This window comes from Ixodes scapularis, unplaced genomic scaffold, assembly GCF_016920785.2.
Source record: "Ixodes scapularis isolate PalLabHiFi unplaced genomic scaffold, ASM1692078v2 PGA_scaffold1__304_contigs__length_218370807, whole genome shotgun sequence".
Taxonomy (NCBI): Eukaryota; Metazoa; Arthropoda; class Arachnida; order Ixodida; family Ixodidae; genus Ixodes; species Ixodes scapularis.
The window spans coordinates 121,996,341-122,136,974 of NW_024609846.1; the positions used below are offsets into that span (position 1 = coordinate 121,996,341).

Here is a 140,634-nt window from a genome sequence, read left to right on the forward strand (position 1 = left end):
GGAAGAGCTCCGAACCTGGCGTAAGCAGCAGCCTGCCTTCTTTCGAAGGCAGGCGGGACAAGAGATGTCAAGACCAAAGCGAGAAGGCCATTCACTTATGCCGATTCTGCCCTTATTCCAGCCGTCACTCAACGGCCGTCACATATCATGAAAGAACGCACACGGGAGACCGCCCCTTCAGATGCAACGTCTGCAAGAAGGTATTCATGACAAGAAATATTTTGGAGATTCATGCAAGGACGCACACAGACTTGAGGCCCTTCAAATGCACCACCTGTCCAAAAGATTTTAGGTGGAAGTCCTCCTTGAAAATCCACGAAAGGGGGCACACAAATGAAAAGCCTTACGAATGTAGCACTTGCGGCAAAAGATTTGTGTCAAAAAGCAGGCTGGGAGGTCATCAGGCGAGACATTCAGACGCAAGACCTTATAAATGCCCGACCTGCCATAAGGAATTTCGATTGAAATCGTCCTTGGATTCTCACAATATAATGCACATGGGTGGACGACCTTACAAATGCAACGCTTGTTGTGAAGCCTTCACCAAGAGAGATCATCTGGTGCTTCACCAAATTATTCACACGGGCAAAGAGCCATTCAAGTGTTCCGCTTGTCCAAGAGTATTTCGATGGAGGTCCCAGTTGGATCTTCACAAAAGCATTCACACTAGCGAAAAGCCCTACAAATGTGAAACTTGTGGCAAAGAATTCAAGTGGAAGTTCAACTTCACGTCTCACCAAGCGAAACACACGGGTGTAAAGCGCTTCAAGTGCCTCATTTGCTCAAAAGAGTTTCACTGGAGGTCTAGCCTGAGTATCCACGAAAAAGTTCACAAACTTGAAAACCCTTACCGATGCAACACATGCACACAACCGTTTCGATCACAATCTGCTTTGACACGGCATGCATGGTGTCACAAAAATATAAGGCCACTATTCAAACATTCCAACTACCCAAATACGTTTCAATTGAAGTCTGGATTGAATAATAATGAATTAATTCCCAAGGATTATTCACAGGGTCTCTACAAGTGCAGCACTTCTGAGGGGGTATGCAGAGATGATAGACATTCAAATGCTCATCCGGCCATTCGCACTGAAAAGATGGCCGCTCAATGGTCCACTTTCAATAGAAAGGATTGTGAAGATATCCTTGACGGTATCCACATGAGTGAAATGGCTCACATGTCCAAGGCCTGTGACGTGGCGGTCGCTGAGGTGCGGCACCTAAATGCCAACCAGGCAACTTGTTCGAGAGAAGAGTTGTCGAATTGCCCCACCGAACCATGTGTATTTCAATTGAAGCTCCCCTTTCAATTGAGGCTTCCCTCGAATGTTAGTTCACTCGTTTATAAAGGGAAGATCTACAAATGCAGCACATGCACCATGGCATTCACCGATGAACATCTCTTGAAAGCTCACCAGGCAGTTCACCAAAATGAGATCCGTTGCGATTCTCCACCTGCCTAGCAGATGGATGTTTTTGGGAGTCAGCCTTGGATAATGATCAATGTTGTCACATGAGTGAATGTTTTTGCTGTCTGAAGTTTAAGACAACGAATTCATTGAGAGACAGTTATGGGTTCATTTGCCCGAGTGATTCATGTTTTCTTAAACCCATATATACTTGATGCTTGGGGGTTTACGATCCTACCTACACGGATATCTATGTCCGAAGTCCTAGATGTCCGAAATTGCTCGGTAAGGAATAGACACACGTTTCTAAATGACGACGGTGCTCTAAAAAAAAAAAAAAAAAAAGAAAACAGCACTCTTGGCGAGCATTTATTTAAAGCTTTCTGTATGCTCCAAAATCGTTCTTTTCCTGTTAGTTGATAATAGTGTCCCAAATAAAAAGAAATCATCAGAATGTACAATTGTCTAAAATTACAGAACAACAACATAGTAAGATAATTCGAATGGGCAAAAATAACCATCATGAAAGTTTCGAGCGACAGCGTCACTCAAATATTAACTACCAAAAGTTTAAGCGAGCCCACTAAAGCACTTCAAAAACGTGAAAAAAAAAAAAAACAAAAAAACCTTAATGTATAGACCATTCTATTTAGCGCTCTCTGGGCGGCACCATTTTGTTCGACAGCAGCGCCCTCTCCGTACATCCGGGAAATTCAGCGGGTTCGGTGGGGTAAAACGAGAGAGAGGGCACGCGCCTGACTCCGCTAGCAGACGACATAACGGGAGGTTGCCGTTCTCCATCTTTGGGCTGTATCGGCGGGCTGCACGGAACATCGAACTCTCGCTCGTGGCTGCCGTTGTGAAGTGGTTCGCGTTCTTGGAATAGTTATGGCTACTCCAAAATCAGCCTAGAGCTCCATGTTGTTCTGCTTCGGTAAATGATCAACTGACATATCTTTTTTTCCGTTACTTAAATAGCAGTTCAGTCAGCCGGCAGTACTACCCTCAACTACTGCGTGTATTGCGGCAGGAGAGCACGTTTTTATTTATTATTTCAGACATCCACTCATGGTCGCTAAAGACCTACACCAGTACGAACTTTGTACGGTGAAAAAGGTACAGCCACCGGATTCACTTTTCGCCGGAGAGACCGGCCAGTCCGATTCAGTTTTCCTTATTTTTATTTTTTTTGCACGCAGATAACAGCGCAATTGCACTCTGTTAGTCTTTTTATCTAGCATAATATTACACGACAACTGGCACACCAAAGTCTGCGCATCTGCGCTTGAAAGTTCCAAAATGACGCGATTTTAAACAGAGTTTGCACGCCAGCCGGACGCTAGCTACAGCCCACTCGGCGGAGCGGACGAGATGCGGGGTGAGAGGGGGAGTGCATTTTTTTCTCTTTTACCCTCTCTGCTATGACCCTAATGGAACGGTCTATAGATCAGGGGAGGCCAAGCTGCGGCTCTTGGCGTGTTGAAGTGCGGCTCGCGGCTCTCTCTCCTACCTCCCCCCCTCCCCCCCCCGCCAACCTCCCGGTCACACGAGCAGTTCTCCCAAAAGAGAAATGGAATGCGTTTTAAATCGAAAGACAGGCTGCGGTTTGGCAGTCTTGTGCTACTGCTACCTTACGCAGAGGTGGACTGCGTTTGACTCGGATAGAGTGAAAGTACTTCGAGTTTCGTCTATTGCTCTAGACAAGTTTGCCCCCCCCCCCCCCCCCCCCCCCCCCCCGCGGCTCTTGGAAGTTTTGTGGTTTTGTTTGCGGCTCTTAGGCCGGGTCAGCCTGGCCACCCCTGGTATAGATCATAGTTTCTAAAAAGTCAGCGTAGAATATGTTTTGAAATCGTTAACATTAGTATAATCGTATTTACACCCAGACCTGTAGACTCTGGTTGTATCACGTCGCTTGATTTGGTTGCGTGAAGCGTCCCGCGACGCGACACGATACGTCACATGATTCTGAGGACATCACTTTTATACTGTAGAAGAACTTGTAGTTGGGCTAGTTGGTAAACGTTGGTATTCATGTTGCAAGGTGCAAAAACACGGACACAAGTGAGAAAGGCGCCTGTTTTGTCTCTTTCTCTCTTGTGTCCGTGTTTGTGCGCCTTGCAACATGAATACCATCACTTTTATGTTGCTTGTTTGTGCCGAATTTGTGTTGGCCTTTTCCTATATAGCTAATTTTATCATATTTTCTACGCTATAATGCCTTTTTTTTTTTTTAGAATGAAAAACAGCGCTCGTTGCGCATGCTCTGAATATGAATATACTTTTTATCGCGCTGACCTACACCAATGTACAAAGACTAGTTTTTAAGCACCCATTTAGAATTCTTTTCTCAGGTACAGATTATCACACCACCGCAATACTTATCGGCACGCGTTAGCAATAGACGAAAAGTCAGTATTCCGTATTGCAGCACAAACACGCTTTATAATTATTGTGTTTTCTCCATCTCATTGAACTTGAATCACCTCGCCACATTAGTTCTTGAAATGGTTGATACTAACAATTGTATCCTTTATTGTATCAACGAGCTTTGAAGGAAATCTGCAGCGAAACTGTAGCGCCCATTTTATTATCTAAATGTCAACCCCGTTCTGGTCACACCACAGATACACCCCTTTTTGGCTCGAAAAGACACCAAAGCATTATTTAAAAGGAATAAACCGAATGGCGCTACGTCACGATATCCACTTAAAGACCGACCAACAAAACCATTTTCCGCAAGGTAGGAAAATGACCCTCGCGCCCTCCTCTTTTCACCCTCTCCCAAAAATCACGTGACGGCAGGGGCTCGTTTCGTGTCGGCTTTTTCCGTAGGGATAATCCTCAAAAACCGCGAAATGAGCGGCTAGCTGCGAGCGCCACAACGACCTTGAGACGTCCAGGTGTCTTCCCTCGTTGACGCGGGCACGCTCAATCCGCGAGATTGAGGAAGCCAGCGCGACCGAACGCTTTTTTCCATGAGCTGCAGGTCCGAGGCCGCTCGGTCGGTCGAGATCGAGGGGTCTTGGTATGCTGGGTTCGTTCCAGCAGCCGCTTTCTGGCATCGCGCGGCTGCTGGAACCATTCCCGTGTCTGCACAAGGATTGGCTTGCGCAATAAAGGGTTCAGGTCGTTGATAATTCATTTATTTTTGAAACTTATAAATCAAGTGGCTTTCCCTAATCTCTTCATGACTGTTTGAAACACATCTCTCATAGGTTGTTCATCCCATTTTGGACTCGTTTGCGTATTTATTAGTCCTTACCTCTGCTTGATGACTGTGTGCTAAATTGATAAAGACCTTTAAATATTGGCGGGGGCTTGCGAGATCAAGGCTGTCCCGGATTTACCCGAAATTGGAAAGATTGGCGTCAGGAGGAGTTGAAGAAGCAAACTGAAAATCTTGCTTCTAATGAAGACGGCACAATCGTAAGATAGGTCTTTCCTTCACTTGCCTCCACAACGCACCATCGTTTGCACTATCGCAACTTCTCAGTAACATAGCTGTATACCACATTTTACTCATGGTTACTATAGATATGGCCCCGTAGGCTTTCCCGTTATGAGCTAGTCGACTTTTTAACGACCGGCGACTCTCCTGAGTGAGAATAAATATTATCACCTTCCCACAACAACCACCCCTTTCTCCCCCCTCCCTTTCCTGAGTTGGGGAGATATCAGGCCACTCCAGGAAGCAGCCTGCAGACTGCGCTTTTCGGCTACACATTCTCAACACATTCGAACGTGGAAGTAAACACATTGCATGAACGACGCCCAGTTTTGTTTGCAACCTAAATAATGTGGCTGTATACTATTGGGACCCAATCAATTTCATCATCAATCATTATTTGTTACGATTTCATGGTGAAAGTGTGTTCGTCATGATGCCACAAAAGTGATTGATACAAAGGGAGAAATAGATGATTTGCAATTTTCCCAAGCGCCCCGGCCTGCGCGCGCGAGGAATTGTGGGAGAGACTGTCCCTCGCCTGGCCACTCTGCCTTGAGATCGCATTGCCTTTTCGCTTGCCTTTTCTTAATCCTCTGTTTTTCGATTCCATTACCTATTTTTATCTATTCCAGTGTATTTTTTATTGCTTCTAATTGTTTCTATTCTCCTCTGTGCGCGATATTTCTTGTATATATAGTATTTGTGTCTTTATTTTGCCTTTTTCGACGGGAGTGCCGACAGACAACACGCCGCTTCGCGCGTCGTTCCCGGGGTGAGTACTACCATTGCTACGGATTCCTATCGCGCTGTTAGGTGTTCATTTTGGTTTATTTGACCCGCGTGCAGTCGAGAGGAGCCGTTTATGAACACCCGCGCAGATGTCATAGGGGTAGGCAGAGCTCTGAATCAACAATCGCGAGGCCAGAGCCGAGTGCGCCGTGATTTGGCCATCCACGCTCCCTCCGTCGACTCGCACTATAGCCTATGCCTTCGAGTGCCGCTTACTTGACCAAGATACAGCACGCCGCTTTGTCGTCGCGAATCATTTCTGCGAATGCCTGCGAAACCGTAACACCATTCGGCATATCCAACGCTGCGGCGCCTGACAACTGCACGCAGCGGCTCGAGCCCTTAGCAAGCGCCGGCGGACAACGTCGCGGCTTGTATGCGCCTTTGGCATGCATTCATGATCAGTCTGCTCGGTGATTGTCAGTTGCTGACATCTTGACTCGAGCATAAGCTGACATCTTGACTCGAGAAATAAAATTATCGAAGGAACTACGAGTTTCAAGATGACTGCCTGGGCGACAGCACATCTCTGCACTTGAAAAAGGGTGTTTGCGACTGAAAACCGCTTAGCAGATAGATTAAGAAAGCATACCATAAGCGCATACAAGACGCGGCATTGGGCCACCGGCGCTTGCGAAGGGCTCGCGCCGCTGTGCGCAGTTTGTCACGCACATCGCACGTTCGATATGACGAACGGTGTTACGGCTTCGCAGGCATTCGGATTAATGATTTGCGGCAATACACCTCTGCACTTGAAAAAGGGCGTTGGCAACTGACAACCGGTTAGCAGATGGATTACGAAGGCATGCCATAGGCGCATTCAAACCGCGACATTGTGCCGTCGGCGTTTGCGAAGGGATCGCGCCGCAGCGCGCAGTTGTCAGGCGCCGCAGCGCATATGCCTCAGCCTCGCAAACATTCGGACAAATGGTTCGCGGCGACAAAGCGGCGTGCTGTATCTTGGTCAAGTAAGCGGCACTCGAAGGCACACGCTACAGTGCGAGTCAACGGAGCGAGAGCGGGCGGCCAAATCACAGCGCACTCGCGGCTCTCGCGTCGCGATCGTTGATTCAGAGCTCTGCCTACCCCTATCAGACGTGCGCGGGTGTTCATAAACGGCTCCACTCGACTGCAAGCTAGTCAAATGAACCAAAATGAACAGCTAACCGCTCGATATGAGTCGGTAGCAACGGTACTCACCCGGGGAACGACGCGCGAAGCGGAGTGTTGTCCGTCGGCACTCCCGTCGAAAAAGCAAAATAAAGACACAAACACTATATATATACAAGAAATATCGCGCGCAGAAGAGAATGGAAACACCAAGAAGCTATAAAAATACACTGGAATAGATAAAAATAGGTAAGGAAATCGAAAGACAGAGGATTAAGAGGAGGCAAGCGAAAAGGCAATGCGATCTCAAGGCAGAGCGGCAAGGCGAGGGACAGTCTCTTCCACAATTCCTCGCGCGCAGGCCGGGGCGCTTGGGGCATTTTGCAAAAGGTCTATAGGTCCTCGCATTTATTTTGTGGAAATACTCACTCCTGTGGCGCTCTAGTGCGTAAGGTCAAAGCACCCGAGGCAGTGCTCTATCTCTCTCTCTCTTTTTTTTTTATTCGCGCCACTACAAAAAAATAGCGGCCGAGCAACGAAATTCTATCAAAACCTCGCTTCTTAGAGAAAGTACACCAGGCTATAGGGTAGTGAATCTGCCAGGGAGTTTGTAGAAATAAAGGGCGACCATTGAATCTAGCCTTCTGTACATCCATGCCCGGGATATTTCCATTTTCCTTCCACGCGATTAGAAGGCACGACGCTGGGGGAATTTATGTGCACTAACATGCTGCTTCTAAAAGAAAGTACCAGATTTCTAGTGCATGTCAACCTACACGTAAATAGTTTAATCAGTGTGCACGAACATTCGCGGCCTGAAGGATGACATGGAAGCATGGCGTAAAGCAGCTTGCTGGAAATATAAGTCTCTATTGCATTGCACTGGTGTGAAAATTATTACGTATTTTTGTTTTATTTCTTTGCGAAAATAAAAACAGCGTTTAGAAACCGAACACTGTGCGTTTCGAGGTGCGCTTCAACCCCTCCTGACGCTAATCTTTCCAGTTTTGAATAAATCTGGGACAGCGTTGATCGCGCAAGCCCGCGCCAATATTTAAAGGTCTTTATCAAGTTATAAAACAGTCATCAAGCAGAGGTAAGGACGAATAAATACGTAAAAGAGTCCAAATTGGGATGAACAACCTATGAGAGGAGATGTGTTTCAAACAGTAATGAAGAGTTTAGGGAAAGCCACCTGATTTATAAGTTTCGGAAACAAAAGTATTATCGACGACCTGAACCCTTTATTGCGCAAGTCAATCCTCTTGCAGAGACGGGAATGGTTCTAGCAGCCGCGCGATGCCAGAGAGCGGCTGCTGGATTGAACCCAGCATACCAAGACCCCTCGATCTTCACCGACCGAGCGGCCTCGGACCTGCAGCTCATGGAAAAAAGCGTTCGGTCGCGCTGGCTTCCTCAATCTCGCGGATTGAGCGTGACCGCGTCAACGAGGGAAGACACCTGGACGTCTCAAGGTCGTTGTGGCGCTCGCAGCTAGCCGCTCATTTCGCGGTTTTTGAGGATTATCCCTACAGAAAATGCCGACACGAAACGAGCCCCTGCCGTCACGTGATTTTTGGGAGAGGGTGAAAAGAGGAGGGCGCGAGGGCCATTTTCCTACCTTGCGGAAAATGGTTTCGTTGGTCGGTCTTTAAAGGCAACACCGCTCCGCGGAAGTACGGCAGTAAGCTGCGTGCGCTCGAGCCCTGTCGAACCGGATTTCTTTTCTCTCCCGGCTCTCTCGCGGCAGCTTTGCCCGTGCTAGGACAGTTGACGTCACGTCTCCCGGGATGCATAGCACTCTCCGGTGGCTGATCTTCGGGTGCTCACTTGAATCGGCCCTTTTGAACGAAAAATACAGCAAATCGTTCAAAACACAAGCGCACAATTGTCATTAGCAGATAGGGTTGATAATGTTTAACTTATTTCAGAACGTGAGATGTGTGTTAGAAGGAATTCGATTCGGTATCCCTTTAATAACGGTCGTTTAGTTTTTTTCACTGTCTGTTTAATGCTGCGTATATTTTTATAACACACTTAACGCCCCTGGCAATGAGGATGGTGATATAAGATGATAAATAAAATAAGCACTGTAGATCGAATAGTTCTCAATTCATTTAACAGAAAAAAAGGAAAGGCAAAGTTGGGTTGTACTGTATCCCAAAGTGTCACAAAACTCTGAAAAACAATAAGATTTTCCTTGTTAACGTCCAAAGTTTAGACATGTTCACATTAGCAGGCGAACAAATCCTCTGAATAGTGCAGTGTTCAGTGTCGATCCAGTGCACGATGTGTGAAGAATGGGCACTCATAGGTTGCGTTAAGGCTTACGAGGAGCATTTAAAGTAATTTACTATTAACAAAAGGTTCCTTATAATTCTTTTTGGCCCGAGTGAAATGAAATACTTTCTGGATTATTATATCACAGTTCATTTTAATATTTTGTTCACTCCACTCTGGTTATTACAAAGCTTGGCCCTTTCAAGAGTCCAAAGGTACATTACTGAACTGTAATGTGTGTACCTGACCCTGGTTGTGCTGCAGGTGAGATCGTAGAACTTTCCATCGCCACGGACTCTGCAAGCAGAGAGCACGTAACCCTCCCGGAAACTCTGCGCTGCACGACCTGATGTACACATGTTACAAAAACCTGTGCCCATAATAGTGCACCCTCTAGGGTAGCGTTCAAACGAATGATGGTTCGATTTATGCGGTAGGGGCAGAAGGTGAAGGTCCTATTTTTGTACCGTTCTTTTAGAGGTTACACACGCAATTTTAAGATGCAGAACGATATTTCGTGGTTAATCTGCAGTGGTTTTATTATGGCTTTTGATTTTTATATAAAAAAACATATTTACGTGAGTGTTTATTTTGTTCCCTTCCAGAAAGAAAATAGGCAAGGAAAAGGAAAGGTGGGAGAAATTACATTATGAAGAAAAAGTGAATTCAGCGACTTTTCAAACTATAGACCGACACGCGGCTCGGCTCTGTTTACCAACACGGCCGGAAGGCCGCGCATGCGCAGAAGCTAGATGGGCAGAACCGGCAAGGCTCTCCGTGTTTTCGCCATTGCGTTGTGGGGCGTGCGCTCGCTGTTGACGTTGTAGAGACGCTTCTAGCTTTATCTGTGCGTCGTTTTTCTTGTCAACGTATGTCGTATGCCCGACTATTCGAGCTCGCTACCCGAGCCTGAATTGCAGCACTATCGAGACAAACTGTGCGTGGACGGCGTTGTCTTAGACGATCCGTACGCCGTAAACAAGGACTTCTCGAGTTCCGATATGAAGTTGCTGCCACCGACCTCGATGGCTCACGTCGTCGTTTATTTAGTTTTTTTGCCAAACCAGTTAACGGCCGACATGGTGCAGGCGTAGAGGTCACTCAAAGCCTACAGTTACTACGGGCCGCTTTTTGCGCTGCCGGCGGGATCAGCACAGTGGATCAGCAGACTGTGGGTCTGCGAAAGGGTATTTATTAATTGATCAAATACATACAGCGTTTTTCAAGTCAAGGTATGATATTTTTCTTACCCTCATGACCACAAGGCACGACAAGCGGTAACGCTTGTTTGCGTTCTGCCGCTGGTCTCCTTCCATTTGGTAGCACTGGCGCAGAGAGCAATGTTCTAGGCGTTTCAGAAAAAAAGTAACGAAATACATTACTTGTTACTTCCAAATTGAGGTAACGTAGGTCACCAACCTACGTTACCTCAAAAAAAAAAAAAGCGTGGCCGTTAAAATGTAACGCACGTTACTTTTGCATTACTTGGTATTTATATATTGCCAGTAAAAGTGTTTTTTTCTTTGTTTTTTTTTTTGTTTTTTTGCAACAGCGTTTTTCGACGCTGGGACAAAGGGCGTGGGCGTTGGGGTTTTTCTGAAGTGGGAATTCTTGCATGGGGAGAAGACAAGCAACATTTTGTAGGCAGGTGGAATGTAGTGCAATAATAATAACTTCAGCTTAAGTTCTGACGCAGCCGAAGCGGGAAACCTTAACCCTCATGACCTCACGTGTGACGTAACATGTAGCGTTACCAGGTGCCTGCCGGGATTTTTTGGTCCCACCGCTGCCGTTGCCGACGCCGGATATACTGTGGCACGAGCTCCTAAACGCTATCGCGTTAATAAAACGTACCAACTATAGACGTTTTGCGTTTCCTGTCGTTCTAGCTCAGTCCCGTGGGTTCCGCATCTGGTATAAGGGATGAAAAAATAATAAAACATTTCAACCTGGAATAGGCCAAACAAGAATGTCTGACAATCACGCATTTCTCGTACACAACTTCGTGCGGTGTGGAGAGATGAAAATGATGTTTTACCGCATACCAGAAGCGACGATATTCAAGATGGCTGTGCCATCGTGGAAAAGGTGTATAGGGGTTACTCACTGGACACCATATTTGAGGGCCATGTTTAGAGCGCTTCCTCTGAACTAGCTGACATTATTAGTCTGAGACTAGAGTCACTCTATGGGTTCCGAGAGTAACGCATTTTTTTTTTTCTTTTTGCGTTTTGACGACAACATACTCACTCTAGCCGATCATGTTTTGGTTTGGTGAGCATCATTGGACGGTAGCGATCACGTCACACAAGTGCCGCTAGACTCACCTCCATCAGCGCTTCAAGCGGCACTAATCGCCTCCATCTTTGGTTCAGCAAACAACTGCACATACGCACGCTCTGCTGCTCATCGAACGCGCGTTTACGCGCCGTTTTTTCCACGCGGTTACCGACGTCAAATGCAAAGAAGTTGAGTATTTAGTGGAACAATGCCTGCTTGTTGCGCTTTTGGGTGCAGCACCAGGTCGGAGGATGAAAAGAGACTCTTTCGGATTCCGTGTGGAAAGAACGCAACTGCAAGACGGAGGAAGAAGGCTTGGCTGGCCATAGTAAAACGGAAGGATTTCGAGCCCACTGCTACAAGCAAGCTTTGTGAGGAGAGTGCCGATTACAGCTGGTTCATTCCGCGTATCGCGGAAGGAAGCAGGAATTGTAACACGCTCCAATGCATGTCGCTATTGCCTTCATACACCCGTCGACGCGTGGACCCAAGATGGAGGCGTCATGGTTTCGGTTTCTGCGCCGCGCCACGGTTCTACAACGAACCTTCGGAGTTTCGTTACTCTGGGAACCCATACAGTGATTCTTGCTGAAACTAGTGCCACTAAATAAGCTGCGCTTCGGAGTAACGACACTTGGCCATATTGGGGCTTAAAATTATGGTTGCCAGTTATCTAAAGCTTTATCTGAAATCACAAGGAACGCTTTTCCGTCCTCCACAAATGATTAAGCAGTTCGCGACAAAGCAAAGCAATATTACTTAAGCTTCCTAACACCGAAATTAATGCTGAGAAAGTCGCACTTTTAAATCATGACGATCGGCGCTTGCGTCTGCTCACATCTGCTCTGCACAAGCACCAAAATAGCGGCGCCCAGAAGATTGTCGGGTTAGGCTGCTTGCATGTCTGTCTGTCTGAGGGTGAATGAATTCATTGTTGCCCTGAATGTGTTAGCGCGTGACGCTCTCACGCACTCGGTGCGTGAGTTGGGCGGTAAAATGGCGTCTATGCATTAGCCAAAGCTACGCGCTCGAGCTGAGTGAAGCCGAATTACGCGCACTTCAAAATGCATAAAAAAACGAATGGGCGGAAAAATGGCTGAGATGCCACCACTCAAGCAAAAGCGCACGTGTGTATGAAGGCACTCTATTGTCGGGGAACGGGGTGCCGATACTCTAAGCGCAGCTCCTTTAGTGGCTCTAGCTGAGACCGCCGATTTTGATGGTTCGAAGTGCACGTTGCAAGATAACTGTGGAAGCCCGGCGTAGCACGCGCTCAGCAGTTGCGCACACAGCTATGGCCGTCAGTGAAACCGCCTTAGATACCTTTCCGAAAAAAGGGCTCCTGGCCGGTTCCATTTTCAGTGTTCGTGCGTGATTTGCTCGTTCTCCGAAGCGACGAACATGCGCGCGTGCTGGGCCGTGAAGATCGTACGCTGGGCTGAGTACTTATACATATTGAAATAGTGTATACTCTGTTCACACTAAAAGGGGTACTTCGGCGTTCACTTTATAGTGCCCGAATAGCTTGAAAATTAGCTAAACACAAACGCAAATCGCTGAAATATTGACCACACTATTAAATAATTTTTTTTTGCGAAGGTATTGAATTTACAATTTTAGTCCTCGCCGTGATTTTCAAAGTGAAAGTCTTTATTAGCAACAATGAAAAGTGACGTCAGGGGAAGCCGGAGGTTCAATCTTTAAACTATAGAATAGACCGGTCTCACCAGCTTTTTTGAGTACGCCACTGCTGCCGCCATGCATCGTGGGAGCTGTAGTCTTTCTGCACGTGCGAAAACCCTGCTGGAGGTCTGCGCGAGCAGAGCACGAGGCGGCATGAGCTGTCTCGTGAACTGGCGCCTGCCTCCTACGAACTACAGTTATGGCGGCGTCACGCATGCGTGCAACGCTTGGTGAGATCGGTCTATTTGTTCCCAACTGATTACGAGCCGTTTCATGGTATCAAATGAAAGCACCATCTATTTTCTTCTTCTTCTGCTATATAAGCTCGCTCCAGCACGCGCGCAGCAGCACGAAGCAAATGCTCGGCGTAGTCCATTTTTAGACTTCACGTGCCGATTTCCAAATAACTTGAATTTCGGAATACTAAATAGCTCACAGGAAAGATTAAAGGACAGTGATTCCGAAAGTATAGTTATACTTCGTTTCAGCTTCGGTCCAGACGCCGCCGATGCTACAAGCGCGAGCATGTGGCCCAGAACAGTGCTTGCACTGCACGAGCGCGCGTGCTTGGCAGGGATGCTGAAAGCCCGGAGCTCGCGCTTGTAGCTTTGGCTGCGTCTGGACCGAAGCTGAAACGAAGTATAGTTGGGGTAGCTCAAGAAATCTCCGGAGTATGCTGGGACCGCAGCCAATGCCACAAGCACGAAAGCTCGAGGTCGCTGCTTCGAAGCGTTCTTCCGCAGAACGAGCGTTCAAGCTAGAAATGCATGTCTCAAAGCCAGGAGCGTGGGCTAGCTCACGCTTGTATTGCTTTGGTTGCAGCCTGAGCCTTAAAGGAACCATGAAATGATTTTAAAATCAAATTTCATCCACCGCACGTCATAAAGGGTGTGAAAAGAAACACGAAAACACAAAAATAAGGAGCCAAAAAAAGGTTATTGGCTTTAGAACTTCTAAAAAAAAACTGGACTCTTTTGCGCCTTCTTTCCTTCCAAAGCTCTCTGCCTTTTCACTGTGATGCATCCGCGGAATCAGTGCACGTCAGCCGAATCCACGTCGCCTATTGGGTAAGAGCCTACCTCGCCAGCACCGCGATCGTAAACAGTAAATAGCCGGCGAATGTTTCCTCAAAGTTTTGTTAAATAATATTCAGATCCACATTTTTCAGCATAATTGGAGATGTGCCGAAAATTGCCAAATTTGATAATGCTGAGAGCCAACTGTCATCTATCGTGTGGTAAACAAAGCAGGAGCGGTAGGGCCGACTAGAGTCACTAAATAAAGCTACGCTTTCAGAGTACCGAAACTCCCAGAACTACCCGTCTGAAGTGCGTCAGGCGCCGCCATCTTGGGTCCACGCGCAGATGGAGGAGTGACTGTAGCTGAGCCAAGCCGAGCTGCAGCCGCCGCCTGCGTCAGCTGCCTTAGCCGCAGCTGTGGCAGCGAATCAAGGTCGTGCTGTTCGTATCTCGACGTAAGAAGAAAAAAGTGCACGCTGAGTGTCAGACTTCAGCGTGAGCACGCAGTAAACAGCAAAACAGCAGCAGTCAGCGGATCGCCGGACCCGAGATGGTGGCGTTTAAAAAACGCGATGATGATAATAGCGACTCACGTGAGTGCCGCTGTCCAATGGTACCGCAGCGAACCAGAATATTGTTCAATAGACCGACTGTATTGTCGGCAAAAATGCCAAAGAAAAGGAATGCGGTACTCTGAAAGCGTAGCTTTCAGAGTACCGCTGGGCGTTGGGCTCAGTTACTTGGCCGCGACGATCAAGGAACGTTAATTTTTTTACCTGTTCTTCTCGCGCGTCCCGACATCAAGCAGCAAGAAAAAAGTACTTGAAACAGACCACGACGAACAAGAACGCTGGATTCACAAACACTCGAGAAAAGCCAGAACGGCCACGAATTCACCGACCGGCAACCAAGCGAGCTCGGCAGATAGGCCTAGCAGGCACTCCGAAGCAACTCCGACTTCGGCGCAGCGTATTTGGCCAAGCCCGTCTGCCAACGACCGGCTGGCGTGCTGAATGGAATATGCGCGCGGCCCTTGTGGACCCTTCCCGTATTTTGATTGCTGACCTCAATTTTAGATTAAGGGGTGAGGTCAATCTCTTCCCCTTATTTTCCGAGGCAGTGTTGACGAACACTGTCGTCGAAAAGGGACTCTCGTCAATTCTATCTTCTTGTTTTATGTGATATAGAGCTCAAATAAACGCCGTATGGATTACCTTCGTAAGCCGAAATGTGCACTTTGTTATTAGTATGCCATTTTTATTCTGACAGGCTGCACGTCACTGTCGAGCTATAACAGTTCGTGGGAGCTACGTGCAATGCCGGTCCAACCTTCCTTTGCCGAGTGCCGCGTCAGTATCGATTTACAATCATAAAAGATCGGTCCCGAAGCGCTTACCAACAGCGCGAATGCAGCACTTCCATCAAACACGCGCGTCCGCTCCGAGTGTGAACAGGTATTTACGTGGCTCTTGTTGACACTCTCGTAGTCCAAACGTATCTTTTTTAACGTCGGCTCGCTCCTGCATTTCCGAGGGCGCGAAAAACGTCGCGGCCATTTGTCTCTATCTACGTCGCTTTGCAAACGACTGACACGGGCCGCCTTTTGCCAACAATGGCAGTTGGGTTGATTTCTCGAGTCTTCACCGGAAGACTCGCCGCACTTCCCAACAGGCATACCGGCGTAGGGGACTAGTCCCATGCTGTCGCTGTAGCGCAACATATCTAATTGAATCTCGCTCAGCTGCGATGTGTCCATGTCTATCGCGGCAATGAGAGGCGCCGATTCAGGAAATACATCGGTGACATCCGCGCCATCAGCGCAGTAAAACCTACCGGCACCCCGCCAACTCGCCGCCGCTAACTGCCGCTAACGCTCCCATTCTCCTACTGCCGAGAGAACTTCCGGTTCCGGAAACAGGGTACGTCACGACCGTCAAAATTACGCCGCAACTTGATTTGCGGTCAATTGGAGAGAAAGAAAAACTCAATATTTCATTAATTTTTGTGTAGAAGTTAATAAACCGAGACGAAAACGGATTCCTGTTCGGCATTCAGTGAACATTGACGGTTTAATGTAAAAGTTATCTGGCAAAAGTAAAAAGGTTCTTTTATGGTCCCTTTGAGGGTAAACAAAAACTAATTCCCTCAGCAAAAAAAAATTTTCTATGCGTGCGCGATATTTCACAACTTTGGCGCGTTGCCCACGCGCGATGGCCCATCAAAATAAAAAAAGCGGTGTCCCATCCAGAACGATAGCCTATCCCAAACAACGGCAGTGGGCCGACGTGTGTGTGGGATTGAGGGTTTCTTACCTCATGTGGGCAACACAGCGCAGCACAGGGTGCTGCAAAGATTGCCAACTGCCGTACATAGGGACCCAGTGCGAACGTAAGCAACACGGTTCTCGCAGGCGGTACGGCGCAGCAGACGACAGAGCAGCCACACTCAGTGCTCACATAATCCCTCGCACGCGCCGCTTGAGGGCGCGCGCTACTTTTCACAAAGGTCCATTGCGAGTGAACTCTGGCTGAAATATATGAAACCTGTGGACTGTCACTTTTGTAAACAGCTGAAACGTGCATACTCCATCTCATGATTGCAAGCAGCAGAGGCAAAGTCCATAGCTGCTCTCCGAGCCTGGCGCAAGTGAAGCCACCAGAATTTCGATGTTTGTCCCGGAAGTCAGGCGTGTGCTGGGCTTACTAGTGCATTCAATCGATATTTTAGTCAATTTTGTAGTGCTTTTGATTGGGTTTTAATACTCCCGTCCTAAATAAAATACCTTGAATAAGGCATTTGAACGTGGAACATACCCATACTTGATCAACTATAATCTCCAAATTTCCACATCGAATGGCCTCCCAAGAGACTTCTCGGGTCCGCATCCACTGTTGCTCCGCAACAAGCAGGCTCTGTTGGGTTGACAAGAAAATAATCCAGTGCCCTGAACGCTGTTCGATCCAGAACTCGGAAGAGTTGAAAGGCTGTCAAGCGCTTACTTCCGGGACAAGCCGCTTACTCCGGTGGCTTCATACCTGTCTGCTCAATGCGACACCCAGCCCCCTATGGTGGAGATCAGTGGCAAAAACACAGGCATACGTACGCGTGGCTTCCAGATTTTCCTCCCTTTTACGAGCATGCACTCGCGAAAGAAAAGCAAATGTGAAAGCTATGTGCCCCGCTTATGCCCTTTCCTTTGCTGCACTCAACTCCTGAGATAGACTAAGCCTGTATCCTGACCACAGCGCCACTTTTGTCGTCACGCAGGAGGCGGCGGCACGTTGAACTACATAAGAACGCTCTGTTCGCCTACCCCTATAGCCACCAAAATGAGGCCACCAAATAAATTTATCGTAGTCTAAAAGAGTATACGACGAGAACCTGGGGGAGCAGGACTAAAGTATTCAATAAATGAGGGGCTTGGTAGCCGAGTGTGTTAGCGGACCGGAGCTCGGAGAACGTAACGTCCCTAGATAACGCTATGCTAGGTAGCGACCAATCCTCCACCCCCGCCCTCCTCCGCTCCGGCGGGTCGCGTAACGTGACAATTCAGATAGAACAATGCTGGACGCGGGTTGGTTTTTGAACGCCACGGTACCAAACCGTTCCTCGAGAGTGAAATCGAGTCAAATCCGCCATTTTCTTCCTAACGGGAAACGGAACGCGGGCACGGACCAATGCGAGAGCTCGTCGGCACATCAATCGCTGTCGCTACTTAGCAAAGCGTTAATCGAGGGACTTTAGGCGAGCGTGGAGAGAAAGCTCGCGCTGCAGAACCCAGGGATCCTGGGTTTAGTCCCCCTGCCTCTTTTGATCTAGAGGAACATTGTACCTGGCGTGGCGTCGTGTATTCTGTGTTGTGAACGTTAAAGACCGCAGGCTAGCGGTAGTACTGCACGGGCGAAATTTCTCACATATAGCGGAAACCAGTGTCGTCGCACATCACAGGGGGACCGACCTTTACGCTGTCGAAACACGAGCTTCATTGTTTTTTTTCTTTTTATTTCGCACTCCTTACATTGGGAGGTACACTCCGCGACTCTCTTAATGCGAACCAGCGACTGCCGGTTTCCTCTGCTTTTCGCGCAGTGTTAAAGGACTGAAAGTGTTTTTAAGGGTGGAAAGTGATTTGTTGGCGTACTAACATAAGTGGTAGATCAAAATGCACGCCAATACCTTTTTTTTAACTAAAATTGAAAATATCGACGATGTCGCGCAGTGTCCCGCAGTGTACCTTTGTAGCGTGACCTCTCGTTCCTCAAAAGACATGCTTCGAAGCCACGAAATGTCCGGTACGTAATGCATTCAGAAAGAAACTAAGACTTGGAAGGCCATATGTTATCCACAGTCACTTATGCTTTATTTGAGAATAACGTTCTTAAAACATTCTCCTTCAGAAAAAAAAAAAAAAAGAAAGACATTACAAAACAGGGCTCTCTTTTAAAGTGACTCGGAGAGTTTCATGCAAGTGTTTAGGTATCCGTGATCACATGACAGGATTACGCCATTCGGCGGATTTCTTAATTTACTACCGCGTACATCGACGAGACATTGCATGGACCAGCGCGCGGTTTATAAACACGCCCGCTTTGGTCACACGCGGCAACCACACTCGTGCGAGATGAAGCGCCTCTGCGCATGCGCAGTGCCGACAGCAGCGCCACCATAGTGTCGTGAGGTCAGAGACTCGGGTTGGCCTATAGTCGCCGACAGCTTAGGACAGGCGGGACGTGGCGAGTTCCGGACATCTTATTAGCGCCCCGCAGCCAATGAGGTTGCGACGTCGGCAAACGTCAGAATTCCAATCAGGAACTAGCAAGGCTAAACAATTTAAGCCAAGCCCTCCATTCTTTTTTTTTTTTTTTATTTTTTACGTTTGTCGGTAACTATAGACGTTTTTGCAAGCACGGTCTCTGGGCGCCGCCATCTTGATGCTGGTATGGGTAGACCGTCTGATAGTCAAGCATTGCTGTGGCGTACGGCCTCTGGGCGCTGCCATCTTGCTGCTGGTGTGGGTAGGTCATCTGAGTCGAGCATTGCTGAGGCGTATCTGCTGCCTCAGCAGTGCTTGACTATCAGACGATCTGTCTATCCACACCAGTAGCAAGAAGGCGGCGCCCAGAGGCCGTACGACTGAGCAATGCTTGACTATCAGACGGTCTATCCACACCAGGAGCATGATTGTGTCGCCCATGGCCGTACGCCTCAGCGCTGCCTGACTATCAAACGATTTATCTACCCACACCAGGAGCAAGATGGCGTCACCCAGTGGTTGTACGCCTCAGAAATGCTTGACTATCAGACGGTCAATCCACACCAGGAGCATGATTGCGTCGCCCATGGCCGTACGCCTCAGCGATGCCTGACTATCAGACGATTTATCTACCCACACCAGGAGCAAAATGGCGTCACCCAGTGGCTGTACGCCTCAGAAATGCTTGACTATCAGACGGTCTTTTCACACCAGGAGCATGATAGCGGCGCCCAGAGACCGTACATGCAAACGTCTATAGGAACCCGCATTCCAAGGTATAAGATATGCGGTCTGAATGAATATCGCGATCTCGTCGTAGTGGTCGCAATGGTCGGTTGGGTGATATGTCACAGATGCTCGGCTCTCGTGACTCGACGGCACTCTGCAGTGATCGTGGCTACTTTGACAGAGGATTGTATGACGCTTTTTTTTTTTTTTTGACAAAAACTGCAGTTAAGCTTACACGCGACAATAACACTCGTCTTCTCGGAACACTGAAGACTTTGGAGAATCAAAATATGACAAGGCAAAGCTTTTTCAAAGGAAGAACACCACGCCTTCTTTTTACATCCATTAGAAAAACATCGATTTTTTTAGTCACTACTTTTCCAATGTACCGGCACCATAAAAAATAGTCTGATTTATTTATTATAATTTACTCGTTTAAACATAAATAAACTTGCGTAGGAATGAAGCTCTTAAAAATAATGTGCCCGCGGAAAGACCAGCTACGTTTTTTTTTCTTGGTTGTTTTGGTCATTCGTAACTGAAATAGTTTTTCGGGAAATATTCTAGCACGTCGTTTTACGCAAACTTGACTCCACTGTAAAATTTTGTTTTATTTCGTGTTATCGTTATTTAATAAAGAACATAATCACTTTGCAGTTATTTTATACCAGTTTGAGGAAAGCTTTAAAACTTGTAAAAGCGTGCTCCATGCTCAATTATTGTCCTTACTTAGCAGTTTCAATAAGTACCTAGTAAACTCTACCTAAGAAACCACAGGGTTTAGCACCCATTTTCAATTGAAACAATCAACTTTACACCTTTAAATATCTGGCGTCATCCTTGATGTCTTTGAGCTAATGCTTCATACCTCAATCAAACCATGTCTAATTAAGCTCATTGCGTTCCTAGAGTAACTACGAATGGGCGAATCGCAGAAAAGAATGATAATTATGCTCGAATAAATATGACAAAAGAATAAAGTGCCATAATATTTTAAAATGACTCGGGGTATAAACACGCAGTTAATACAGTGACACCCACTGATATCGCAACCGGCAAACTTAAAAGCGAAATATATACTATATATTCAAGCAAACAAGCAAAAAAGTTGGAATGTGTAAACATCAGGAAACTGGTGGTATATTTTTCTCGGGACGAACACGGACCACTTTATGTTCACAATACACCGAAGCGTTAAGCATGAGGCAGGTAAGAAATGTATGTGAATATTCTTGAATAGAAACACTTCCAAATTAGGCCTACAAAAAAAAAAAAGAGAAAAAGAAAAACAAACGATAATCTTTGAAGTTGTGCAAGATTTGAAACGATCATAGCAAATCGAAGGTTCAACTAAACAATGTCGAAATCGTTTTTAAGTAGTCTTATCGAAATGAACCGAGTCCGTTTCTTTCATCGTTCTTTTTTTTAACATTCGAAAGATGAACAGCACGAACCAAAGTGAAAACAAAACAAAAACCTGAGTCAGCCGACAAAATATTCGGAATATGAAAAGCCATGAGTATCGAGACTTCTGTGGTTATTTCCCCAAATTGAAGACGTCTTCAACCTATCGTGTTTCGGGACTGTTCAATTTGCAAACCTAGTCCTCGTGCTGCGATGACATTGGGAGGAGGTAGGAGAGTGTAACTAGGAGCCAGTCGAGGGTTGTTGCCGTTGTGGCTATTTCTTCTTCGCACCCTTTCCAGGCTTTTGCCAGCGAAGCTGGATTGTCACTTCCACGAGCGGTTGTCGAGAAGACTGGCAGCGCTCAAACACCAGTGCCCGCTTGAGGAGGTTCCGAGCTCGTTGCCACATCCTCCTCCTCTTCCTCTTCGTCTCTCCGCTGGGCGACCTAAGACATCGAGTAACAAGTGAAATTTAAACGGTGTTCTTAGAAATCTCAGTTATTACATAGTAAGGCGACAGCTGTCATTGCCGAAGTATGCTCAGGGTGTTGGCGAGTAAACGCCACACTATAAAAAAGGCCCCGCGTCTACTTTCCCGCACAATACTCGGAGAGCCAACCACGGCAACTTACGGAGGCAGCTCAGCGAATGACGATGTCGAAACATATGTCAAGACCAAAAAACGCAGTCTGAATTGTGACATTAAGCAAAGCAAAACATCACCCTTGCATCGCTTAATGTCACAACTCAGACTACGTTTTCTTGGTCTAAATATATGTTGCGGTGTCGTCATTCACTGAGCTGCCTCCATAAGTTACTGTGATTGGCTCTCCGAGTGTTGTGCGGGAAAGTAGACGCACGCGCTTTTTTTAGAGTGCACTGCGTGCGTACGGGTCAGTGACCTATCTACTAGCCGTGCACGCCTCCTGCGTTCCCTTTTCTTTTGTGCAAATAAAAGATTGATCGATTGATTGATCGTAGAAGATTTCGGGTGCGTCTTGTGTATGCCTTGACGAACTTAAGTGAACTTAAACACGGCAGTGCAACTACGGTGCGCGGAACGGGTCGTAGACTTGCGTGTTTAGCATCCATTCCGACCCGTACGTCAAAAGTGGTCCCGAAGTAGCAACAAATGACACCACAGAAGCCGGCCTGTCATGATGTCGGATGTCACAATCTTGGCAGCTGGTGCTATACTTCGTCTCACTCTAGCATGGACTAACCGCGAAGGCTGAGCTAGCGCGAGCGGCCAACCTTGACTGCTTTGACTAGAGCACTTGCTGCACGAGCGCTCGTGCAGCCGCCGCGGTTTCATTCAAAGCGACTAGCTCGCGCTTTTAGCACGCGCGGCTAACAATAGTCCATACTAAGGTGAGACGAAGTATAGAAGTCCCTGCTAAACAGTACGAGCGAACTCGAGTGTCGCTGTCGTCGCGGCGTCCCGTCTCCTGGCTGCTGCTGATTCCATCGACTGTCAAGCTGGAGAGCGACATTCAGCAGAGCGAGCGACCCACCACCGCTGCTGTGGTGCCACCAGGATCGTGGCCGGCGACAACATGACACTTCCGTGACGTCATCAGGTGGCAATCGAGGGACCACTTTCGAGGACACGCTAAGGACACCAGTCGGAGACGCGTTCCAGGTAGAACAGTCTAGCTTTGTGCGGCAGAGTGCGCAACAAAGGGTGCAGCGCCTCGGCTGTAACCGCAGTTCCCTTGTAGGAGAGCGCGAGAAGCCGGATACTAGCGGTTTCCCACTGATTCCCTGGATATTCCTAAATATTAACTTCTTTAAAACTGATGTCTTGGACAACCATGTCTCGAGACATGCCACTTGACCCTTTTTACCTAGTAGGACGGCTACACTATTCACTTAATAATCGACCGAACAAAAGAGATTGATAGTTTCCTACCCTTAAATGACAGGAGTCTTCTTAAGCATAACAAATATAGAAGCGTGCGAAAGCGTGAAATGTGGTGACCAAAAGACAGTTGAATGTGCGCTATTTGAGTAAAATCAATTAGCATATGCTTTAGGTCGACGGAACAATTCAGGCTGTACCTACACTAAAATGGTAATACACGTATCAAGCAATTAAAGTAAACCAATGCAATGCGCACCTTCATTATGGTTTCCGAGTCTGCCAGGGCTTGCTTAGCTAGGTATCGCTCACGCTTTATCTTGAGTTCCAGCTGACTCGCAATGTCGGGCACCAGGACGTCGATGAGTCGACACACCCCGAATACGACGTGCTGCAATCGAGGAAATGACACCGGGTGGCTCACCCTTGCACCAACCAATACTAAAAGAAACGTGTCCGACTAATACGACTTTACATATTTCCAGTTGGGTCACGAGCGAAGTCGAAATATGCACCCATGAACCACGGAGCTCAGGCTACATTTTTGCCCCGCGTATAAGTTTAGTTCGATTCACATAGCGTGTCGTGAGAAACAGTTGGCTAGCACTTTAACACGTGACAGAACTGGGTCTTTTTAATAACTTCCCGTGCGACTGTAACACTCCAGATAGGCCAGTTAAAGTGAGATATCATACTAGGAAAAAAAAATCATTGCCTGTGGATATACGACCGAGAAAAACGCAAAACAAATTCAAAATAGTGCGCACAGCCTATCTGGAGGGACGAAAGGAATGTGCGTAGAGTTTGTTTCCAAACAAAGAAACCTAAAGCAGATCCAAAGTTCACTTCCGGAAGCTCACTCTTCAGGAAAATAATGGCTTTCGTTGTATGCGTATACTAGGTGGTGTATGCATTAAAACTAACTCTACGTGGATCGAGTCCCAACTGCTTTGTGACCCGTACCTATCGTCACCTTTTTCTCGAGCTCCGAGTTGAGCGCAAAACGTACTGAGGTAGTAGTTCCCGTTGTTCCACAAATGGCTCGTACCAAACCGGAGTGGACAGGAAAGCTGCCCATGTATAGTTATTGTTATTCTACAAAATGGTTCGTCCGATATAATTACTGATTTACATAAAAATGTATTTGACACTGGAACGCTGTTTTCTGTTTTGTTCTTGCGACCACTTCCGGAGGTGCGCTTCGGCAAACCCAACTTCGTCGGTTCCCAAAGTATGCGTTATTATAATTTCGTAAGTTTACCTCTTAAGAGACACGCAGCTAAAACCCCAGGGGGCATATGTATACAACATCATGTTTTTTTAAACTACAAGGCCTCCTCTTTCAAATGAAATGTCGCGTACATTGACCAGCTCTTTTCTGCGCGGCGCATAAAGGCGGTGCAGTCAAACTGATCGTAGCACCGTAGCTCATTGTGGCTAATAGGAAGTTGATCTGAAAACGACGACCCACTTAATACCTCGGCCAAATAAAATTTAAAAAAGGAAAAAAAGTTCTTTGACAATGCTCTTGCAAAAAATAATATTGGCGCTATGTCGTTCCGGGGTCTCTAACAATCGAAACCGTTTCCGGCCTTATTTTTCCCGCTGGATTCAGTTTTTATTCGAAAATAATCTGACGCTACAGAGGCCTTACCTCAAATATGATTACAAATGCTAAGCGTACTGCCAGCAGCTTCCAGTGAAAGAACGTCCAGTTACCGTTGGCGTCTCTGAGGTCTCGGTACCTGGACAGAAAGGTCACGCAGAAGTCACAGCTTCAGTTTGAGGTTATTATCACCTGCCAGAAGAAACTCTAAAACAAATAACGCTTTCATCTAATTTGTAAACCTTTCAGCCCCACTTACCTAGTAAAAAAAATTAAATTACATATCCGAACGATTTCTACACTGAGAAATATGGATACAAACCTGCATGGTAGAGATAGGCTTCCATTAGGAGCATGGGCCAGAGTAAAGTTGATGTATCCTTTGAGGTCCCAGTCAAACTCGTACCGGTACATCGTTCTTGTCAAGAAGTCTGAAGTGAAGGCGATCAAAAAGGCCTGCAATGACGGCGGTATAAAGCGACAAGTTTTATTTGAGAACATTGAGCAAAAATAATTAAACGTTATTGTGTTCTAATGTTTTTTCTGCTCCAAAGATTCATAAAAAGGTTTTATAACCAGTTTGAATTTGTAATCAGTTATAGGAATCCATGATGTTTATGGGGATGTAAAAAAAAAAGAAAGAAACTCTCAGCCTTTCCAAAGAAATAAGAGCAGTGGAGCTGTACGTTCTGCCGCATCTATGAGCGACGGTGGCAACCGGACAGCCGGCAAGCCGGTTGTCTGGTTGCCGCCGTCGCTCATAGATGACGGTAGCTGTCCAGAGGGTTGTGTCGAGATTTATTTGTCCATGGACACGAAACTGTGGAACCAGCCCTTAACAACTCCGCTGTAAAAAAAAAAAAAAAAAAAAAAAAATGCAAGCATAAACGACAGTTTGTTCAGGCGCCGCGTGGTGTGGACGTGTTGCATTCAAAAACGACACCGACACCAGCTCCGCGTCTGTACAAAAATTTAATTTTCTTGTCGCCATCGCAGGCCTTAGCAAACTGCATTGTAGAAGGGCACTTCTGCCACTGGATATTTATAATTTTCTATGCCCAATGGCCAACTTCAGATAATCTGTACTAATTAAGTCGCTTAATGGGAATTTCGAAAACGCTTAATCTAAAACCAATAATAAGCATTTAAAAATTATAGAAGTATCCAAGGGTGGATTCTTAAGGAGTTCGTTACATGATTATTGGAAACGCCACTTTAAAAAACGCTAGCGCTGACAATTTTTTTTTTTGCTTTCTCCTTTTTTTTCTGCCTCTTTTTAGCCTCCTTACGGGGTCAGTGATAGAGATTCCCAAAGGCGAACGTGTGCGGCGTCTCCCAAGGGTCATGCTAACGGATTCTTTAAAAATCCACCAATGGATCTTACTCTAATTTTTTAACCCCTCTTCTGTACTCTCTGCCTGTCAGAACACCTTGACACCCTCGAACACGGTTATCCATATCAATACCACTCTTGCAAGGAACCACATCCATATAACTCGTAGAGGGAACCACATCCATTGTTTTAACTGCACACTCACATCACAGCCCATGCACAGATACTACGAAAACCCAGAGCGAAGAAAAACCGGCGACGGCAAAGCGACAACTGTGCACGAGCGTCACAAGGGGGGAGGGGGGTGAAACGTTGCTCTCAAGGGGGGGGGGCAAAGGATCGCGGCGGGACACGAGAGGGTGGGGGGGGGGGGGGGGGGGGTTCGCGGCGGGATGCAGCCGCGGTTGTCGCTGACCCTAGTGACGCCACAGCGCCTACATTCCACCACGCCTCCGCGCAACTACTCCTATGGTGAATTCAGCTCGCAGATCTTGAGCGCTCCAAAAGTGCTCCATTTGGAGCGCGCATATTCCGCTCGCAGATCTGGCAGGAGTTGGTCATCCTCCGCTCGCAGATCTGGCAGGAGTTAGTCATCCTCCGCTCGTAGATCTTTGGCAGCGCCCTCTCCATGGAGCGCCTCCAACCCCGCCGAACGTGCTCCGCGGGATTTCACAGATATTTGCGGAAGTGGACAGAGCGCACTAGGTCCTTTCCTTTTAACTCGACAGTGCGCACAGTGCGCATGCGCGGCGAGGTTGGCGAGGTCGCCGGATCTTTCGGGCCGTCGAGTTGGATCTGTTCGGATGCGCCGGTTCTTTACGCGGGATTGTGACGGCTCGAACGCTTCTACCTCGCGTAGATCAGGAATACAAAGCCGGGATTGGAGCGTAGCAGATCGTAAGCGCTGACATCTGTGATCGTGAGAGAAAGATCGAGAAAAAAGAACGTCAGAAAATACGGAGGCAGACTTAAGGTTATGGTGAATTCCACTGGTCGTTTTGGAGCGCGCCGGGATCGACTTTTCTGGAGCGAGCCTATTTCACTGGGCGATCGGGATCGAGACCGACGTGTTACACTGGTCGTTTTGGACTAGCTCCCGCTCCAGATCTCGATCTGGATCCGAGAAAAGTCGCTCCCACGATTTCAGCGGATTCAACCGGAAGCCAGCCGGGCCAGCCCTCGGCGCACACACGTAACTTCCTTTCTCGTGGGGCATGTCGCCTGATCTCGCCCATCTCGCCTCAGAGGAAGAAGAAGCACGTCGCGGGCTGGGCTCCTAGATTGTCTCGACATCAGAAGAATTCGTAATGGCCGCTTGCTTACCCCTTGGCTCGACAGCCGGTTCGTTTTCCAGGAAGGAGAAGAGAAGGTATTTGCCGCGCTGCGGGCATTCCGGCAATCTTTTGGCGAATTCCACTGGGCGTTTTGGAGCGCGCCGGGATCAGTCGACCAGATCCGAATTGGAGCACAAGATCCGAACGGGATCGCGCCGCCTACGGATCCCCAGTGGAACACGACCACTGCTCCGGGATCGGCGGATGCCTTCCTGTCATTTAACTGCCCGGGAATCCCCTTTTCGCGGGCGCCGCGGTCATTTCGAAGACGTTTTCGCTACGCGGCGCTAACACGTGTTCGACACACGAGTGGCAGGAATGGCTCAGGCGCTTCTAGCAAAGATTGCCGGAATGTCCGTTGCGCGGCAAATACCTTCTGTTCTCCTTCCTGGAAAACGAACCGGCTGTCGAGCCAATGGGCAAGCAAGCGGCCATTACAAATTCTTCTGATGTCGAGAAAATCTAGGAGCCCAGCCCGCGACGTGCTTCTTCTTCTTCTGAGACGAGATGCCCCACGAGAAAAGAAGTCACGTGTGTGCGCCGAGGGCTGGCCCGGCTGGCTTCCGGTTAAACCTGCCAAAATCGTGGGAGAAGAAGAAGAATGCAACTTTATTGTCCCAGCACTGTGACTTTTCTCGTGGCGAATTCCACGGGTCGTTTTGGAGCGGGCCGGGATCCACTTTTCCGGAGCGAGCCTATTTCACTGGGCGATCGGGATAGAGACGAACGTGTTCCACTGGTCGTTTTGGATTAGCTCCCGTTCCAGATCTCGATCTGGATCCGAGAAAAGTCGCTCCCCCGATTTCGGCGGATTCAACCGGAAGCCAGCCGGGCCAGCCCTCGGCGCACACACGTGACTTCCTTTCTCGCGGGCATCTCGCCCGATCTCGCCCCAGAAGAAATGGTAATGGCCACTTGCTTACCCCTTGGCTCGACAGCCGGTTCGTTTTCCAGGAAGGAGAAGAGAAGAGAAGGGTTTTGCCGCGCTACGGGCATTCCGTCAATCTTTGCTAGACGCTCCTGAGCCATTCCTGCCGCTTGTGCGTCGAACACGTGTTAGCGCCGCGATTGTGAAAACGTTGATGCTTGGAACTTGGAACCAGCCGCTACCAGACACCTGATTTGTTTCAAAAATACCCAGGACGTTTAAGGGCAATGAATCGATCACATAGCAGGCGGTAGACAAGTAGACAGCGTTGAAAAATATTTATTCCACCCATTGTTATGAAGGCCGATGGTGTCGGTGTCGCAGTTTTGAAGCACTGTCAGTTCAGCTCAACACCACGTTACAAAAGACGGTTTGGGGTACTGCCGGTGCTAACGCAATTTCACAGTAGAAATAGGAATTGCATGAAAGAACTGGACAGAAACACTTCATACGGTGGCGTAAATGCCGAAAATAATCAGCGATGTCACTTTCCTCGGTTAGGGCTATCTGCTTTGTCAGCGAATGAAGAACATCTCGATAAAGTAAAGAGCGGAAAATACTCCCGTGTCAAGTTTTCTAATTACAGCCACTGGTTGATGTAGTACCGTGGTAATTCCCGGCCCTTCGAACGCACTAGCACTTTGTAGAGCCACATTTCCAGCGATTCCGCGCCGCACACGAACGAAGGTAAACAATCAAGATGGCGGAGTGTTCCCCGTGTTGTCCTCGCCGTCAGCGCGGTGTGACAGGGTCGTCAGACAACAAATCGGGCAACACTGTTGCCGGGCGGCAGCATCATGTTGCCCGACTGTTGTTGCCGCGATGTGACAGGGTCGCCGGCAACACGACTTCCCCGTGTTGCCGGATAGAGTTGTCCAACTGTCCCCTCAGTGTGACAGGGCCTTTACCCCTTGGCTCGACAGCCGGTTCGTTTTCCAGGAAGGAGAATAGAAGGTTTTGGGGGCCGCGCTACGGGCATTCCTGCAATCTTTGGTAGAAGCTCCTGAGCCATTCCTGCCGCTCGTGCGTCGAACACGTGTTAGCACCGCGATTGCGAAAACGTCTTCGAAACGACCGCGGCGGCTGCGGAAAGGGGATTCCCTGGCAGTTGAATGACATGAAGGCAAATGCCGATCCCGGAGCAGTGGTCATGTTCCATGGGGATCCATCGCCGGCGCGACCTCGTTCGGATTGTGAGCTCCATTCCGGATCTGGTCAACTGATCCCGGCGCGCTCCAAAACACCCAGTGGAATTCGCCATCGGATCCAGATCGAGATCTGGAGCGGAAGCTAATCCAAAACGACCAGTGAAACATGTCGGTCTCAATCCCGATCGCCCAGTGAAATAGGCTCGCTCCAGAAAAGTCGATCCCGGCGCGCTCCAAAACGACCTGTGGAATTCGCCATTTGCTAGAAGCGCCTGAGCCATTCCTGTCGCTCGTGCGTCGAACACGTGTTAGCGCCGCGATTCCGAAAACGTCTTCGAAATGACCGCGGCGGCCGCGGAAAGGGGATTCCCGGGCAGTTGAATGACGGCAAGGCATCCACCGATCCCGGAGCGGTGGTCATGTTCCACTGGGGATCCGTAGGCGGCACGACCCCGTTCGGATCGTGTGCTCCAGTCCGGATCTGGTCAACTGATCCCGGCGCGCTCCAAAACGCCCCGTGGAATTCGCCATTAGTCTTGTTCATTCTGCAGCCAATGATTGTTTACCTTTTTACACTGCATGCCGCCAACGTTTTCTGGTGCAATAAAGCAAGAACAGATTAAGCAACGACCGTGCAAGTAATGGCTTGTTACCTCTTTGTGTTTATTCAAGTCTTACCAACAATCTGAACTCCATGCACCGAAGGCGATCTCTGTGCGTGCCCCGCCGCTTCGAGGCGGCCGAAAGGTGTGTGACGGTGGCTAACGCGGACGTCTTCCTCGTTATTTGTGACACGGGCTCCACAGTACGGACATTTTTGCCCGGCCTGTGTCGCGAGTTATTTTTGCAGCTAAAGAGTGACAGTTGTGACTGGTCGCCAGAAAGCTCAGTCGGCTGAGGCGTCGGTCGGCTTGTCAAGTCCGAGCAGCGGCCATTTTGAATAGCCGACCGTCTCGAGCGAATCGGTGGGTCGCTCCAAAAATGCGTGTTCATCTTCCGCTTGTCGATTCGGAGCGGGTGCTACAGAGCGGAACTTTGCTTCCCTCGCGGATTTTGGAAAGCGCTCCGGATCTACCAGTTGAATTCACCACTAGGTAACAAAGCTGTAGTGCTGAATGAGATGGCGTCATCAGAAAAGGCCAACGCTGGGACCAAGTTGAACACGAGGATTACGTCAACGTTCGGCAACTTGACTCAAAGCCGAGCACTGACGCGGCACTCCTTTTCAATCTGTGTCCAGTGTTGGCCTTCTCTGATGACGCCATATCATTACTTCGTTATCTAAGGGGCGTTGAGTGATGCCTCCTCCTCTCTGGCTTCGCGCCAGCTTTGCACGTGGCCTTGACAAAAACCAAAGGGCTCGTTTTGACAAAAATCCGGCAGTGTCTTTTAGTTTTTCAGCTACAGGGAGAGAGGGAGAAGGAGAGGGAGAGTTTCATGTGTGCTGACTTTAGCACTTCGGATGAATGGGAGAGTCGTACGCGCCACCCTCTCCCTCTGGTCCTTCCGCTTTTCATGTAGCTGACAAACGAGACACCGCCGGGTTTCTGTCAAAACGAGCGTTTTAATGCTAACGTATTAAAACGCTCGTTAATGTTTTATAACCAAATACATTTTATAGTAGGTGACAGGCTAAGAAGACAGCAGAAAATGGCGCTCAGAGAGATTCAGATCACTGCACCAGCCAATCGCGTTTCCTCATTTCCTATAGAGGTTTGCATCGCTTATCACGCGGGCGAAAAAAAATTACACCATCTTCCCGAGGGGAACCATAGGGTGATGCCGAGCATCGCGGATCGTTATTAACGGTGTTATTAACGGTGTTAGTAACGTTGTTAGTAACGTTGTTAACTTGCGTGTTATTACGTTGTTAACTTGCGTTGGTGACCACACATCGCGTGAACGTTGTTGGAACTACGGCAACGCTTCTCGTTGCCGTAGTTCAGGGTCTGCCGCTCGCTTCAAGCGTTTGCGCTCAGCGTCGCGTGCCCTTCGCTGCGCAGCTTTGTCTTCAGTGGACGTAGCGTTGCTGTTAGTTTGTGGGGTGGTGCTGACGCTTGCTTGCGCCAACCCACTTACTGACGGGACTGTTGCTTCCATCACACTTCATCGGAAGAACGGAGTGAAGTGGAGTCAACAGCGGGTGAACTGAACGCGCGCAGCGCGCCCTACAGCTGCTTATATTCACACTTGAAGGAGAGGAGACTAGAGGAGGAGAGTTGCGCATGCGCGCGCGGTGTGAGTAGACGCGAACGCACGCGAAGTGCACGCAGCTGGTAGAGAGAGAGAGCGGAGAGAGTAACGCGCAGCTGTTGGAGAGAGGGAAGGAGGAGAGTTGCGCATGCGTAGTGTGAGGGCGGACTACGACGCCGCGGGACATAGACCCGAGCAAGAGATGCTCCGCATCTAAAATGCCGAGCAACTGAGCTGTGGACGCATGCGCAGCGTCTGATATCCGGCACAGCGAAGCTACAGCGCATGCTCAGAAGGCGTTCTACAGTCAAGCAGACAAAGATGGCAGCGCGCAGAAGGCGATTTTTCCAAAAGTCTATACGTCCTTGACGTCTTCTCTCAACATGGCAGCGATCGCGGGTGGCGACGGCGACGCCGGGTTTGCGCTTGTGCTTTTCTATCTTTTTTTACATATCCATATTTACGTTGCAAAGTTGTGCCGCTATCCACCCTTCTCTACGATAGTATCTGTGTGACGACGTGAAAGTCCAACGGCCGTGTCGTCGTCCAAGTGTTCAGAGCGCCCACTTCAGTGGGGCCTATACTTTGTTTCACCCGAAGTCCAGACGCAGCCGACGCTACAAACTAAAGGGGCCGATCAAGCAACGCCAAAAGCGTGAATCACTGGGTCTTTTTTGTTTATGATTGATAATGAGCGATGATAGAACACGTACAGAAACATGACGAGCTCCATAAGTGTGCGCTTCTGACCCTGTATGCCACCAGATCGTAGCGTCGGCTGCGTCTGGACCTACGGTGAAACGAAGTATAAAAAACCCCGAGACTACAGCCGACACGCTTCGTCAGCGCGGATAGTTTCTCTTCGTGCGTTCGCCGTTCTCCCCTGACTCAAGTTCTGTCGCCGTATTGTTGTAGTGTGAACATTTCTTTGCGGTGGTTTCTGCAGGGCAACGTGAAATTGCTTTGATGTCCGTGGTATGGTGCGTGAGATGATGGAATGTCTATACCGCCACGCTGCCTCACCACACTCCGTCTGTTTCCCCGCCGGCTTCAATAAATAAAGGGTGCCGCGAATCGACGTCTTCAAACCAGTATTTATTTATCGGCGAAACGTGGCGCCCTTGCCAAGTCTCGTCGTGGCGATCGGTTGCACGGTAGTTCAGGTAAGCAATGAGTATCTCGTCTTACCACTGCCACGCATAAAGGCGTCATATGTCGAAGTTAGAATCCCTTTCGTCATCCTCAATAACACCAGGTAAAAAAAAATCTTCCAGTTTTTTTCTCGATAACCGTGCATCGCCTCCCGATAATGTCGTCCCGGTCGATCAGCACCAAGCTTCGCTTTTTCCTCCCGGATATGAAATCGATGTTGCCAGTGTCGCTGCAGCAAACGACACAGTGTTTTCCCGGGATCCCCACGCCCCAGGATCTTAGCCTGTCACTGACTATAGATATTAATCGACGCAAGCGATGCCACTCGTTCTTCCTTTCACAACATTTTATGAAAATTTCAGCTAGGTCGACATGGGTTGACACTCCACCTGTCTCTTTGTCACAGGGACGCGCTTGTGCAGATGTGACAGCAGGCTTGCACATCACACTCTGTTTTTATTCAGACGGCAGAGAAGCACTCTCCAGAGAACGCTGAGCGTTATCTGACGCTAGTCGATTGCATGCCGTTGCTCGCATTGAAGCGCGAACATGTTCGCTAGAGTGTGAAGGACAGTTTAGAAAGATATGCTAAACATTAAAGGCCACACGTGAACTACAAATTTTGTGGTTGTGTATTACCTTCCAATCCCATCCGGTCATTTTAAAACGTTTTTGAGCGAATGTTTAGCGGTTAAGATCTTTCGGAGCCCGCGTTTTTCTTTAATGTGATTTCGACGGACTAGGCCACAGATGACAGTATGCAAACAATGAAATACTCTCCTTGTCACAGGACGCCTCTGCTACTGTTTTCAGATAGTGGCCATAACAACCAAGGCCACCTTGACCGCGACCGCGACAAAAGAGATTGACCGAAGAATTTCCATACTAGGCTTGCACTTTTTGTCGAGTACAAATTACGTGACCCAAAATGTAGACTGCAGAACATACGCGCTCAGCAACAAGGCGACTGCAGTAGCAGCTGATGTGACGTCTGTGCAAGACATGCATTGACAGGCCATCAGTAACATTGTATCGGAAGATTGGCTCGCAGGTATATTACAATTACTCTACTGATGTGCATTGATGACGGTGTCACAATGTTCCATCATGATGTCATTACTGTCTGCTAAGGGCGGAGGACTTCAAAAGTTTTAAGTTTAAGCAAACACTTCGCATCCGTTCCTACACAAGGCAAACTTGTCATTCACGCTGAGAGTGACGTACAACGTGTTTATGTGCAGAGCTTTTAACTGAGCGTCGCTTGTTTCCCAGTGATTACAACCCCTACCAGTCACAGACGCTCCTACTATTTTATACACACGGAATCTAGTTCTATAACATATTTTCTCTACCCTTATTTAAAATCTATAGAATGATTTCTCAGATGCTCGAGTACACTAACGTTGCTGATGACCGCAATCCTGGAGAGCAGTTCCAGGATGGAGAACCAGATGCCGATGTTCTGGGCCCTCTCCGGCACGGAACGCCGCGTCTCGCACACGAACTTTTGGGCGTCCAGGCGAATCTCCACCCAGTTGTTGAGCAGGGCGAACAGCGGGGCCAGCGGGAAGGCCGCCACGAAGATGGTGATGAAGCCGAACTGCAGCACTGGACGCCGCACAAGGATAACATTACCAGCGACCTTTAGCTTCTAGGTCCTATGAAAGGCAGCGTTTAAGAAGCGGTTGTTTAAACGTGCAAAGAAAATAAGGCATGGAACGGTGGATTTGGGGAGGAAAGAAAAATTTCTTGATTGATTTCGTCGTTAAATTTAGCAAACAAATCGGCGTCACGTGACCTGACGTTATATGACCACACTGTATCACGTGACAGTCACTGCGTCTGTTCACGTAAAGTTGAGGTTTACCGTGAACTAACAACCTATGACGTGGTCACGTCAAGCGACGTCTCAATGTCAGTTACCTAATGCCACGTGACGTCACGTCACGTGATGCTGATTTACCCGCTAGATTTATCGTGACAATTTTAATAACGTGATGGGACGCCGCGCCGCTGAGTCACGTGACGTGACGTCGCGGTGTGAAGTTGTGATGCCACGTAATACACTGACGTCGCGTAACGTCAAGTTCCCCGCTAAACATAGCGGGGAAATTCACGGACAGACAAACGGACGGACGGACAATTTCCTGGAATTAGAGGGTTTAGCTAAAGAAGCATTTCATGCCTCAATATGCTGCATTTAAGTCCCGCTTTTCAGCATTCTGGGTGCGGGTACCGGGGCCAGCAGGCGAAAAGAAAGACGCGTTAGATATTTATATTTCTGCAGAACATATGGGTACATGCATACTGCAAACATTTCTAGCACAAGGTTACCCCTCAGTTTGGGAAGGTTTTTAAGCCCCTATATACTGTGAAAACAATTTGGTGTACTTTCAAGTCTCAAAATTTTACATCTGCTATTAAAGGCGGGTAAATTACCTCCTTTTATAGACAACTGCAAGCATGGCGCCACAAGTGGTGCCCCATGCGTGCAAGCGCGTGCAACGCGCGGGTGAACGTAGCTTTGGCAAGCTCGTAATCGCACGGGCGTGCCTGCTCGAGCAGAGACATGGCGGCGGCCAGTCGCCCAGCTTGCAATCGTCTATACCAGGGGTCATTAAACATAAACATGACCACTGATCCCAATATGTTGACCTCAGTAGGTTGCCTCCACGTATGCAAAAGGCGTTTTTTAGATACACTCTAGAAAAAAGGGGAGCGGTATTTAGTCCCTCCGGGGACCAAATGCGCAGTCACCACCATTAGACTTCTGGGGGACTAACGGGGAGGGGAACAACGTTTGCGCCCCTCCCGTTGGTCTCTCAAAGTTGAACCCCAAAGGTTCGTTCACACACATGCGTCCGTAGCGACCGGAACGACCGGAACAACCGAAACGACCGTTGCAAGGGTCTGCAACCGTCAGTTGCCATAGCGACGGAGGGACGCACGCACGTGTCGTTCACGACGCAAGGAGTTGGAGCGAGCCCAACTTTCCCCGCAGCGTTGGAAACAACCGAAGCAACCGCAACGACAGACCAATCACAGGTCGAGGAGAATGGTTCGCGCGCGTTGCACGCCGGTCGCAGGCCGGCTCCTTCTGTCTGCAAACATGGCGTCGGTGGTGATCGTCGACGTGGACGGCGTGGTGAAAGCTCATCGTTCCGCGTAAAAGCGCTAGCCTTGACTGTGAATTTTCGTCGTGTGTCGCTATGATAACCCAGCACGTATTAGAAGGGAAGATCCACCTACTCGTGCGGCGATGTCGTGGCGGCACTCTCAAGAAAGCAGAAACGCCCGTGCCGTCGTGTTTGTTTACTTCGACTATACAGTGCTGCTTTCTGAGCATTTTTGTCCTCGAACATCGCCCGGATTTCTTATTTGGCGCATTTCATGCGTGTGCTCAAGTTCAAGGTATTACTGGCGGGTACCGTATAAAGGATGCGAATTTTCACGCGTTTTCATCTCCGTAGAAAAGTGATTAGTGTTAGCTATCCTGAACACTCGCAACGTCTATCTGATCACGAAATCATGTTTCTACGTTGCTATATCACTGATAAGATTATATCGTCTTTTATAATCTAGAAAAGGTGTGTGGCGAGATTCGTACTATTGGCAAAGTCGTGATCGTCCAAGACGGCGTACTGCATCTTTTTCTTTTCTTTTTTTTTTTCATCCACTGTATCCTGCAAGCCTATCATGAAAAAAAAAAAAAAAAAACATTAATAAAGCTTTAGGCTATTGAAATCTGTCTGGCTATATTCTGTTACGGTATTGAGTGGAAGTGCGTCCCCTTTTTAGGGGCACCGCTGAAACAGCTGACGGCAGCGTAGAAGCGGTCGCCGTGCTGCCGACCCTCTGCGCTTGTTGCAGTGGTTGCAGGTGTGTGCACGCGCGGCGCAGAGCGGTCGTTCCGGTCGCTCCGGTTGCAACGGACGCATCGCGCTGGTTGTACATGTCTGAACCAGCCTCAAGAACTAAGGTCTGCACACTTCCATATAGGCCACTGGAACTAAATGTTGCGCTCTTACATTTAGACCCCTGGGACTAAATGTTGCGCCCTTGCATTTGGACTCATGGGAATAAATGTCGCACCCTTGCATTTATACCCCTGAACTCTCAAAAAGAAGAAGCTAGTAGTATTTATTAGGTAAAGGCTAGTAACCGTTTGTCACATATGCTACTAGGCACCTATTCTGCGTAGGTAGTAATGGTCGGGCTAGTAGCGGTTACTAGGTCAAAACGCTAGTAACGGCTATTAACGAACCTAGTATATTTTGTTACCCTTAGCTAGTAACTTGCACTAGCTTCCACAAGACTAGGCGGCGCTACTCAACGTTAAATTCAAAATCGACAATAATTATTATCGCTGGGATAGATATGTTTTCCACGCTGCTTACATTTGCATTTACACGGCATTTATTTCGCATTGGCACGCGTTTTATACATTTAACACAGACAAGGAATTATAACACAGAAGTCCCACACACGCAAAACCACGTGCTTTATGCCCACCCGAGGGCAGTGAGTATGACCACAAAATATTTGTTCAAAATATACATTTTCTTCCCAGAAAGAAAGACAGAAAGAAAAACCAAGGCAAGTTTATTCAGTTACTATCCTTAGGAAGGGATTCTTAAAAGTATTTACCGAAAGTAGACAAATCGTTTAATGGCTTTTTTAAAAAGGTTTGGGCTGAACAATACTCTTAGATATATAAAAACACTAATTGGAATGAATTTGAAAAGAGCCTTACACCTGAACACTCAACAATCTGATTAAAGCGATGGTGAAACGACGTTAGTGAATGCTCCCAGCTTCTTTCGTATCTTCTGTTTCACTAGACTAGACCACTGAAACACCCGATATACTTGATCATTCAAGACAATCTCTGGAATGTAAATTTAAATAATATGTGCCATATGACGAAGTTATCGGTATTCATAAAAATAAAACTTCGACCAAGGTGACATAAGGATTAACTCACCCATTTCCAGATATTCCTGGAAGAGGCCCTCGTTCTGTATTAGCTGGTAATCTTCCTCCCAGCGAGAAAGAGTCTCCCGGTAGACCAACTTGGTCTTGTGGCGATGCCACCAAGCCTTGAGTTTGCTGCAGAAAGCGAGAAGATACTGCAAACAAACGCGGGAAAATAGAGTATGCTCACCAGTCAATCTTGGTCTCGGGAAGAACGATCTATTGAAGTTTACAATTCAAAATTTTCATAGCATTACTGCGACAATTTGATTTGTGACACAAAGTGTTTTGTACTGCTTCTCTGTAGTTTTCGTAATTTATGGAACTCTCCTTTAACTACAAGAGCCGCACTTTTTTATGTTTTTTATTGTTTTTCAAGTAAAGCTGGTACTCTCGAATGCCGACTAATTTACAATAAAGCTTGTTTACTATATAAAAGTAATGCGATTTATGTCAAAAATACCCCTCGCCGGCGCCTTCGCTCAAAAATGGCGCCGTGCAGTCAAGCTGAGAAAGCATAGAGTTACGTTTTCGCTTACGGGGGCTTTGTCCTGCAGTATATATTTGTTTTTCGCCGGTAGGATGCATTTGTTGTGCGTTTTCCAACATAATATTTCTCCCTGAGATTTTTAAAGGGCGAAATGTTAGTTATTTGCATTGAGGTAGAGCGCATTGCCTTCGTAAATATCGATTTCTGCTCACCCTGGCTGAGCTGTCGTATTGCGCTATTGTCGTGAAATGAAAATAGTGACTAAATATCCAGCACTCGGATACACTCGTGCTAGCCCGGGTCTCTTATTTGCGATCGCAAAATTTTATTACACAATAACAGCATCGTAATTATCGTTATTTTAAGGCATTAGAATGCCAGCCGTTATTCACATAATTTGCGATGAAATGTAATTGAGTTAGATATTCTAGTACATAGCTTGAGTAATACTAAAAAAAACCATTTTAGGTTTTTTTATCTTCTATTTATGACGAGTATGATATAAGCGAGCGTCTTAAAAGCCTTACAAAGTTCTGCCATATTCTTGCTCTAGTTGTGTTTTGACGTAGAAATCATTTTTTTAATCCATTCTTTTTTAAGAAGTGCAGATAACAACGTACGGCACGAGAATTTCCTGGGCGTTGTTGATCATCTGCTTGCCAACCATGATAATCGCCAATTGTTGCGCCAGTTCAGACAGGCAGTCGCTGCCACTGCACTGGACAAACAAGAAACAAGACATATGAAATCGGTGCATCCTGAACATTCAGTTCAGTTCAATTTCGATTCAATTGTGTTTCACACACCACTCAGACGAAAGGTGTCTGGAGGCTAATCATTGTAAAATTACTAATTCGACCCTCATGCTTATACATAAATGGAGATAAATATATGAATAAAAAATAAAATAAACCATAATTAAATAAATAAGTAATTTCTATTCACGTTTGAATCATGATAAAAACACTGAATAACGCATCTGGATTCGTAGTCTAATTGGCAAATCTTCGATCTATTGAATAACATACATGATTATGAATACGTTGGTTTCCTGCCACCCATGCCTGTGCCATACAGCAATAGTAACGTCATACTCGCCTCTTCGTTTCTGAGACCCAGCAGGTGGCCATAGTGACCGGGGTAGCCGACAAACCTGCAAACAAGATGATGTTACACCCTTTCTAGCGTTGTCAGGAGAGGCGGTCCTAACCTTCCCTTGAAAAAGGCAATGTAGAAGATGGATGAGTAGAAGTTCACAAACTGGAAAAGGAACACCTTGAAAATGAGGTTGTTTTCAAAGTCCGTCTGTGTCCGATGCATCTCTGTAAGACAAAACGTAAGAGAATTTTATAGTTTAGAAATTTGAGTATCGGTTACGACGCCTGAATTTAGAGAAGCATCCAACCTATCGGAACATGCGGCACCAGTGATATTTGAAACGCAGGTGGTTGCACAGTCACCTTGCACATAAGGGCTTCAATGTAAAGTAATAAAACGTGAGCGTGGACATGCTGATATGACAATTACAATCTTTTCGGTAAACAACTGTTTAGACTTTTGACGTCCGAAGTGAAGCATGTTAATAATAAGCGTCTTATTAAGACGACTGAAAAATGTTTTTAATTAAAAAAAAAAAAAGGATCTGCCAAAAAGACTTGATTAGACGCCAGTTAGTGTTAGCACCTTGTAAGCGTCCGAAAACTCATCGCTACTGGCGTTCATATCAATATCACGGGTATTTCTTTATTTGGAGAGTTGTTCAACATTGCTTTTATGATCAAAAACACTATTAGAAACTGAATAAAAAAACTAATTTCACTCAGTCCTTGTGTTTTTTTGTTTTTTTTTTGTTTCTTTTGGAGAGCGAGGAGAAGTTGAGTGAACTGACTAAAATACTAAGTTTGTCTCATTGTTGAGTCCACATCATCACTAATCTGCGTGCCGTATTACTTTAGCTTTAATATTTTTTGTGAAATTTTCCACGAGGTCCTACCAAGTACAGTCTCCGGCAATATGAAAGACCCACTGGGAGCGTGTGGCCGACCTAACACTTTCGTACATAAATTGTAATACTGATTATAAAAAAAATCCGGAGCTTAGTTCCTAATAATGATTAATCTTAGAAGGCGGAAACGATGTAAAAATGAAATGTGGCAAGTAGCGCGTCAGCATGGACGTCGCGAAGAAGTGTTCAGATCAGTGACCGTCCAGAGCCCGAATCAGCAAGAGGTCAACGTGACATCTTAGTGTTTCCGTGGTCACTGTGCCTGCCCGACAATGGTCTACGAGATTACTGATGAGACAGCGGAGACAATGGCAACGCTTCTTGGTACCGAACTCCTAATCGTGTGAACTGTACTAAGGAAGACATTTGTGCTAGTTGGTAGTCTTAGACATTGAGGTATTTAGCGCAACAAGTAAGAGAAGAGAATAGTTATCAGTAGCGCTCCTTTCTGTCATGTTCTTATGTATTGTACGTTGAGCGCTAAATACCTCAATATATAAATCGTCTGAACAATTACCCCAGGCTTAGCTGCCGTCTATCCCGTACTTTATTAATCTGCACCGCTTTTTGGATACTTTTCGCCGTGCATAGGTCACAGCCAACGCCATTGTCTCTATTGCAAGGGTCTCATTTCTATGGCAAGTTCAACGGCCGCCATAATTTCCCTAGCCCCGAGTACGGTACACACAGAGCGCAACACAGCACCAACAAGCGATCATTGTCTTTTGTTTTGTTTTGTTCTCTGTCGTAACTTAAAGGTTGTCAAACTACTAGTGCTAGAAAATCAGGGCCACATAGCCTTGTATATTTTAACTAAACTGAATTTAATAACCAGGGACTCAAATCGGTTGTTCCTTTACGGCTCCATATTTTCTCCGCTCTCTCCCGAGCGCGGTCCGGGTTAGAAGCCCTCTTCCTAGCCACGGCTGCTTTCAGCAACGGCGAGTGTCGGCGGACTCTAACCCTAGTGTGGTGGAATCTTCTCATTCTGGTCACTAAATTAAGCTGTAAAATGAGCTTTTCATTAAAGCAACACTTAAGGCCTACAGCGACCATCTTGAAGAGGCTTAAAATTTGAACCCTAGATGGCGACATTGATCCGTGTGGCCAAGCAACTCAGGTATGGCTCGTGGCACCGATGTTCCGCCTGGTCATATAGCCTCCTCTATACTGACAAAGCCTGGCAGATCGCTACGAGAAGCGGCCGCCGATATTGAAAAGTAGAGCGGCAGACAACGGATGAGAAGAGAGCAACGTGACGGGCGCCCCGCTGCGGCGAGACGCCGAAACACACTTCTCCGACGCGATGGAATGTCCGCTCGGCCTCCTCGCGTTCCTCGCGCTACCGCTTCTTTTCTCGTCGGGTTTGAGACGCATGTTTCGGGTCCTCGCCGCTGCAAAAGCTGTGCGATGACGTCCAGGTTCCCCGAGAAATGGTCTGTGCTGCCACAGATCCTCGCGCTCCGAATCTGCGACCGGGCGCTAAATGGCTCCGTCTTCCAACTGCCGGGCTTTGTGAGCATAGAGGAGGCTATGGCTCACTTCCCTGCGCACGTTGCACGTTCACCGCGTGTCTTCGTCCGCGTCACGCGGTGCCACCGCTGCCCAGTTGGCTCGGCTGCTAAGCAAAACTAAGGTGCCTCAATGTCCTTCTGTTAGGGTTATGCCACCCTTTGTAGTACCCGATGCCGACAGCACGCGTTCATGGGTAAAATACAAAAAAAAAAAAATATTATAAAATACAAAATGTTGCCGTAGCGCAGTCAGCGCCACAAACGCGTGCAGTGGCACGCTCGTTTATGCGATTCTGAACAAAAAAATAAAAATAAACGTGTGGGACAGAATGGTGGGTGCCTTCATGTGCGCTTATCCTAAGATAAGCGCACATGAAGGCATTCTAAGCAAAACAAGCTAGCCCAGCCAGCTCATCTGTCGGAGAATGCCAAGCTCGGCAGTCTCTGATATCGGCTTCTGAACCGCAGTGCAGCAATGTCTACCCGCTATTGTGCACGACATCACGAAGAGAAAAAGATGTTGAGGCTTGACTTGTTAATTTGTTTGTGAAGTATCCACACTACCTTTCCGTTAGACTGTCAGGCAGTCTTGGGCAAGGTAGTGTGGTCGCGCCCCCACGCGGCTGAGAAAGTCCTATTCCTTCTAGGTAAGGGCGAAGGCCGCGAGAAAAGCTGCTCTATAGCCCAGTCATAGAAGAACATGACAGGGAATCTTGGGGAAACACTGATTATCTTGCTTGTTTTATTTCGCAACAATGATTGCGGGTTTCTGCAAGAACAAAGAGAAGCGAGAGGGAACTTCCAAAAGACACTAGTCATGGTGGGTGTAAAAAGCACTGTGGAAGCTTGGAGTTGTCGCATGAATAAACTAACACCGTGAAAGTTTATCGTCTGTCATTACTCTTATTTCAATAAATTTAAGAATAATTAATCAAAAGAAAGGCGACCTAGACAGGGTTTAGCATGGTTTAGGTCATCGTGAAACACTTTTGGTAGCGCACTTCACGGGAAAGGGTTTTATTAGACCTTTTTCCCGAGCGTCAGATTTCAGTCGAAACAACTGTCTTCCTGTTACCTCACTGATGTTCCCAGCCACTAAAATGGGTAATAAATTAATAACGAATTAACTCCCAGATAACGTTTTGGTCATAACGCTGTTATTTATACGACTCAATAGCCTGTCTCGCGACCACAGGAATAAAGTGAAGCGTGCCAAATGAGAGGAAGAGAAAGTGAAGGTCAGTCAAGGCTGCGCCCATGCGCATCTGCTTAAAAGCGTCTGTGTAAAGTGCAAGATAAGTGCCACGCTAGAAATTTTCTTGAACAAGTAGTTCTCCAATTTTAGTCACAACTCAACAGGTGTCATAATCGGTCATAAAAACGCCAAAAGAACTTGCTGTTATGGTTTTGATGACTTTACACAAAATTATAAGCAAAGTTTACTGAAATCAAAAGCTGATAATTTGAATACGCGATAATATTCTAGATTGTTTGCACTAACTTTATCTTCCAGCAGTAAAACATATATATTCAAGTTACATTTTTGTGTCTAAAGAAGATGGATATTTCTCTGCAGTTCTATATGTTTTTCAGTAACACTAAACCCCAAGTTATATAAAAGGGCCACGATATGCGAACGAGCATATATTTAAGTTTGTCTACCAGGAGTTCGGATACCATGTGTTGAAAACTAACGGCTGTGCATTTGTACTACGAAACAATGTTTGCCTATTTTTGCCATTCTTATTCATTTTCCAGCGAGTCTTACAGCATATATATAGCATCAATCTAAATGACATTTGGAACACATTTTGAGGCTATACCCATTAATAATTGTTACAAGATTCAAACGTAAGTGCCGAGCAGTTGCCGTGAAAATTGATCGTGGATTTACTCCCATGAAGCCTATATTACAAGAAATATAGGTCTCAATATAAGATAAAATTGAAAAAAAGCGCTACGATATGCAAAGCAAGCACTCTTTATCTGTACCTCTTGAAATTTTGAACCAAATCGGTCCAACAATCAACTCACCCCATTTGTACTACCAAATCATGTATGGCCAAAAACATCACCTCACACGTGTTCCCAGCGAGCAGAATTTCTAATATACTCACATATACGTTTTGTTTCAAGATGAAGACCGTTTTCTCTTTTATATATTCGCATATAATAATAATTTCAGGAAGCAACCAAGCGTGAGAATTGCGATTCAAGCACCTGCTTATATCGTCATTATTTGTATAGCCGCCGTGAGGCCTCAGCATTGGACATTTTTAAAACGCGCCTACTTTATGCTTGCACTAACCCGGTCATGCAGTGTGCGTGCATAAGTTTCGCATTCTCAACACTCTTGTTTAAAGTCAATATACTTTCTTCGTATCTATGTGTGTTGTCTGAAATTACGAGCAATATCGCGGCAATCCCTCTTGCGATCATAGTCTGAATCAAGAAAAAAATCACTGTACTTCGTTTCAGCTTCGGTCCAGACGCAGGAAAAGCTACAAGCGCGAGCTCCGGACTTTCAGCATCCCTGCCAAACGCTCGCGCTCGTGCAGTGCAAGCACTGTTCTCGGCCACATGCTCGCGCTTGTAGCATCGGCTGCGTCTGGGCCGAAGCTGAAACGAAGTATAGCCTCATAATTCTTCAAGACCACACCGCGAGTTCCCGCCCGTTCGAAACATGAGAAATAAAATATAGGGCACTTTATGTTAAGTTTAACAGATTCGTAAGAAAAAGAGAAAAAAAAGAAAGCTTCATTTCGCGGTTTGTGCCGGTGGGCTATTGCCTATACGGCCAGGGTGACATCGTATAGAAGGCTAAAGGGATGAGTCGGTTAATTACGTCAAATTTGTTAATTAACGTTTGCAATTTTAGAAAATTTACATATGGTTGCAATGGGGGCTTACTGAGCGTCATCGAAAACCACTAATCAGTAATTTTCAGAAAGACTTTGAGCGCGTGAGGAGCGTAGTATTGCGCTAAAGTTCTCACTCGGGCAGCAGGAGCAGGGCTACCGGTATGATAAAGCGGCCGCGCGATTTTTTGTCTCTTATCAGAGCCCCAGCCTCAAACCTGCTGCACAAGTGGTACCTTTAGCGCACTATTAGGCCTCCCAGGCGCTCAAAGTATTTCTAAAAATCATTGGTATTGTGGTTTTCGATGACGCTTAGCAAGTCTTGATTTGAAACCATTTGTCTATTTTCACTTATTAAATATTTGTCAACAAAGTTTACTTAATTAACCGAGTGATCGTTGCGATTATCCCGCTATACTATGTCTCTCCGGCCGCTTAACTCACTTGCACAAACGGCATAAGTCAAGGTTTCACGGCTTCTTTTTTAAAACAAATTTGCTAAACTTAAAAAACAAACAAAAAAACTTGTGTATTCTTTTTTTTTTTTTTAAAGCTGACTGAAGTGGGATATTCCTCGTCTGAACCGAAATATCAGTGGTATGACTTACACTGGACGCTGTAATATCTCAGCCAGTTTTGTTTTCGAGAGGCGCACTTCTCTGAACAGGTGCTCCTCTTTGGGATATTGAAGAATGAAGCAAAACATTATTTCCCTAACTTACCCCATTGGGTGAGCTTCAGTGCCAGGCGTTCATAGACCTTTCCGAGAATCATGATGAACAGTAGGTTCACGAAGGCTCCAGAACAGCTGGCAATGAGGGAAGCAAGCCCTTTAAAGGATTTGCTGCGGAAGAGCGGGATGGACACCAGCACCCGGTAGATGATCACAGACACCATGAACACCAACACAAGGGCTATCTGCATGGTGGACACAGGGGAAGCGCGAAATTTCAAACATTACAAGGAAACGATTATTAGTTGCGCGACTGTTTAGTTTGATAAATGCGTAATTAGGTCGAATTCGCCGTTTAAATGAAGGTGGCTCCCGAACGCGCCGGTAGGTCGCGTAAGTTGCACCTTTTGCTTTCTGTTCTGCTGAGTTATCTGTACCTTGTGCTGAACTTTACAATTTGGCTATACCCTCCAACTAGTACTACAAAAACTAATTAGTCACCTTAGTGATTTCTATAAAGTCTAGCTCTAAGACGTATTCCCTATAGACTCTTCGTAAACCTGTGCAACACCACGTCGTCGATATGTGTATCCAAGCTTGCACCACTATATTACAGTATGCCCGCGGCCGTAGATATATCAGATCCATTACTACGTAATGATAATTTTATCATCACAAAGTGTGCCTATCGGTGTACCGAATAACGAACACGCTCAGTGCACACGTTGAAGACTAACACTGCTGAAGCCTTTAGTTTTATTTATTTCACTTTTGTGTTTTTATTTTCTCATTGGAAGGCCCATGATGCACGACTGCACCGGTAGATCTCAAAGATATTACAATAAGCTTGATCTTTTCTTTTGATGAATCGGCTGTTACTCTGATAAACGTGTTTCGGTTTATTGTTCCCATTGTTCTGAACACGAACGCTGTGAACCATAAAATAGGATGTGTATTTCTTTAAGAGCAACGCATCAAGACGGTACCACTCACCATAAGCATGAGCACAGCGACGCCTGCAGCGATTCTTTGCTTTCGAATGTGTGCTGGGAAAGAAGGTTCTTTGACTCCCGTAATAGGATTACGTTCCACGTGCTGCGCTTTGGCTGCAAACTCGGGTCGGGGCCGCTCCTAGAAAGACATCGATTCAAAATGTAGTATGGCGTGCATCTCGGAGCACAAAATGCTATCCAAACAAATTCGGACATAACCAACTATGTTGTTGTCTAATTAAGCGATTAGCTGCAGGCATAATTGAAAAAACCGCGGCCTGTCACGCTCCAATTTTTTCTCTATATTTAGCGGGTAGAGTGAATGTATGTTTATGTCACGTGACATCAAGCAATTTCAAATCATTTTCCCCGCTAATTTTAGTGAGGAAAGTGAATTGGTATTGAGGTCACGTGACATCAAGTCGTGATGTCATTTTCTTCTGTAAATTTAGCGGGGAAACTGGATTTGTGTATAGGTCAAATGGCTAGATTTAGCGGAGAAACTAAATTTCTGTATAGGTCACGGGACATGAAGTCGTGACGTCATATTCCACGTTAAATTTAGCTGGGAAACTATATTGGTGTTGAGGTCACGTCACGTAAAATTCACCGCTAAATTTAGCGGGGAAATTGTAATTGTGCATAGCTCACGTGGCCTAAAGTAATGTGAAATTATGCTCAAGCTAAATTTAGTGGGGGAAATACAATTAATGTGGACATCAAGTGACGTCAATTTTCACACTATATTTAGCGGGTAACCTGAATTTCCGCATAGGATCTCGTACCATAAAATTGTGACCCCCTTTTTCCTGTTAAATTTAGCTGGGAAACTTGATTGATCTTGAGGTCACGTGGCGTTACTTTGCCACTAAATCTAGCGGGAAAACTAAATTTTTGTATATGTCATGGGACATCAAGTCGTGACATCATTTCCCCCTATATTTAGTGGGAAAAACAAACGGCCGTAAAAATTCCTCCATGTGGCCTCAAGGTACTAAATACCAATCGCTTTAAAATGCATAAACCACCAGCACATGGATACGCCTACTGTTATTGCGAAACTATCATTAACACCGTTCAGGCGAATATCGATTGCAAGACAAAAGTGTTCATGCCAATTCTAGACAGGAATACTTATGCCTACTACTTCGATCAGCACCCTAGTAAAAAAAATCATTTGTATGAGAAATTTCTTGTGTCCAATAAACACATATGAATCATACAAGATATATAAGAACATATGAGAACGTATAAGAACCATATAAGAATTATATGAGAACTATATGAGAATTATATAAGATATATAAGAACACCATAAGAAACTTATAAGAAACTTCCCACTAGTTTCTTATATGGTGCTTGTATGGTCTCATATATCTTATATAGTTCTTATATAGCTCTTATATGGTTCTTATACGGTTCTTATATGTTCTTATATATCTTGTATGATTCATATGTGTTTATTGGACACAGAAATTTCTCATACAAATGAGAATTTTCAATAGGGCATACGTAGTACCCGACCGGGAGCTTTACATATTTTTTTTTCGATCAAAGTATTTGCTAAAGTCTCCGGAGAAAAGTTGTTTTATCGTGTGGCGACATCGTTTGATGACTGCTTTGTAGCTGTGCCTGATCTCTGCGGTATATATATTAGATACATAAAAAATGGTTGTGACCAAATATGGTTCCACGTAAATTGTAGTTCAGATTAGTGATAATATGATGGGGAACATGCACCCCTCCTCGGTTTATCAGGATGGGATGCGTTGAATAAAAAGTAACCCCACGCAAGTCGTAAAACTAGATTTGTCAGCTGAAATACTTGTCTCAACGCAGCAATAGCTGCAGCTTCTAAAGGCTGCGTTTGGCTCTGCCTTTACTCGTAAAGTAACAGTTCAAGTCTATCCAAACTCGAACAATCCGGCACATGGCGTTCTCATTATCTACTTGACTCGTTCTATGCCGCGTCACCCTTCTCTTCTTTGGAACTTCTTATTCCGGTTTTAGGAAGTTTCTTTAAGATGCATTCAGGTAATTGCAGAAATAAGTCTTTTTTGACCTAATTCGAATAACAACCCAGATGTGTTGTAGGCAGATGCTCTATCAGCAAAAACTCAGCTCAGCTGAAGAGAAACATGCTTGGCATACACAAATGCAAGCTGGAAAAAGAAAGTAGAGCTGTAAATTTATGAATACTACTAAGCAATCGTATTATTTTCTTTGCTGCGTACAAGGAACACGTCCAGAACATACGAAAGGATTACCGCAATACGTAGATGCAGTTCCGAGAACCTGAGAAGCGCGATTCCTTTTCCACAATGAACATCAAAGTGAAACCCGCAATGACGTAGTTAACGCCGTAGTTAATGTACTGCTGTCATTGTGCAGAACCTCAGCGACTATAGATACCAAACATACTGGCTGTAAAATCGGGGCTGTGTGATTCTGCTCTTTGTGAACAGTAAAAAGCGTTTCGAGAGCATTGTGGATCTTGAATGCGATACAGGAATTTCGGTACAGCGTGAAGTCGGTCTGCCCTTCAGAAAATGCACTGGATAAATGCTGCATTGAACCATTCTTGACGGTGCAGTAAAACTGGGTTTTTAACTTGCATCACACTATATAAATTACATGACCTCACGGCGGTTTGACGTTAATCTATATTAAAACGAGAAACGGCGGGATTTGATCGTAGGATTTCTTGCCTTTGCAATGGCAGCTGTGTAAACCTTTTTTAACGCATTCTTCGTGCCATCAAGGAGCGTAATTTTTTAAAATTGATTAAATGATCTAATTGTTCGGAAACGTAACTTCATTAAAACAAATATATACGTAATTAAGAGAAACTACCCTTAATTGCATTTTTACAAGGCAGGGAACGCGACCTAAACATAAGGTTCCATGATGCATAATTTAGTTTCTCTACAATGTTCCGTTTTATTTACTCCCCAATAAAAGAAAACTAGTAACAATACTTATATCTTTCACGCTTCCTGTAATACTCGAAAGCTTTCCGTTTACGTAAAAAACGCAAAGTGGGGGACTCACTTCTTCCTCTTCAAAATCCATGCAGTCCCAGTGGTGCGCTAAACTGGCCGATTTCCGTTTCCAGTACTCGAGAAATGACACCGCTGAAAGCAGTGACATGCAATGTAAGGACCCAGGAAACTTAGGAGATTGATTGGAGGCGCTTTCGACAGGATCAATCATTGCTAAAGGAGAAATAAATGATTATGTGACGATTTCGCTAGTATGCTATAGTGCACATCCTTAAAGGGACCATGAAATGATTTTAAAATCGAATTTCATCCACCGCACGTCATAAAAGGTGTGAAAAGAAACACAAAAACACAAAAATAGGGAGTCAAAAAAATTATTTGCTATAGAACTTTTAAAAGAAAACTGGACTCTTTTGCGCCTTCTTTCCTTCGAAAGCTCTCTGCCTTTTCACTACGATACATCCGCGGAAACGGAGCACGTCAGCCGAATCCACGTCGCCTATTGGGTAAGAGCCCACCTCACCAGCACCGCGATCGTAAGCAATAAATAGCCGGCGAATGTTTCCTAAACGTTTTGTTAAATAATATTCAGATCCACATTTTGTAGCATAGTTAGAGATATGTGGCGAAAATTGCCAAATTTGATAATGCTGAGAGCCAAGCGCCATCTATCGTGTGGTAAACGAAGCAACTACTGCGCGTGCGCAGTAGGGCAGGGTCGACTTCAGTTACTTGGGTCGCTTGGGTCGCGACGACCGACGAACGTTTATTTCCTTTGATTTCCTTCCTCTCAAAACTCTGACTGACTGAACGTTTATTTTAGAGCGCAGCTCTTAGGGGCCCGTTCCCGGCTTGAGTGGCGTCGGCGTCGCCGTCGGCGTCGGCGTAACCAAGGTCACCCCAAGGTCCCGTGACCACCCAAGGTCATCCCAAGGTCACCACAAGGTCACGTGACCCCTCCCCCCCCCCCGAGGTCACGTGACCCCCCGAAGTCACGTTACACCCCCCCCCCCCCCGAGGTCACGTGACATCCCCGATAACGTCATCGTCACTGATGACGTCACCGGCATCCGCATCGTCATCATCATCATCACTGATGATGTCACCAGTGACGTCACTGATGACGTCACCGGCACCCGTATCGTCATCGTCATCATCACAGATGACGTCATCAGTGACGTCACTGATGACGTCCCCGGCACCCGTATCGTCATCGTCATCATCACTGATGACGTCATCAGTGACGTCACTGATGACGTCACCGGCATCCGCATCGTCATCATCACGGATGACGTCATCAGTGACGTCACTGATGACGTCATCGGAATCCGCATCGTCATCGTCACTGATGACATCATCAGTGACGTCACTGATGGCATCATCGGCATCGTCACGTGACCCCCCAAGGTCACGTGACCCCCCCCCCCAGTACCCTTCCCTTCTCCTCCTCAAGAGCCGCGCTCTAATTTGGTGTTACAGGGAGTTGTAAACGGCTTTCACTTTTTTCTACGTGTTCTCGCGCGTGCCGACTTCAAGCAGCAAGAAAAAAAGTACTTAAAACAGACCACGACGAACAAGAACGCTGGATCCACAAACACCCGAGAAGAGCTTCAACGGCCAAAAATCCACCGACTCCGACGAAGCGAGCTGTTCAGAATATAGGCCTAGCAGGCACTCCGACTCGGCGCCGCGTTTCTTCGTCGCAAGACCGTCTGCCTACGACCGGCTGGCGTGCTGAATGGAATATGCCCGCGCTACCCTTGTGGACCCTTCCCGTATTATAGTTTGATCGCTGACCTCAATTTTAGATCAAGAGGTGAGGTCAATCTCTTCCCCTTGTTTTCCGAGGCAGTGTTGACGAACACTCGTCGAAAAGGGACTCTCGTCGATTCTATCTTCTTGTTTTGTGTGATATAGAGCTGAAATAAACGCCGTATGGATTACCTTCGTAACACGGTATGTACACTTTGTTATTGGTATGCCATTTTTATTCTGACAGACTGCACGTCACTGTCGAGCTATAACAGTTCGTGGGAGGTATACGTGCAATGCCGGTCCAACCTTTCTTTGCCGAGTGTCGCGTCAGTATAGAGTTGCAACCGTAAAAGATCGGTCCCGAAGCGCTTACCAACAGCGCAGCACTTCCATCAAACGCGCGCGTCCTCTCCGAGTGTGAACAGGTATTTACGTGGCTCTTGCTGACACTCGTAGTTCAAACGCATCTTTTTTAACGTCGGCTCGCTCCTGTATCTCCTAGGCCGCGAAAAACGCCGCGGCAATTTGTTTCCATCTACGTCGCTTCGCAAACGACTGACACGGGCCGCCTTTTACCAACAATGAGTTGGGTTGACTTCTGGAGTCTTCACCGGAAGACTCGCTGCACTTCCCAACAGGCATACCAGCGTATGGGACTAGTCCCATGCTGTCGCTGTAGCGCAACATATCTCATTGAATTTTGCTCAGCTGCGATGCGGCGATGAGAGGCGCCGATTCAGAAAATACGTCGGTGACATCAGCGCAGTAAAACCTACCGGCGCACCCCAACTCGTCGCCGCTAACGCTCCCATTCTCCTACTGCCGAGAGAACTTCCGGTTCCGGAACCAGCGTACAAGCCGCAAAACAAGCCGTGACGGCTTGTTTTGCGGTCAGTTGGAGAGAAAGAAAAAGTCGATATTTCATTAATTTTTTGTGTAGAAGTTAATAAACCGAGACGAAAACGGATGGCTGTTCGGCATTCAGTGAATATTGACGGTTTAATGTAAAAGTTATCTGGAAAAAGTAAGAAGGTCATTTCATGGTCCCTTTAAATAATTAGCGTCCAATTTTTGTGACCACGCGGTAGCTCATAACTCTAAGTCAATTGCCCCGCAACGTTGTCCTGAAGTATTGGGTGTTCGTGAAAAAAAAAAGCCGTGTTCTTCGGCTCACGTAAATAAGCTACGCATCGCAGAAAGTTGAGACTCAGTGAGAATGTGACGCTAGAGGTTGCGATAGAACGCGAAAATTTTTAAACATGACGCTCCCCTATGTGAAAAGATAAAAGAGGAAAACGTAATTTCTACATGAGCCGACGTCTACATAAGCCTAATGTTGTCAAAACAATAAATATTGTTTTGCGCGCCTGTAGCATCTATTACAGTCAAAACAATCTTGTCAACAAGAAAGAAAACAGTTTCTTTCTTGCTGTCAAATATTTTTCACCGCTATAAATGTCACATGCATGCAGAATCTAAGTTTATGTTTTGACAAGATTTGGCTTAGGTGGACAGAGGCTCAAAGGTTCACTTAAGGGGACGGGGTGGGGGCGGGGGCCGGCTAAGGCCCTCAGGGCAAGTTTTGTTTTCATAGGAAAAACAACTTACACCAGCTTTTTTCTTTTTAAGGAGAAATCTATAGATGTTGGTGAAATAGCGAATATTATGTTAACCAAATAAATCTGGGGAACTCTTAACCTTCGACGTCACACTTCGTGATGTCTTTCATCCCCTTCCAGGGATGTTTCACAAGAAAGTGAAGATAATCTTTTTTGAGAAGCAACTTTTGCTACATTTTTCTTCTAATTTTCGCAGTGTGTCTTGCTCTAAATTGCGCTAAACGAATTGACATACAAAGAGAACACATTATTATCGACGATAGCCTGAGTTACGTGATTCTCAGGGCCGCACATACAAGCCACTTCTCAGCGCCTAAATTGTAGAACCGAGCCGTGGATGCCTGCTGCACATGAAAAGTACGACACGGGACGGCACAAGATGGTTCGTCAGTTAACATTTGAAGCACGACAGAATATTTTGGACTGTTTAAAAAAAGGAAGAATAGTTGGCGTCGTGAAATCCTATATTCACTGCGCTTAAAAGGGCGATGCAACGATTTTCGTACTTTTCGCAAATACCGCTTAGACCCAATCCCTGAGGTTAATGAGCTATGGCACACGCGGTTTTTTTTTTACCACAGGCAATAGAAGTCGCAGAAAAAGTTAAAGGAAAACGAGCAGCCTTCACCCCCTTAACGCGCAGCCAAAACAAGCGGCCACGTGATCTGAATCCGATTTATGCCGCCAATGTTGATCATAGCCATGCGCTGGGGTTGGCAAGGCACAAGAAACGCGCTAAGTTCCAGAGATTGTCAGGGTTCGAATATTGTCGTCATTGAGGCAATTGGACACCGACCACTACCCGAATGCTTGTCGAGCTGTTAATTATCACGAGCCAAAACCGAGTGACCACGCAATGTACGGGCTCAATTTACGAGCCGCATTCAAATATCGTCGCAGGGGTATAGCGCGACGCACAGTTATGTTATCAAGTTTTGCGAAGGAAAGTCTAAAATAAACGCTCGCTTTTGTCTTTGATATTTCACCGCTAGAAAGGAGTTTCTTGGTCAGTGGCGTTGTGTGCGAGTATACTTGGCTCCCACTAGTGCCAGTGAGCTCGTGTAAAGTAAAAAGCATTTCAAACTTATGTCGTCGCACGGCCCCTTTGAGTGTCATAAAAGCTAAAAGAATATGAATGGAAAGTGTGAGGGCAAGAACAATAGACTACACGGATTCGTAGAAGATTTTTCGTTCGGAAATTCAACTGGCGAATTTCGAGAGGTATCGGAAGGTGGTTTTGGAGGGCAGTTTGGGAGGGCGGTATTGGAGGGCGCGCAAGCGTTCTCTCGCATCTACCGCACAAACGTGCGAGCATAGTGCGTCTTTGGAGCGCTACAAAGTCACCAAAGTAATTCCACATTAATGGTATTTCCAATCTCCCACCCATCTAAAAAAACGTCTCCAAAAGCTACGCAAACGTGGCTTTAGTAAACAAATTGTATGTTGGCTGGTATTAAAATTTCAACTGCAAGGTCAAACAGTTTTTATTATTCGAGGATTTGGAAATAATTTTACCATTTGTAGACCAAAATCATAGCCACACTTACCCCAGAAGGAAACGAAGATTGCGTAGAATACAGTGCCGGGATGATCAAACAAGTAGGTAATCTTCGTAAATATGCAGTTGTCGCTGATATACCAGTAATCGCACCCGTACGTCTCGTCGCAGCGTGGGCACATGCGGTACTTCTTGTCGCTGTTGCAAATTTCGTTCCTGAAAGAATAAAAAAAAATTCAAATGGAATGAAATTAATTATGTACAGCTTCTTTCACCACCTTTACAATAAGATAGTATTCTAAGTAGTACTTTCAAATGTTAAAGGAGAACCTAACGTTTCTTTTTTCAAGGGTGCTAAGTCCAGTATTTCTTTTATCAGTTTCAAATGAAAGTCATAAATATTCCCAATATCTTGGACGCTGCAAGCACTTGGAAATGACTCGAAGCGGCTCTAAATAATCATAACTGAACGCATGACAAAAAAAAAAAATCGCACAAGAAACATGTGTTGCACGCGTGTCTGCTTTCAGACCCTTTTTCGATTTTGCTAAATACTAGCTACAGATAAACATATACATATATATTCGAAGCAGGGTTCGCTAATTTTGATATAATTCGCAAAAAAAAATGCATATCAGATTCATTTTACAAAATTGTTGAAGAATAGACTATGGCTAACCTGTACGGGAGTTTTCTTATATTATGGTATATATTTCCTAACTTGCGTTCTATTTGACGCTAAGAGGCGCTGTGTGTGCCGTCTTGAATGACTTGTCGAATTTCCAGCAACCACAACAAGAAACTACAAAATCACGAGTGAACTTGCTGCTTACTTTTATGTCTCTAAAGTTATAGAATACATTACCACAATAGATCCACTTTATGAGAACCTACGAATAGGTGATTAGGGGAATTGGTGGACGAGCGCGTCAACGCACAGCAGCTCGGAGCACGTGGAACGCAAGCTCGCGCTGCAGAACCCAGACATCCTGGTTCAGTTTCCACCCCTGCCCGTTTCGACCTGGGTGAGCATCGTGCCGGAGTGCGGTCGTGTATCACTACTGCGGGGTGCATGTTCAAGGCGACAGGCTAGCAGTGGTATTACATTGTGTAAATGTGTCCTTGCTATGAGACTCATTTTCCTTAGCATAAAAAACACAGCACAATTATTAATTAAATATTGCACGTGGCAAAACCTTTTTATATCTGATAATGTAGGTGAACGATATATTCTGAAAAACTTATAGGATCTTCACATCGTACGTTGATTTTGGCCCCCCCCCCCCCCCCCCCCCAATCCTCCCTGCCTAATAAAACTCGGAAAAGGTACATAACTAAGAATCGCAAAAAAAGGTTGTTAATTTCCTTTAACCCATGCTTTTATTTCGCGCCATATCTCTTCACCGAGGGTACTAAAGTAGCTTGAGAGATGTCATGAAGGTTGCATTATGCTTCTCTGCGCCATACTTTAGGGCGACAGCAATCTTCTAGTTCTGACCTAAAAAAAATACGCCGAACTAAAAATAGAAAGAGAACATCGAACTATCACACGCGAACGTTTTTTTTTTCTTTGTACAAGTGTGTACTAGGGCCACTAAATAAGCTAAGCTTGAGAGTAACGACACTCCAGTGATCTTGATGCTTAAAATCATGGTGGCCGACTATCTGAAGCTTTATTTGAAATTGCAGGAACCGCTTTTCCGCCCTCCAGACATGTTAAAACAGTTCTCGGCAGAAAAAAAAAAATTATCTGAGCTTTCTAACACCGCATCTAAAGCCGAGGAAGTCGGATTTTTGAATCGTTACTACCGACTGTTGCGTCTGCTTAGCACTAAGCACCAAGATGGCGGCGCTCACTAGCAGATCGGGGAACGGAGTGTTTATACTCTAAGCGCAGCTCATTTAGTGGCTCTAGTGTGTACAACAAATGCTGTGCTTCGAACATTGTTAGGGTGTCCTACTGCTGCTTTGAAACGTGCTTTCGGGAAACGAGTACTCGCCAGAACGTCACATTTCAAAGCAAGGTGTGCGTGTTGTCTCGCTCTCGTGGCTTTTGCTCCCCTGTCACCAGCTTCACAAGCACGCGCCTTTGCCTTGCGTCTTCAATGGCACACGTTCTCGTGCGTGTGCACGCGTTCTCGGCGGCTTCGTTACATTTTGCCTACTCGATCTGTGAGGTTCACTGATCTGCATATTTCGACTCTTTCCTTTTTAAAGACTCCATAAAACGATGAAAATAACCCAAAACAGGAGTAAATAAACAACAATAAATTACGAAATAAGCCTGTGCCGCAGGCATTTGTTTAGTTGGGTTAGAACTTAAAACCAAAAAAAAGTTCAACCGTGCCTACATAAATATAGCCACCGGGGGAGGAGATGTTACCTTTTCCGAATATCTTCTAAAACACTTCATCTTACACTAAAGTAAAGATTTAAAAATAACCTATGCGTGTCAAGTGATATATGAGCACGACCCACACGATTGTGTTTATGTTTTGCTAGCTGGGGATTCAGCATCCTGCTAGCATTAAAGTGGGCCAACACCTCCGCAATGCGACGTCTCGAGGACGCCGCCGCACGCTTGCTTAGATCACAAACAATTCCGTTCGTTTGTCGCTAACACAATAAATAACGTCTTGGAGAGCTATGTTTTTGTTTTGAAGGCGAGACTCGAACGCATAACGCTAACACTTGCGGCGTCGAGAGCACGCACGACGGAACACAAACAACCGACAGTGACGCTACCGCCACCGACGGGTCGATACTACCTGCGTCAGCTACCCGAATGGTTTGCTGTTCTATATTTTCGGACGGAAATAGATCGGGAGCACGGTTATTATTTGGCCGAAACAAGTAGTCAGATATAAAATGAAAAAAAAAGAAAGCACCAAAAAGCAGGTAACCTAACTATATAACAACTCCGAGATTAGAATATAAAAACTGATAACAAAACAGAAGTTTGTGAGTGGTTGTCTTTTTTATTTTAATTTTTCGGGTTTATTATATAGTTTACAATTCAACTTCTGATGTCGAAAAAAAAAAAAGTGAAAGGAACTTTGTTTTATAATAGTTATCGGAGCCATATAGGACAGTTTCTAAAAATCGTTTGTAAATAATAATATTTTGGGAACTGACAACTTAGCACGTTTTCGAAGATATTCTTGGCATTTGGCGCGTTCACTGGGGGGTAGGGATGGGCATAATAGTTTATATATCGAAATACAAATACAAAATACTTGGAAAACGTGCATTTAATTACAAATTCAGTTACACTTTTTAGAAAATACGAAATATAACGAGAGAATTTAATCATCTTCAAATACGTTTGCAAATGGATTGTGTCCCCATAATCTGATCCTAGCCTAAAATTTAACCCCGGGTAAATAAAGAAAAGACTAAGGTATCCAAATAAGAGTGCAGTCTACACGCGCCGAGAACGTACTAAAAAAAAGTTGCCAATCACAAAGCAAAATTTGCTTGTCATAAGAAAGGCGCGTACAACATGAGGAATAACGATGTGTTTCGTATGAGTTTAATTTTAAATTCTTAATTGAGGTAACATAGATTTTTCAAACATTATGTCCTTAATGCGACGTCTTGTGCTCAATCCGTGCAACTAGTTTCATGCTTTTTGCATATGACTCTCATCCCGAAAAGTGACCAAAATCGCAATTTGCTGCAAAGAACGCTATTACAAACACAAGGATTTGAAATACTAAATTTCGGTATTTGGATACAATTGACAAATACGTTCCTTGCGTGTTATTAAATACGCAATACAAGATACTCAGCATATTTGAAATACGTATATTTCAAATACTTGTATTTGAAATACTACTTATTCCTGATCCTGCCCAGCATAGCGAAGTTTTTAAACGTAACATCTCCGCATAAGGACTGGGCCCAGCGGCGATGTCAGAGCACCGAGCTCTGATTGGAAGGATTGGGGGCGACGCAAAGTCTAGCTTCCTTCATCTTTACCCCCTGTCTTCCTCCAATCAGAGCAAAAAAGAGCGTCGTCTGCCGCTAAGCTGAAGACATCGAAAGACGCCACCAATGCCCCATGATCCACCTATCCTCACCCTCCTGAGTGGAGTCCTCCTGGACACCACTTTGACACCCTGATGAGGGTCAATAAAGATGTTTTCTCTCTCTTTTCCACTTGCGCTGGGTCTGCAGCATTCGAAAACCAGACCTAGCGCGAAGAGCGGACGCCGCTCTTGTTTGTTCCGATTGGGGGAAGACGGTGGATGGAGACAAACGAAGATGGCCTTTGCGTCTGTCCACACAATCCATCCAATCAGAGCTCGGTGTTCTGACGTCACCACCACGCTCTCATCTCCTCCTCTCCCTCAGTGTATCTCCGCATAGGTTCGGTGATGGAAGCGCAAGGCTTACGTGGGTCCGTCCTCGCCGATCGTAAATATGCCGTAGAGAAACACCAGGAATCCCACGACGGCAGCGGGCAGTAACCACCCTGTGTAAAACCCTGCGATACAAAAGAGTAATCGGGTGGGACGATCTCTGTACACTGCTGACCCGCTGCGTCTTTATCGGTGGAAACTGTGGAACGCAACAGATTTATTAGTGAGAGGAAACAGCAACATCGATGTTTTTACTGGTACAGTAAATGTCCCGATTATGCGGAAGGCAAGTTAGTCTGCTTCTTGTGCAGGGGTTGCAGTGACGTCAGAACGTGCTGAGCTTTGATTGGCTCAGATTGGAAGAGCACTGGGTAGACCTTAATGCTATAGCTGCCTTGAGGTCTACCCATCATCTTTCCAATCGGAGCCAATCAGAGCCCGGCGGGGTCCTGACGTCACCGCAGCCCCTGCCAAGAAGCGGACAAACTTGCGCTCCGCATAGTGACGGACAGCTCGAGGAGCGCTGTGCGGGCCCGTTCTGTTCACGCTTTCCACTTCCTGATTGGTTCTTCGGCACTCTGTTTGGCTAATGTCGCACTTTGCTTGGCTGCAGAGTGATAATGAGTTGCTCGGAACTCGCCACGCCCCGCGTTTATTTAGGCTATGAGCGACTACAGCGCTTTCGAGCCTAATAAAGGTATTTGAAACGTGCGACAAGACAGCGTCACGGTGCGGCTCCTAGCGGAAGCATTTCGCGTAGACATCTCGTGTAGCAGCCGAACTTAGTTTCTAATCATATATCAGCTTGCCTGAGGACAGCGCTATACAAAACGTACAAAACCACAAACGGGTCTAACTCTTTTTTTTTTTTCTTTTTACACGAGACTCGGAAATCGAAAACATGAGCCGGTGAAAAATAGCCGCAATCATCTCAATCTTGATACGACTATACTCGATCCGCGCCAGCGTGCCAAGAGCTACGCGATAATAAGAGCAATAAAAAAAATACTTCTCATCTTCGAACATTACCACTTAGTGGTAATGTTCGATGTCTTTCCGCCAAACACACAAACGCTTCGTATATGGCATGTTCGCAGATAAGTAAAAACAAAAAAACACGGTGGTGCGTCGCAGTCGTTGCCGCTTACAATTGCTGGGCACATGATTGATTTCGACCTCTGTGCAACTCCTGCGGGTCGAATGACGTGGGAACAGATACAGAGAATCGTCGGACATGGATACGCTTTCGAATGTCAAGGCGACGGACCTTTAACTCCGAATCGAGAAACGCGGCTGCTTGCAGACGCGTTCAAGACGCTGCGTAACGCGGACGATGTCGTTTCTGTAGCTTCCAAGGCGGATCGGCACAGCTTTAGGTGTCGTCTGCTCAGAACAAGCGGCGGGATACAAATAAAGGTACCGAAATCTGTAAGCCTATGTAAGGCTGTAAAACTGCCATATTTCTCAGCGATATCCCCTTAGACGGATGCTGGAGTATAAAGTACAGCTTTACGCAGTTTATACGGAATGCCATTTGTGTGATAAACCTGGCACGTTTATGTTAAAAGAATTTAGCGAGATGAACTGTGCAACCTTTAATGAACCAATTTTAACGCGGCAAATGTTGGGGGTTTCTCCTTTGATAGGTATACCACGTAGAAACACATAATGTCTATAGCTTCGTAAAATGACATGTTTTATTGACGAATACCCCATCACGTTTTGCCCGTCGGCCAAACAAATAAAAGATGAAAAAGTTTTGTGCTGACGTATTAGACAAATTCACCTGGAGGTGCCTACGCTACCGTACTAGGCAAATTCGCGGGAAGGTGGAAGCTGCAAAAAGAAAAAGGCTCCGAGGACCAGAGCCTCCCTCTAAAGAAAAAGTCACCGGCTTTCACTCTCCCCCCCCCCCCCCCCCCCCCCAGCTCTCGGGGGTTTCGGGGCCGGCTTATTTAGCCTGCGGGAAACGGACGCGCCCGGGGTAGGTGGTGTGGCTTAGCCCGCAGATGGGTTGCGCACACAATCACTCCCAAGGGTGTGCCAGTGGCAGGTACACCCATAAGGGCGAGGGAGACGCCGCCCTTTTTGAGGAATGCGGCCTCGCCTCGTATCCGGGAAGCCGCCGCCATCGCAATCCCCCCGCCCTCCATGTGCTAGGCCTAGATAGGGAGAGGGGAACACGCGGTTTCTACAACATTCATTGTGATTCGAGGCTAGCCGTTTCCACTTTGATTTTCTTATCAGGGGCCATATATGCTAGGCATTCCGGCACGTGCATTGCTATTTATTGTTTAGCGGAAGTGAGACGTTGTAGGCGTTGACCTAACTCTCTAGTGCTACAAAGAAAAACACTCGGGCATATAAGGGCAGCTCAAAAATAGGAAACATGCCCCTGGGTGTGACACATATCAGTTACGGGACGAAGTTTTCATTTAAACCAAACAATTAACAAATAACTCTCCCGGGCTTTAGTGTTTTAACTTGTTGAACGCAACATCTGGAATTAAAGCAAGTTCCACTCGATACTACTTAAAGTTTAGGTATATTGCTAACTCCAGCGTAACGAAATCACGAGCAAAGCGATTCAGTGCTTAAATGGGGGCCGAGGGGAAGACGGCGACCTCGGGTCTTCTTGAGGCGCGGTGTTTCTTAACCTTCTATTGTTTATATCGCAGCATGTTAAGAGTGTTTCTTGACTCACGCGCTTAGTTTCGACTGGTGACACGGCGTCAACTTGAATCCCACCATCTATTATTATTTTTTTTTAAGCAAGGGATGCCGGTTCCGATTATTGATGAGTTTCAATTTCCCAAAAAGGACAGTGAGGCATTTTATAGTTCCTTTAGTAACACGCATTACGTGCTCAACAGGAAAAAGTTCAAGATATGAAATAGTTTATTACTTTACTTCTGCATTTTGCCACCGCTGCCTACCAAACTCTGGATCAGATTCTGAGCGTGCGCCATAGCTCTCGTTTGTCAAATAGAACCTGCGCACGTGCGTTACCAGTCGACTGACACGGTCAAGACTGGTTCACACATTTAAGACGGTTGTGTTCGCATGCAACCGAAACGACCGTAACCACCAAAACACAGCAACCACCGTGACCCATGAATTGCTCCGCGAAACTACCCCTTGCATCGTTTGCCATGCTGTGTACGGCGAACACTTGTCCCTGTGACTTGGTCGTCACAGTCGTTTCGGTTGCATGCGTACGCAACCAACGCAGATGTGTTAGCCAGCCTTAGCTATCGCTTGCATGAGATGGTGTCGCAAAAGCAGCGCCACCTGCGTACAGCCATGACAAGGAACTGGTTTCTGTGCATGCCCGGCACCGCCACCTGGTGTGGGCTAATGCGAGCGCTTGCTCGAAAACAGGGAGTGGGACCGTAGCGGAGAGAGACGGGGGTGGAACTCACCAAGCCAGGCGAAGTAGATGCCTATCTTCTCCCCGAAGTACTCCCGTATGTGGTCCAGGGGCTGGTACTTGTACCAGCAAGACCAGCGCGCCCAGTATTCGTAGAGCACCTGCCTCCGGTTTAAACAGTGAGGCAGCACAGGGTTGGGCGGCTTCCTGTAGTCGCCCTGGTGCAGAATTCGATCGATGGCTTGTCTAAACAACCTAGTTTTTTTTGTTTTGTTTTTTTACGCGAGTGTGTTATGAGGATAGGGCTGGGATTCACGAGAAAGGCGACAGGGCTACGCTTGTCCGACAAATATTTCACGTGACATCGTGAAGTCACGTGACTCTGCGACAGCGTGTGACTCGACCTTATGTTTAAGTGCGTCAGGCAACATGCCACTGTTAACTTAAAGTCGAGTGACGTCACACATGCACAGAACATGCGCCCAGCTCATTCGAGACATATTCTGTGCGTCGAGTTTTTCAGATATGTTCGAGACACGATTAAAGGGTACTCTGCGTGATATTTTTATCTACCCCAACTAACTATATTTTCTAAGTCCCTAGCTTTTTACTTTTCGAGTAACTATTTAATAGCGCAAAATTCAGAAGTGTTTGTAAAATCGGCAAACCATTACACTCTAAAAAAAAAGCCCGTGCGTCTACTTTTCCGCACAACACTCGGAGAGCCAATCACCGCAACCTACGGAGGCAGGTCAGCGAATGACGACGCCGAAACATATGTTTAGACAAAAAAAAAATTCACTCTGAGTTGTGACATTAAGCAATGAAGAGCGTCACTCCGTAAGTTGCAGTGATTGGCTTTCCGAGTGTTGTGCGGGAAAGTATACACGTGGGCTATTTTTAGAGTGTATGACGCCTAAACCAACATTCATATATTTCCACGCTTTTCAGTGCCGCGACGTCAGTGGAAGACAGTCTGGATAGTCCAATAGGCAGTCTGAAAAATGAACTATGCCGAGCATTTGTTACGTGCTGCTATAGTCGGATGCAACCTAAGAACAATCTTTTAGCTCCACCCACAAGCGCATTGCGCCCATCTGAAGTGCGTCCGCCGTCGAGAAAGTAGTTCGCTAGCAACGTTGCTTTTTCTTCCTCCAGGAAACGTGTCTTAAACTACTACAATATTTATTTAATTCATTCAGGACATTTAAACAATTTAGAATACGTTTTTGTCAACGAAATAGCTGTTTAGTAAAGAAAGAAAGTCATGTCCAATGTACCGTCTTCCCAGTTCATTTTCTGTCCAAGATACTGTCTAACATACCGTCTAACATACCTCTCAGCAGTGCTAAGCCTCGCGCCAGCTTCGAAATTTTCGTTGGCGATAGCGTCGCTGGATTCTCACGTTGTCGCGCAAAAACTGCTGCAAACGCAAGCCGATACCATCAAGATTTCGTGGCGTAACCTCGGGCACGTAAAACACGGTGCAAAAAAGCAGAATAATTGTCACGAGAAACTAGCGTCACGTTGCTAAGGCCAGCAGCCATGTTGGGCTTTTCTTTTTTTTTTTTTCAAAAGGATCGCGATTGGTCCACGGAATCGTGACGTCATGAAAACGATTGGCTGGCGTTTCTCGGCGTAGGATTACATTTCCCTTTGAGAGGCATTTCCGGTTTTTTCTTAGCTTGCAACCGACTATAGCGCGGGTGCTGGAGCGAGCTTCCAAAGCATTCATCTGGCACCACGGAACTGCTTGTAATCACTTGAGAAGAAATCCTACGGTTCAAAGAGGAGTGATTCCCTGCCTGCGGCTGGCGTCACTCGTTGGTTGTTCCCAGTAAAAACATCTAGTTTGAGAAAAACAAATTATGTGGATTAACATTGTAAATTCGATAACTGCGCGAAGAAAAAAAATGTTTTGGCCTAATGTTTCGGTTGTTATTTCAGCGATCTGTGTTGGTGTGTTTAGGCAATTTTGAGACAAATCGGGCGCGGGCCATGACGAAAACACCGGAGGTACCCCTTTAAATATTTGGCGGGGACTTACGTCGGAAGTGATGTCTGTTCCCCGTATATACTGATCTCGCGGTCCACTTCACTAACCCAGTAAAAATGAAACAGCTGCAGCCACAATTCAGTTTCGATTTCTTCTATAGCCGCTGACAGATCAAGAGACGCAAGACTCCACAGCATCTTATTATCGTCCCGCAGCTAATGTGATTGCGGCAGCAGCCAATAAGAACGCCGAATGTTAGATCACGCACAAAAAACGTGAGCATAAGCCTCGTCCTACGTTTCCTAAGCCGTCAGTTACTAAGGCAGGCAGGTACTCTCTTTCTCTCTCCCTCTCTTTCTCCAATCTAGATAAGGTAAGAATACAGACCTTTGCCACAATTTGGGAATGGGGATTTTGACAGAAAAAAAAACTATTTTGTTTGTGCCAGACTCACTTTTCTCGCTGGACACTTCTACAATTTGAATTTAAACATGATGTGAAGCTGTCACTTTGAAAATATGTGCGCATGCTCAGGTACACCGCGAGACACAATTAACATGAACACGACAATGCCGAATTTTCGGTATTTTACTACAAAAAGGATTCTGACGAACACAAATATTTGACTGCCAAAGCTGGTGCGTGCAGGATGAACGCATTTCTCTACGCCAGTAGATTTGATAACAACCGTTTAGTCGTAAGTTAACTATAGGAGATAGCTCGTTTGTGCTGACGGTATCGGGCCAAGTACAGCTAACAGCGAAGAATCACAAATTTGTGTAATCGATATGTTACGCGAGAACAAATATAGAGGTCACAGTGCTTAAACTAACGTTGCTATAATTTGTTACAACGTAAGAACCACAGCAGACGCCCCGCCCCAAATACACAGATCGAAAAAGCCTCACTGTGCAACTCTATAGGAACGCACCATTGTTCTGATGTCATGGAATGAAAACACCACTAGTCAGTGCTCTTTCTAATGACTGGCGCTCACGTCAACAAAGTTCTGCTTTGTTTTTAACGTCCTTTCGCTGAAAGGGCATTGAGCGGGATGTTGTTCACCGCTGGCAGAGTCTCCCCTGTAGCTTTTATGTCGCAGCAGACCAAAGACATTGCAAGTTAAACAACTTCTATTGACGCTCGTCTGCATGAACTTAATTGACATCTCCCTTCGATGTTTTTTACCAGTTGATTGACGCGCCTCTCATATTACACAGTGTAGCTAATCTCCGAACTTGCTATTGCAAAAAAGACAACAACATTATATCACCTCGTTTAGATATTTTGTCAAATGCAATATGAAGGAGCACTTGATTGTGTTTTCATCAAGCAGCTCTTTGAAATACCTCCATGCCTACTAGATTGACTCAGTTAACTAAGTGACTTTGATTGGGACGCACCTCGTGGAGGGGAAACGCGGCCGTGTAGACTTCTTCCTCGATGAGTCTATCGATGCCGATCTGCGCCTTGCGCCGCTTGCCGTACTGCGCTGTTTGAAGGATCTCGTACACAATACACAACCTCTGCGTGGTCGTGAAGTACTCGTCCTGGTTGTCGCTGCCCAGGAACCTGCGCAGAACAAAGGACTGCCCTTCTTCTACGCAGCTCGGTAAGGAAATGCTGAAGCATAGCCAGTCCACAGCTAAGCTGACAGGACAGGACAGCGGTCAGCGGTCTTGTACGACGCGAATATGATCACGCTGCTTGTGGATATTCTTGCGAAGTGACCGGTATCAGGTGATGAAGGGCAAGCTATTGATTGCTGCTGCGGTCACATACCTTCCACCACCCTGTCATCTTATTGCTGAACAGAGTATAAAAGAGGGTATGTAGGCACCATATTTGCACCATCCCCATGTACATTTGTGAAAGCAAGGCGTTTCCTACCTTCTAATTGGAAACACTTAATGTTTAAGCTGTCGTCTTTGTTTCATCCGGTCGACCAATTTTTCTTTTAGAGCAGTGTGATAGAGACTTGTCAAATTCTCCTGTGATCACTAACTATACACTGTTTTAATTATTTATATGTGAGTAATGTATTCTTCCTTTCTTCCACAGTCTAGATGCTTGTTCTTGCCTGAGGCTCATAGCTAAAATACTGAATTACATGAATGTGTATGAGAAAATACTATATCAAGGGTATGAGAGGAAAATGCAATGCTCTTCTCTAAAGAGTCTAAGTCATTCTTTTATCAGATTTTTAAATAATTGATGACTTCTTTCTTTTACCAACAATATCATGCATACCACAGGTGTCCTATCCGTGCTATTCAATTGAATACCGAAAAAAGCAACGACCACCTATTTATGACAGTTGATTGTTTGGACGTTTACGATTATGCTTTGATATAATTTCGTGGATGACATAAAATTGGACGTTGATCTAAATGTAATTTTCTCTCTCACTTATTACTTTTCTAGATAGCTTTATTCCGGAGAACATAACAAGAGCGAATCTTTCTGTTCTTCATAATATGCATCCAACTAAAAAAAAATATATCTATACAAGTAGATGATAGAGCTATTCTAAAACAGCAATCGCTCAAGAGAATTGAGTCGGACAATACCTGATAATAACAACAAGAAATTTGTAAGAAAATGCATGTGAAGGAAGTCCTGTAATAGCAGGTGTTCAGCCCCTGAATTCAATTTTATACGGCGGCCAGTCGAAAAATAAAAAAAAAAGATTGGGGTGCGTGTATGTTTATACAGCCTAGTACGTAGTCTGCCTCAACAGGCGACTTGCCTCCCAGCTGTAGATGATAAATTTAGCCAATGCAGCACAACCGCTCGACTGGTGTCTTTAACGTGCATCACGCAGTATTGATACACGACTGCACATTGGTACGATGCTCATCCAGATCAAAACGGGAAGAAGAGGAGATTGAACCCAGGATCCTGGGTTCTGCAGCACGAGCTTTCGCTCCACGTGCTCCAAGCTGGTGTACGCTAACCCAATCGGCCACCGATTCCCTCTAAAAAACGTGTGAAGGCTGCTTGTGTTTTTTGAAGCCACTGAAAATTGCGAACCCATAAAGGAAAAGCGGGAGAACAGAGGTCGAGGTAAAGTGCAGTTAGTAAACCAATGAGTTATCATGCCATTCATATCATGCAAGCGAGAAACACTGTAATGATTTGTTTAATCGATAAAGCGCAGAAGTTAAAACTTCCTCCTTGTCTTACACAAATGGTGATCATTCATAAAAAGTTTAGAAGGGTGTTAAACTTGCGAAAATTGAATGACGGTTAAATATGTCGAATCATTTTGAAGACTTCATTCAGGCCACAACGTATGCATAATGTATCACTCTTGTGCTGCCTATGGCAGTACGGATTACTACGTAACTTAATTAGTATGAAGAGAAAACCGCACCTGTCCAGCTTGGATTTCTTGAAGGTGCAGGTGTAGTAGTCGAGAGGCTTGTTGGGGACCTCGTCGTCCATGATGTTGGGTATTCGAAGCGTTCCCAACAGGCCCGCCGACCAGTTCACGCTCGGATTTGGATGCGCCTGCGAATGGAACCGAAATATTTAGTCGCGATAAGGACACAATCGATTGTCTTGCGTGCTCCTGCATGTGTCGAAAGGTGCTCGTACCGTTGGTGTACTTGGTGAGCTCCGCGCTTAGGCAGAACACCATATACAGAAAAGTGAGTCATCTCTGTAGAGCTGCGAAGGTCACCCTATTGTTCCTTCAGCTTTCCTTTTGTTTCGGTTTGGTCTAAATATGTATTTACACGTCCATATAATAACTGCGAAAGGTTGCGCAACCGTTCCTAATAGTAGTTTTGTTTTTCGAGCTCCGACCCGCGTTCAAGGACCTCATATTTTCGTATGAAGCGCATCGGCAGTTACTTTACTGTAGTCATATTTATACTCAAACTGCATCCGCAATAATTTGATACCGTCTCTTATGTGGCTTTCTGAACCACAACTCGATACATTGAATATTAATTTTGGGTTGAAAGGCATTGACCCGCGCGCGATGGCATATAATTTCTTAGTAAAATGGACGATTGGTGAAGTTGGTATGAGTTCATTTTGAAAAGACAGCGCGAATGAGACAAGGACCAAACGGGAGGACTACACGGGTGAACGCTTGTCCTGTGTAGTCCTCCCTTTCTGTACTCGTCTTTTCGCGCTGTTTATCACGATAAACAACCCCCCCCCCCCCCCCCTGAAGTAGAACTCCATGCCTCATATGATCAGTTCGTCCAACCTCTGTCGTATACGTGAAACCCCAATGAGACGTTAGCGGAAGTGGTAAGCTCCATAACTTAAATGCGTTTTCAATTGCTCTTCACCCTCTCGTAGACTCCCATTGAAATACATTTTACTTAGCGCCGTGTATAACATGAGTCGGGGTTTTAATTTTCCCTCTTCTGCGCTTACTACTCCTGCGTCTTTGAAAAAAATAATGCGTCGACTGCGATTTCTCTTAGACCGACTGAGACAGGCTAGAAAGGTGATGATAACGCTAATAACAAACATCCGTATTTCGAAAATATCGACAAATACCCTTCCAACCCCTCCCCCCCCCCCAAAAAAAAAAAAAGAAAAAAAGAAAGAAAAAAAAAAGAAGCACGTAAAAATAAGGAGGATGGCAACTAATAAATAAAATGGAAGCATACAAGATATTACAAAGACAAACAGATACACATAATTAGTGTAACAAGACATTAAAAAAATAAGATTTTTAAATTGTTTTCAATTCAATTTCTTATATATCATAGTACAAAAATTATAAACAAGAACAAGACAACTTCCTCGTCATCAAGAAAAAAAAAGAGAAGAGCCAAGACCAAGCGCAAAACCAATTAATAATATATTACAAAAAAACACAAATAATCATAAATGGCTGCAAGATTTCTACAACCTCGTTCTAATGCCACGGTTCAGCTGCCTCCTTGTTTTTCTTTTAAATTGGCTTCAGGAACTAAAGAAACTTCTAGCCAATTACGGCCCTCATTTTTTAAAATTTTAAATTGGATTAAGCCTGTTAAGCGTGCAGTGGTGCAGGTAGAGAGAATCGGTTTATTTTCTTTAACTCTCACTTAGAAATTGAGTAATTGAGTGTTATTGAATATAAGAAATAGGCAACCTATATTAAAATGAGCATATGCTAACCCGGAATATGGGAGATTCGCCTTGTATCCATACTGTCTCAAATACCAAGGGCTAAACAGTATGGGTTATCAAGTACAATAATGATTGTCTAAATGGTTAACTCAAAAAGAAAGCTGTGTTTCATTGCCATTAACTGCCGACATTTTTACAAATCAATGGATCTGCTGACGTCCTCTGATAATCAATTCCAAATCTGACATCCAATAAAAAATGCGTTTGCCTTCGTGCTAACCCCTGTGTGCAGAAAAATAACCAACGGTGTAGTAATGCGACACACACAGTGCGACCGAGTTAGTGTGAACCCAACATTCGCGTTTGCGGTGACGCACGCACCAACATACAGCGACTCCCAAGAAACAGTTCTTCGCTCGACTCGATCGGTTCCTGAGAGCATCGTATTACGATAACCGATTCATGTGCCGCGTCGTTTGCGGAATATTGCCGCACGCTAGCATCAGTTCTCCGCAATATCCAGATTGCATAACATTGGATAATAACCTCTTGGGTCACCATCGTGCCAAAGGTACTGCTCTATCGACCGGTTGCCATATTGCATCTGAATTTTACCAGTTCATCCCACCGCGAGGTAACCGTACTCAAGAGGATATAAGAGAATACGGTGCAAGATCACCAGAGGGACTGCATAGGGAGACTTTACAACAGGATGGCATCAGACTACGAAGACTGCTCCTCGTCCTTCGAAACTATGTGAACTAAATAAAAAGTTAGTTTTTTTTACCAACCGTTCCGGGCCATTTTTACGTCCGAGTCTGAAACAATTCAAGACGCTACGAGTGGTGACCCGAACGAGTAAGCAACATCTGAACGTAAGACACTACAAGGGGTAACCCGGAGAACACGCCCCTTCTCAAGCAACTCCATTATCCCGCCGCCCCTCTCATCTCCGCACCGTAAAGAAACTACCGCCCCGCTCATCTCCTTCGTCTCCCAGAGGCTACTTCCACCGCCTGACCCTCCGACTCCCGGACAGAAACTCAACGACCGAACAGCATCACAGTTCCTGTTCTTCATGGCCCACGACAAGGCAGTGGTGCAACCGCTTGACGAGAACGCGAATCTCGCCAAGCGCTTCACGACGATCTCTGCCGCCGCCCTCACAACTCCAGCCCCCATCTTCTCTGCGGGACGCGTCAATCATTTCCGCCCTATTTTTCGGCACCACGACCCGCGACGCCATCATCGCGCCTACCGCCTCCGTCACCATCACCGTTGGTGAGTCCTATCATCTTTCTTAAGACCGCGTCCTTGAATCCACCGCGCGGTGCAAGCGGTCATGCAAGACAGAAAAAGAATGCTACCTGCGTACTCTTGCGGCCGCGCCTTCAACGCTGCACCCTCCGCGTGCAGTTTGCCGCGAGGCACCTACAGCTGAAACACACCGCGTACAGTTCTCCTTGAGCACGTCCACGCGGACGACCCACCGCAAGCAGCAACCCACGACAAGCGACAAACCGCCGGCCATTCACCGCAATCGTCACACTCTCTACTCAGCGCGGAATCATCTATGCAGTCGACTCAACTACGCGGAGCCTCAACGCAGACACGCTACTGCGAACAATTCATTGGTGCATTCCTCACACTAACCTCACGTGCGCGGTTCGCGCAGGAGACCCGCAGTACGCAACGCAATACGTGCCGATTTCTCGGACACGGAACTCTGGGCACGGAATTCGCTGCAAGCCAGTCGCTGCACTCAGCTCACCACGGAAACCTGAGCGCGAGTACGTTCAAGCATCATTCTCACCGCAAGTCAAATCAGCGCAAGCGCCTCACCGCCGGCCACACACCGCCACGTCCCACCACCGCCTGCTGCCCAACCCGAGTACCACGCGGCCGACTCAACACGGGGCCTCGGCATGGGCACGCTTCTGCGGGAGACTCTCTCTGACCTTTCTGTCGCTCCACGCTCACGAGAGAAAACCACGCACTCGTCCCACAGAGACTGAGACACGTGATGCACGGGCTACATAACTTTTCACGACGGCCCACACAAGGTTCTGTGGCACCGACCGGCGCCACTCATGGTCGGCGCTCACGAAAAGAACCAAGTGATTGCCGCTCATCATCGAAATTTTTATCTTTCACATCAACTCTTCTCGCCGTCCTCCCCAAACCATCGCCCCGAACGTGCAGCAACCGGAGATCCAGACACGCACTGGCCGCCACCTGCATTTGCCACAGCGTCTGGGCATCGCATCTCCGACACCTGCCACGCACGCCTCACTCGCTCACCCGCGGCGAGAGGAAAGCCTAGGCTCGGAGAACAGCATTCTAAAAACGTTCGCCTACTTTTTGGGGAGGGAGTACTGTGGTGACGCACGCACCGGCATACAGCGGCTCCCGAGAGAACATTTCTCAGCTCGGCTCCTGAGAGCATCGGGTTACGATACCCGATTTAAGTACCGCGTCGTCGGTGGAACACTGCCGCACGCTTGTATCACTTCCGCGCAATATACGGATTACATAATATTGAATAATATCTCGTGGCTCACCATCGCAACACGGATACTGCTCTATCGCCTGGTTGCCGTATTGCCTCGCGATTTCACCAGTTCACGACACTACGAGGTAACTCTACACACGAAGGTTGAAGAGAATACGGCGCCAGATCACCGGGAAAAAGTGCACAGGGAGACTTCACAACAGAACGGCACCAAACTACGAAGACTGCTCTTCGTCTCGGGAACTATCTTAACTAAATAAAAAAGTTAGTATTTTTACAAACCTTTCCAGACGATTTTTGAGTTCAAGCCTGGAACAACCCAAGACACTACATGCTTATTCACACTTTACCGATACAATCTTTTCTCTAAAAGTCTAAATGTAAGTTGGGACAACACATGAGCTCATTCCAATTTACTAGAATATTTGATAACAATTTTTCAAATTCGAAAAAAAAAATGGCGACTGGCGTTTGTGCTAACTGCATTGGGCTGGTTAATTTTTCGGAAAGAAAGCTGAATATGATTTCGTCTTTTCAAGCAGCAGAAAAAGTATTGGGGTGTTATAGAAGTGTTTAGCTATTTCAGAGCAACTCAGGCAACAAAATAAAGGTAGAGGCGCTATTTGTGACCAATCTAGCCGGATATATCCAGTTCTGCTTTTGCGGTTTGTAGCCGTGCGTCTGCAAAAACATTTTAGATGAACCTTTTTTTGGCCTATTATTTACGTACGTCTCTTTCGCAATAACAGCAATAATTATTTGATACCATAGCCTCCTCTATACTCACAAAGCCTGGAAGTTCGATGACGGAGCCGTAGAGTGCCCGGTCGTAAATTTGGAGCGCGAGGATCTGGCAGCAGAGAGCGTTTCTCGGGGAGTTCGGTATTCAGCGCACTGCTTTTGCAGCGGCGAGGACCCGGAACATGGTTTTCAAACCCGACGAGAAAAGAAGCGGTAGCCCGAGGAACGCGAAAAGCACGAGCGGACATTCAATCGCTCGGGACGAGTGTGTTTCGGAGTCTCGCCGGAGCGGGGTGCCCGTTACATGCCTCGTGTCTGCCGCTTTACCTTTTCACTTTTCGGCGGCCGCGTCACGGGACGAACTGCCAGACTTTTTCAGTATAGAGGAGGCTACAGTTGTACGTATGTTTATACAGCCGGACGTTAGTCAGCCATAATGGGCATCTGGTGTCTGAGCTATAGATGAGAATTTTATCCAGTGCGGTACAACTGCTAGCCCGGGTTCTTTAACGTGAACCACGTAGTAGTGATGCTCGACCGCACAGCAGGACGATGCTATTCCAAATCGAAACGGGCGAGGGTGGGCTTTGAATTCAGGATCCCTGGGTACCGCAGCGCGAGCTTTCGCTACACGTGCTCCAAGCTGGTGTGTGCTAGCCCACTCGGCCACCGATACCCCCTTGCGTATCGAGTTCATAGCAATATCTTCATCGTGTTGAGTATGCTGTGTAGAGTGGCACGTTTTGTATTGCCATCTGTTATGGTCGTTCGAACGTTCCGGAAGCTGGAAGGCTCTCTCAGCGCTTGGCAGTATACTCGTACTTTGTTTCATATGAAGCGTACTGAGCTTCAACTAATTTATTTACACTATTTACATTAGGCTAAATCTGAGACGTGACGAGCCGATCTTGCGGGTGCCGTTGTTCCTCGATGTCTCTCCTGTCTCGAGCGCCGAGAGAGGCCGTGATCGCGCGGGCACTTCTTTCACTTCTTTCGCGCTTCGCTGGGAGCCGCTACATGGTTCCCCCCCTAGCGAGGTTGTGTGTAATACGAGCGATGTGTGCGATGTGCTTGGGAACGAAGTTGCATCAATTTCTTGTAGCTCATTGTTTGCGAGATGTGCAGGCTTAATGCGGTCCATTGAAATTACTTCTGCTCGGCCGGTGACTGAAAGCGTGAATGTTTTGTCAGTTCGTTGCAGCACTGCATAGGGTCCGTCATAGGGACACTGTAATGGACGTCGCACCGTGTCGTTTCGCACGAACACGTGACTGCAGTGGTGAAGGTCGGGACTTATGAAGACCTTGCGTGACTGAGTCCTGGTTTGGATTGGTTGGATGTTTTGGAGAACCGAGCGTAATCGGCTGGCGTAGTTCTCGCAGTCTGTGTCACTGCTCTTTTCAGTTGTTTGAAAAAATTCTCCGGGTAGTCGGAGGGTAGTGCCGTAGATCATTTCGGCGGAGGTGCACTTAAGTTCGTCTCGCACGGCAGTGCGGATGCCAAGCAGCACCATTGGTAGGACTTCGGTCCATGGGTTTATTGACGTGTGCGCTCTGAGTGCCACTTTTATCTGTCGGTGAAACCTTTCCACGAGCCCGTTGGAGGAGGGATGGTATGCTGTTGTTCGGATGTGGTGTGCACCGAGAAGAGTTGACAGTTTATGAAAGAGAAGACTTTCGATCTGTCTGCCTCTATCGGTTGTTATTGTCGCCGGCACACCAAAACGGCTGATCCACATAGTAATAAATGTGTGGGCGACAGTCTCTGCGGTCATGTCTTTCATAGGCATTGCCTCTGGCCAGCGAGTGAACATGTCCACGCACGTCAGCAGGTAACGATAGTCGTGAGACGGAGGCAGCGGTCCCACGATATCTAGGTGTACGTTGTTGAATCGGGCACCGGGAAGTTGAAATGTGCCTACGGGTGTCACTGTGTGGCGATGGATTTTGGCTCGCTGGCACTGTTGGCATGCCCGTGCGAAGTTTCTAATGTCTGACTTCATCCTTGGCCAAACGAATCGAGCTGAGATGAGGCTTTGTGACGCCCGTATCCCTGGGTGGGAGAGTGAGTGAAGGGTGTCAAAGACGACTCGTCGAAACGGTGTCGGCACGTAAGGTCGAGGATGGCCAGTAGAAGTGTCGCAGAGAAGTGTTTTGTTGCATTCAGGAATTGCAATGTCTTCGAGGACCAGCGCTGTTGACGAAGAGCGAAGGTGCTGAAGTTCTTCGTCGAGCTGTTGCGCGGCGGCCAATTCCTGGAAATTGATAGCTGTCTGTTCAGTTGTAAAGGTGTTGACACCGATCCGGGATAGCGCGTCTGCGACGGTGTTTTCTTTGCCGTTGATGAAACGGATGTCGCTAGTGTATACTGAGATGTAAGCCATCTGTCGGACTTCCCTTGCTGTGTAAGAGGAGCTGTTTGATGTTAGGGCATATGTTAGGGGTTTGTGATCTGTCAGGATAACAAATTGACGTCCTTCCAGAAAATGGCGGAAGTGTTTAACGCCCAGGTAGTTTGCTAGAAGTTCACGCCCGAATGTACTGTACCGGGTTTCGGTGGGTGTCATTTGCTTTGAGAAAAAAGAGAGTGGTTGCCACCCGGAGTCGGTAAACTGTTGGAGTACGGCACCAACTGCTCCATCGGAGGCGTCGGTCACAAGGGAGAGTGGTGCGTTAGGTTTCTGATGGGCCAATGTTGTGACTTCGGCAAGTTGTTTCTTGATTGTCTCGAAGGCGTTGAGTGCAGGTTCGTTCCACTCGAGTGGGATGGATTGCTTGGGATCTCCAGTGAGAAAACGGTTGAGTGGCTGGAGAGTTCTAGAGCAGTTTGGAAGGAATCGTCGATAAAAGTTTATGAGCCCTAAAAACTCACGTAGTTTCTTTGTTGTTTGTGGTTGGGGAAGCTGTTGAATAATGTTCACCTTGTCCAGCAGGGGACGGATGCCGTGCTTGTCCACATGATGCCCCAAGAAATCCAATTCGGCGACGCCAAAGTTGCATTTGGCCGCATTGAGGACGACACCGTAGTTGTGGAGGCTAGAGAAGAGCTGTCGGAGGTGGTCCTCATGTTCTTCGCGTGTTTTGCTGAAGACGAGGACGTCATCGATGTAGGCGAGACAGAAGTTGAATCCACGGAGAACTTGATCCATGAACCGTTGGAAGGTTTGTGCTGCATTCCTGAGACCAAATGGCATCCGTATGTACTCAAACATGCCAAATGGTGTTGTGATTGCAGTTTTGTGGATGTCAGATGGTTCGACCGGTATTTGATGATATGTCTTTACAAGATCTATTTTAGAGCGCAGCTCTTAGGGGCCCGTTTCCGGCTTGACCGGCGTCAGCGTCGCCGTCGCCGTCGCCGTCGCCGTCGGCGTAACCGCGCGGTGCATCATGGGAAATATCCCATAATGCACCGCGCGAGCCCCCCACCGGGGTCACGTGACTTCGTGGGGAGGCACGTGACCCCCCCCCCCCGAGGTCACGTGACCCCCCGAAGTCACGTGACTCCCCTGAGGTCACATGACCCCCTCCTCGAGGTCACGTGACCCCCCGAGGTCACGTGACCCCCGCCGATGTCGCGTGACCCCCCGATGACGCCATCGACATTGATGACGTCACCGGCATCCACATCGTCATCGTCATCATCACTGATGTCATCATCAGTGATGACGATGACAATGCGGATGCCGGTGACGTCATCAGTGATGATGACGATGACGATGTGGATGCCGGTGACGTCATCAGTGATGATGACGATGACGATGTGGATGCCGGTGACGTCATCAGTGATGATGACGATGACGATGTGGATGCCGGTGACGTCATCAGTGATGATGACGATGACGATGCGGATGCCGGTGACGTCATCAGTGATGATGACGATGACGATGTGGATGCCGGTGACGTCATCAGTGATGATGACGATGACGATGTGGATGCCGGTGACGTCATCAGTGATGATGACGATGACGATGTGGATGCCGGTGACGTTACCGACATCCGCATCGTCATCGTCATCATCACTGATGACGTCCTCAGTGACGTCACTGATGTCGTCACCGGCATCCGCATCGTCATCGTCATCATCACTGATGACGTCGTCAGCGACGTCACTGATGACGTCACCGACATTCGCATCGTCATCATCATCATCACTGGTGAAGTCATCAGTGACGTCACTAATGACGTCATCAGTGACGTCAGTGATGACATCATCGGCATTGGGGGTCACGTGACCCCCCAAGGTCACGTGACCCCCCCTGGTTAGTCTAACCCCCCCCCCCCCCCAGCGCCCTTCCCTCCTCCTCAAGAGCTGCGCTCCAATTCGGCGTTACAGGGAGTTGTAAGCGGCTTTCACTTTTTTGGGAAGATTGTCGATCCGTGTAGTGCCCCAGCAAAATCTTGGATGTGGGGAATTGGGTACCGATCCGGCACCGTGATTTTGTTGAGAGCTCTATAATCCCCGCACGGTCGCCAGTCACCAGATTTTTTTGGTGCCATGTGCAGGGCGCTAGACCACACGCTGGACGATGGACGAATGAATCCGAGTTCCAGCATGTGTTCCAATTCGTTTTTAGCGATTTTTAGCCTGTCCGGGGCGAGGCGGCGTGGCCTGGCGAAGACTGGAGAGTCTTTGGTGTCGATGCAATGTGTGATGTCGTGTTTGACTGGTGCCTCGGTGTTGCATGGCTGCGTTAGCGCTGGGAATTCCTTTAAAAGGTTTTCCCATGGAGCAGCCATTTTGAGGGGTTGTACAGTAGAATTTAAAGATAGTGCCTTTGATAGTACGCCTCGGATACTGAGGTGTGTTGTAGAGTCAAGGAGTAGACGGCGCTTGACATCCACGATGAGGGCAACATTTCGGAGGAAGTCTGCCCCGATGATTGCGAAACGCACGTCTGCCACCAGAAATATCCAGCGGAACACGCGCCGGAGTCCCCGGTCGAGGGTTAGGGATCTCTGTCCATACGTTTTTATCGCCGATCCATTTACCGCCTGGAGTGGTTGGGTTTGTTGTCGGTGCCGACGATCCTCCAGCGTAGGAGGAATGATACTGACTTCAGCGCCGGTGTCCACCAGGTATTGGATCTTTGTCTGGCGATCAGTCACGTGGAACAATCGGCTGATTGTGCTTCCCGCTGCACTGGCTGTCTTCAGTGAGTGGGGGAGGTGTTTTGCGGAAATGCGCATGGTGGGGTGCATTTTCTGGCGTCGTCTCCAAATAATCGGTGGTACCAGCACCACCTGTTGGTATCATCGCGGTTTCCGCTGGACCGACGTCCTCGAGATATGTGTGGAGAGGATGGTCGTGAAGGACTGGCACGTAGGTCTCGCAAATTCTTCGCTAGCTGGTCAACTTGCTCTGAGAGTCTCTTGTTTGATTGGAGGAGTTGAGAAAACTTCTCCTCCCAGGAGTGAGCTCCTGATGACTGGCCAGCTGCTGGTGGTTTTTGGCTAATTGCGGAGATCCCGAGAGCGGAAACATCCATGATTTTATCTGCCATCTGGGCGAGTGTTTCCAAGGGCTCCGATAATGTGGACAGGATCATGCGAACTTGTTGGGGAAGTCGCTGAAGGAATAGTTAATTGAAGATGGATGCGTCGAGTGATTCGGCGCGGTCTCCCAGAAGTTGATGCATTCTGCGGAGGAGATCGGAAGGTTTTCTGTCGCCTAGCTCCTCTGTGGTGAGGAGCTGCTGGATGCGGCGTTGCTCAGATTCTGTAGTCCTCCGAGTTAACTCCATTTTCAATTTTTCGTATGGATTGTCAACTGGAGGCGCTCGGAGTACGTCCCGGACGATGCTAGCGATGGACTGCGGGAGGGCAGCAACAACGTAGTCGTATTTTGACAGTTGCGTTGTGATACGGTTTTTTCGGAAGATGGACTCGATAGTGATGAACCAGAGTTCCGAGTCCGTGGTCCAAAACTCAGGTAGCTTGACCGTGGCAATGCTTGGAGGGGAAATCTGGTTGCCGGTGGATGTGGATTCGGTAGCTGGCGGAGACATTACCGTTGTTGCTGAGGGCGGGTCAGGGCTAAAGTCGCTGTTGCTGAGGTTTCGGGTCACCAATTTGAAGCGTACTGAGCTTCAACTAATTTATTTACACTATTTACATTAGGCTAAATCTGAGACGTGACGAGGCGATTTTGCGGGTGCCGTTGTTCCTCGATGTCTGTCCTGTCTCGAGCGCCGAGAGAGGCCGTGATCGCGCGGGCACTTCTTTCACTTCTTTCGCGCTTCGCTGGGAGCCGCTACACATACATATTGTTCTTCCGGAAGAGAAAACCTGCGCTCCTTTTTTTGCGGGTGCACTGCACGCCGACTACTGTCCTATTGTCACCTTGGATACCTCTGAGAAATGCCCACCTCAGTGAGTTAGCTTAAACATGTCATAGTGACTTATGTCGATCTGAAATTTGCGGGCAAGCTAGCCCGATTGGAACCCTTTTAATTGTGTTTTTAATTGTTCTTTGATATTTTAATAGTTTTTCTAAGGTTGTGTATAACAACCAATAAATGTTTAGGAAATTTCTTAATTAACAACGTAATATAGACACGTATCAGGTATCTCGCAGCGTTTGTTTTGTTGCAATACCTCCTGGACATTTCGCGTTCAGTCTGTTCACCTTTTTATTTAAATACTAGTGTTCTAAAGTCGGCGAAAAGTGAGTAATGCAGTCGATGTTCCGCCTCCACCGCGAGATTTAGCCTTTGATGAGATTTCGCGCACGTGTAGCCAAATTTCGACGGAAGGAAGGGAGAGCGTGCTGGCGTGGCTGAAAAGCCGTTTTGCGATATACGTGTCCGATGTGCGGTACTTTGAAACTCACCTGAAGTGGCGCCCGCAGACAGAGTTCCTCTGCGTAACGGACCAGGACGGGCCAAGGCGCGGATAGCTTGATGAAGTGTATCGCCTTGTGCTCGCCTTCCACCAGCTCCTGAAAGTCGAACGACCCCGTTGGGAACCGGAAGCATACCTAGGCTTACTTTTACCTTAGGTCAAAGCGAAGTTTTGAAGATAGCCAAATGCAGTTTAAAAGAACAAATCTTAACGTCACGACGCGTTCCGTGAGCATGATTGGTCCAACCGGTGATGACATACACATAGAGACGTCGAGCGCAGCGACGTTACGCTTTTTGGCACTGCTTGATTCATGGAGGTAGAAAGCTTCTGGTGGCGACATGATGCTGTGGAGAGGGACACGCCCCCAACAAAGACCTCAACCAGGAGACGGTATTGGACGAAAAGGAGTTGGCGCCAAGTCAGCTCTCCTTTTCGTAAAATAGCGTCTCTTGGTTTTGGTCATCGTAAGTACCGCGTCCTTTTCCACAGGATCATGTCGCTTCCAGAAGCTTCCTACCTCATGCATGGCTTGATTAGCCCTATCGACTCGCAGAGTGTTCTGCATTACTCTTACGGTGAAACGAAGTGTATTAAAACTTCCAGGCACTGAGGTTACAAGGACCAGCAGCTCTGCGGTTCGCGCTGGCTATGAGTCGTGCTTGCCAGAATTAGATATCGAGGCGCGAGATCATCGACATAGATAACCGCACTTTCGGACCTCCATAATAAGAAGGGTGGCTGCCATAGATGTGAATTTGGTACCATGCATTTGCACGTATTTAGCAAATTTGATAGGTTAATAGTATTTTCTTTTATTTGCGAATTTTATATTTAACGCTTGACCAGTTATAATTTTTTACCTCAAAGCGAGTATAATTAGTAGAAAAGCATACCAATACTGTGCTTTATATTCTATGCCCTATTTAAGAAAAACACATATACTCTTCTACGTACCATACCACCTATACCCTTAAGTATGTCATATCAGTCGTATGGGTAGATAACATATTTTTTTTTTCTTTAATAGGGTAATATTTTATCCTGATATTATCCAAATAGATTTACGTTATAGTAGTAAAAATATTTATTGACTCTAGCCAACGCCCCAAAGAGTGTGGTAACCGGATTGAGAACCTGTTTACTGCGAGTTCAATGATCTCACCTCCTCCATGTCCAGGCCGGCCTTGCGCAGGTTGGCCATGAATGTTTGCCGCCACCCGTCGTGTTTGTTCAGGCGAACGCCCTCGCTGTCCTCGTAAACGAGCACGTAGTCTGCATTTAAGGTGGATACATATTTCGAGAGTGAGGCTCACACGCTAATGCACCTCCATAAAGACGAAGCGCATTGAAGCATTTTTACAATTACATTTTGCTGTCACTATTTGTGACCACCTCCGGAGTTCACGTCTCTGTTTCATAAAACAAAACGCAAACGTGTGGTCGACTGCGTTTAATTAACTTTAATTTTAATATTTTGAAATAATCTGACGATATGTTTAATGATAATAATAATTTTTATTATAATTTTTATTTTTACCCTAAGGATTGAGGTGTACCAGAAGGGCCGGTGGCCCGTACCAGTTGGCCGTAGTACGCCGAAATAGAGCAAGAAAGCAAAAATCAATAAACAGATAAATAAGGCTATTTACAAGTTTGGTATAATGCGTGGTGACTATGAACAAAAATGAAGTGCGGTACGGCGACTATATACAAAAATGATGTGCGGCTTACCGACTATGTACAATGATGCTGCGCTGCTTGGCGACAGATCGCCCTTATGTTGTATGGGTCACTAGGTCAGTAGTCTCTTATGGAGCTGTGGAGGGGCGTTCCCTTGAGGTGTGTGTATGTTTATACAGCCTGAACTTAGTCTGCCTCAACGTGCGACTTGTCTCACGGCTGTAGATGAGAAATTTACCAGTGCAGCACAACCGCTAGACTGAGGTCTTTAATGTGCATCCTGCAGTAGCGGTACACTACCGCACGCCTGTACGATGCTCATCCAGATCGAAGCGGGCAGGGTTGGGGATTGAATCTAGTATTCCTGGGTAGGTTGTGCTAGAACTGGGAGGCGTGCCGACCGCTTTGGCCTTTCCATAGGAGCTGAGCATAACCTCCGAGATCCCAAAGCGCGCGCTTCGGGATCTCGGAGGCCATTTGGGTGTCGTGCGGCCCAATTCTGCCGCTGGGGCCTGCGGAGGCGCGGCCAGTCCCAGTGGGGCTAGAAGGCTGGTCGGGCAGCGCTTAGTGAGGCGGGCTTGGGGCGTGTTTGTGTCACTATTTCTGCTTGTTTTCCGCTTTGTGTGAAGCGATACAATATTGTGTGGCTGCTAGCTGCTCTGAAGAGGCAAGGGACTCACAACGACGTCAAATACTGTTAAGAAAAAGACGGGGCGGTGGTGTCCTCTGAGGGGTGCAACATTGATTACAACAGACGCAAAGAGAAACTCCTTCTTTCGGACGAAGAGTGACACCTTTCTGTTCGTTGAATGGGATCGTCTTATTCCAAGAAAAAAAAAAGTGTACAGAGTCAAGCGATCGTATTTATTTCTCAAGGAAAAACATCAAAACTGGCACAAAGAAAAAATAGAAGTCCCAGAAGAATGTGCTACCTGTGTGACATACCAGAGAAAAAATTTTCTCCAAGTGGGAGTACTCTACAAATAAAGACAGCCATTGAAGTGGCTCCATTGATCTTGCCAGTTTTGGTGTTTATATTCATATGATTCATGCTCATTAGATGAAATCGATTCCGATATTTCTAGGTCTGTGAGCTCTGGCTGAGAATGCAAAAGTTAAGAAACGTTTGGTTATATTAATCCACGCTAAAAAAAAAAGCGCTTTGACAACATAAAAAAATTAAGTATTTAAAGGTATGCAAAGTGCACAGCGACCAAAAATATAATTAAAAGAACTTTGACACTGAAGTAGAAAGAAACGCCTCGTATATTATATTATATAGTAAAAATTCGCGTTCTTAATGTTGGTTGTAAGGTGAGATAAACAGTTCTCCTATCACAGCAAAACGAAAAAAAAAAAAAAAAAAAGACCCGAGATTATGTAAATGATTGTCCCCTCCCAAACGGCATTTGCGCTTTATATGTAAGCTTCCGCCGCTCGCGCAAGTCATGCTTTTTCAGAGGGGTGTGAGATAATATGGAACGTATTCTTGCTCACAAACGAGCGGACAAAAACAAACAAAAAAGACGACCATTTTCACGCCGAACAAAGCATCGTTCATGAGACCGCCAGGTCTCTGTCAGCCGTCGAATGGCCGCGCTATCATCGACATGCTTGCACATCGCGCCACACTCACGGCCGTCGGACGGCACATCTCCCCATTCACCCTACCCTGGGTTCTGCAGCGCAAGCTTTCACTCCACGTGCTCCGGGCTGATGTGCGCTAGCCAACTCGGCCACCGATCCCCCTCGGCGTTCCGTCCACAGCCTGACAGTGCGTGGAAGAAATGATTGCCGGTGGCGCAGACTGCGCTCCATAATAGGAGACAGGTCGTCGTTTTGTGTCCGTCAGATCTGGGAAGGCCAACGGATCGGAAGCACACGAAGTATGACGCGTCGTGAAGAAACGCCGAAAGGATGCCATATTATGCCGCAAGGAAAAGGCAAACGAACTACAGGGAGTGGCGTTGGAGTTCGCATATCTCTGTAGAAATGAGTGCGGTGGTGCACCCTACAGACTATTGCGTAGGCTGCACGTGTCTGGAAACTTTGCACTCTTACCAGACGAGTGTCTTGACGAGGGGACCAGATGGGAGTGCAGCACCTACTCTGTAGTCGCACGAGCGTAGTGTATAGCATATGCAGAGAGTTTCTCCGGCACCACGTGTGGGACGTTGTGAGTAAGTCAGAACACGACGTGCATTAGCTATTACTGAATCTATGTGCGCATTAAACTTAAGCCGTTGGTCACGATAACTCCCGGGATGCTCGTTTGAGGCTCCCGTTTAGTGTCTGGTTGGCGATTTGCAAGCAGTGCTGGTCGTTGTGCTTGCAATGCCTGCTGGTGATTAGAATGGTGGCGCACCTCAAGAGGCTAAAAGGCAGACGATTGTGGACAGACCACGAACTAATTTCGTCAATGTCTTCTGGAGTTGGGTATGTGAACGCCTTGTTTGAAACGGATTGATAACGGTCAGGTCGTCGGCATAAAGGAGGTGTTATTGAGACTTGAGATTATTGGTGACATCATTAATGAGCGTGTTCAATAGCACTGGTCCTAAGACAGAGCCTTGGAGGACAGAAGAGGTGACCAACCTAAGGGGTCCAACAACCATGAAAGAGACTTGTTGCTGGCGAGAATTTATGAAATCTGTGAGCCACCTGAGCAGATTTCCTTCGATGCCATAGTGACTAAGTTTGTCAACTAGCTACACGCGGCTAACCTTGTCGAAGGCACGACGGAAATCAAGTTGAACGAGTTCGCAGGGGATTGTTTTAACCGCGGGTTGATAATGTAACTTTAGGTCAATAGTAAAGAAAAAAATCTGGCGTGTTTATGTTTATACAGCCCGAACTTAGTCTGCCTCAACGGGCGACTTGTCTCTCAACTGTAGATGAGCAATTTAGCCAGTGCAGTACAACCACTAGCCTGGGTTTTTTAACGTGCACCACGCAGTAGTGATAGACGACTGCAAGCCGGTTAGATGCTCATCCAGGGGTGCTATGTTGCGCTTTTTGGACTCCCAGGAGACTAGGGAGAAGGAAGTGACGTCAACGATACAGCAAACGCAGATTGGATGTTGACAGAAGAAAACAAAATCAACATCCAATCTGCATTTGCTGCGTTGTTGACGTCACTTCCTTCTCCCTAGTCTCCTGGGAGTCCAAAAAGCGCAACATAGCACCCCAGATTGAAACGGTCTGGGGTGGGGATTCAACCAGGATACTGGGTTCTGCAGCGCGAACTTTCGCTCCACGTGCTCCGAGCTGGTGTGCGCTCGCCCACTGGGCCACTGATCCTTCTACTTTTAAGAGATATTGGTGGCGGAAGTTAGACGAAAGCGATGAGGCTGTTCGTATTAATTAGGTTTCATAGATTCATAAAAGTCATGCGCTTATTATGCACCCAGAGCGGTCCACAGACGCTGATAGACCACATAACACCGTCAGGTTATCAGCAGTTTTTTTTTTTCGTTTTAAAATGGTCACAAAATATACCAGCGTAACGGAACGTGTTACATATGTGTGGAACGAACTAAAGATCCTATAAAATATGAGATTCGCCACAAAACAGTACGATGCTAAAAACGGCTGATGAGTATGATACTACAAAACGCTGATGCAGGGTTCACTTTAACTGGGTTGTGCTGTATTAGCGCCGAGATGTTTCGGTGGCGCCCTCTTATGGTTTCCCTCCGTGACGTCACGACTGGGATTAGCCTCGATCGCCGTGACGTCACCAGTTGTTATTCTGGATACTTACCATCGGGTGCGACGACGAGTTCGGTGGTGTGTTTAAAAAGCACAGTGGAAGCTAGGAGCCATCGCAATCCGAAACTAACACAGTCAAAGTTGACAATCTGACAATGCTCATATGCCCATGGTTTGGCCAATCATGGAAAGCTGACCGCAGCAACGCTTTTGGCCGCGCACAACGCTAGTAACACACTTTAAGGGGCTACGAAATGATTTATACTCTTCTCTCTCCTCAGCTTTCCTCCTCAAATCAAAAGGAAAATTAGAAATCACGCGGTCGTGACGTGCTTGGGCACCGGTAGGATGACTCCAATTATCCACCGTCTTTTTTAAGTACGCCATTAAACTTGTCATTCTCAAGTGATGATAGGTGCTACCACGGAACTTATTGGCCACGAATGCGAATTCAAATATTCGTCGACGGATTCATTGTTGACGAGCTCATACGTCCGAGTGACAAAGTGCTCGTGTCCAATTTGTGAGCTGAGGTAGGCTCACGGGCTTTGGGCACCGGGTATGTATCGCAGTGTATAGGAAAAAGTCTGACCAAGGAAAGATGTTACGATATATTCCGCTATATTTTCGAATTTTTGTGCCGAAAAGCAGGTTTTTGGCTTCCTACCCTCTTTTTTTTTCGGCACACCAAATGATATGCGATTAATAAGATTCCAATCTTAAATTTTTTATCCTAGTTCAAAATTCTGTTCACGGCCACTTTAAGCCGGGGTCACACTGCTCATACATCATGCAAAAAAAAAAAAGACAGTCTGTAAACAGGCGTCACCGCAATGCCCCTGGTTCGAATGCCGCGTGCCAAGTTTCCTCCTTGAACTTACTGCCGTGCGGCATTCTAAGCACGGATGTCGCGTTTGAATTTTATGCAGACTGTCTTTTGTATAATGTATAAGCAGTGTCACCCCTGTTTACACAGATAAACACTACAATAACATCAGTTCCATATTAAGAAAACAGTGCAAATTTTCAAATATGACCCCAGTACAAATTGACAATTTTTGAGTGCCAATGGTTTCACACCAGAGTTTGTAAACCGTTTAGTAAAGCCTCTAACGCTTTATTGGTGGTTACGCAACAGTCATGTGCTCGGTAGTTCATGCCATCACGACAAATACCATTGTCTAAAGCCATATTAAGTTAAAGGTTTTTCTGCTGCTCAACCTGCGTCAACAAAGGCCTTTTCTCCATAGTATTGAGGACGATGTCTCTACAGAGCACGCTGCAGTTAGCCCGAGCAATAAATTGCGGATTTTTTTCTTGTACAATTTAAAGCTGTTATCAAATCTAGTCCGGTGGCAAAATGTGCTATACCTAGTCACCAATTGATACACTTAAACCTGTTGCTAAGCAAAAACATGTAAAAAAAAATATCAGCAACAAGGATGTGTTTTACTAAAAGTGTGGCGCAGTGTGGATCGGGCGTATAATCCCGAAATTTTGCAAACATTCATTTCGGGCGAACTCGTTATCAGCGACGTAGCAGTGACCGAAATCCATATGCATGTGGAACAGTCCACTGTTTAAAGACCAGCAAGCTTGTATAGATTATACCTCCAGTGTGAAACAGTAATCCTAAATTACGCAAAATTTGCATATTTCTTCTAAGTATTGAAGACGCAGCTTTCCGTCTGACAAAGATAGCCCAACTTCTCTACTCTGTTAATATAAGTTATAACATTGATTTTTTTCTCGTAGCTCCGTCCGAAGCAGGAACATAGTATAATTCGTGCTGAACAACTTCCTTTCCGAGCAGTCCTTGGAATCGATGTTGTTCCGCTTTGTTTCAGAGTTGTGTGGGCGGCTTAGGTTCTACTCTCGCTCGCCATATTATCATTTCAATATTCCTTCAAAGACGGAGAGGGCACACGGGACTATTTCCGTCGCCCGCCATCTGTTGCTTCTGGAACTTTTTGTTACGTGCGAAACGATGTATTGTTGGAGCCTCACCTCCTGCGAAGGGAGCACGCGGTGGGTCAGGTTGTCGTTTAATTTTTTTTTGTATTTAAATTATTTAATAGTCAAATTCTCAATACAAAAAGAAAACGTTTCTTGTTTTGTTTTTTACTGAGTAGCAGCTATTTGGTAAATGACTTTTTTCTGAAACATTTCTTCTGCAACGTCTGAATTTGCATTTTTCTACGTTCGCTGTCAGCTTAAGAAACGCAGGAGGTGACTTGTTTTGTTAAAGATTCTTGTTTTGTGACATCTTCTTTGGCGTTCTTACTGGCGAATGGTGCAATTCCATTGATTGCTGAGCCTTACTAAGTTGCTTGGAACTCGCAACAATCTGCGTCTCTAAAATTGCCAGCGACTCCATTCCTCTTTTAACGCGTCACTGCTGCGTTGGGGTGGAGCTCTGCAAGAGCGTCAACAATTCTGTGGCATTTTATTACAGCCGAGAATGTCTCATGCTTTACTCTGTCAAGTTTTTGTTTCCTGGGTAGTCTGCCATACGTGCTTACAAAGGGCAAGCAGCTTGCTTTCTGCTCGGGGCCTCTTTTCGAAAGACTAGGTGAATACGCCTGAGGTGGCGTAACTTTATGTCTTTGGTGTCGTATAGCAAGATTCTCGAGAACAAACATCCAAGGTATGACGCCGAAAGCCCTCACACAAAGGATGCGTCACAGCTGTTTCGCGAACAATAGTTACCCTTCTAAATTTTTGATTAATTGAATTTTTGTAACCTTACCACTTTCCTCTTCAGGCTTCAAAATATTTTACTTTTTTCAAAGCCTGGGGTGTTTATCTTTAAGACGTGCTTATCTATGTGTCACATAATGTATTCTGTTTCCACATTGTTTTAGTATTGTCCGAACTGTTTCCGTAGAAAGGCGTTTCACACCTTAAAAAATAGGGCGGCTTGATACTTTCGCGTCATGTTGCAGGGAATAAAAACCAGCCATCGGATGGTCAAAAAAGCATGTTTGTTTTTAAGACTTGTAAGAAGATTAGATGCTGGAGAACATTAGTCATCTGCATAATTTCCTTATCACGAACTCTTCTTCTTCGCGTTTCGCTCATTGAAAAACACTGGGAGGTAGCCCAAGTAAGCACTTTATCTCGTTGCTTTCCACCGCATGCATACTACTCCCGTTGCACCCGCTGCAACGGGTGTACCACCGTTGCACCCCCGTCCAAGCTGGGCTGCTAAACATACAGCGCAGCGCGCGGGCACCCCTCACTTCGCTCGGGGATGTTTTAATATACTCGCAGGCCCAAGCGTGCACCAAGCCTCGTCGGAGCCGCCAAGGGTTTGCCAAACGACCGCTTTCAGCTTTCAGCTCTCAGCGTCGACCTCTACAACGGAGCGTCCGACTTTGGCTAGCGTTGCGGCGTTCTTGCTAGCAGACGACCTTCGAAAGAAATGGCGTCTCCCGTTGCTGGCTTCAGACGCTACGTTCACGCGTTCCTCTATATTAAAGAGGCTTCGTTGCCATGGTGACGTTGACCATAGCCATGGAGGTAGGAAGTAGAGGAGGTGACATACCGGCTCAGTCCAGCCAAGTGAGGAAATCCCAAGTGAAGCCGGAAGTTGAGGCCGCAGCCAGTGCGAACGCCCCCAGGGTGACCAAACAAGCTGTTGGCAACCAATCAGCTGCGTTTCCCGTTCAATAGCGTCTTTTGGCTTTGGTCATTGTGGGGGACGTGTCCCTCCAACTCTGGTATCGTCATGTCACCTGCAGAAGCTTCTTACCTTCATGACCATAGCAGACCAACTATTTTTTTTTTCTTTTGTGCTGAAGCAGATGGCGCGGTGGCGAGGTCAGGTGTGTACCTGGTCTCTTTCGCCGTGCTTTTTAATGACTGGAAACTTAACAAATAGAGTTCGAAATGAGGACTTAACTCAGATAACTGATTTTCTCCAGTGCTAATGTTTTCACGAGCCTTACGAGAGTTTATGTTTTTAGTTCGCAATTCGGACGAAGTTCCTTTGACTGAGATATGGGGTTAAACTACCGATGTGCCAAACAAAACAGAAAGCAATTACGTGATTTAAGTACGATTACCACCTTTGTCTAATTTATTACACTTATAAATTACATCCGCCAAGAAGCGATTGATTATATTACTCATTACACATAACAGCACTTTTATTGCTGTAATTTTATTATTACAACTTCTGGCGCGTACTACCTAAATTCATTGTTGCACAACTCGCTGGAATAATTTTGTATGGGAAAAAGTTAGCGAACATTTTTTTCTAGCTTTCACAGCCTCATATTTTTGTCATGCGAAGTCTGCTAACCCTTGATGCATTCAGAAATCCATAACACTAGTTATTTTCAGAGAAGTCAGCCCTTCGTGCAAGGTGGAGTTTGTTTTTTTTGAAGATACTAATACAGTATCAGCCTGGCTACCATTTTTACATGCATCACAGCCGAGCGCTCCCTGACGAAATACATTCCACCGCGTGCATGGTACACTATAGACAGATAAAGAAGGCAATTGCAAAGCGCAATTGTCACGGAAATTGGATCTTGGCAGCGTCAGGTATCCGTTTTTCTTCAGGCTCAGCTGTTCACGTTCAATAAAAGGGACCCTTTCCGAGCTTCGGATTCGAGGGGGGTGGTGGAATTTCTCAGGATGCACCCAACATCTGCGGGGGTTCAGTCTGGATGTGGAATAACTTTTATATTCGCTTCCACACCATAGGCTGCTTTCGCCGGGGAAGTCGTGCATCCAGACGAGTGGCGAACCCTTCTTCAGACGTTCGAGTGATGTTTCCTTGAAGTGCTTTCTAGAAAATTTGCGCTTCAATCTGGAATATATGGGGGTCGGGTGGAAGAGTAGTTGCTATGTGCAAAGGTCAGGTGTGTTATTAAATCATGTGTGACACCCAACCCTGAGGGACGTCTATCTGAGTGATGTACGTGGAACGCTTTATGAGGGGTTGTTAGACCTCACAACGGTTAAAAAGGTGATCCGCTGCGTGGACGACTTTTTAGTGTTGTTAGGGATCTGTGAATAAGAAGATGTGACGAAGGCTTCGGTTGCTAGTGGGCTGACTATGTTTGCGGAATGCAGCGGCGGGCTCAGATTTACTTCCGAGGTACCCAATGAAGGTGTGCTCCTGTTTCTCGACCTTTTCCTACGCTTCGGTGATGGCCAGAATATGTTGGTCTTACGGTCCGCGTTCTGGGAATATTATTCTAGACTACAGATCGGCCCACTCTAAGGTAATTAAAAGGGGCACAGCCACCTCGTGTCTCGAAACGGCTCCGCAAAGATCCTGCTTCCACACTACGACTGACAGATTCGGGGTGTAGGTTGACAGGCTAAAGGCAGCGGGATTTACATCTGAGGTAGTATTCGAGGTTGCTAACATCCTACTAAATAAAGTGAACGACTTCCTGAAATCAAGGCCTAGTCTAGGGTGGACAGGAAAAGGACGGTAGTTATTTTGTATCTGCATAACGTGTTCTTTATCTTGAAAACGGTTGGAAGCAGTAATGGCATTCCGGTCGTGTTCTTTGCCTCCCAGAGAGCGAGCCAAGTTGCTCTAGAGTCAATGCGAGGGCAGAGAGTCTCACGAGGAGCGTTTGCAACAAGGTGCACGCGAATGCATTAGCCCCCTGCGCCTGGAGGTCGTATTCAGGATCCTCCTCTTGTGTGGTAGAAACCATGTTGGGAAACGGGGAAGTGCTCAACGACATCCTCAGGGAGCAGTGTTGCGGAGTGTCCACTCCGAAATTAGAATGACTCTGGAATAATTTCACACCTTCGCGACCCCGGCATGGAAGGGGAATGAAATTAGACGACTTTTGCCCGGAATGAAGTGGGAATGGAATGGGGCTCGGTGCTTACGCGAGCTGTGTAGATTTTCATCTAGGGCCTTAGGCTGATGGCGAAAATCGTTATCGCATGGTAAGTGGCTCTTGAAACAGCATCATTGCACTGGAGGTGTCCGACAGCTTGTTGTCTCACTGGCTTATGCTCCTTCGAGGACGAAGGAGCGCCCTCAATGAAGCAACCAAAACTGAATAGTTGTGGATGGACGAGTCAGTCCTGGCGCCGTGAGACGCGACAGAGCGGCTGTTGTAAAAATTCGCGATTAGCTTGTGGCTGTTAACCAGGGTGGCGAGCCGAACCGAAAATCAGAGCGAAGTCGTTCTTTTTAACTGAACCGGAACAAGACTAACCGAAATCAAACATTTGATATTGAACCCGAACCGAAACGGAACCGTAATCTCATGTGGCGGTTACCGATTCATCGGAAACGTTTCGGCGTAATGAAATGTGAGACGCGCCTTCCTGTAAGTGGCGGCGCGAGGTCAATTAAATATTCGCGGCGGGGGCGTCAGCTGCTCAGTTTTGACTAAACAAACGACAGCGACGACATAGAGACAGCTCAATAGTAGTGCAACAAATAAGTATTAGTATTTCACGTTTATGTGCAGCACAAATTGGCGTCGGCGAGTCGGCGTGGAGGCGTACATATAAAAACAAATCTGACTAGGCTGAGAGTCTAAAAAAACTATTCTTTCTGCGCGCGCGCGCACGTGTGTCTTTGTGTGTGTTCTCCTGCTGCTAAGAAATATTCCTCAAGGAAGGAAAACGCAAACATAAACGTGAAAATAAAAAAAAAAAAATTGGAAGATGTTTACAAGTCTCTGTAGTGCGAAATAAGAGTGCTGCTCTTGAGGAGGAGGAGGGGAGGATACGGAGAGAAAGGTATGCCCTTCCTCCTCTCCTACTCCCATTCTTTTCTGCTCCTCCTGGTCCACCCCTCCTTTCCTCCTAATCCTCATCAACCTCCTCCCCCCCTTTTCCCTATCTCCCCACCTCGTCCCCCTCCTCCTTGCTCCTTTCTTCCTTCTCCTCCTTGTCCTCCTCCTCTCCCTTCCTCCAACAGTTTCCCTTTCTAAATTTAGCTGGAAAATTGACGCCACGTAACATCAACACTAATCCAGTTTCCCCGCTCAATTTAGTGGTGAAAATGACGGCACATGACTTCGTGTCACGTCACCCATGAACAAATCCAGTTTTTCCGCTAGATTTAGCTGGAACATTGACGTAAAGTAACCTCATCACCAATTCAATTTCCCGCTAAGTTTAGCGGAGCGGCTACGCCGATGGCGACGGCGACGCCGCTATGCTCCGAAACGGGCGCCTAAAAAATGAAAGCCGCTTACAAATCTCTGTAACGCCGAATTGGGGCGCAGCTCTTGAGGAGTAGGGAAGGGTACTGAGGGGGGTCACGTCACCTGCGGGTAGTCACGTGACCCCGGGGGGTCACGTGATCTCGGGGGAGGGGGGGGGGTCACGTGACCTCGGGGGGGGGGGGGGGGGTTCACGTGACACCCCCCCCCCCCCCCGGTTACGCCGACGCCGACGCCGCTCAGGCTGGAAACGGGCCCCTAAGAGCTGCGCTCTAAAACTACGCTCTAAAACAAAAAGTTGACGGCTGTCGGCGCGTTTGTTCCGCGGTGGCGAAACCTGTAGATGCCAAGAGCCAAGCCGCGACTAGCTCGACACTTCGGCGCCGGTCCCCGGAACACTAGTCGCCCAAAGACCTGGACGCTGCTTGACGTAATTTTGTGTGTGTGTGCGTGCGTGTGTGCGTGTGTGTGTGTGTGCGTGCGTATTTTTTTTACAAACAGCAAGTCGCCCGTTGTATTGTTTTTCCTTTTTGTTTTAATCGTATTTTGATAGGCCTTCGCTGTCTTTCTCTTCAACTCAGTCGTTCGCGGAAGTTGTCCGGGTATGCGTTGCATGTAATTTGCCGTTCCGACCTGAATGAGCGTCGTACCGGCGTGCGGTCGTGTGTCAGTACTGCGTGATATCCGTTGAAGGCCCCCTGCTAGCATTCCTACTGCGCTGGATAAAGTTATGCATGTATTTGTGTAACAATTCAATGCAATTCAATTTTTATTTCAAATCAAGTCATATAAAATAAGTAGCTGGCCCACAAAAACAGCATTCTGCTTGTATGCGGGGCCATGTGACCAAACAAAATACATGCTGTTTACAAAAACACTGAGCGGCTGCGGAGTGTTTTTAGTTTAGTCTGCCAGAGTATGGCGACAATGTCTCCATACCCAGGCAGACTAAACTCCTGCTTTCTAAAGAACGACTAATTTGTTTTTGTGGGTGGTTTGCGAGTATGGTGCGTGCTACCGTTACGGTGTCACTGTGTATGCTGGCTAATTGACTTCACATGTGAGTACTATTGGTAAACTTTAGAACTGTTTCCAAGCGCATGTATCACCACGTAACTTTCATTTAACGGTGCTTGCTTTAAACATATAAGATCACGAGACGAAATGAAGCATGTATTTGTTTTACTGTCCTCGTTTCCGCAGCACGGCTTCTGCTAGCCTAATTTTTTTAATGCAGATGACGCCGTGCTGAGGTAACCTTTTCTTCGTAACGATAGGAGGCTCGGACTTATTTTTATAAAAACGGTTTTAAATGATTCACGATTGATGGAACCGCTAGCCGAACCATTATTGTAATAGCATCACTGAACCAGAACCGAACCGGAACAAAACTCAGTGCTACTGAGCCCTGTTGGAGCCGAGGGTGGAAGACAAGGCAGAGGGCACGTGACAGGCGGTCGGTGGAGAAGATACGAGCTGGCGCGAGGCAGTGCGTGCTGAGCGAGGCTAGAGCTGGGCAGGAACGATGGAGCTGGTCCGCTTGGTCTGGCGCATGGTGAACCCCGGAGCGGTTCACCAGCGAGGTTTGGAGCAAGACCGGTGGAAATGGCGATCCCTGGCCATACCGACCTGGGCCATGACGATCCCGGGGTGGTTCCGCAACGAGACTCGGATTATGATAGCCCGGGACAGCCAGCCTACGCAGCGCTCCGTGGGAAGGGCGATCCGCAGGCCTGGACACGGACTCCGACTGCGAGCTCTGATCGACGGGCGACAGCAAGTGTCGGCGGGCCCGGACTGCCGGCTCTTGAAGACGGGCAGCGGGAGGTACAGTAGACACATTCGCTGTCTTCTCGTCGTGTTATGTCACTTCCTGGGTGACGAACGGAGCGCATACCGATCGGGTGGCGGCGATAATTAGTAGGGCGACCTCCATAGAGAACCCCACATCGAAATGGCGCATCCAACGTGGTGCCCGTTCGATATGCCTCTGCTTCTCTAACGCTAACGACGCCCGTTGAGACAAAGTATGTTAGAAGTTTGGCGACTTGTCTCACAGCAGAGCTCAGGAGGTGTCTCCTGGAATCGAGTACATAAAAGTGCTCGAAGGACGAGGCTACGGACGCGCTTTCTCGGGTACCCCAGAATAGTGGTTGGCAGGAGGTGATGCAACCGGGGGGAAGACGAGGAGCGCTGTTAAGATGTAAGAAAGTCGTCTTCGGAGGCAGATGAGAGGCAGGGCATGTTCGCTGGAAGGCAGGAAAACAACTGGCAGGAGAGGAAACAGCTATGACTCACTGCAGATTTAAGATTTAGGCTTGGGGTGATGTGGTAAGCAAGTAAGCGCTTGCCGAGGCCCGGGGTACAGATGGCTTTTGTCAGTGGGTGTCGAAAAGATTGCGGGGATAGCAGTTGACACCGGGGACGCTGGCAGGCGAGTTGATGAGCACTATGATTTGTAACTGCTGGGTGTAGCTTTTTCGCGTCATTCCAACAATCGAAGAAGGGCAGAGGAACGGCTCTCCCTTCAGGGAGGTCGTCCCTATAGAAAACTACAGAGCCGACTTAAAGGATGCTTTTGCAACTTCACTCTGGTTGGACGGGGCAGTGACAGCAAGACTTTTAATAAGTTATGTCGCGTCACGACCTGGCCGGAAATGAGGCGGTAAACATTTAGGCGGGTTTGTAGCTGTCCAGCTTGCATTGATGCGTGAACGGTACAAGCGGGCTTGCTCGCTCAGCTGCCGCCATTTCCGAGGACCTATCAGTCCCTAGAGCTTGTATGCACGTGGACGGAACGGGACGCTGACGCTTACATCGAGTAGCACATGGTATACGTAGTCGTTGCGAAACGCGGGTATTGTATATGGCCATCCCGCCGCAGGCCTAGGATCCCTTCGCTTGCGCAAAAGAGGGACTAGGTTTACACCATTGTTAACTAGTCCTGAGGGAAACTCACTCCCTGAGGAACGCAGCTAATGGTTTTGACGCATCGCTTGCTCCGACGTGAGAGGGCCATAAGAGGTAAAGACGCGAGCATCGTGTCTTACTTCTAGGCTTACTCAACGAGATTCAAACGAAGAGTCTTGCCCGGTTCACATCGTTGATTTGAAAGGATCCATCGTCGCGATGGGGAAGACGATTAACATGAGGTTGCTGAGGACACGAGAAATCCCCTGTTCCTGGCGGCCCAGGAGCGAGCTCTGGATTGCGGACTCGCCGAGTTACTCGCATGGTACATGAACCCGTCGGCAAGCAATTTGGCGGTGGAGGCTATGGCCACTGCCACAATCTGCGGCAGTGGCCATAGCCACTGCCGCAGAATTTGTTCGTTGTCTGTTGTTTTAACAGTTTGTTCTGCGCAAAATGGCTTATTGGAAAGACGGCCATAGACGGCGTAACCGAGGACGCCCACCGGGTGGAAACACGGGCCTATTCTATTTCCCAAGTGCTCAGGGTGGCTGACCCTTGTTCGGCCTGACGAACGGTTCAGGCGGGCAGTTCTAAGCCCGCCGCGACCTCTAAGCAGAACGTGGCAGGTCCGTTCGCGTCGGGGAGACCAGATTAGAGCAGTCCCCCTGCTGCATCGCGGTAAGTGGGACAGCGAGCAACGGACAGGTCGGCATTGTCTGCCGGCTTCGCTAGAAGAGCCAGCTGATGCCAGCAGCAAAAAAGACCGACGCTGAGGGTTACCCACCACCACCTACGCCGCTTTCGGACGCTGCAACGTGGCCACTCCGGCAACAACGACAGCGGCCGCCTCTTTGACACCTCACACGACGCCGACCAGAGTGTCCACCTGTCTCCTCAGTCCATCGACGAGGAAGAACTCCTCCCTGAGGCCCATGAAGTCCCGTGTATCGGACGTCCCCCGAAGTCCGGGCCTAGAGGGGGGGGGGGGGGGGGGAGTGTGGGAGAAAAGTGTGGAAGACGAGGCAAAGGGCACGTGAGAGGCGGTCGGCGGAGAAGACACGAGCTAGCGCGAGGCAGTGCGTGCTGAGCGAGGCTGGAGCTGGGCAAGAACGATGGAGCCGGTCTGCTTGTTCTGGCCCACGGCGAACCCCAGAGCGGTCCTCTAGCGAGGTTTGGAACAAGACCGGTGGAAACGGCGAGCCCTGGCCATACCGACCTGGGCTATGACGATCTCGGGGTGGTTCAGCAGCGAGACTCGGACGATGATAGCCCGGGACAGCTAGCCTACGCAGCGCTGGCGTGGGAAGGGCAAACCGCAGGCCTGGACACGGACTCCAACTGCGAGCTCTGATCGACGGGCGACAACAAGGGTCGGCGGGCCCGGACTGCCGGCTTTCGATGACGGGCAACCGGGAGGTGCAGTAAACCCATTCGCTGTCTTCTCGTTGTGTTATGTCACTCCCTGGGTGACGAGCGGAGCGCATACCAATCGGGTGGCGGCGATTATTTGTAGAGCGACCTTCATAGAGAACCCCACAACCCAAACCGAGCTGGATTAAATACCGGTTTGACCTGCTGCTCTTAACCCCCCGCTTACGTTTACATTTTAAGGCAGGTTCCATAATATTCTGCTATATCCCTTATACTGGCGCCGTATACCGTTTGCACTTTGTCAGCGGTTTTTAATTCTTGCCGCAGTGCGTGAAGATTTGGCGCAGGTATACGTGGCGTCGCTTCTAACACGCACTAGCGGTGCTGTTCTGCAAGTAGTCGAAGCAGAGAGAAAGGTAGCTTCTTGTTGAGCCACGCACAAACTAGACATTGTAATTGACCCGTTTGCAAGAAAATGGGTGGTTTTAAGTTTTGGCGTGCGCTGCGACTCGCAACACTTTTACGCTTGAACACGCGATCGACGTCTTTAGTGACACCGAGTGATACGAAGTGCGTGGTGCGATAACCCTTCGGCTTAATAAAATTAATGATTTTGAGATTTCGTGAAAGCCACTGGTTCCCCTCGGGGGAGGGGAACCAGTGGCTCCCACAATCCAATTCCCCTTCTTAAAACATTTGGCACCCCTTTCGGAAGAAGGAGCGCCGGCTCTCAAACCCCAAAATACAAGGCCTGCACGCTGACGGCACGGGTGTCAGTCGTGCTTACAAAAAAAAAAAAAAAAAAAAAAAAAAAACTTGTATGGGGGGCTTTGGCAGTCCCCGGAACTGCTGCCGTAAACGTTCAACATACAGCAGTTCACGACGCACTCGTGGGGCGATGCACTCCGGTGCCGTCGAATAAAGCCAAGGAAAGTTCCTTGATCTCAAACGAACGAAGGGTCAGACAGGAAGTTCTTCCTCAACACCGAGCGACACTCACTGGGAACGTTGCTCGACTCACGCTGCTTGTCGTCGACTCGTTGTGGGCCGGCCTCCGTTGAAGCCGACATGGTGACGCGCGCAGAGCCTGCCATGGCCACTCCGGACATGGTTGGAGGTGACCGGCGGCGAGGGAAACGCCGGCCACTGAAGTCGAAGGCGCCCCTCGGAGCCGGCATCAGGTGACGTCCCTGACCAGGCCCGTATCAAGAAGCCTGGTTCAGCTGGGCGCCTCGGTGAGGTCCGACGACAGAAGGACGACAGCGGCCATCTTGCCTCGGCCGGAAGTCAGCCCCCCCCCCCATTTCTGCTGCTCCTGGCCGCCGTTGGGTGCGGCAGCGTAAGCGATGACGCACATCCGGCAGGTCCCACCCGGTCGCTCGGCGTTTCCCCCGTCCCCCCGCTGTCGCACGTAGTTGGGGATGGTAGGGAACAGGGGGACACGAACATCTCCCTCAATGACGGGAAGAAGAGCCCACGCAGCCCCCCGCAAACATCTCTTCGCCTTCTCCAGACCCGCAGTACGGCGAGGGCGAAGGGAGAGATCATCGTTTTCGGGCGTCACACTGCCACCGAGGGGAAGCAATGGTCCCGGAGAACAGGTTTTGGCCGAGCCCTTATAGTATCTAGACTCGGCTGCCTACGTACATTAACTGGCCTACCGCAGGGTGGGAGGCTCAAGTTCGAAGGCAGGCCACGCGGTGCTACTAACAGAATTAGATGGCACCCTGCGTACGCAAACTGAAGTCGCCGGGAAGTAAGCCCGCGACTCTCCGCTGCCGGCGGCGGCTGCACCACGAGCCGGGCCGGGGACTGCGAAAACAACTAACTCCGTAGAGTCTTCGAGCTGCACGCATCCCTCTACTGTGTTGTGACATTCTTATAACGGAAAGACGTTAATGTCGGAAATCAGCAGTAGCTCAAAGGTGTCAGCAAAACAAATCTATCCTGAAGAAAATCCTCGCGCCAACCACAATACAAGTGGCGTACAGCGCGCGCGCCCACAGTATAAAAACTGCGTCTGGACGCCGGCGAATGCGTAGCCTACGGCTCCGGAGCCCGTCGGTAGCATTACGAGCTACTTGGCGACGTTAATGGAAGACGCACCGACCGACTCCCCCGGAGGGCCTGACAACTCAGTGCCAAAGAAACGTGCATATTTACAAACACAGATTGTCCCGTTGACCCATAAGAAGCTCTTCGCTGCTAACAACATTCGTCGCGACGCCCACGGACTGAAAAAAACCATTTGAAATTCAAACGGGTGGCAAACTGGTTGCCCGTTTGAATCAAACCTGTCGATCCGTTTGGATCAAACGTGATTATGGGATACGGGTACCCGTTTGGAAACGGTACCCGTTCGAAACGGTACCCGTTTGATACAGGTGCCCGTTTGATACGGGTGCCGTATGGTACGAGTACCCGTTCGACATGGCACGTGACCACACGTTTGAACGTGCCCTTCGAAATGGCAAATTATGCGCTAGCCCTAAATGGGTATCGTCTGGGAGGTTGGTTATCTTAAACATATTTAAGACGTCCCGAAACTCATAAACGTATTTATAACATGGAGAAAACACGTAGAACAAATACACTCGCGTAGGTGCTTGTAAGTGGACAGGAAAACCGACACAAGAGATTGTTTTCAATTCTCCTCGAAGTTTATTACCTCTTCTGTAGACAAGTACAAACGTGCAAGCGATCTGTGAACACTATACAGGTAGACTTTCGGGGCAATTATTCTCCTGGCTGCCGCGCGAATAGGCGCTGCATAATTATTTAGATAATTTAGAAGAGTACGCGTTGAAGAACGGTCAATCGTTGCCAACACGTAGGTTGCAGTGCACTTACCATAACAGTAGCGGACTTGAAAGAGGTAATCCGTGATATTTGTCGACACGGTCAAAGCAGGACAACCACACAAACACAAACGAGAGGGAACGGCTCCTTGGAAGTTTCAACACGATGCGGCGCACAAGCTGTCATTTGCCGAACCCAACCAAACCGCGAGAATTTGCGACTTCTTTGAAGAATCGCTCGTTGCCAACATACACGTGGGTCTTTTCGAACACTAATAGCTTTGGTGCACATCCAATACGTTGTCGAGACATCCCAATAAGACCGCAGGGTTAGGCGACAGATTGAAGCAGGTAGGACGAGCGAACTTCGAGCAGCAACTGACAACAAGCAGACAAAGAAAAAAGCGGCTGCAAGGCGCGCCCTTCCGGATCTCGATGCTTATCAGCGTGTAGCTCGCGCGCTGCTGTGGGTCACGTGACAGGGGTGACAAGAGAGGAGGGAGGGGGCGAGGTCAAGGCGCTGGGACCACCGGGACAGCCCCTCTCCCTCTCCCCAGGCATTCCAGGGAGATGCGTTTTTGTAGTCCCGAAGAACAAACGCGCGCGCGCTCGCGCGCTCGAACTTTGGAAATGGCGGCGGGGCTGCCAGAAGCTCGGCTTGCGCCCGAGCGAAGAAAGAACTCAGCGCAAGCTCGTAGTTTGAGTGCTGCAACAGCGGGCGTGCTCTCGCAATGCTCGATGTTCTTGCAGCCGCGTGTACGCGTGCTACCTTCGCTGCGTCTTGAATTAAAGTGAAACGGAGTCTAGACGTACATTCCTTCACGCAGTCGCGTCTTCTGCGAGAGAGATTCGAGCTGAATAAGTAAATTGAGGCAACAAAGATGGACAAAGTATTAAAGGTCTGTCAAAAATATCGGCTCACCAACGTCGCGCGTTTACGTAAAAAAAAAAAAAAAAAAAAGGTGTTAGTTTTAGTTGCAGTATATTCGAAAATCAGCGCAATTGAAATATAAATATAATTACTTGCATTACGCGGACGATCTGAAATCGATGAACCGGCGCTCCCAGCCTTCCGGAAAACATTGGCTGCCACGGCTGAAACGCTAGGCGTGCCCACGCCGCCGATCTGTACGTTCAATATCAAACGGGCTCCGGAGAGCCGTTTGATTAAACCGGTGCAGTTTGCAACATGGTCGCCGGTTTGAGCAAACGTGCGACAACTTTGCCCAAACGAGTCGCCCATTTGCCCAGACGAGCGACCCGTTTGCCAAAAAGGTGACCGTTATGGCTCATACGGGGGACCCCTTTGAGCCATACGGGCGATCCCTTTGACAAACTGGTGACCAGTATGGTTAAACGGTTACCGGTATGGACCCGTTTATTTTCATATGGGCGCCAAATGGTTTTTTTCAGTAGGGGGGTCAGCGCAACGCGATTTCCGTGCCACAAAGGCTCCGAGGATGCCGCCAAAGCGAAAACCCTCTAACTAGGTGGGGGTTGGCAGCGAAGTCGGCAACTGTCAGGCAGTGGGGGACTGTTGCTAGCGACGCCCATCACCAGAGGCGACAGGTACGATAAAGCGTCTCCTGCGGCAAGACAGGAAAAGAGAATGAACGAATCGCGACTCACTCAGGTTTCCCGGCTGGCACTTGGTTATAGCACCCAAATCCGGGCACCTACGGGACCCGCATCATGGCGGCACACAAAGGGAGCCGGCCTCACCGAGGAAGCTCCACCATCTTGGCTGCCGCGGCAGAGCAGTGCCACGACAACAATAGTGCCATGGCACCGCGTTGGGCGCCATTTTGGGGGGAATAAAGGGGGCAGATTACGTACCTTTTAAGTCCGGGGACCGGTCCGGTGCTCAAAAAGGAATCCGATGCCCGCCCCACACTCTTAGAAAAAAGGGGACCAGAAGGAGGTAACAGACCACCTTTACCACCCTCCTCCCGGCCAGGGGGGAAGCGCTCCGCTTGTTACCTCCTCAGGCGCAGCGGACACTAGGAATGCGGTGCTATAAGGGGAAGTTCGCCTCGAAGGGGCACCAAAGAGGTAAATATTACCTCCCAGAGGGTGCACGTGTTCGAGCACTGCCAAAGCCTGGGCGCTTCGATTGGCTGTGGAAAGGCGCAAACCAGTTCGCTAATTGGTCTCCTCGTATGACACGTCATTCTTCGCGCATGCGTGGGAGAGCTCTCGCCCGGCCGACCGGGAGCGTCGGCGCCACAGGTCGGCGCCTTCCCCGTCGACGCTCCCGGTCATAACGGCATAACGGTCTTTCTTCTCGAACGTTTGACGGAGGCGTCCCTGCGCAGGAACGTTCCTTATTGTTCTGTTCGGCTCAGTCTCTTCTTACGAGGTCACTGAGAGCACTGCATTGACTTCAGTCGAAGATCCAAGTCGTGTGCACCGTATGCAGGTAAGGAAATATTCTGCGCGGGCGGCAGTTGGCGTCGGTTATGACCGCCCGGGAAGGCGACCTCCGTCTTCCTTAGACAAAGGCTTGGCGGACATGTTGGCACGTTTGAAGGCGTCGAGCGTTCGATAAAATTAGTGTGTGGCGCGAACGCAGACACGGTTTAGACCATCGAAATTCATAAAGAGCAAGAACAGAAATGACTGTCGCTTGCACTAGCGCATATTTAGAAGGTTGACATTCGCTAACCAGTGGCGTAACCAGCAGTTTTTCCCGGTGTATGTGTGTGCGGGTGGAGGAAGGGGAAAGCGGCGGTTCGGCGAGCCGGGCGGCCGGGCGACAAGGCGCCTTTTGAATCGGGGGTCGCCCAGGTTTAAGGCGTGAGGGGGTAGGAGGTTTTCTCTTTTTGGGGCCGTTGGTGTGTCGCGTCGGACGTTAAATTGAGGATCTGATCAAATATTTGAAAATCTCATAAGGTGGTTGGTGTCTTTTTTTTTTTTCGCAGAGCAGTAGTCGATCAGGCATTCATTGGCGGCATCGGCCAACAGGCGCGATTAATTCTCAACGTCGTTGATATTTGTAAAAGTCAGTGTTGAACACTGATTTTTAATAGCAACGTTTTTGTTTGTTTGTTTTTAATTTAACGAGGTTTAATAAATAGTTTGGCAAAATGTCACGTTATGAAATACCGAATATAAATGTCTGAGCTAATTATTCGTGCGCTTCACAAACATTAACAGTAGTATATTACGGAATGAGGTCATGAAGGTGTTACCGGCAGCGAGCCTAGCAATTATATTGTCTTGGCATTTTCTTTGTGTGTGATCAGGCATTTCTAAAACATCATTCAGTAGGCGAGTTAGATATAACTCAAGTTTGCATTATTTGAAGTTGATTGAATATATTTCTTTCGTCCTGCGGCAACGTTGTAGGGTGATTTCGTCGAGGGTACTGGATGTCTGCTACCTTGGACTCATCTCGTGACAGTTCTTAACACTGTTAACTGCAGGTAAGCGTAGTTCGATATTTTATTCTGATTTTCTAGTTCCCATTTGTGCACTTGAAATGGGGCTCTTGATCTTTATGTTTATTTTGTGTGTGTGCTGTTTGTTCATTTCCGAGAGAAAATTGAGGGTATTTGGAGTAAATAAATTAGGGTAAGACACACAAGGCGTTTGAGTGCGTCTCTTTCGGTGTTCTTTTTTTGTGTTTTCGTCCTTGTGCGCTATTCTTCTCATGTCTAAATAAAACATACATTGAATTTTAATCAGGCAAATCACTTCGGCAAAAATATTTACATATTTGCCGAAGTTCGACATTCGGCAATTAGAAATTATTCGTGCGCTCCGCAATCATTAAAAGTAGTATATTACGGAATAAGGTCATTAAGTTGTTGCCGGCAGAGAGACTAGCAATTATAATGTCGTCATGACTTTTTTTTTGTTTTTTTGTTGTGCGTGTGATTAGGCTTCTTTAAAAGTCTAATCTTTCAGTAGGCGCGTTAGGTATGGCTCAAGTTTGCATTATTAGATGTTGATTGAATATATTTCTTTCGTCCTGCGGCAACGTTAAGTGCAGGGTGATTTCGTCGAGGTTACTGGATGCCTGCTACCTTGGACAAATCCCATGACAGTTCTTAATACTGCTTACTGCAGGCAAGCGTAGTTTGATATTTTATTTTGATTTCCTTGTTCCCATTTGTGCACTTGAAATGGGGCTCTTGATCTTTATGTTTATTTTGTGTGTGTGCTGTTCTTTTCATTTCTGAGAGAAAATTGAAGGTATACTTGGAGTAAATAAATTAGCGTAAGACACACAAGGCGCTTGAGTGCGTCTTTTTCTGGGTTCTTTTTTTTTGTGTGTGTGTTTTCGTCCTTGTGTGCTGTTCTTCTCATGTCTAAATAAAAGATACATTCAATTTTAAATTTTAATCTGGCAAAGTTCTTCGGCAACAAAATTTACATATTTGTCGAAGTTCAACATTCGGCAGTTAGAAATTATTCGTGCGCTTCGCAAACATTAATAGTAGTATATTACTGAATAAGATCATTAAGTTATTGTCGGCAGAGAGGCCAGAAAGTATATTGTTGTCTTGGCATTTTTCTTTTTTGCGTCTGATCAGGCATTTTTAAAAGCTGATCATTCAGTGGGCGAGTCAGATGGCTCAAGTTTGCATTATTTGAAGTTGATTGAATATGTTTCTTTCCTACTGCGTCAACGTTGTAGGGTGATTTCGTCGAGGGTACTGGATGCCTGCTACCTTGGACGCAACTGCAGGTAAGCGTAGTCAGATATATTATTTTGATGTTCTTGTTCGCATTTGGGCACTTGAAATGAGGTTCTTGATTTTAATATTTTCTTTGTGTGTGTGTGGTGTTCGTTCATTTTCCAGAGAAAATTGTGGGTATACTTCAAGTAAATAAATTATAGAGTAGGACACACAAGGCGCTTGTGCGTGTCTTTTTCGGTGTGTTCTTTTTGGGTATGTTCTTTTTCTTTGTTTTCGTCCTTGTGTACTGTTCTTCTCATGTTTAAATAAAACATACATTCAATTTTAATCTGGCAGAGCACTTCGGCAAAAATATTTGCATATTTGCCGAAGTTCGGCAGTTAGGGTTGGCGGTCATGTGGGTCTGCTGTGGTGCTGAGTAGCTAATGTAGTGTAGCGCTCTGTGGTGTACGTTCTTCCTCTGTCCTTGTCTTAAAGCGCACTCATGTTTTTTCACGTACAATACCAACTCGCCCAACAATCAGCACTTGTATATACTAACCTGCTACAGTAGTTGTACCCCTTTGACTAAGATTTGTTAGTCTTCTAAGTAAATCGGGGTGACACATTTAAACATGACCGGCGAATACAAAGTGCTTACTAATCTACGATTACCACCAGCCATGTGATAATTATAGTCAGTGGTGGTTAGTCAACAGTTAAACTAGCCACGTCTGGTAAGTATGGTTGATGCTTTATAATGCTAGAATCAGTAGCCCATCAAATGCTCAAAATGCGTCTTACAAAAATCTAATATTTCTTCACAGTTTATTTAAATTGGGGATGATATGTTTCAACTTCATATCACATGATTTCCACATTTTTTTGGTTCCAGCCAAGCGGTGCAATCTACCCGGTGGCTGTCAGCTCAAGCCTAAGTAATCCTGAGGCGCCCAGCGATGTGGCAGTGGAGGGAGACCTCGAAGCCGCGTCGCCTGCTGAGGCAGTCCTGGTTGCATTCTGCCTCTACTTCATCTTTGACTACACGTATCATCACCAGTTCAGGCGCAGATTCATTGCACTAGAGTACTTAATTGATCTGAAACACTCAAATGTGGAGTCACGTGCAACGAATTGCTTTCGAACCTAAACGAAATGCCAAAAAGTAGTTTCTCTTTTAATGCCTTTTTATGCAGGTTTAGGAATTTTTTTATGTCACTTGTTTAATGCTTTTTTTTTTTTGTCTGACATAAGGCAGGATGGTTGATTCTGAGAGTTACAGAAGGTCAGTGATATTGCTTTAGAGTCACATTTTTGTAATTTCCGAACTCACAGCTTTTTCCTTTGTGCAGCATTGGCATACTTAATTTATTTCAGTGTACTTCATACTTGGTGCCTCAAAGCATTCGAGGGTTGTGGTTCCATGTTCACACTGATTTGTGCTTGCAAGGTTTAAATACAGCTCATTAGCAGCAGGAGATACAAGCCCTTTCTTCTTTCCACATTGGAAGAGCAAATCCCGGAGTCTGCTTTCCTCTACTCCAGCGTTCATTCCACTACTGTGGATAGGACGGGCATAGTGTACTGCTCTCCTTGAGTTGCAACGTACTAGTCATTGCTAGTCGTGTATTGGTTTGTATTGCTGTTTGCAATATATGTGATAAAGAATCTATTTGATATCACAGTGCGTTCATTTTGATTCTGGTTTGTACAAAACTCAGTCATTTGAGTTCACCCCAGTGAAGCTTCGCTATTCCAAGCAGTGTTCCAAGCATTCACTGTTATTTTCCGGGTAGACACCGATTGTTTATGTACTTTTTGTGATAATTTTATTGACTGTCGCGAACTAGAGCCCCGAAAGTGTTGTTCCAGATGCCTTTATTGCGCTTAGTGGTTTCATCTTAGAACTTTTATAAGATGTATAGTCATGCCATTGATTTTTATGCCATTTTGTCTGTGACAGCCACAATAAAACATTGTCATTTACTTTCAGAACTAGGCCGTCTTCATCTATTATGAGGCCCACCATTGAAACATGTACTATCACACCCACAAAGGGCCATAGTACCTTGTTTTAGGGGGCAAAAGTGATTCCATCAAGTGTACATTTAACCTGTATTAGGGGGTGAACTGGGCCAGTTGGTTGCTGTTGTACATGATGGGAAAAACAGCTCGGAAATCGCGGACTACGAAGAACAAACACGACAGGACAGCACTGTCCTGTCGTGTTTGTTCCTCGTAGTGCGCGTTTTCTGAGCAGTTTTCCTCGTCGTGTACATTTAACCGCAAAGTGGATTATAGTTCCCTCCAAAAGGAGGTAAAAGCAGCGCCCTCAATTACGTCGTCTTACCTCTCAAAAGGGTTGAAATTACCCCCTAAAGGAGGTAAAGGCTGACCCTGAAAGGATGCACTTTTAACACCAAAAGGAACTAATGTTACCTCCAAAAGGAGGCAATGTTGCACCCTAACCAAGGAGGTAAGTTTGCACCCTCGTTGCAGGCGGTAACGTTACCTTCAAAAGGGGTTGCCCTGTGTGCTCGTCTTTTTCCCCCCTCAAGGAGGGTACTACAGTACCCTTTTTTTTAAGAGTGCACCGCGCGGCCGACGGCTACCAGCGAGGGCGGTCGCCACGCCGGGTTCGGCCAACGCTATGCCACCAACGGTGATCCCGGTATCCAACAGCGTTTATTGAGTACCAGGGGTCCCCAAAAGACACTGCGGTCAAGCGAGCCGTGCACACTGTGTGCCCGCAGCGCCCGCCGACCTGAGAGCCAAAGGGGTAATTGCGAGCGGAGTCATCGCCGGTCGGACGAGCTCACGCCGCTACCCGTCGTCGCAGGAGTTCGGGGCCAGGGCTCTTGGCAGACGGACGCCCACTAGGAGGAGCGGACGCCGACTGTTAGAGCCAGGGGAAACGCTAGCGTTGAGTCATGGTCGGACGAGCTCACGCCGCGACTCGACCCGTCGCCCGGAGTCCAATCCAAGACTCCTCGACCACACGGCCGTCCACTCGGAGGGCAGGCCCGACTCTCGCGCTATCTTGCTGTTCCCCCGAAATAGGGGAGACGCGCGGAGGAGTGCGAGAGAGTAAAGGTCTAATCACACGATGCATTTTGTTGGCGAATCTTGAGTCGCGAAACTAGGTTTCGGGAAACAAATTCCCCGTCTGAACGCGACCGAAAAAGTGGCGCGTCTCCGTAAAACGTGGCTCGTCTTCCTCGCTTCTGGAGCAATTTTTCGCTGAAACCTCGCCGAGGCCTGTCAATCACCCGAAGGAGAAACGCGGGCGCTGCCAATAGCCGCTCGACTTCGCTATGTGACGTCTGTCCTTCGAGGAGGAGCGAGCTTTTGGAGGAGTCTGATTTTCGGCCGATTCCGTATCCCAGCCAAAGCCGAAAGAAAATAAACAAACATGGCGAGCGACAAGCGGAGAAGCGGTGCGTACGGGCGACGAGTCTTGGTCCTACTCGGTTGCAGGTGTGTGAACGGCGCCTACAGTACGGGTTGGTGGCGCGGTGCAGATTGATCAATAGTCGCGACGAGTGCTAGCACCGGATATAAACCTGGTGACTGTGAATAACTTTTTTTATTAGCAGTGCAAACATGTCCGAAATGCTTCGAGATCACCTGCCTGTTCTGTGACGTTCGCGGTCTTTCCCGGGTTTGGCAGGACTAGTAAACGCAGTGAGCCGAATCAGACAAAGTTCATTGGGTGGTATTAATAAAACAGACTGTCTCTTCACACTCTGCGTGCTTCCTATCACTTTGATGCGAAACGCTTGGTATTTCCGGTGCAGATGACAAGGTTTGGCGAAATTCTCGTGAGTAAATACGTCACCGGTTTCGCCCGTCAAACTCCACGTGTGAACAGGCCGATTTCGCGAAATTATGGTTTCGCTAAACTGTGGCGCTTTGAAAAGATGCATCGTGTGAATAAGCCTTAAGCCAGCATGGTGGGTGCTCTCTCCAACACAATACGGAGCGAGCCGGCTCGAAGCGGGACAACTCCGGCCGGAACGTCCGCGACTTAAGCCTTCTCGAGGGAGGGGAACCAGTGGCACCCACAATTACGTACCTTTTATTTCCGGGGACCGGTACTCAAAGGGAAATCCGATGCCCGTCCCACCACGCGGCAGACGACTACCAGCGAGGGCGCTCGCCGCGCCGGGTTCGGCCAACGCCATGCCAACAACGATGATCCCGGTATCCAACAGCATTTATTGAGTACTAGGGGTCCCCAACAAGACACTGCGGTCAAGCGAGCCGTAAACGCAGTGGGCCCGCAGCGCCCACCGACCTGAGAGCCAAAGGTGTAATTGCGAGCGGAGTCATCGCCGGTCGGACGAGCTCATGCCTGTACCCTTCGTCACAGGAGTTCGGGCCAGGGCTCTCGGTAGACGGACGTCCACTAGGAGGAGGGACGCCGACTGTCAGAGCCAGGGGAAACGCTAGCGTTGAGTCATGGTCGGACGAGCTCACACCGCGACTCGACCCGTCGCCCGGAGTCCAATCCAAGACTCCTCGACCACACGGCCGTCCACTCGGAGGGCAGGCCCGACTCTCGCGCTATCTTGCTGTTCCCCCAAAATAGGGGAGGCACGCGGAGGAGTGCGAAAGAGTAGGTCAGTATGATGACGTACTCTTCCCGAGACGATGCGGAGCGACCGGGCTTGAAAGCCGTCTCGGCATCGCCCGGAACGTCCGCGGCTTACGCCTTCTCGGGGGAGGGAAACCAGTGGCTCCCACAACGTCTCTAACCTACGTTTATACACGAACTCATCTCTGTTACGTCACGGCACAGTGGTGGCGCGTCAGTCGCACTTCCGGTCGGGGACTGTGGGCAGAAGTCCCCATGCAGGCGTCTGTTCCTGCGTTGTTTTGAAAGGAACCAGACAAAAACCTGTTTTCTCGTCAAAACGCCGCGACTGGGGCCGTGCCAAAAGGGTCGAGAAAGGTTTGAAGGTCAGTTTTCACGTGCTCGGTTCGTTCGAGAATCTGGTTATGTGCCGTGAAAAGGGAAACGCAGACGCCGTCCGACAACGATCGGTTGGGCGAGAAGCACTTTGGGTTGAATTCACAGATACTTGTGGTCTTCAGATCTATTTGTTTTGTTCCAACAAGAACGCGAGAAAACCGTCAAGTTGTGCGCACCACCTGCGGACTACGTTCAGAGCGCCTTCAAGTTCAAACGGCCACCTGACTGTTCGAACTGTCGTCTGCTCTTTCAGACGTTTCTCCTTGTCGTCTGCTTTCTTAGACGACGCCGGTCCGTAGACCAAATGTTGGGCCGGTACTTGAGATAAGAAGTAAGTGCAGGCCTCAAAAGACTTCAATTTGAAGGTTGGTAAGCAGGCTCGATGTAAACAATGGATACAAAAAGATGTTGATCATTGTTACCAGCGGCCATCACCGACTTGTTATCTCTAATTCCCTTGGTCCCATTCCGCTTGCGATTTTCACTATCGACATCGACTACCTCAGCTACGGTTCACGCTTTTGCAGCCCGAGCGGCGTCGCCACCTAAAATAGCGAGCGAAATCGCACCATGCGAATCAAGCTTTAGGGTACATACTGCGGCGTCCACGCGGAATGAAGCGCCACATGTCACATTATTCACGCGAAGTTTTGCGGTGTAACGAGCCTCGGTACTTTCGCTGACGCCGCTAAAGTAGTCAGACATCACCAGGGAGACGTAGGATCAACAGTTCGAACGCGAAAGGGGGGAGAGGGACTCGCACCGACGCCGACAACATCGCCTTTCCATGGTTTGTTTATGGGCGACGGCGAGCTTCTTGCCCACACCCCCATCGCGCATGCGCGGTGCCGGTGGCGTCCGCTAGGGTCGCTCCGGTTTGTTTGTAAACATGAGTTCGTGTATACGGATCCCACCGAAAAGGAACCACTCACCCCATGCCATTTTCCACTGGGGAATCGTTTAACCTCCCTCCCTACCAGCTCAAGCTCGAAGCCAGCGACACCCTTGCACTGTCAATGGGTGACGGAACAGTTCTGGCGTAGCTAGGTGGCAAAAGAAGTACTTAACCAGCCTACGATCTTTATATTTTACTGTGCCGACTTGAATAAGGAAGCTTTGGTGTTGGTCTACCAACTTCTTCAGCCACGGCGACTCTCAAAAACCTGAGAAGTGGTCGTAATATTGATTTGACAAGATGGACACATCCGAGCCTGTATGGCGCGACTCCCCAATGGCACTGTCAATAATAATGCCGGTTCCACTATGTACATACCCGATGGAATACATCTACAAATAGCCTAAATGCTCATTTCAAGGCAGACCTGCACGTAACAAGTTGCAAGTAACGGATTACTTGTAATTAATTACATTTTAGTTTAAATTTTACCGTTTCAATTACTTCTTTTTGTGGTAGCGTTCCCTCTAATTTATTTACTATATTTATGTAACCCATGACAAGTAATCAAAAATATGCTTCTGAAAAAGCTAAATAATTGAGTTGAGTTTCGTTACGTAAAAAATTTATCGGTCTTCTTGTGCGTCACTCGTCAACGTCATACCACCGTTGGACATTGTTTTGACTTCTAAACAACTAAAAATATATATATATAAATATACTAGAGGTGTTAGAATGTCAACGCCCTCAGCGTCGTTTTGGCTGTCGCTGAGCGCTTCGCTTCCTAGTGGACTCCGAAGCGTCCGTCGAAGCGCTGCACAATCATATGAACTGGTACTCAAAGTGCGTTTTGTGCGCTGCAACACCACTCTTCTCTCAAGCCCATCCGTCGAGAGGGTCTTCAGCGTCGCGGCAGACATCTTCACCAAAAAACTCGGGGAGATGACTGGCGAGAAGTTCGAACGACAACTGCTCATGAAGCTTAACAAGATGTGAATGACAAAAAGAAACAAAATGTAACCACTTTGAACATATGTAGGAATTTCTTATTTCGTAATGAAAAGTTTAGAAAAGTAACATGAGAAGTAATAAATTACTTTCTGGTAATTTTTAAATACTTTTGTGATGCAGTAATTGATTACAGTAATCAGTTAAATTTTTAATGAAGTAATTGTATTGTAATTGGTTACTTTTTTCAGTTACGCGTATAAGACTTACGGGATGGGGTGTATGAAGAAATTTCAAATATCAACAACTCGCAATTTTCGGCCATTTCGTCCAGCAAGATGGTTTCAAGAAACTCCGGCGAAGTTCGCCAGACTGATCGAAATGAACATCACTTGTTTGTTGGTTGGTCGTTGGGAAGCAGAAATGACAGAACCGACAGAAATAAAAGGTAGCTCAGGCAGGTTTGTCCCCTATCGCCTCTACTTTTTATAATACACCTGAGCAGAAAGGAAAAGAAATGAGAAGAGTGCAATTTAGGTTTTGATGTGTCATATATGAATGTAGAGGGAAAATTATACCAAGTTAGACCAAGCATGTTTTACACAGACGACATTGTATTGTTAGCAGATAGCTGGGATAGGTTACAGGAGCTGATTAAGGTCTGAAGGGAGGAAGGAGACACTCTACGTCTGAAATTCAGTAGCGACAAGTCGTGCATAATGGTTACTAACATGAGAAGAGGGACCCGCTGAAAATTCAAGGCGTTTTAATAGAACACATAGAGAAGTATAAATACCGAGTAGTATGTCTGAATGAGGGAAAACAATACTTAGAAGTACAGGAAGAAAATATACTAAAGAAAGGAAAAAGGAACGCGTCAATTAGGAAGCATATGGCTCTATGGAATTACAATAGATATGACGTTGTTAGGGGAATATGGAGAGGAGTCATGGTGTCGGGGTTGCCTTTTGGCAATGCGGTATTATGCGTTAAATCTTAGATCCAATCGACTTTAGAGACCCGGCAGATGACTTTGGGCGGAGTGGCACTGGGGGCGCATGGGATTGCACCCAATGAAGGAGTGCAGGGAGACATGGGCTGGGATTTCTTTCAAGGCTAGAGAGACAATCAGTCAGTTGAAATCTGAACAAAGGCTAGACACGATTGAGGATACACAATGGGCTAGAAAAGTATATAAGCGCATGTACATAAAAAGTCTGAACACCAAATGAACAAACTGAACCGGAAAACTAAAATCCAAGCACCAACAATCAAGTGCTGCGGAAGAGCAGACTACATCTTTGAAGAAAAAAAAAGTAAAAAACGCCAAGAGAAGGATTCGGGAAGAAAGAATGCAGGAATTATTAGCTTTAACTATGTATAAGGGACAAAAACAGGAAATGAGGAAGGAACATTGGTATGATAATTCACTGGATAGCTCGTGTTTATTTCAGGCTAGAGCAGGAGTATCGAGAACTAGGACATATAGGAAAAAGTAGGAGGAAATGGATACGCGGTGTGTCGTATGTTAAGGGAGGACGAGACAATAGAACATGTGCTGAGGTGCACAGTGTCTGCTAGCGCCCTTCCGGAGGGGGCGACGGATTTAGCCTGAGCGCTGGGGTTCGCAGACAAGAATGGAAGAATAGGTGACAAGCGCATTTCTATAGAAAAAGAAGAGATTGGAAGACTGGCGGAAGTTATCTGGAAAGAATTGAATGTCGTGCAAATAACTCACACAGCTGGGGACATGCGGGAAAGAGAAAAATTCGGACTCCTTTCCGCGTGGTTTCGGCCCAATGTCTTAACCCTGTCTCCCGATGGGCGCGGTGCTGGGCTAACGCCGACTAGGTTTAACCAACAGAAAACTGGCGACTCCCTCTCCAGGGGAAGAGAAGCGGGTGATGTTTTTACTTTTTTTTTCCCCGATCCCCCACAGGTCATCCTTGTGATATCCCACACCCCCTGGTGATAGTTACAAAATTGCACAGGGGAAGCAAATTGGCCAAAGAAAGAAAATCATATTTTTGTTTTTATTTCTAGGCTAGCTGGCGCAAGCTACCGCCCGTAATAAAGGGTAGAGCGGGTAGCATTCATTCATCCATCCACCCATCGATCCGGTTGTTCGTAAAATATGACGTGGGGTTCGTCCCTTCGGGTCAAATCTAATCATACTTTTGCAAGTGCAAGGTGCTAGAATCCATTGTTTTGCAATAGAGAGTTTTAGGGAACTGGAATAAAACACGGTCGGTAAACCAAACGACCGGTACCTCGGATCGCGAGCTCGGAGCGATCGTTTTCTATGAAAAGCTTTTAGAAAACCGCGTCTGCAGACGATTACATACGATCGGTGCAGGTCGCGACCAGTGTCAACGGATATGCGCATGCAGTGGCTTTGTAAAATGGATAAAAAGGTGGCATGTTTTAACGCGATAGCGTTGATTGCCTCCATCGAATCGTAGCAACGGCTGTGGTCGGACTTAACGTGAAATAGATTATAGTCGCTAAGGGACTTTTTTAAAGCTGTTTTACTCTTTGTTAAGCACGTACCACCAACTCGCCCAACTTTTCACCATATTACTTAGGCAGGTTTTCGTATAAAATTGTCATGGTTAGTTTGAGTTAAACAAAGATGAAAGAGCGTGTTGGTGAAAATACAGGAGTCAAAGAAAGAATAAAAACACTTAAGGACAAGGACAGACAGCACAGTTCTTTCAACTAGCAACACACATTTACTGGTGTCTCCTTCAATAGTGCTATCTCCTTCCTAACGTTTGAGACTAAAGAGGAAGATGCGGAAATTAATATATATACACCCGGAAAAAAAGCACAAATTCACACCCTTACACTAGAAGATAAAGAATTCAGAAAGAAAGAAAAAAGAAAACACTACTGACAAATTGAGATAGAGCGCCCTTTGGCTAATCCAGCTCTGGTTTCAGGTAGTTGATCTCAATTCTGGACAAGGCGAGAGAAGGGGCAGCGATGTTGTGATCGTCATGGGCTATCTTGTATGCCTCAATGATCTCTCGGCCGAGCTTGTTCTTATGTTTGCCAATCGTGCAGGTCTCCTGGAACCGGGCTTCACAGTTCGTACAGAGGCGTTGATTAACCACTATTGGGTGAAAAGTGTCGTCCGAAGCACGAGAGACCTCGAGGACGTGCTCTCGTAGGCGGGTGTTAAGGCAACGACCTGTCTGTCCAATGTATCGGTCGCAAAATGAGAGAGGGATGGAGTATAGACGCTTTGCACACGCGCCAGAATACAGCCGCCATTGCTGACCTTCTGTTGTTTTACCGAGATACCGAGCCACTGAAATTGGTGTGGAGGAGCCTCCACAAAGGCCAATGCTGGGGAGAAAGACAGAATAAAATCTAGGATGGCAATGACCTAGCCTGCTATGGTAATAATGAAGGGAAGTAAACGTGAGAAGGGGAAACAAAAACTGAAGGTCAGTTATGGCGGCGCCCATGCACAACAGCTGCAAAGCGTCTATACCACCCCCTTTTCACAGGGAACGGTCTGATTAGCGTGTTTGATGGAACATTTTTTGAAGGATTCGTTATTGTTCAGGCGCCTGCACAGTTGTTTCAGGCGCAACTTGCACGAGAAGACAACTGAAACGTTGAAGCGCGCTGCAATTGCCTTCAGTCTGTGCGCCGAGTTGTGCACATAGGGAATGCAGATAACACGTGAAGGCTTACTACGTGGAGCACGGGGCCTTTGGGTGGCTAGAACTGACTGAACAAGAATGGTGCTCAGTAGACCTTGCGGATAACCAGCTCTGAGGAGACGTTCTTGTTTTTTTGCAACGTTCTTGTTGTTTTGCAAGCTTCAGCATTGCAAAACAACAAGAACGTCTCCTCAGAGCTGGTTATCCGCAAGGTCTACTGAGCACCATTCTTGTTCAGTTAGTTCTAGCCAGAGCCGTAAATGTAGAGGGTTTGGCCATTCGTTGGGAAGTATAGGAGACAAATGAGGGGGCGCTATTGGCCGAAAGCGGGCTGGGCGTGTTCCAGGGCGTCTTCAGAAATTCGAATGTGACCAACCAGAAGCCGGAAATAATACCCTGGCGGTGGTCGCGAAAAACAAACCTGATAATTGCATGGGAGTAACTCTCGATGGCTGAAAATATGGTACGCGTGATGTTTCAATCACGCTCATCCGAAATGATAGTGGAAGAGTGCGACTAGCGGAACGATTGATATAATCCGTACGCCAAGCGCCGAAAGCCGGGAATCTGCCGTCCGAGCGGTCACACTCTGTCCGCGCAAAACAGAGTTGAGGGGCGCATTCGTTTCTTACATCTTTCTGCGTGATCATGATCAAAACAACACGTGCACCCTATTTTCAACCATGAAGGGTTACTACACCTCAATCTTACGCGCTTATTAGAGCCATATACGAACATAGACCTTTGATCAGAACTGTTTCTCACTACCACCGCTAGGGGATTCTTTTCGGCTTCTGGTTGGTCAAGAAAGCATGCCAAGCCCTCTTTCCGAGTCTGGCGCACGCCCTGGCTCTGCCCGCGCCTCCCATTGACCAAACTCTCCACATATACGGCTCTGGTTCTAGCCACCCAAAGGCCCCGTGCTCCACGTAGTAAGCCTTCACGTGTTATCTGCATTCCCTATGTGCACAACTCGGCGCACAGACTGAAGGCAATTGCAGCGCGCTTGAACGTTTCAGTTGTCTTCTCGTGCAAGTTGCGCCTGAAACAACTGTGCAGGCGCGTGAACAATAACGAATCCTTCAAAAGATGTTCCATCAAACACGCTAATCAGACCGTTCCCTGTGAAAAGGGGGTGGTATACTCCATCCCTCTCTCATGTGGCGACCGATACATTGGACAGACAGGTCGTTGCCTTAACACCCGCCTACGAGAGCACGTCCTCGAGGTCTCTCGTGCTTCGGACGACACTTTTCACCCAATAGTGGTTCATCAACGCCTCTGTACGAACTGTGAAGCCCGGTTCCAGGACACCTGCACGATTGGCAGACATAAGAACAAGCTCGGCCGAGAGATCATTGAGGCATACAAGATAGCCCATGACGATCACCACATCGCTGCCCCTTCTCTCGCCTTGTCCAGAATTGAGATCAACTACCTGAAACCAGAGCTGGATTAGCCAAAGGGCGCTCTATCTCAATTTGTCAGTAGTGTTTTCTTTTTTCTTTCTTTCTGAATTCTTTATCTTCTAGTGTATTGGGTGTGAATTTGTGCTTTTTTTTCCGGGTGTATATATATTAATTTCCGCATCTTCCTCTTTAGTCTCAAACGTTAGGAAGGAGATAGCACTATTGAAGGAGACACCAGTAAATGTGTGTTGCTAGTTGAAAGAACTGTGCTGTCTGTCCTTGTCCCTAAGTGTTTTTATTCTTTCTTTGACTCCTGTGTTTAGTTTGAGTTGTCAGGAATCTTCATGTGAAACGGGAAGGCCCTTGAAGGCACTCTGATCTCTCCGTCCCCTCCAGAAGTTAAGTGAGGGGGTAATACCAACGCCAGCTAGAATATTCGACGCCTGTGCACTGGAGTTTTGACGTCATTCGCGTGAGATCGAGCGCAGACACAGATTGGATACGAGTGGTGCGTCAACGTTCGGCTGGGGCCTCCTGTCCAATCAGGGCGTCGGAGGACGCTCGGCATCGGGCTCGTGTCCAATTGCTGAGTTCATCCGCCATCCGACTGTCATTACGTTCCATGTGGGAAGAGCGGAATGTTCAGAGGCCTTGGTTAATTTAGTTGGTGTTGATACATCACGTGTATGAATATTTACCGGCCTCCCCTCCCAAGAAAAAAAATATAAAGTGCAACAACATTTTCGCATAATATTTAGCTCACGACGTGCTTTTCTTTTGTGTCTTTATCTCGGGAACACGTGCCAAAACAAGAACGTTTCAAAATTGCTCTTCACTCTAAACAAGTATCACGACATAAATGTTGCGTTAAAATATTTTTTCCCGGAAAGTGAGATGTGTGACTTATGTTGGGGCCTTAAGTTGCAATACAAGCACTTAATTCATTTAGTTGTTTTCGGATGGGGGAGTTCGGTGTTTGTATGAGCGATTATAAAACGAAATATCAAAATCACTCCTAACAGGAAAGGTGTCTCGCGACGTAAATACTGCGCTAACTCTTTTCCGGAGAAATTTTATTTTCTCGGAAAATTGAGCACTCAGGCTTTCCTATCTGAATTTGCTAATAGATGCCCCCCCCCCCCCCCCCCCCCCCCTTTTTCCAGCGAAATCTCACAGTCCATCCTCCTCATTCAAGCCTGATCTATAAATCCGCCACTGCGATGGACTGCGGATTTGTAGATCCAGGAAAGGTTTCTGACGTTCGTTCACATCAAGATTAGGTAAATTATCTTTGCACGATACTCGGGCAGGTCACCCACAAGCTTCCTCTCAAGCCACGGTCATCTTCATAAGGCTCGTTCGCAATGTTGCGTCGACTGCGTTGCGCTTCGTTGACGACGTGCAGCACAGCGACTCTCCATTGTCTTCTTGTAAAGGTCGCCATAGCAACTGTTCGACGCAAGCACAAGTCTTAACGCAGTCAAACGCAGTCAAACGCAACAGTATGAACGGGATTTTAGAAGCTAGAAAATAAACCTGAAAGGAGCGATCACTTACCGATCCTCCTCTTGCCATCCCGGAAGAAGAGGTCCGCCGAGGGGACGTTGCCAGAGGGACCCATCACCAGGCCCGGCTCGCTGGCCTGGGACTCCAGTTCGTCATTCTGCGTGTTTAGAAGAGTAGCTTTCATTAGAATGGAGCGAAAGAAACCTGTGGATCTAACTCCGAGCTATTGTTCAACAACTGTTGTCCAGCCGAGGAGTGCGGGAGCGCGTCAGGTGTTCGCGTCCGTCGAGTCTCTATCTTCGGAACGGCCGAGTGCCTCCCTCTGTGCACAAGAGACGTGAACTGCTTGAGGTCGACAGGCGTGTGTTTCGTCCGCGTTATGGAGAGCTCATGTCATCGTTACGACCAGTCTAAGAACTATTTCTAGATCTGTCAAACGATTTGAAGTCTAAAGAAAAAGCCTGTTTTATCTCGAGACAATGCTGACGACGTGCAATTCCGGGAGGCCCTGGTATAGCTCGGTGGAGCGAAAACAACGTTTCTACATTTCTTGCTCCTAAAGCTACGCGACGCGCTTGTAAGATACCGTTTTGTCGTTCTTCCTGATGGAAGGAAAGCGGAGAGCGTGTGTAGACAATGAGTGCTTTGGAGAGTTTCTTTGCTGTTTCGTTCAGAATCCCTGCCGCCGCTATACGTTTTATGTAAATTAGATTTTATGTCAACCCAAGTGCGACTTCGAATACATCTTTGTTGTCAAGAAAGCAAGCGTGCCATTTCTGACAATACTGGCGTTTATTTTAAGTAAATGCAAAGCAAGCATAAGGTAGAAATCCTCCGAGCGCAACGTTGGTTGCCATTGTCAAACGGCCCATGACAGTCTTTTTTTTTTTTTTGAAACTTGTTTATTAATTTAATACGATATTATTATACTATCTGTGTTGCTGACGGAGATTTCGTTGAGTATTTTCATTTTATTTTATTTAAAACATACTGCAAGACAGCGAATAGCTCAAGCAGGAGTGTATAATAATAAACACAAATTCACATAAATGTAAGCACTTGCCAAATCCGGAAAACAAAATCGATAAAAGCAACTGTATATCAGGTAGCACCAGCAATTGTACAAGCATACCAACACATTTTTTAATTCACATAAATTTTATGCACACAAAAAAGAGAGCAAGCTGACTTAAAAAACTCAAAGTCGAAATACGAAGTGCAGTAAGGTGAAACGTAACCGTCATAGCATCACAAAAAATGCTAGCCTGAAAAATCACGCTTGGATGAAGGACCTTTTTATTTCGCGCTTTTTGTTCAATCTGTGGGCTGCTTTGCAAATTTGCCTCTAACTGGCACCAAGTGTCCGTCGGCTTGTCACCTCTTTAATGCCTGTTCACACTCTTGCAACCGAGTACGACCGAGAGAGACCAGACCGGTTTTTAAGCCTCTTGCGACTTCTTAGGACCGGATGCGATGCATCGGAGCTGGTCCTAAGAGATCGCAAAAGGCTTAAAAAACCGGTCCCCGTCTCTCTCCGTCTTACTTGGTCGCAAGAGTGTGAACGGGCCTTTACAGTTACAGAGCACAATGGCACACTGACACCATCTATACCAACAACACTCCTATTTGTGTATGTACTAGACTGAAGCTTTTCCACTAAGTACGAGTTCAAATCTATGCGCTGCCTGTGAGAAATTGTCGTTTAACATTGTCAAAATTATATTAATCCACCGTAAAAAAATCGAAAATATACGCAAATTGGAGATGTTCGAGGGCTGCTCGATAGATGGCGCCAGTGTGTTGCCTTATCGTAAGCAGTCATACGCAGTCGTAACGCAGTCTGTCACGGTCAAACATGAATATATTAACCAATATTTTGATGTTCCTTCTTGTGCCCATCTTGAGGGCATATCATTTCTGTGTTCAGCTACGTTTATTTCTACACCTGCTCGCTTAGTGAACCCGATTGCTGGTCCTTTCTTATTAATAAGAAGGGGAAAATGTGGAAAGGTCAGCCTAGATATATCACCCGAGTGGCTATTCTTGACGGGGAGAGAAATCATGGAGGCCGAACTGAGCGTGCCACAACCTTCAACCTTTTTGCTTTATGCTATAATAATTGATCTATCTACTCAGTTAGATTAGCAGTTTTCGAACTAAGCACGACCATTTTCAATCAAAAGTCGACGTGATAATTTTTCGTCCTTATGCTCCCGTGTTTACACCCAGCGCATGCTTTTTGGTAAAATTGTGAATAAAAAAAAAAAAAAAAAAAAAAAAAAAAACACGGCAAAACATAATTGTAAATGCCTACAAATATATCTTTCAGTTTACACATTGTAGGTTCTAACGGTTTTCCACCCGTGTGGAAAACCGTTAGGACACTTGTTTTGTAGGGGAACAAAAAAAAAAAAAAAACTTCTTACTAACATTAGAAATGTTGCCTTTTCCGGAACCTATACACTTCTAGCTAGACTTCCTCTTCTCAAAGGTTCCCTTGTTCTGTGCCGGTCGGCGACAATCAAGCGTGAAGAAGGTTGCTAACAATGTAAACCTTTGTAAGCAGTGAGAGAGTGCAAGCGAGCTGGTAATTAATCGACATCTTGTAATTTCATCTAGGAAGAATCGATCGTGAGAATATTTTATGGAATACGATTCCTATCAGTATTTGGCCTATTAACGTGAGATTACGAAAGTTCTATCCTTCACACTAACGCGAGTTCAACGAAGCACGTGGAACAGAAGAGCCACCAGTCGAGAGAGTGATAGGAAGTAGAAATCAAACTGGTAAGGAATTTGGCTCATGAGAGCTTAGAACCCGGAGTCGGCTTGCCGTCCCCCCCCCCCCCACCCCCCCCCCCCCCCCCACACACACACACAAAAAAAAAATGTTCAAAACTATTTTTTTACGCAAAAAAAAAAAAAAAAACCGCACGGACAAGGGGGGCATACAAGTGCACAAAGCCCAAACCCTTCTCTGAGCTGTATTCTCCTCATGTACTATCGGTTTTAGTACTCTGTCGTTTGAGGTGCGATATCCCCTCAGTTTTTAAGCCGGCCCTGATATTACATGTACTTTTATAGCGAGTTACTCAAGAATATTAAAAAATGTGCGTGTCATTGTTGCAATGCACTAGGCAGAGACGAGTCAATTGCTACTAGCATCGAACGTGATTCAACTGCCAAAACAATCGTTTTGGGTCGTAACCTAAAATCTGCGTAATTTGTTAGCCCAAAATAAATGCCGGCCGATGACGCATGCTAACAGCAACCGCTTATAGCATACCGACCCTACTTTCGCAGGTGTGAGCAAATATTTTTAAGGCAGCCTCTTATTTACATACACCCTGTTTCTAGGTACTTTTTCCATGCTCGACAAAACGTGCATATGTTGTGCATCCTTCACATGTGCACCGCTCAAATCCAACTACATCAGCAATATACGCACTGTGACACTTAGACGAAGGTCAAGGTGACATATTTATCGCGGGGGTTAGACGAAAGCTTGCAGGTGTCCGCTGTCGCGAGATATCACGTCCGAGCGCAGAAACGGGGATCAAAATAAATCTTATTGTACGCTCACTTTCTTTTTTTATCGGCATGCCAAAGGAACTCACGGGCGTGTCCTAAATAAGTACGAGGACGAAAAGGTCTTTGGTTTAGTGCGTCATAGTTTATCGTTTTGTCTGCTCGAGTATTTATAAATACCCGAAGGAAAAATCCATCAGTGTAACCCTTTTTGGCAGTCAATGTTTTCTAGTGGACCGCTGACTGTGCTTGACTCTACGTCAAGCATGTCTGATTGGCCAACAAGTTACTCTGACCGACAGTCAAACTCCAGTCAGACTCCACTTGTCGGCTTTCAGATGGTTTCCTGGTGGCAGTCGGCCGCCGCGAAATGCCATCAAGATGTCTCGGTGGCGATCCTGATTGTACATAGATTGTCTCTGACTGTACGTCAAAAAGCTTTGACGTGCAGACAGATGTACGGTCAAAGGACGTAAAGTTCGTTCGGATACCACTATTTTGTCAAATCTATGAATACGAAAAATAATCTATGCACAAAAAAAACGATTTCGGGATGTGAGCCCATAAAACCGCTGATGTTAGAGATATGACACGCAGCCGACCGACAACCTTGATCAGAAGCCCGCCGAAACGCCGAACACGCCACTTCGCTTCGCCCATAGAGGCTTCGCCAAGCTTTCATGAACGATCGCTCTCGACTCGTTTTGTTTGCCCGCTTGCTTCAACCTGTCGATCCTGCCCGGGCTATATACAATGTCTTATGTTTTAGTAGAATTTCTACTCAACAAGTCCCAGCCTGTTGTGAGTTCCGACGATGTAAATGACTTTAGCGGTGCAGTTGAAGACGACAAGGTGTACGAGGTCTACTGGGCCGGAGACGCGCGAACAAAAGGATCGTTCTACGACGCGAAAGTACTCTACATGGCAGGTGAGTAGAACTGAAGTACGGCGAGTTATGTACGAGTGCTTTGCATAACATGTTGAAGACTTAACTGCATTTGCAGCCGAAGCATCTCGTATAAAACGAATGGTCAAATCGAGCTTCCCAAGCGATGGCATAGCGTAGGGGTTAAGGTGTCCGAATTGTACGCAAGTGATTACGGGTTCGATCCGCAATGGTGCTGCTTTTATTTTCTTTTTTTTTCCTCGAACATTTTGTTTTATTGAGGCATTTGGCGATATTTATGAGTGCGTATAGCTTTACTCTTATATAAATGCTGCGCTTGTTGATGAAATTCCCTTGGCAGTGGCAGTCAGACGTCATCTGATGGACCATCATATGACGTCTGATGGTCCATCACGTTCCACCAAGGCTGCTGACTGCCAGTCAGTGTCCCAAATTACGTATCTTGATGGAATTTTCAATAGGGTAGATGCCTATAAATAAATGTTTATTAATAAATGTTCATTATTGCTCATGGTCAAACACATCAGACGGTCATGTGTTCCTGCTTACTGACGCGAAGCGTCCTGTTGAGATATGATATTTGTAAACAGAGGACTGTGATGTATGGAAACATATAAAAGTCGGACCCTTGTTTCTTTTTTTAGATCAACAAACATAAAACTCATAATGGAACAGCGCGAATTTTTGCAAGGACTCCTCTGTCCTTGCAAAAATTCGCGCTGTTCCATTATGAATCCATACCAACTCGCCCAGTTATCCTGTTTACTAAACATTAAACACTGTTAACAGATATGTAAACGATAAGGCATACCGACAACATTCTGGCGAATAAGCGTGCAAATACCGAAACATCGTAATCAGGGTTTAAGAATCCAAGAGATTAATTGCTAGGGGCTTAGCATGTGCAGTTTTTTTTAATGCATATGTAAAACTTATTTGAAACTTCGTTTGTAAGGCGGATGTTTGGAGTTTTAAAACTCCAAACATCCGCCTTATTTATCACTAATTTAATAATTGTAAAACACGTTTGTGAGTAAGACAGAGAGAGAGAGAACGCCTACGTGCGTGCGAAGTTGCATGGCTGCGTGTGTGCGTCTGTGCGCGTGTTTGTCTGTTTGTGTGTGCATAGACGTCCGCAGAGCTTTTAGAAGGAGACGGAGGCAAACACTATTTTTTTGGGAGGGGGAACGGGTAGGAGGGGAAGGATGCCATTTTTCTCAGACAGGAACAACCTTGGAATTACCTGACGAAAGCGTCGCTATTACAAGCCACGATTAGCCTATTGGGTATATACTGCTTTAGTAGGATCAGAGTCCTTTGGTGGTATTAAAGTTGGCGACAAGTATGCTGCGAAAAATCTGACAAATTTTGCCCGGCGTCTTTTGCTCTGTGGTTGGCATCAGTCAGCACAGTGGCGAAAGCTCGCGTTGCAGAACCCAGGGATCCTGGGTTCGAGCTCCACCCCTGCCCGTTTCTATCTGGATGAGCATCGTACCGGCGTGCGGTCGTATATCACTACTGCGTGATGCACGTTAAAGACCCCAGGCTAGCGGCTGTACCGCACTGGCTAAATTTCTCATCTACAGCTGGGAGACTCGTCGCCCCTGTGAGGCAGACCAAGTTCTAGGCTGTATAAACACACACACACAACACAATTTTTTTTTTTCAGCACAGTGGCTGCTACGTCGCGCGCAAAGCGAGCGTGCCGTTGGGCGAAGTTTGTTAGTTATTCGTCCCATTATCTTATTGGGATAAACCAATTCAATCGGTTCTCATAAAATTTGAAGTCAGAGTACCTTTACAAAATAAAGGAAACAAATTAAACACAAGGCACAGTTTTGGAATATTCATCTCCAAACTTAGATTTCCACGTCGCTTATACCTCTATCAATCTATATATCTGAAAGGGTCACTGCGCCCAGCACCATAAAATAAAAACAAAAGTAAAAAATAAAGTATTTTTGAAGCGAACTTACAGGTAATTTAAAATACAATCTGGGCTTTCAATCGCAACTTCCTTAAAAATGACATAAATATTTATCAGGTAATTAAAGCACTTAAGGAATACATATCTCCGCTAATATTAATATACCACTATTTCCTCCTCCGACCCTCCTAAATAAAAGAAAACAAAATGTAATAGTTGAATACAAGTAAATTCTTTACCACATATCATAGGAAAGCCATTATACACTAAATAATAATTTATACGCAATATTCCTCTTTCCAGAATAAACATCATGAACTTAAGCCTCTGTCGCCGTCGTCCACTAGCTAGGAGACACGAAGCCTCTTTTGCTCTCAAGCAAACCTAGTTATAGAAAGCTACAAATAATTTTCTTTTTATCAGTAAATGCCCGCACTGATTCTTTTCAGGTCCATTCCAATAACTGTGGCTTCGTGGTATCACCTGTTATTCTTTGCGGATTGGCTTTTAAAGGGGCGGTGCAACAATATTCAATTGGAATGTCTTTCACTTTACACGAGCTTACTGGCACTAGTGGGACCCAAGGATACTCGCACGCAACGCCACTGGCCAAGAAACTCCTTTGTTGAGGTGTAGTTTCAAGGACGAAATTAAGTGATAATTTTCATTTAAACTCTCCTTTGCGAAATTTGATGACGTAACGTGGGGATCGCAATACACCCCAATGAAGATATTTGAAAGCAGTTCATAGATTGAACCCGAACATTGCGTGGGCACTCGATTTGGGCTCGTGATAATTACTAGCTCGAGAAGCATTCGGGTAGTGGCCTGTGTCCAGTCGCTGAAACGACGACAACAGCCGAGCCATAACAATGTCTGGAACTCAACGCGTGTCCTGTGTTTTGCCAATCCCAGCGCGTGGCTATGATCAACATTGGCGGCTATAATCGGCTCCAGATCACGTGGCCGCTTGTCCTGGCTGCGAGTTGAGGACGCGAACACTGCCTCAGATGCAGGACATGTGAGGCGGCTCTTCACGCAACATCTTAGGAGTATTCTTTTCGGAGCCGTTTACGAGAATTCCCACTGCGGGCACTCACTACTAATTTCCAACACTTAAATGTAGAAAACAACTCATATTCAAGTACAGAACAGCGAGCGGAACAAACATAACTGCAAAGGAATCGCAGGGCGAACGAATTCTGCAACGCAATTCGTCTGCTACGTGCGAGAAAAAAAAAAAAAAGAACCCGCATGGTCGGGTGTAGCCTGCGTGACTTCCGCCATTCACTCTATCCTTTCCACTTCTCCGTGCGGTGTTGGAGTTTCGGTTTCGGTTTCGAGCAGTTGCGTTTTCTGGCTTTATTAAAGAAATACGTGACTCTGTAGCAAAATATTAATTGGGTAGTATTCCGACACCATAATAAATCGCCTGACAAAAAATTAAAAAAAAAAAAAGTTTTGGGGGCTGTCAGTGTCCCTTTAAGGGGTTTGCAACTAGTGCTGTGGCCGGGGCGAGCCGGAGAACGTTCACGGCAAAGCCGGGGAGACCTCACACCTTTCCACGACACGTTCCGGCAAGCTACCGCGTCCCGCCCCGTGACGTGTTCCAACTTCCATGACGAAACCACTGGGTGCTACCAATGGCGTTCACTAGCGGGGTGGAGAGGAGGTCGAGGCTAGGCTTGCGTGGAGTCGGGCGTCGCGGCGTCGCCCGACTCTTGGATGCACAGGAACGCACAGGCCACGGGGACAGACATTAGCGAGTTTTAGTAGACCGTATTTCCCCCTCCGCTAAGCCCCTCCGCTACCCGGAACTCTACAGACGAGGCCATCGGCACGGAGGCACAGTAGCGACTTCTTCGTAGCGGAGGGCTAACAGAGGGCGAAACACGTTCTACTAAAACTCCCTATTCTCATCGGGGGGGGGGGGGGGGGGGGGGGGGGGGGGGGGGGGGGGAGGCGTTAAGGCAGTCTCATCGCTTCGCCCTCTCCGACCACCACGGCTCTTCATGGTTCGCTGGCGTGTTCCAGCAGAAAAACGGAAAGATAGTCAACCTTTTTTGACGAGGCGGTGAGCCCTTCACGGACCATGCGGCAAGTTTGCAGACCGGTTAGGTGGTTACTTTCAAGAAGAGGCGCTTTTCACAAATTTCGTGATATTTTAATGAACATTTAGGATGGATGAATACTTTTGGAGGCAAATTAAACCATACAATTCATTGTGAGTGTGCCTTTACGAGGCCAATAACGTGAAATGATGACGACTGGCTGCGATCACGTGCCGTTGTGTGAAATTGTTTCCGGGAAATGCGCACGGAACACCGTCGTAAGATCCCCAAGCTTTCGATTGTCTTTCTCCCGACACTCTCGTTTTTAACGGATGCTACTGGAAGCTACAAAAATACTGCATGACTCCTCATTGGCTTTCTTTCTTAGAGTGTGCACTCAGACCAAGAACAAATAGTCCTTACATTGAATCTTGCGCCTGTTATTTCCACGCTGTCCGGCCACATTAGCCCAGCTTAGCGCTCACACATGAAAGCGAGAACCGAATTGAAGGCGTCTAACGACCAGGAATCAACGCTGAACGAGGAAACAGTGCCTCTGCATCTACTACGCTTCCAACTTCGTTCTAGTGTTCGCCCGTCTTCCCTTTCATTTCGACTAATTAGCCTCTAGCGTTTTCTGACAATTACGTTTGTTTTTCAGTTCAGGCAAACATGAACAAGCCCCGAAAATAAAAGAAAGAAAAAAAGAAACAAAGGAGCAGCTGTTTCTGTGTTCGTGAATTCCTAAAAATGAAGCAAACAGTTTAAGTGTCCGCCTCTTTCGAAATTAAACGAGAAAAAAAACCTGTTGTTTGGCTTATACATTGGTGTATTGGCGTATCGTTATTGTGAAGACCTCCGTCCTCCCATATAGCGCCTATAACATGAGTTGTCCCTAATAACGAGACACAAATGCATGTGTTTACCCAGTTTGTCCCAGAAATGTTTTCCATGTAACGGGGAATCTATTTTTACGGGGCCCGTATCAACGAAGCGTGGATCAACATCTCCAATGCCTTTGTTTACAGCAACGCAAGAGGCATTGCGGGCGCCTTGACAATTGTTTACGCTACGCATCTTTCCAGACGTGGGTCCCCGGGTGCACTTTTGTTACGACGTTCCTGCGTTTTGGAAGTAGGGCACCTTCTCGTTAGAAAGAGTAACCAGTCTAACCTTCATACACGGTGAATTCGTGTGTGTAGTTTCCGAGGATCGGTTGGAGCGGAGCTAGTTGGTTCCCGCTTAGCACAAGAAGGGCACAACGCACCAACCAACACTCTTTGTAGACCATGTTCTCCAAAACCAATGTTTTTAAGCACAACTTTTCCCCTCGTTTCGTTTCTGAATGAAATGCACTTCCGGAGGCTATTCTTCAAACGTATAATTTCAATCAGCCTATAAAATATTATTTACTTAATTAGCCTAATTTTTCTGCAGCATTAATTGTAAATGTATATGGGTGGTTTCATCTCAAATCGTGCTGGCAAAAAGGGTCGAATTTTTAATTTCGTTGAAAAAAATATGTGTTATGGCGCCGTTACTAAAACCGCAGTCGACGCAAACCGCAAGTTCGTCGGATGTTTTGTTCTCGACTTATGAATTTTTAAAGAGGCCGCGGCGAAAAGCAGTGCTTTTCACACCCGTCGTGGGTCGGATGTTTCGCTTGATCTCCCGCCATGGATTTTCAGTCCATATTATATTATATTTTTTGAAGCACTCTGTGGACACATTCAAAAGGCTCCAATACCATAAAATAATTTTAGGCCTTTTGCTTTTTTTTCTGTGAAAATGTCAAATACGCCTCCTCGGTCAATTGTTGACGAACTTTGACAATTAATTACTGGTGATCTACTTGGATTACACTGATATTTTTTATGTCCACGGAGAATCCAAAACACGCTCTTTATATTTACTATAAAATGCCTTGTCTGTATAAAATATCCTTTGCGGTACGTTTACGTTAATATTATGCAAAAACCAAAAAGTATCATTTTTGAAATTGATTTTCTCAAAAAACCCATTTTTTATTTTTTTCATTTTTTGTTCAAATGTAGTCTACACGAAAATCAAGCCTAGAAAGTGTATATTTTGTTTGCATGTTTTATATTTAGGCCTCAATATCGGAAAAAGGCGTCTTTGTTTTGCAAGACCTAAGTCAGACATAGCGACCCATGCGTCTCTATGAATTGAGAAAAAAGTTTTCTTGAATTTTCTTCTGCAGTCTGTGATCAATTATAAACAAATTTTGTGGTATTGAATATTTATGTATGTTTTGATAAGAGCGGGAACCATGAGATACATATCTAACCAAATCAGCAGGCCTAGTAGACTTTCAATAACCAAAAGGCACAGACGTTGTATTGTTTCGATTTATAAACCTTTCAAAGTAAACTAGCACGACTAGCTATTAGCTGTCATATCACTAAGACAAAGAAAGTCACCACATCGTTGATATATTATATACAATTCTTTACGAAACCAAACACTGGGGCTTGTTCACCGCACATCGCACAGGTCACCAGGGAATGTCCTTTCACTTCCGTAATACACAAAAGTGGTGACACAGAAACGGTCCAAAACACACAGAGAGTGTGTCATGAAGAGGGATAGGAAATAAAAATAAATAAATAGGAATTAAATTGCACAACTCCGATCTTAACAAAAATTGCGTTAAAAAAAATAAAATAAAGTATTTAGGTTCGAGCGGTGGCAAGGCGATAGGTCCACGCCTAATGGAGAGTCAGACAAAGAAGTCAACGGCACGTAAAGGTAAAACAAAAAAAATCAATAATTTAATAAAGACGGGAAAACTCAGCCGCACATGGCAAGAACAAAAACCAGCTTTCCCGGGCATTCCCTAAACGGGACGCAACCAAATGCGTGCGAACACGCTCTCTACATCACCGCCAGGCCGCTGCGCCATGACGAAATAAACCCAACAACTGAACAGTGCTAACAAACAGTTAGTAAGAAAACATTGAAAAAAAAAAATGTTCAGAAAAAACCGCACCCGAGAAACAAAGTTCAGCGGGGCGAAGAAACACACACGAGTCGGCCCCACGACACTGAAGTCTGGCAGGATGAAGGCTTCCAGATGATGCTCGAATCTGTTCCTCCCTCTATTACGCACATCCACCACGGCTGTGCGGAACAGTGTCTGTATGAAAGAAAGTGAAGAATAGATTCGAGCAGGCGATGCGCGAGAAGGTAACCGAGACTATGCTTCAAGCTTCATATCGGGAGAGGAGCTTTCGAGGTAGTTTCTGCAGTTACTCAAACTTTCTCTTTCCCCTTCCCTTTTTCAAAAGAACACGTCAGCCGGCGCTAATGTTTCATCTCGAAAGAAGCCCACTCTTCACAAACGGTTATAGTTGACAAGGAGGCTGACTTCGAGCAACTAGTCTCCGGGCAGAATACAAACACAAGTATATTTACTAACACGCTCGTTTTAATGTCAGTCTCCGGGCTTTGCTGTTTCCAAAAGAGATAACCCTTTATATGGACAGAACGAGCGGGTTGGTGGGGATAATTAAACTTAAACACTCCCTTCTCGTTTTCTTCCTCAAGTTTAATAGATAACCCTTCGGTGCTATCGGATCTCCCCGGAGAGAGAGAGAGAGCACGGCCGTTTCAAGGTAAGGACAGGGCGCTCGAAGCTAGGGCAAACAGGCGGTATCGTTTCACGCATGCACGGATGGCTGGTTTCAAATTTCCCCACAACCCTAACGAAACCGGCCCATCTTCGCGTGTGCGTCTGCGGGATTTCTGTCCCGCGCTGCCGGTTTTAGCGCGCACGCGGCGTTGTTTTGGCTGGAAGAACAGTTGTTGACCGTCGACATTGTAATGCCGTGGTGTCCTTATCCTTTCAGGCAACGATTCCTTTGCTTTCCCTTGTTCAATACTCTGACAGACTCCTCCTGGGTGGTTGTCACTGTTCGCCGCGTCAACGACACAATCGTACCATTTCACTCCTCGTGACACAGGGTGCGCTGCTCGCTTTACTGTCACGGGCCGTCCCATCTAACACAACGAGCGCGAAAGGTCGTGGTCATCTGCTGGCTCCGAAAAGGCGGGACGTTCATGCAGGCCAATGAGGGCCCCGAATCAATAAGACGTCTGCCGACTCCTACACGTTAAAAATTTACGAAACCTGCTGGTCTGTTAAGAAATGTTGCTTTCTCTTTCTCGAACTCCTCCGATGTAGCTTGCCGCCTACAATAAAATTTAAATAATCAATAAACATAACAGGGGTGGAACTACTATATTTCATTTTCATGTGGGAACGTTGAAAAAAAGAAAAAAAACTATTTCCAAGCTTGTGAAGACGCGCAATTCGCAAGTCCATTTCGAGCCGTAAAAACACGTTTTTGTACGATATTGATGCTTAAATGTAGAACATACAAACAAAATATACACTTTCTAGGCTTGATTTTCGTATAGAAAACTATTCTATCTACGTTTGAACAAAAAATAAAAAAAATAAAAAATGGGTTTTTTTAGAAAATCAATTTCAAAAATGGTACTTTTTGTTTTTTCCATAATATTAACGTAAACGTATCGCAAAGGGTATTTTATACAGCCAAGTCATTTTATAATAAATATAAAGAGCGTGTTTTGGGCTCTCCGTGGATATAACAAATATCGGTGTAACCCAAGAAGATCGCCAGTAATTAATTGTCAAAGTTCGTCAACAATTGACCGAGGGGGCGTTTTTGACATTTTTACAGAAAAAAAGCAAAAGGCCTAAAATTATTTCATGGTATTGGAGCCTTTTAAATGTGTCCACAGAGTGCTTCAAAAAAGATAATATAGTGTGGACTGAAAATCCATGGCGGGAGATCAAGCGAAACATCCGACCCACGACGGGTGTGAAAAACACTGCTTTTCGCCGCGGCCTCTTTAAAAATTCATGTCGAGAACAAAAAATTCGACGAACTTTCGGTTTGTGTCGACTGCGGTTTTAGAAACGGCGCCATAACATATATTTTTTTCATCGAAATTAAAAATTCGACCCTTTTTGCCTGCACGATTTGAGATGAAACCACCCATATATATATATATATTTATATATAAACGAAATTGTGCAGATGAATGAACCGTACTTAATCCAATGAATCAAAGAATCAAAGTTTTCAGGAACCCGCCGAAAGCCAAAAATTGGCGGAGCCAGGATTTTTGGCTTTCGGCGGGTTCCTGGAAACTTGGATTCTTTAATTCATTGGATTAAGTACGGTTTATTCATCCGCACAATTTAGTTTATATCCTCCTCGGAGACCACGAACGATGGTGTGAAGTGCCCGTGTTGTATATATATATATATATATATATATATAGTAGAGAGAGAGTAAGAGATGCAGGGTAGCGATGAAAAACGAACCACCGGAGGATTTTATTCGACGTTTCGACCTGAGGCAGCTGAAATATATATATATATATATATATATATACTATTGTTTTTGGCTAAGATTGTTTTGCTTAATATCTTGTACTTTCTGCTATTGTGTATTTTGTTTTCATATGTTTATTTTTGCTCACTCTACTTGGACCAGTGAATTGGCCTTCAGTATTGTGAAGTAAATAAATACAATAAATAAGGCTGATAAGGAAATTAATTCAAAGGTGCAAGTAAGCTAGACAAGAATGACTATAATAATCCCTGAGAAGGGGAACAAAGGGGAAAAAGGACAAAAACAAATGTCCAAATAATGCGCACAGATAAAATCAGCTGAACTTATGTAGATATATAGGAAGGAAGGTAAGTAAACGCGGGAAATCACAGAGGGTGGTTTTTGATTTCTGTGAACAGTGATAGGGAAGGAGGTACAGCCGTTGCGCCCCTAGCGTTAACAGGTGAGAACTGAACCTATGGGGACAGCAACAAGATGCATTTTATGTTTCTGGTTGTACTAACGCCGCGCTCGGTTGACGCTGCCGAACGTTGCGCTCGATTGAGGAAAATGATGTCAAGAATCCGGTTCACAGCCCTTGTGTCGGATCACAGCCACCTGTCTCCGCCGTTCCAATGTTTACAAAATCACAGCCCAGCGTGGGAACATCAAAGCCCAGCACGCGCATGGTCATCGCTTCGGAAGCCGAACGAAACAGATGGCCATACGCACGAGCCACTCCTCGAGGCCGTCGGGTTCATCCCCCTTTCCCAATCATTTCTCCATTTCTCACCCTTTTCTAACGCCCGTGTTTGGAGCACGGTGTAAGATAATACTCTTCCGGTGAGAACAGCGCGCTCCTCGCGCAGTGCAGATAAAGTTCGCTTTTCATTCTCTCTCTTTCTCTCTCTCACTATGGTTTCAAGCGGCGCCGGCAGATGACTCGTCGACCCGTGGGCACGGCAAAGACGGCTCGTGCCGCCTCATGCTCCACACGCGCAGAGCTCCAGCGAGGTTTTCGCACGTGCAGAAAGACCGCGGTGTACCGGGGTGTCATGGCAACGAGATAATTTTCTTCGCTCTCACACAGTTTCGCCGTTTGCCCGCCGGCGACACTGTCAGCCGCGGGCACGGTGGCGGCCGAATGATGCAGCTTTTCGGATGCCCGTCGAACGAACACTATCTGATTTCTCGCGCCGCGCGTTCAGCCCTGCCGTGTCCTCACCTAAAGAGTGTATCTTACACCGTGGTTTGGAGGCTATACACGAACTCATCTCTGTTACGTCACGGCGCGTTGATGGCGCGTCGGGCGCACTTCCGGTCTGGGGCTGTGGGCGGAAGCCGCCATGGGGCACATGCATCCCTGTGTTGCTTCAGAAGAAACCGGACAAAAACCTGCCTTCTCGTTAAAACGTCGCAACTGAGGCTTTACCAAAAGAGTCGGGAAAGGTTTCAAGGTCAGTTTTCATGCGTTTTCTGCCTGCTCGGTTCGTCCGAGAACGCGAATAGGGGCCGTGAAAAAGGAAGAACAGACGCCGTCGGACCACGATTGCTTGGGCGAGAAGCACTCTGAATTGAATTCACGGATACTTGTGGTCGTCAATTTTTTTTTTTTTTTTTTCTAGCATGAACGCGGGAAAACCGTCAAGTTGCACGGACCACCTGGGGACTACGTTCAGTGCGTCATCACGTTCAAACGGCCGCCTCATCGTTCGATCTGTCGTCTGCTCTCTCAAACGTTTCTGCTTGTCGTCTGCTCGTTCAAAGGACAGCGGCCCGTAGACCAAACGTTGAACCGGTATTACGATAAGAAGTGCAGACCTGAAAAGACGTTTAAGGTTGAAGGTTGCTTCGGGTAAGTAGGCTCGGTGCAAACAGTAGATATAAGATGTTGATAATTGTTACCAGTGGCCATCACCGACTTGTTATGCCTGATTCACGCGGTTCGATTCTGCATGCGATTTTCAGTATCGACGTCGACATCTCAGCTACAGTTCAAGCTTTCGCAGCCCGAGCGACGTCATGACTGAAAATAGCGAGCAGAACCTCACCATGTGAATCAGTCTTAGCGTTCATTCTGTGGCGTCCACGCGGAATGAATCGCCGTATGTTGCATTATTCACGCCAAGTTTTGCGGTGTAACGAGTCTCGTTAATTTCGCTTAGGCCGCTCAGGTAGTCAGACATTGCCAGGAAGACGTAGAATCAACTATTCCAACGCGAAAAATAGCGCGGGGACTCACACCGACGCCGATAACATCCCATTCCAGCTTCTTGCCCACACCACCATCACGCATGCGCGGCGTCGGTGACGTCCGCTAGGTGGCGCTCCGGTTTGTTTGTAAGCTAGGCCAAAAATTCAGCAATCCTTACCGGGACTTATGTATGCGGATGATATCGTACTAATGGCTAACAACAGGACAAGAGTTGCAGGAATTAATGAGCATCTGTGGTAGGGAAGGAGAGGAATTAGGTTTAGAGTTCAGTAGCGAAAAATCAGCAGTCATGATTTTTAACGAGGATGAAGTTGAGAGGCTGAAGATACAGAATATTACAGTTGAGAGAGCTAGTAAATACAACTATCTAGGAGTATGGATACGTGATGGTGCAGAATATCTCAGAGAGCATGAAACGTATATAATAGGTAAGGGCAACAGAAATGCAGCTGTAATGAAAAATGGAGCACTTTGGAATTACAACAGGTATGAGGTGGTGAGAGAGATTTGGAAAGGGGTCATGGTGCGTGGCTTGACTTTTGGAAACGCAGTGCTATGCATGAAATCCGAAGTGCATGCAAGACTAGAAATAAAACAGCGCAGAGTAGGTAGACTGGCTTCGGGGCACATTGCAAAACGCCAAACCAGGAAGTACAAGGAGACATCGGATGGGCGTCATTTGAGAGCAGGGGAGCGGTGAGCAAGATAGAATTTGAGGATCGGTTGAGGCCAATGGATGGGGAGCAATGGGCACGAAAGGTTTTCAGCTATTTATACATGAGGAGTGTAGACACAAAGTGGAGACAGCGCACTAGGAAACTAAGAGAAAAGTTTTTGGGCTATAGCGAAAATACGGAAGAGCAAGTCTCGGTGACTAGAGGGAATGCAGACAAAGACGGCTCTGGAAAGCTATAGATTAAACAAAACATTTATTGCCAGAGAAAGCATTTATGACAATTCTAGGGGAAGCTCATGGCTGTTTGAGGCGAGGACGGGTGTTCTGCGAACCAGAACATACAGAGTGAAGTACCAGGAAATGGATACAGTGTGCACTGCTTGTGGAGAGGAGGACGAGACGGCTGAGCACTTGATACTGTACTGTAAAAGGCTTCACCCTATGCCTACTGAAGACAACATTGATTTAATAAAGTCATTTGGGTTTTAGAGACAGCGAAGGGAGAGTGGATTTCAAGACTGTAGAGCAAAGATTAAGCAAAGATTAAGTGAATGGTGGCAGAAATCGAGAGAAAACTAGGTATTCTCTCATTCACTGATGGCAAGGGGGTTTCATAGCCTCACTTTCTTTGCACTGCGGAGTGAATATAGATTTAACATTTAAATATTCTAAGCTTAAATGGTAAAACAAAATGGCTAGGTACCGCCCGATCCAAAAAGCTCAGCCGTATTCATCCGTCCATCCATCCAAACATGAGTTGTGACGTATAGAAAGCCTATTGAAGAGATTGTCCATCTCAAACCATGGCGAGCGTGTGCAATTTTATGGCTAACGCATCCTGCGGATCGCAAGTGCGCATGTGCTGCGCTTAGCGTGGCGAGGAGGAAAGCAAGCGCAAAGGCAGAGACGTTTGCGGACGATCATCAGTTTCGGCACCTCCTCACAGCTCGTATTGCAAACGTGGCCCATACACCATGTGACCTTGAACGAACAGTTGAAAACTTTCTGTAATACAGGCTCTCAGGAAGCTTATGCTGAAGGCTTTTCCCGCGACGCGCCGTCCGCTCGTCCGCTAGAGAGCCTGCATTACAGAGTTTCCAACCGCTCCATCGGGGTTACGCGGTTTACGCGCCGCATTTGCAATGTGAGCTGCGAGGAGGTGACGAAAGCGTTCCATCGTCCGCGAATATCTCCGCCGTTCCATATTCGACAGATCGCCGCAGGAGGTGTCCGCCATTAAATTTTTAGCGCTCCCCATGGTTTATGGCTTGAGATGAACCCTCTCTTCACTGTAGGTTCTCTATCCTGCTCCAACGAAGGTGGCGCCCCCACCCTGAAGCAACGGCGGCGGCGCGTAACTTCTCGGACGGCGGCCCTCATTTTATTTTTCTCCGCCCAAGAGGCCCTTAAACCATAAATATACAGGAGGCTATGGTTAGATAAGCACCGATTTCTGTGTAAAAATTGTACAAAGCGTATACTTTAGTTCGGTCTCCTCGCCGATGATGTCTCGAAACTGAACCGCCACGATCGCGGTGGTTCAGAAAGAACTACGCTTTGTCTGCCTTGAATTGTAGCTGGTATTAAGGTTTATCCTTTTTTAATGTTACATTATGGATACCTAGCCTCGCTTCGCCCATAACAAGTATTTCTCACAACTAAACTTGCCAAACCCCGTTCCGATGACACTGTAGTTGATACTCGAATGGGAATAAACCTCGATACATTTCTTAAACTTCGCCTCAATTAGTCTGGAAAGGAACATATACCTGATTCCTCTACGCTGCATGGTTGCCATACCCTTTGGGTGAATTCAGAGTTCCGTAATAAAGTGATTTTGGAAGAATGCTTCACCGCTAAAATGCGTGTATATATGTAAGAAAACTTGAGGCTCTATAATGACGAGGGTTGCTCCTTTAGTTTTCATATATCACCTTATTATACACGGTACCTCAAACAACTAGCATTGTGACGTCTCCAACAAGCATTCCTACCAGCTGCATGTGTTTTACAGCAAAAGCTGTTATAGGCTCTTCGCACTACTGGAAATGACGGTTGTATTTCGTTATAACTGTAGCAGTAGTTGTTCATGTTGTAGTTGTCGTAATAGGGCGTAGTGTGTCCGTCGCAATATTCTCAACTGTCAATCGTCACAGTTGCTGTGAAGTCGCGATAGAAAATTCTTCGACATTCTTAATTAATTCTGAGTTGAATCGGAAATAATCGTTGAAAGCAAAAGCTTTCGCGGGGTTGCGCTGTCCGCAGCCCAATTCAACGGGTTACCGCCGTATCCATTCATCCAATACCACCTAGAAGACATGGCCTGCTCATGACATCATCGTTAGTGGGTCCTGAGTCATAGAATTATTATAATGAAGGCTAGAGGTCCAACTGGCACTAGTGTCCATGCGACTTCCGGAAGGCAAATTGAAGCCGACAGCAACCAGTATACTTTCGTGGTGCTCTTGTGCATTTGTATGGGAAAACCGGCGTACATTTTGTCTCTTTGCCGGAAAATCGCATGTAGCACTTTCGTTATTTTGGTCGTACCCAATAGTGTGTACTTTTATTAATATTGTGAAAGTGTAACTGCTTTAGTTAGCGCATTTTTCTTCATCAGTTAACGAAGTTTAACTTCGTTCAGAAAAACAAGCCGGGGGGGGGGGGGGGGGGGGTAGGGAAATCACCGACTTCGCTATATTTTAGGCTCAAACCTGTATTCCCTAGCAGGTATGTAAAAAAGAGCGACGATATTAAGCAAAATAATAATCGAGAGGAATGCGGAATCTGTTCAAGGTTCGCCAGCATTTCAGTGCTGTCACAATATGAAAATAACCCCGTCGTGCATCTCTACGAGCGGGCAAAAAACATTCGAAACGTAAAGATGGGTTATGAAAGGCGTTTCTTTTTAATATTTCCTATGTCAGGCAGCTTTTTAAGGGGTTCCTGTTCTGAGGATTTTCCCTATTTTCCTAGATTTCAAGCGGGCGGGTGATGTCTTAAATGCTGAACAAGCATCTTCACACAGAGCAGAAAGAAAAAAGCAGCACTTACTTACTGAAATTCAGACTATATTGCGTGGCCTTCGATTATTTTGGTCGTGCATACACAGGGAGTAACTGATCCAGTGTTGCTGTGTAGTTCTTGCCGTCTCTCTTAGTTTTCCACATGTCCTTCGTTCATTTGGCACGTGTATATCTCTTATGCTGAAAAGCGCCGACGTCGTGTTCGAGTCCCGGCAGGGCATATAAATACATCTACGAAGAAGTTTTAGCACCGTTGTTAATGCAATTAATTAGAGAGAAAAAAGTAAAAGCCGTTTACAACTCCCTGTAACGCCGAATTAGAGCGCAGCTCTTGAGGAGGATTAGGGAAGGGTACTGGAGGGGGGGGGAGGGGTCATGTGACCTCAGGGGGGTCACGTGACTTGGGGGTGTCACGTGACCTCGGGGGGGGGGGGGGAGGGTCACGTGACTTGGGGTGTAACGTGACCTCGGGGGGAGGGGGGGTCCACGTGACCCCCCCTTCCCCCCTCCCCAAGATCACCGAAGGTACCCGAGGTCCTCCCGAAGGAACCCGAGGTCCTCCCGAGGTCCTCGTTGGCGGGGGGGGGGGGGGGGGGGGGGGGGGTCCTGGTTACGCTGACGCCGCTCAAGCCGGAAACGGGCGCCTAAGAGGTGCGCTCTCAAACCAAAAACGACGTGACTGATTAATACTTTCGTCTGCCTGACTGATAATTGTTCCAAGCTGCCTAGTACGTGCGAATTATTCTGGATATTTGCTCTTATATAATCGAGCGCAGGAACGCGATTTACTCACTTCTTCTCACAGGGAGCGTTTTCTTATGTTTTCTTGCTTCACATTAAGATACGGCCCCGAATCACGGGGACAGCCGTGCTTCGTACGTCGCGTGCAAAGTTGCTCTTTGAATTGTTTGCCTCGCTTCATTTGCAGCACGGATGTCTCGATGATTCGCGGTCGTAAGTAAACGTCAGCAGACGTAAGCTCCCGTAACCTGACGCAACGTAAAGAACGGTGTTGTGTGAACGGGACTTTAACACAAATGTGAGGGTGTATGCTTGCCTTGTTTTTCTATCCCTTAAGGGTAGAAAGATCTTATTCATTACTGACGCCATCTCTCGGCAGCCGCGCGAACTATTGATCCTCCGCGCCATTTTGAGGCTCGTCCACTGTCCCCGCACTGCCTGCATTGCGTTCTCCGAGCTTGTTCATACGGCGTTGTATTTCTGGGATGTGGCGGAGGCGTTAGGTACTTCAATATAAAATATATTAGCGAGGCTGGGTCAGAATGTTTCGTTTGTTCCGTTCACAATGAACTCAATGACACCAAGAATCTAGCCACTGGAGAAACTGTTTGCCGCATACAACGTGATGAGCGATGCAGAAAGGCAGCTTCGTGAAACAATCATGAGCCGCAGTTGTCCCGCCGTCTTTATTGCTGCTGTCGTTTTGGTTGCCGTGGACGCAACCGGCACAAATTTGGGAAGCAGCCTCTACCAGCCATTAATACAGTAATAGGGGGCGTCATATATTAGGATAATTTGACAAAGCCCGCAGTAGAAGCAGGCGGCGCGGGCCCTGCCTTTTTGCCACTTGTATAGTCCCTGTACAATGCTAAAATTGTTCCGAAACTCGCTGTAAAACTTCAGATTGAAAGTAAAATCAAACGCAATACGTAGATTTACCTCAGTTGGCTTCTTTATTCTTCGTTGATTGCGCAGCGAGACATAGCAGTAATGTGGCACCATTTTCCCATAGCAGCGCTCTCTTTGCCCGTCTCTTCAAACAGGGGTCGCCATGTTTGAGACTACGGAAGAAGGTTTTCGCAACGCCCGACAGATGACGCGCAAATCTGAATAAGGTCTATTTCAAAACGACGCATTCTAAATCGGTCGTCTGCGAGCACGTCTGCCATTGACCCTGATGAGTTTGTGGACCTCACTTTTCGAAGGAAGGGAGCTACGCCTTGAAATTTCACACGGCAAAACGTACCACCTAAATGCACATTCGAAGAAAGTTCCAGCCTTTTATATAGAGGCGCCGATCTTTCCGGCTCGTTTTACCGCACAAGAATCTACGACGACACCCTATGGTAATAAATCAGTCGTAGCCTCCAGACTGCATGAAAGAAAAACTAAACATGTAATCCTTGAAGCAATGGTGAAGGTGCAGGCTAGCTGGTGTAAATTGTATGGGTGTAAAATGTATGGGGGCCTGGGAAAAGGAAGAGGGAAGGGGTAGAGTTTTGGGAAAAGGAAGGGAAAAAGGGTGGCGAGTGACATATATGTCTGTCCTGTGAAATAAAGTTTGTAGCTGCGTTTGAGACTTCGTCTGTGCCGTTCTGTGTTTTGTCCCTTGTCCGTATCCCCAGTCTCGGGTTTACAACTATGCTCAATGTAATCCTTTGCGTTGTGAAAGTGTCGACTAAAATAAGTCTATTTTGTTTAAAGCATTTTCGCGCGTCTCTATTATGAAGACGCAGAAGAGTTCGTTATGAGCGCGAACGTTTGTAGGTAATCGCATCTCGTGCAACCAGAGATGTTCTCGTAGTCATGCGCCCTGTGACCGCGACCTACAGGGGCGTATAGCGTGGTTTTGAGTGGTTGCTGTGACGTCCCGCTCCCTTCAGCTCTAAGTTTCCATCATAATAGCCGTTTTGGGGTTAACTAATGAGTAAAATGTGCTTGAGACGCATATAAGACTGACTGGATGGCACCGAATACAAGAACCATCTGATGAACAAATATGCATAACCACGTGATGGGATGTGGTGTTTGCAAGAAGACGCGAAGATGCCACAATCAGCAGAGGCATTTATACGGATAGAAACTGAGGGAGAGGAGGAAACGAGAGGGGACGTCAGAACGCTGAGCTGGTGGGAAAGATCAGTGAGTGGGTCTAAAGCTGGCTCAGCTGCCTTTGTCTCCACTGCACTCGTCGAACGAGTTAGAACGCGGAACGCCAGCGTCCGGCATTCGTTCTCGCATTCGAACACGTTCGACGGGTGCAGTGGACACCAAAAGCAGCTACACTCTAAAAAAAACTCGTGCGTCTACTTTCCCCGCACAACACTCGGGGAGCCAATGACTACAACTTACGGAGGCAGCTCAGCGAATGACGATGGCGAAACATATGTTTAGACCAAAAAACGCAGTCTGAGTTCTGACATTAAGCAATGCAAGCGTGACGTTTTGCATTGCTTAATGTCACAACTCGGAATGTGTCTTTTTTTGGTCTAAGCATATGTTTCGATATCGTCATTCGCTGAGCTGCCTCCGCAAGTTGTAGTGATTGGCTCCCCGAGTGTTGTGCGGGGAAAGTAGACGCACGGGCTTTCTTTAGGGTGTAGAGCTCTAGGCAGGCACGTAGCCAGGATTTTGGTTCGGGGGGGGTGCCCATGCCAAAATGCTGTATGAGGAGGAGGGGCGAGAAGAGGTCCCAGCAAAATGGAAGATTTCGGGGGGGGGGGGGGGGGGGGGGCCGGGCGCCATGCCCCCCCCCCCCCCCCCCCCCCCCTTGGCTACGTGCCTGGCTGTAGGTCTACCCACTAAGCACTCGAACCAGAGCTCGGCGTTCTGACGACCCCGCGCTCTCTCATTTTTTTTTCTCCCTCAGTTCCTATCCGCATACGAATTCGCAGCAACTGATGGCCTCAAAATGAAGCTGTGAAAGAACGCAAACAAGCTTGGAAATTTGTTTATCAAGGTATTCGCAAACCGCGGAGGTTGCACTGAGAAGAATGGTCCTAACAATTTGTAAATATATCAGCTTGAACTTTAGAATTAAACTAGAACACAAAGAAAGAAAGGACAGGATAGTATACACAGCTGACTACCAACGATGTGTGTCCTACCCTGTCCTTTCTTTCTTTGTGTTATAGTTTAATTCTAAAGTTCAAGCTGATATATTTACAAGTATGTACCAACAAGCTGAACTCTTAACGGTTACTGAGGTCCGGTCCTAACAAATCGAGTGTGTGTGTCTGTGTGCGGGGGGGGGGGGGGTGGGGGCGACGCGAGGCGATTCAAGAACCAAAAAAAAAGAATACTTGGCTTCTCTGCGGTTGAGCCGCTTTAAACGAGGTAGACATCGCAGCTCACCATCTAGCCGCAACTGATAGTTGCGGTGTTCAAACTCCGCCTTAATTTTAAGAAACTCTGCTCTCACAAACAACCTAACTTTCGTCATTAAAAACAAATCCCTAGTGACACGCATAATTTTTTTTGTGTATGCATTAGTGCTTTGGCACATGCGCTGACCTATGAGTTGACTGCTTTGGGGCGCACATAATCAAAGTGCGTAACGTCGCCACGCGATGGCGCCTCAGCTACACTGGCTTTAGTAACTGGGTAGTAAACGCCTTTTGCAAGCGCCGACAGATGGCCGCGGGGTGCATATTTTGTGAGGCTTGGCGATATGACCCATAGCAACGGAGGTCGCACTGGACCTAGCAACCGAAGATCGCAGGCGGTGTCCCCCTTCATCAATTCCGGCATCGCA

The 140,634-nt window shown here is 46.9% G+C and overlaps 1 protein-coding gene across 1 annotated transcript; it reads right to left on the reverse strand.

Moving 5' to 3' along the window:
- Positions 1–21,274: 21,274 nt before the first annotated feature.
- Positions 21,275–116,606, reverse strand: LOC121835806 (anoctamin-7-like). Its single transcript, XM_042290311.1, has 20 exons — positions 116,474–116,606; positions 79,920–80,029; positions 78,744–78,851; positions 66,954–67,090; positions 64,981–65,149; positions 61,634–61,799; positions 58,246–58,336; positions 53,897–54,063; positions 49,025–49,107; positions 45,975–46,112; positions 45,031–45,226; positions 39,142–39,253; positions 39,030–39,084; positions 38,552–38,649; positions 37,452–37,576; positions 33,870–34,075; positions 24,702–24,835; positions 24,428–24,518; positions 23,033–23,164; positions 21,275–21,358 (listed from the first exon to the last, which is right to left on the reverse strand). The coding sequence occupies exons 1-20, from the start codon at positions 116,604–116,606 to the stop codon at positions 21,275–21,277; spliced, it is 2,535 nt and encodes an 844-aa protein (XP_042146245.1).
- Positions 116,607–140,634: the final 24,028 nt, after the last annotated feature.

Bases quoted from the DNA above. Each gene is read 5' to 3' on its own strand.
- LOC121835806 (XM_042290311.1), bottom strand. From the start codon at position 116,606: ATGAAAGCTACTCTTCTAAACACGCAGAATGACGAACTGGAGTCCCAG. The intron at 49,108-53,896 runs GTAAGTGTGGCT...CACTGCTTTCAG, and splicing joins AATCTTCGTTTCCTTCTGGG to CGGTGTCATTTCTCGAGTAC. The intron at 24,836-33,869 runs GTTAGTGTACTC...CCGTCATTGCAG, and splicing joins GGATTGCGGTCATCAGCAAC to GCCTTTTTGATCGCCTTCAC.